The sequence below is a fragment of the Perca fluviatilis genome, chromosome 16 (assembly GCF_010015445.1).
Source record: "Perca fluviatilis chromosome 16, GENO_Pfluv_1.0, whole genome shotgun sequence".
Taxonomy (NCBI): domain Eukaryota; kingdom Metazoa; phylum Chordata; class Actinopteri; order Perciformes; family Percidae; genus Perca; species Perca fluviatilis.
The window spans coordinates 12,710,229-12,854,407 of NC_053127.1; the positions used below are offsets into that span (position 1 = coordinate 12,710,229).

General features: G+C 39.9%; 8 protein-coding genes and 1 long non-coding RNA gene across 16 annotated transcripts in view; 2 read left to right on the forward strand and 7 right to left on the reverse strand.

Annotated features, from left to right (window-relative positions):
- Nucleotides 1–37,738: 37,738 nt before the first annotated feature.
- pitx1 (paired-like homeodomain 1) lies at nucleotides 37,739–50,048 on the forward strand. Of its 5 annotated transcripts, none has more exons than XM_039778170.1 (5): nucleotides 37,739–37,882; nucleotides 39,051–39,105; nucleotides 43,825–43,974; nucleotides 45,182–45,384; nucleotides 48,766–50,048. In XM_039778170.1, the coding sequence occupies exons 2-5, from the start codon at nucleotides 39,060–39,062 to the stop codon at nucleotides 49,312–49,314; spliced, it is 948 nt and encodes a 315-aa protein (XP_039634104.1). In that variant the 5' UTR covers nucleotides 37,739–37,882; nucleotides 39,051–39,059; the 3' UTR covers nucleotides 49,315–50,048. The 5 variants fall into 5 exon arrangements, with proteins under 5 accessions (XP_039634104.1, XP_039634107.1, XP_039634103.1 ...); XM_039778169.1 differs by lacking the exon at nucleotides 37,739–37,882 and adding an exon at nucleotides 38,569–38,616; XM_039778173.1 differs by lacking the exon at nucleotides 43,825–43,974.
- A 5,757-nt stretch (nucleotides 50,049–55,805) lies between these two features.
- LOC120544436 lies at nucleotides 55,806–57,221 on the reverse strand. The gene is made up of 3 exons (XR_005636502.1): nucleotides 57,185–57,221; nucleotides 56,251–56,346; nucleotides 55,806–55,922 (listed from the first exon to the last, which is right to left on the reverse strand). It is a non-coding gene; the product is annotated as an uncharacterized LOC120544436 (long non-coding RNA).
- A 9,104-nt stretch (nucleotides 57,222–66,325) lies between these two features.
- On the reverse strand, nucleotides 66,326–83,399 carry LOC120575629 (pterin-4-alpha-carbinolamine dehydratase 2-like). Its single transcript, XM_039826448.1, has 4 exons — nucleotides 83,074–83,399; nucleotides 81,190–81,321; nucleotides 68,993–69,073; nucleotides 66,326–66,640 (listed from the first exon to the last, which is right to left on the reverse strand). The coding sequence occupies exons 1-4, from the start codon at nucleotides 83,185–83,187 to the stop codon at nucleotides 66,545–66,547; spliced, it is 423 nt and encodes a 140-aa protein (XP_039682382.1). The 5' UTR covers nucleotides 83,188–83,399; the 3' UTR covers nucleotides 66,326–66,544.
- A 132-nt stretch (nucleotides 83,400–83,531) lies between these two features.
- On the reverse strand, nucleotides 83,532–87,669 carry txndc15 (thioredoxin domain containing 15). The gene is made up of 6 exons (XM_039826445.1): nucleotides 87,460–87,669; nucleotides 86,597–86,916; nucleotides 86,097–86,243; nucleotides 85,545–85,708; nucleotides 84,805–84,935; nucleotides 83,532–84,128 (listed from the first exon to the last, which is right to left on the reverse strand). Exons 1-6 carry the CDS (start codon nucleotides 87,560–87,562, stop codon nucleotides 83,932–83,934), a joined length of 1,062 nt encoding a protein of 353 aa, XP_039682379.1. The 5' UTR covers nucleotides 87,563–87,669; the 3' UTR covers nucleotides 83,532–83,931.
- Nucleotides 87,670–87,768: 99 nt separating this feature from the next.
- Nucleotides 87,769–89,784, forward strand: LOC120575626 (tripartite motif-containing protein 16-like). Its single transcript, XM_039826444.1, has one exon. It carries the CDS (start codon nucleotides 88,166–88,168, stop codon nucleotides 89,711–89,713), a length of 1,548 nt encoding a protein of 515 aa, XP_039682378.1. The 5' UTR covers nucleotides 87,769–88,165; the 3' UTR covers nucleotides 89,714–89,784.
- A 535-nt stretch (nucleotides 89,785–90,319) lies between these two features.
- c16h5orf24 (chromosome 16 C5orf24 homolog) lies at nucleotides 90,320–98,205 on the reverse strand. 2 transcript variants are annotated; one of them, XM_039826447.1, is made up of 2 exons: nucleotides 97,033–98,205; nucleotides 90,320–95,852 (listed from the first exon to the last, which is right to left on the reverse strand). In XM_039826447.1, exon 2 carries the CDS (start codon nucleotides 95,844–95,846, stop codon nucleotides 95,235–95,237), a length of 612 nt encoding a protein of 203 aa, XP_039682381.1. In that variant the 5' UTR covers nucleotides 95,847–95,852; nucleotides 97,033–98,205; the 3' UTR covers nucleotides 90,320–95,234. The 2 variants fall into 2 exon arrangements, with proteins under 2 accessions (XP_039682381.1, XP_039682380.1); XM_039826446.1 differs by having other exon boundaries at nucleotides 90,320–95,849; nucleotides 97,033–97,387.
- Nucleotides 98,206–98,209: 4 nt separating this feature from the next.
- ddx46 (DEAD (Asp-Glu-Ala-Asp) box polypeptide 46) lies at nucleotides 98,210–110,505 on the reverse strand. 3 transcript variants are annotated; one of them, XM_039826442.1, is made up of 23 exons: nucleotides 110,373–110,505; nucleotides 109,952–110,116; nucleotides 109,315–109,434; nucleotides 109,107–109,194; nucleotides 108,845–109,013; nucleotides 108,161–108,402; nucleotides 107,754–107,864; nucleotides 106,872–107,037; nucleotides 106,639–106,759; nucleotides 106,016–106,191; nucleotides 105,488–105,609; nucleotides 104,756–104,834; nucleotides 103,525–103,607; nucleotides 102,983–103,147; nucleotides 102,646–102,808; nucleotides 101,879–102,072; nucleotides 101,582–101,719; nucleotides 101,241–101,390; nucleotides 100,776–101,003; nucleotides 99,531–99,749; nucleotides 98,833–98,977; nucleotides 98,597–98,670; nucleotides 98,210–98,422 (listed from the first exon to the last, which is right to left on the reverse strand). In XM_039826442.1, the coding sequence occupies exons 1-23, from the start codon at nucleotides 110,387–110,389 to the stop codon at nucleotides 98,375–98,377; spliced, it is 3,183 nt and encodes a 1,060-aa protein (XP_039682376.1). In that variant the 5' UTR covers nucleotides 110,390–110,505; the 3' UTR covers nucleotides 98,210–98,374. The 3 variants fall into 3 exon arrangements, with proteins under 3 accessions (XP_039682376.1, XP_039682375.1, XP_039682374.1); XM_039826441.1 differs by having other exon boundaries at nucleotides 109,315–109,419; nucleotides 110,355–110,497; XM_039826440.1 differs by having other exon boundaries at nucleotides 110,355–110,497.
- An 822-nt stretch (nucleotides 110,506–111,327) lies between these two features.
- Nucleotides 111,328–117,958, reverse strand: camlg (calcium modulating ligand). The gene is made up of 4 exons (XM_039778104.1): nucleotides 117,620–117,958; nucleotides 115,638–116,104; nucleotides 114,595–114,660; nucleotides 111,328–114,045 (listed from the first exon to the last, which is right to left on the reverse strand). Exons 1-4 carry the CDS (start codon nucleotides 117,771–117,773, stop codon nucleotides 113,854–113,856), a joined length of 879 nt encoding a protein of 292 aa, XP_039634038.1. The 5' UTR covers nucleotides 117,774–117,958; the 3' UTR covers nucleotides 111,328–113,853.
- Nucleotides 117,959–120,507: 2,549 nt separating this feature from the next.
- Nucleotides 120,508–144,179, reverse strand: part of sec24a (SEC24 homolog A, COPII coat complex component) — a 33,729-nt gene continuing 10,057 nt past the window's right edge. The window contains 23 exon segments of the mRNA XM_039776769.1: nucleotides 120,508–122,271; nucleotides 122,849–122,952; nucleotides 123,156–123,248; nucleotides 124,446–124,550; nucleotides 124,809–124,946; nucleotides 125,180–125,355; nucleotides 127,511–127,621; nucleotides 127,710–127,883; nucleotides 128,434–128,592; nucleotides 128,897–129,020; nucleotides 130,122–130,328; nucleotides 130,682–130,737; nucleotides 131,159–131,277; nucleotides 131,676–131,788; nucleotides 132,045–132,154; nucleotides 132,294–132,420; nucleotides 133,795–133,909; nucleotides 134,302–134,447; nucleotides 134,450–134,491; nucleotides 135,374–135,405; nucleotides 135,408–135,539; nucleotides 136,537–136,599; nucleotides 137,886–138,050. Coding sequence (XP_039632703.1) covers nucleotides 122,157–122,271; nucleotides 122,849–122,952; nucleotides 123,156–123,248; nucleotides 124,446–124,550; nucleotides 124,809–124,946; nucleotides 125,180–125,355; nucleotides 127,511–127,621; nucleotides 127,710–127,883; nucleotides 128,434–128,592; nucleotides 128,897–129,020; nucleotides 130,122–130,328; nucleotides 130,682–130,737; nucleotides 131,159–131,277; nucleotides 131,676–131,788; nucleotides 132,045–132,154; nucleotides 132,294–132,420; nucleotides 133,795–133,909; nucleotides 134,302–134,447; nucleotides 134,450–134,491; nucleotides 135,374–135,405; nucleotides 135,408–135,539; nucleotides 136,537–136,599; nucleotides 137,886–138,050 — 2,726 coding nt within the window. The 3' untranslated portion in view covers nucleotides 120,508–122,156.

Sequence of the window (144,179 nt, forward strand, 5' to 3'; positions counted from 1 at the left end):
ATGTCTGCACATGCATGTTCTTGCACATTTTAATTAGATTTTATCTTTTATCTTTATTTTATTGAAAAAAAACACAGAGACATGTTGAATATCAATGTGTTAATCTACACGTGTGTGGTTTTGGCTATTATGTGTGATCTTAACTTGTCTTCGCGCCTCTTTTCATGTCACCGCATCATTTCTAGTCACACATTTGCACATAATGCCTCTCCTCCATGTGTGTGGTTGCGTGTGTGTTACTGTGACAACAGTGATTGACAAGTCCCCCTGCAGGGCGGTCTGTCATGTTGAGAAAGGAAACGCAGACAGTGAGAGAGACAGCGCAGAGGACTGGAGGGAAAAACTGCACGCTAATAAATACACCGTCCTTCACCTCCTCCACTTACCCTGACAAAATGTAGATGAAAATCATTCCTGTCGCTCTACAGATTCTTAAAGTTAATTCACCAATTTGCTTTTTTCCCTACACTGTAAAACGTCACACTTTATCTAGTATCTTTTATCATTAACTTAGGTTTATAAATATACATTTCACTAATTGACCTATTCATTTGTTAAATTAATTTAAAAAAGGTCTGCTGTTTAAAAAATAAATAATAATAAACAAGTCCATCAGCTGATAAAGATCACACAATATGATTGGAAGCTTCAGCTTGCTACTAGATTATTTCCTCAGCTGCTGTTTCCAAGGTCTAGTGTAAACTTTGAATCTTAAAGCAACACTACGTAACTTTTCCCGCTTCAGTCCCCCTACAGGTTATCTCATTGGAACTACAGCTGAAGCTAAAAGTTACATAGTGTTGCTTTAAATAAGGTGTTTTGTTCATTTACAGTTTTTTTCGATTGCTAAACGACAGTGGGCACAACTGGAGTCACATGTGCAAAACTCAAACTACAGTCTGCACTACCTACAGTCACCTGAGCTAAACAGTTCACATCACCTGCAAAACTCATTCAAAGCAACATAACTCTTAACACACGTCTCAAACAGTATGCACAGGCCTCACTGAGATAACACACACTGTCACTCAGAACACACTGAGGGTAAAAACACTAGCCTCAAACACCAATACAGAAATTACAAACGTTCTCATCTTTACAGTTTGAACAATTTGAATGACTTGACACTACTCAACAGTTTATTTAAGGAAAAAATATAGATTGTATAGCATACCAATTTTTACATAAGGTAAACAAGAAGGAATGAAAATCAGCAGTTTTCTTCAATAAAGTATTTTGTCTCTAGTAATTTATGGAATTACTGGGGAAAAAAACTAAAGGTACATAACAGTACCAACGAATAGTGTGACTAATCCTGCCTCTCTCCAGCATCATGTGGCAGGTTCTCTTCATCACATTGGATGTCTGCATCATCTCTAAATACAAATGAATGTGGTGTTTCTATTGCCCTCACCTCCATTACTTTCTGAAAAACATTAAGAATGCAGTTTTACTATTGTAAAGATATTGTGTTTTTCACTTTTTTTTATAGCTGTGTACATAACCTCAGACATCTTACCTGGACATATTGGTATCTTTGCTCTTTTACCCGTTTCTCTCAAACAGTACAGTGTATGATTGTTTCATTCTTATTTGGTGTTTGTATACAAAAAAGACTTTCTGAGCTTTCTCTGTATAAATACCATATATGTTCACTAACTAGCCTAAAACAAGACACCTGCTTAGGCTTTCAGCTAAAGTTGCAATCAGCAGTGTTTGATAGGCACCAGACTGAAATCTATTCTGTTTTGAATGTGTGGTTTACAGTTTTGACAGCAGTGTGTTAGCATTTGAACAAAGTGCTGTAAATCTACAGTGTTTTGCACGTTGTGGTTAAAGTCATGGGATAAGTGTGTAGAGTTTTGAAAACTGTGTTCAAGCAATGAAAAATGAACTAGAGTTTGGTCCACATGAACTGCTGCTGTGCAGACTGTAGTTAGAGTTTTGCACATGTGACTCCAGTTGTGCCCACTGTCGTTTAGCAATCGAAAAAAACTGTAACTCACATTTTTAAGGTGGCAAAGAAACTAGAACTAGCTAAAAATGTTTTACAGTGTACAGCACAAATTAAAAGTCCACTTAGCTCAGTACATTCGGTACATACAAAATGGCTATGATATGACAGCCGCAAACTGTTAAACACCATTCAAATTACTGGCATAACAGTTTTGCCTTTGGTGGCCTTTCAGCATCAATTAAATTTGTCAGTGTTTTACACGAGCACACCCATCTTAATGGTGCCAAATCTTTGTGCAAAGCTTTCCCAACCCAGCCAGTCCTCATTACTCTCTTCTGACTTGTCCCAACTATCATCATCCCTGATTACATCCTTACAGCGTGTAGTTTACCACGTGCAGCTCAGCGAAGGGATTTAAATTCATAAAACATTCACCAGCGTGATACATTTACACCCACATTCCTACTGTAAACAATGAGGGTGTAAAATATCCCTATGAATCTTTCAGAGTGGAATTATGTGGGCTGCCTGTGGGGCAGATTTCTTCGAACGTTTATTTTTTATTTTTTATTAACGGGGTGGAGCTAGTGTTGTTTTGACTCGTCAACGGTGAGAAAACAAGATGGCTGATTGAGTCAAACCACAAGCTACGATGATTAGAGGTCATAAATCTTTGCCGTTAGGCGAGAGGGAATGAAGAGATTTAACCTCAGGCTATCTGCTGTAACTACAGAATGAAAGAATAAAACAGATTTGGGAACACACTTAAATGTGTTCTCTGAGAAGCTGTTTTCCTGATTGCAGCCAGAAAAAAAAAAGGTTAAGTGAAAATAATTTACCCAGATTTTACACCATGATTAGCCAGCGTTCTGTATATTTCAGGAGAATCCAAAAAGCTTTTGCAACATCATACAGCCAGTATTTTGCTATATCAATATTCTAAGATTGATTCAGAAAGCCCATTTTAATCTCCCCTTGACTCACATCTTGGCCTCGGGCCAGATTTCGAAAGATGCTGCGATGATCTACAGTGAATTTACTAACTATTAAGACCATCTTTCCAATATTGGGTTGCAGCCTCTTCACAGGCCCCATCCAAATATTCTTAGGGCTTGAAAATCCTTTTGTAAACTTTAGTTTTTGTCTCCTTCCCTTCATGCTGGAAGTGGATTTAACAGATGAAATCAATAGGAAATAAGGGCTTTCACCTGGATTCAGGGGTCTTTTGATTTCATGAGAACAGCATGTTGTTTTTGTGCTCTCTGTGTGGATGCAACAAGTGTGCACTGTGTATAGAGGAGGAGAGCTTTTTTGGTCAGTGCAAAGTGTGTGAACAGCGCACTTTGTTTTGACTAGCGCTGTGAGAGAATTGTTGCTCTGCCAGTGAGGCAGTTCATGTGTTGATGGAGGCAGGTTAAGAGTGTCAGTGTTGCGTCTCGCTGATGCCCTGCCTTAACTGTTATTACTACAGCTTTTCAAATGCTCCTCTGACACTTTGACACTCCAATTGTGCAGGGACGAGAAAGAGGGAGAGAGAGAGAGACAGAGAGAGTGTGTGTGTGTGTGTGTGTGTGTGTGTGTGTGTGTGTGTGTGTAAGCTTGTGTGACTCTGTGTGTGTATACTGGATGTTTTTCTCTTTGTATGCACATGCCTATGTACCTGCATGGTTTTGGTGCGCCGCTGTGTATGTGGGACCTCTCCTCGTCAGTGTGACTATGTGACAAACAGGCGAAACATTTGACCCGAGGCTGTGATGTCACTGAGCGAAGCCTCCATTGTTATTGTGTAACACGGATTTGCCTGCTATTCGAAGGCACTGAACTCATACTAAATAGTTTGGGAAGTTTTTACTGACATGACTTGTGTTGTTGTTGTTGGATTCCAGATGAGCTCTGCTGATACAAGCAGGAGTCAACAGGATTTGTTTGATGCTGCTTTCACTTTAATGAAATTCATCTTATTTTGTATGAGCCTTGTCAGTTAATGTTAATAAAGCAAAGTCACTTTGTGACCAATTTGTCAGGCCCAGCTGGGATAATCCGAATGAGTAACACCACATCAGTGTTGATCTTTAATAAATCCACTCTTGAGTCAACTTACTTTCTATAAGCCTAAAAGTGTGTAACCACACAGGCGGCCTTGTGAGGCTGTAGTTCTCATTATATAGAAACAAAAAAAAATACTAAGTACTGCTGTTGGGTAAAAAAATGGAGCGACAATTTAGTTATTCTCAGATTATTACCCAGCTTGGTCTCACAGAAATTTCCGTGAAATGATCACGAACTGTTAACAGCGCATTACGTGGTGGTGGCACAGAATGTGTGAAAATTCTGTGTGGCCACCATGCCAAAGTAAAGTCAATGAGAAGATGATGTAGTATTAAACATGTAAAAACCTATTACAATCAGTCTTTGAGTGTACAGGCACTTGGGGAGCAAGAGGAGAGACAATCTTAGATATTGTATCAAACAGGACTTTAGAATTTTTCTTATTCAAAGTTACCAGATTAGCAAAATAATCCGACCTGGCCTGTTTTATCATAACATTAAGCAATGTGATAAGATCCCTCAAATGCAATCTATGTACTTCCAGACTTGTGGATTTCCACAAACATTCAACTTTACGGCACTTTTTCCTGAAAGACATTAATTCTTCATTCATCCAAGGGCAAGGATTGTTAGGGAATGTCATTTTACTTTTTAGGGGGGCAACATTATTTAAAACCGACAGACAATGATTATTAAAAGACTGAAGAAACGATTCAGCATCACTACAATCAATAAAAGAACTAGGGTCAAATGACTCAGAAAATTTCTCAGCTGTAGTTTGATTAATAATGCGTCTTTGCAGCATCGGTCTACAAGGAAGACAGTCAACATTAGAAGACAGATTGAAAAATATGCAACAATGATCTGTCACATTAATGTCCATAACGCTCAATTGGTCAATGCTCAGGCCTAAAGAAAAAACAAGGTCCAGAGTATGGCCTTTTATATATGTAGGACCGGAAACACACTGTTTAAAATGAAATGATTCAGTGAGTGTTAAGAACTCAGAAGCCATAGTACATGAAGAGTCATCAATATGGAAGTTAAAATCCCCAAGCATCAGAACATTTTCAAGTTTGGTAATTGAAGATAAAAACTCTGCAAAATCATCTAAAAACAAGCGAGCAGGACCAGGAGGTCGGTAAATTAAGACACAGTAAAATAAAACAAAGAGCGACTACGGTAGTGAGTAGTATAAAAGCCCGAAAATCCGCGAAGGGAGGTTGGTTGGGGTGGTGGATGGGTCAAACAACAGACCGGGGATCGTTTCCCACGTGTCACGTTTCCTAAACCCAACAGTCGCTTTCTTCTTTTACTAAACCCAACCGTCCGTTCTTCTTTTCCTAAACCCAACCGTCCTGTTGTTGTCCCGTGTGTCATGGAAACGTAAGCCCACCCACAACCTTTTCCTTAATTTAAGGGGCCGTGTTCATTTCACGGAATTCGTCCGTGGGCCCATCACGGAATTTTCGGCGATTCCGTGAAACTGCCACAGATTTTGAGTCACGGTGTTCTGTGAGATCAGGTTGCTATTACCACTAGTGGGGGGAAAACATTTTGTCAGTGGGCAGAATAAGGTCATGTTGTTACCTAAACTAAAAAAGGTTTTAGTAAGGTATTATCTCTAAATAGAGGACAAAGTGCAACATCGTGTCATTTGATGTTGTAAGCATCATACAGACTGAAGTATACAAGGTAGTCGTGATGTGCCAGCATTTGTAATAATGCAAATAACTGCATTTCAACAGAGCCTTATTCAACAGTGGGTATTGTGGTTCACTCCATATGTATAGAAAAGGATGGTAATTTAAAATATTTATACATATTATCATAGTTTATTATTATTTATTATTTATTTCCCATGAAACAGAGACCAATGCAGGTTGGGGCTTGCTCTTCATATTTTAAGAACCCACAGGACTTGCTGTAACCCTTAACAAAGAGAATAATTTGTTTGCATACAAGAAAAAACTACATTTCAAATTCACAGGCATAGCTATGATATCCACCCACACACTCCTCTAATGTCACTTTCCAACCTTTTTACTAGTATTATCCGTAATATCTTTACAAAAATGTCAACACAGTTTTGCCCTCTTTATCCTGATGTTATTATATTGTAGCCATGGCTGAACTAACCACAGCCAATCCACCTGCCTTCAACTTGCCTCTTACTGCTGTTGGTTGGAAGAGAAAAGGAGCAACGACTTTGTTATTCTCAGATTAATACCACTATATGAAAATAAAAATGTTTGTTAAAAATGTCTGCCCCGTCGGTGGGCAGAACGAAGGTCATGTTGTTACCTAAAGTCTGTGTGAGGCTGTGGACATCAAATGACACAGTGTTGCACTTTAAGGGCCCTATCTTGCACCCGGCGCAGTGCAGCGCAAAGCCCGACACAAGTGTCTTTGCTAGTTTAAGACCGGCGCAGTCAATTTCCCTTCTAGCACACACGTTGTTTAAATAGCAAATGCACCTGCGCCCATCTGTGCGCCCGTGGGCATGCTGGTTTTACAGGGAGGTGTGTTCAGGTGCATTCTGGGCGTATTGTTATCTTGAGGTAGCGGAAAGTGATCGCGCCACTGACCAACAAAAACCTGGTCTAAAATCAATAACGCAGCATTTAATTGCTATTGTAACACACTATGCTTGTTACACACACAGGGACGTGCTACAGCACACAAACATGCAAAAGATTAAAAATAAAAATTACAATGTGAAATAGTATTATGGAGTTTAGGGGGCGTAGTGATCGTGCCATATATGATCTGCTTGCACGCTTTCATTTCACGCACGAGCAGATCAGTTTCTTCTCCTGAAAATCTCTCCTTCCTTCCAAAGTACAAACACGCCTGGCTTTTAAAGGGAATGGGAGATGACACTCTTATTGGTTTATTGCATGTTACGCCCAAAACACACCTATGATTAATTAAGACACTAAAGGCTGTTTTATGGTTCTGCGGAGGCTCCACGCAGACCTTTCGCCGTAACCTACGTAAGTGGCCTGATGTTTATACTTGTGCGCTAGTGTGTGCATCGAGTCGCGCCGTGTGTGTGCGTGTGTGTGTGTGTGTGTGTGTGTGTGTGTGTGTGTGGGGAGTGGGTGATAGAGCGAGGGAGAAGTGAGAGAGTGACGGCGATTAGCTTCGGGGCGAGTACCGACTCTAGAGTCACAGTGAGAGAAACAAAGTGTCTCCCCTGTTCTTTCTGACCACGGTGGGAAATCTATAGCAGGAAAAGTTAACCCTCTCCCTGATTTCATGTTTATGGAGAAGGAGAACCAGAAAATGAGTCAGTGGAAATGCAACACTACCAAGCCACGGCCGAGCGACGTGTAGTAACATTTTTCGAGAGGTGTACGTCAGGCTACAGCGTAGGGTCCAGCGTAGACGCAGAGGGGTCTGCGGGTGTACGCCATCGATTCAACACAGAAGCATAAAACAGCCTTAAGTACAACCCTTTTGAACCATGCGCCTGGTGCACAGACCCTTTTTTCCGCCGTTAAACTAGCAAAAGTGGATTCAAATGCACCTGCACCAGGAGCTTCACTCCGTGCGCTTAGATCGTTAAAATAGGGCCCTAAAACGGCCTCTATATAGAGACTAAACTTTTTTGATTTAGGTAACAACGTGACCTTTTACTTTATTCTCCCACCCGTGGGGCACATTTAACATGTTTATTCCCTACTCGTGGTAAAAATGAGAATGAGAATAACAGCATCGTAACTAGTATGAAACTAGTTGGAGGATATGTTAAGATATGGTTTGCTGAAAATGAGGAAGCACTGTATTTACTTTGACATCAGTGATTCTGATAATCACCCTGTTGCAACCTATATTTAAACCAAAAAAAACCTGGGAAATGATGAGCAGGTATTACAGAATAATACTTGCATCATTACTGGACTTTTTAAGTATGCAGATTTAGCAGAACATCATTATTTTAATGACATTGCATGATAAAAATGAATCAGAACTTTTATGGCTAAACACTCATTATTCTCTAAACTGTTCAAATCTAGACAAAGACCCCTAATCACAACGTCGTTTTATCTAGCGATTGATCTAAAAATCCATCATCTAATTACAAACTAAAAGCAGCTCAGTGTTGGTACAGTTGCAGTTGGGAAACGGTGTTAATATATCATCTCAGGGACTTCTAAGGGTGGGCCATATTTACTATATTGCCATAATACCCTATCATCAATTCCCTTTGTACTGGCAGATTGTGGAGGCTCACAGGATTACAACAGGCAGTTACAGTGAGGCACATTTACAGCTGTAAGCTCAGGCTTTTGTCTGCATTTTGTGTGTGTAGTCTGTGTGAAGGCTGCTTAGACAGTGAAGCTGCTGCTACTGCTGCTGCTTTAAACACACAGCCACGACCTCAAGCTGAGCAGTGAAGAAACCAAAAACTCCCCAAAGGGAGTAAGAAGGATTCGACAGGGGACGCAAATGTAAACTCTCTCTTCCGCAACACACGTGTCTCTGTCCTTTTGCCAATTGGCTGCACAGTTTTTTGAAACAAATTCAAAGATGCAGCAGCTCCAGGTTTGGAAACAAATCTCTGCATAGGTTCGTAAACAGAGGTCGAATCTCAAGCAGCAGAGAGACCGGATTACGTCTGCGCTGCACCAAATCCATCCAATCCCCTCTCTAACCCCCACATCCCCTCCTCTCCTGTATCTGCTTCCACCTCTCTCACACGTGCTGACCAGGGTGGCTCCTAACGGACTAATGAGGGCCACTTAGGTGTCAGCATTAGGCTTAGATAGCAGAGTGACAGGGTGAGGACTTACAGTAAGTCCACTGTAAGTCCTTGCTCTCTCACTGTCTCTCTTTCTCTCTCTTTATACGTCTTTCTACTTTGCTTTTTTCAGATTTTTCCAATTGTTCCTCGCCATCTCCGTCTCTTTCGGTCTTGATTTTTTTAAAAAGCATTCTTCCTTGATTTCTTTGTCTCCCTCTCTCTTTTTTCCTCTCTCCAGTCAGGGCTTACAAAGGGCTCATATGGGGTCTGTGTGCAATGACTTCAGTGGCTACGTGTGAATAATTCAGGTGTGGCTTTACCTTAAAAAGCTGTCAAAACAATGGTATCGCTGTCACACCTTTATCCTCCCTGGATTTACTCCAAAATCATTCTGTCACTACGTTTCTGAATTTGTTTATAAATAAGACGCCGAAGAAGAAAGTTTTATCCTGTGGAATGATTGCAAATGGACGAAAACAGATTTTAAACACATCCATATAAATAATCAGGACATGTACGTATTTTTGATTCATGATTTCTTATTATTTATCTATTGTTTACCAAAACATCTGATGTAATTTGCGCTGTGCAGTTGGCATTACGTATGATAAAGTACTTTAGTACAAGTAAAAGTCCTACATTCAAAATTTTACTTAGTAAAAGATTAGAAGTATTGTCTGCAAAATGTACTTAGTAGTACTTAGTTACTTTGTGGATTAAGATTAATAATACATTAATACAAAATCTAATCAACAAAAAAATGATGATGTATTATTATAGATTAAGATAAAACTATTGATCAGGGGGATTATTTTGGTACTTTAAGTATATTTTAATACTTTTGTACTTTTATTTAGGTACAATTTTGAATGCAGGACTTTTACATGTAACAAAGTATTTTCTACACTGGTATTACTAATTCTTCCACCACTACATGCTCAAAAGTAACTATCGCTATGAAATACATGTAGTGGAGTAAAGAGTACAATATTTGCCTCTAAAATGTAGTGAGGTAGAAGTATAAAGTAACAAAAGGAAAATACTCAAGTACTTCAAAACTGCCCTTGAGTAAAATGTACTTGCACCACTGGCTACAACATATAAAAATGTATTCTCTTCATGAGTTACACATTAAAAATGCTGTTTCAATGCCAGAATTAACTGGTGTTGAGGAATCTCAGGGGCTAAACAAGTAAGATGTTTTTTCATTTACGTTCTAATTTCTATTGTACTGTTTAGATCAGAACTCCTGTTTTTATCAGGGTTATAAGGCCCAAAATGTGGCCCAGGGATACCAGTTGTCAGCAAATGCTGACATTTCTCTTTAATCACATGCAATTTTCTCTTTAGGACAGAAAAGCAACCTAAGCAAGATCAAGTCACACACTCATGGCTCTCAAAAGAACTGCAGAGTGCAACATCAAAGGAGAGCGAGAAGTCACAGGGAAAGGCAGAGCTAATGATACAGGTATATAATCAGTTTTAATTATATGTGTGGTGGGGAATAACTATCTTGCGGCAACCATCTCCTACAACCCAAAACTTGGCAGTGTTGGCGCATGAAATCAAAGTATAACCTCTTCATAAAGTTCAGGTTCAGCGAGCAGGTTTGAGGTTATCGTTACTTAATGGCACATAAACACAGCGTGATTGAAAAGAACCAGATCACACCAATTTTCTGACAAAGGTAATTTGAGTTGTCATGTGGGACAGAAGACCTCTTTCTAATTTTTGTAAGCCGTGGAGAAAACAAAGCGGTTATTCTCTTGCACACACGACGTCAACCTTCTAACTGCTCAAACAGCCAAAATGATTAAGCTTTCCCCCTCATTTAATTTTTCTTACCTAACAAAACCTGTCACAAACCGCGTGTTGGCTCTTAGGTCTGACACACGCAGCCTTGCACATGCTACGTACATGTATCCCCCAGGCATGTGCTTTATACTTTTGCTCAACAGAAATCCTGCAGAGGGGATACAAATTTGCGCTTTAGTCCAAACACCTGGCCTCTAAACTGGAGAAACGCTTTTCCCTCTGTGGTGACTGGATTTCATGACAAATTAACTTTCAAATTCACTTCAGGCATGCAGACATATTTCATATGACACTGTCATCTGAAGTTTTGTGGTCATTAATCTTGATAACTATACTGTATGTAGGAGCAATGGAAAGCCATTAAATGTCACAACACAGGGACCCATGTGCAGAGATGGAAGATGTATTCAGATACTTCTCTCCAGTACAAGTACCAATACTGCAAAGTGAAATACTACATTACTCCTAAAAGTCTCTCTCTCTCTCAATATCTTATTTTACTTGTCACCTTGACTAAAAGTACTGACTGCTAAATGCACTCAAAACATCTGGAAACTTTTAAAATCCTTAGTATTTCACGTTAAACCTGAATTGTTTTTTTTTGCCACTTGGGGGCAGCGCAACAAGCTGTTAGCAGAACACAGACATAATCTGTTAGCAAACAGTTGCCTATTTAAACATCCAGCAGATACGAAGTGCCCTCAGCATGTTTTTAGAGCTGTGTTGCTGTCCAATAGTCATTCTCCTTTTAGCTCTTTTCACTAGCTAGTCGCTAACTTTGTCTGTCTCCTTTTTGGTGCTGGGCAGGTAGCATTCAGTGAGTTTATCAGGGATATTTTTGTTGTTGCTGAAAACAGCTGCTGCTGCTGCTGCTGCTGCAGGAAACAACCCTGATGAGAGTGGTGAGAGTCAACCCAGTTCAACTGTTTATATTCATGTCTTTAATTATCTTTTGGTATAAATTTTGAAGAATTTAACACTCAATGAATACTTCAGTTAGACGTGGATGTGGTTTGATTGACAGTGGCATCTCCCTGGCAACATAAGCAAAAACAAAACTATACACACACACACAATAATATGCAAAATCAGCCTGTGCAATTGTCCACCTGTGAGGCCTGCATTGCTACATAAAGAATATTTTTCACACACAACACACACACACACACACACACACACACACACACACACAAAGAGCAGAAACAGATTTCACGTGCGCCCTCTTCCACTTAGTTGGGTGGATTTTTCTGATGCTGTCGAGCTTTTGAGGGGTGCAAAGAACAGCTTTGATGTCACCATATATCTTCCTGATCTCTCTGGCTCCGCTCTGGCCTACGCTACCTTCAGGTTTTACTTAAAGCACCACCAAAAGTCTAATTTAAGGCCAGGCTTATGGAAATTGGACTTAATATACTGCTTGCCCCTTTCTCCCCGAGTAAGTTAACAGCCCCTTTGAGTTGGTGAACGTAAGTCACCAGTAAAGGTGTTTGGCCGAAACCCTGACTGAAAAATGTGAAGTGACTTCTGGCTCTAAAACAATTGAGGATACATTTGAAAATGTAATAATGGTATGTGAGGATGTTTTTAACACTGCTGAGAGCTTACCAGAGAGAGCTGGGAGTTTAAGCACAGTTCTACTTTTAGCAAACAAGCATCTTGCTTCAAAAAAGCCCTTCTTGCAATGAATAAAGTGTAGTCTTTTATATGTCATGCAAAACATGACATTATTATATGCATGGGAAAAAACAAATCAGGTTTTAAAGATTGGATGTTGATATAAAAACTATACAACAGAGCATTTGACATGTGACATGTATTTTGGAGAATATCAATTAAATATTGTCAGTTTGTGTCTGTGACTATGTGAACAGCTAGTTTTAGGTCATGGTAAGCTGATGCTAGTGGCCACTGCACAGGAAGTCCCACCAACACTTTGGCAGGAAAAACACAGTAAAGTAAGTCCAGTAAAGCAAAACATGAAGCCAACAAGGCCAAACACACATGCACATGTCTTTTAAAATAAAACCGCTAAAAAGCACGAGAGCTACAGTGTTTGATGCTATGTGGTGTCAGGATGCTTCTTTTTTGAGACCTTAATTTCTGTATTTTTTTTTTCAAATACAGTTTGTAGAGAGCTGTCAAGTTCTGAACTGCATCGTTTGCAGCTAATGAAGTTGATTTGTGGGCTTCAGAGCATGATAAACACTGAAGGGGAAAAAAGTGGACAAACAAAACACTTCTGGTATTTTAACCAAGGGGGTAAGCGAGCGTCCACAAAGTGAACCTCCTATGGAGCCATTTTGATGCTATCAAGCCATCACTCGCAGTTAGCATCCCATTGACTGCCATTCATTTTGGCGCCACTTTGACAGCAAAGAATTTTACATCTGATGCGTTTAAAGACTCTATTTGTCCATCGTTTATTTCTAAAGAAACAACAATGTATAAAAGTCTCCATTAACTTGTACCTCACGTTATGGCTCCGTAGCAGACGTTTTTGTAAAAAAACGATTGTGTCATAACCACGCAACTTTCTGTTGCACAGTAGAGAAATTACCATATAGTACAGGAGAAGCTCGCAGGTAGTTTCGACTTACATTAGCTGTTTACGTTTAATTACTAATGTTAACTAGCATTTTAGTTAGTAATAATTAGCCTGTGCCTATGTTATCTCCTTACATATACCTACGCTCTCCGTCTCTGCAAGATTGGGAATGATTGAGATTTCTCTTGGCACAGCTACCAGAAGACTTACAACTTTCAGACAGGTTGCTCACGTCACTTCTACGTTGCCAAGCGCAGTTGGAAGCTGCGCAGTAACACTCAGCCATCACCGGAAAAGTGCTTCTAATAGACGTCACTGGTCTCTGTGGAAATGTACGTTGTCACATTATCCATTTATTTTACTGTCTATGATTCTAACCTCCTATTTAACCTTTAAAAGCAGCGTGTAAACACTTAATAAACAATGAACATAATGTCACACACCATAATGTAGTTATATGAAAAAATATGGATATTTTAGTGTTCTAATGCATTTGTCAAAAACTAACTCCTATTCGTGGCACATCGGCATTAAAGAATGCTTGATAACACGATTTAACAGTTTCAATCACATACACTGAATTTCCTTATGAGTTTTAAACCCACCTGTGAATTATATGTACATGTGCATAAACAGTTAATAAATTATTTATAACACACTGTAACACAAACACTGGGACATTCGATCGTGTACCCCAACACGTCGAGCCACAGGTGTTTATTTCCCTTAAGTTTTTTTTTCATGTGTGTAATTATATATCTTTAACACTATAATGTTACATTGTTTTGTATTCATCATACACCCATTATAGATGCTTCATAGGAAGGGTTATAATCAATAACAAATACATTGATGAACAAATATCCATACATGATTTATACTGTGTTAAAAACAATTTATAAAAAGGGTTTTTACACTGCTTATCAGTGCTAAACAGGGGAGGTTACCACATATAGCAACAGCATATTTGTTCTACTCTTCCCTCGATTCCTATTAATTTTAGCACAATATGAAAATCTTAAAACCTGCTTGGGTTGCCATCACAGCGCACACAAAGTCTGCATTTTTCTTTACATACATACAAGTAACATACATACAGTTGTTATAGGGTAATGTCATGCAAACTTACAGGCTGTCTGAATTACCATGATTCGATAAATTAATATTGACAAAATGATGATGGATTGCACAACTCCAACCCATTGACTGGCTGGAACAGCAGTCTAAAGCTGTATAGCATGCATTTGAAAATAGCCAGCAAAAATGTAAAGTATATGCGAATTGTAGGTGATGAGCTAAATCTTGCAAACACACTGGCACCTTTACCTTTAAAATACAGCTGATAACTGGACATGGGAGTTCAAAGCTGTATATTTAAATGTTGTCATTGGTCAACTACTTCCTCAAACACTGTATATCACATCAGCAGATGAGAGTGTCGGTCTGGCACCGATAGTACAGTACACCAGCCTTTATAGAAAGAGAAAACATCTCATTCTGAAATGGAAGGAAACTAAACAATAGTGAGTTAGCTGTACATATTGGACATGACTCTTAGTGTACAGTTCACTTCTGCATTATACCACCATTTGTGGTTCACTATCGCGCTATAAACATTCTTATTTTGATTCATATACTGCTTCTGCACCACAGCACAGTTATGCAAAGGGCGATATTTTGAATACACAGGCAACTGACCTACACAAATGCTTTGCAACAAATCATCTTAACAAAACATGCGCACTAGGCCAACAGTCGCTCTCATTCTCTCTGCATTTGAATAAAAATGCGCCTTGACGCTGAAAGAAGAGCGGAAAGAAAAAAAGAGAAGCCCTGAAATGTAAGCTTGTCTCTCCTTGATATCCCTGCCAATTTATTCCGCCTGTCTGTCAGCACTGCCATCCATCTGTAACATGAAGACAATGATGAAGCTGTCTCATTTGGCAGCTGTGGCCTCTTGTCAGGAGCCAACCAACTCCTTTGCATGCAATGCAAACGTCCCTGCCTACCTTGCGGCAGGCCAGTCTTCATATTAAGCAGGTAGAGCTGGTTGGAGATAATCAGTAATGGAGGTAAAGCTAGGGGTAGCAGTAGGAAGGGGAGGGGGTGAGCATGAATTATTCCAACTGTGCTTCTGAGCAGTGTTGATATCTGCATACAACAATGCAATCAGACCAGCTCCACACAGCTGCCAAGACAGGTAGACAGTAATGCAAGACTGAGGATCTGAAAAATGCCCCGAAACCAATGAGGGTGCCAAAGAATAGCCACACAACAACAACAAGAAGACAAAAGAGCGGCAATTCATTACACCTACTGATGAATACACCCAGAGGAAGACAAAGTGCACACCTACTGTAGCAATGTCTCTGTGAACAATAACCACATCCACATGTGCTTAAGTCAATTAGAACGCAACAGTCTGGTTACATCTACCAGCAGAAAGCGTGACCTTTTATTAACCTGTATTTATCCATATAAGGGATGTTGTCTCCGCACCGCCCTGCTTCAACATTTATACAGTCTTCTATAAGCTCTTTGTTTTCTATTGTTCTGCGTGATATTTGATATTATACACATCTATTTGTACCCTCAATAAAACCACAATTGTGCGCTGCTGAACACCGAGTATCTGAGTGTGCAGGCTTTGTAAGGGCACCTTCATGATGTTTACAAAAGGGAGGAGAGAGATTTACACTTTACACTCCCTTCTCCTGCCATGATTTTCCCCGTCGAGATGGGGATTCACATTCCAGCTTCATATCCCAACCCCACTTCTCAAGCCCTCCAGTTCTCCCATTAGCCCGTTGAAACAGCGCAAACATACTGACATAACACCTCGTCTCATCTGCCTTGCTAAGGCTTCGCCCAGATTTCCGTGGATGTAGAACCTGCCGTCTGACACTTACAGAAGGAAGTGGTGATGGATGAGTCCGAGCAACTAACAAAACTGAAGAAGACACTGTCTCATGTTATTGTGGAAATACTTTAATCAACTGGAGGAGGTGTCTGACTGGACCATGGAAGAAGATACCAGAGGGGATAACTTGACTTTCCTCCTCAAACTCCAGAACAGAAATAGTCTCCAATGTGTAGTTTGGAAGACACAGACACTTACAGACATGCACTCAAATAAATAAGAGAATATGTCTTGTGCACAAATACACACTACACACATATAACTTGTGCACTGACATTTCTTGACCGAAGGGGGGGGACCTTGAAAAGAACACTTTGATTGACTGTCCAAGGTGTCTACTTCTGTTTATTACGGAAGCAGTCTGAAATCTGAATTTAAGAGGAAAGATATTTGTGGGAAACAGAGTAGGCCTTTAAGATCTATTTTAGAGTAGGAGTTTGGTTAAAAGAGGAAACCGTGTCAGAGTAACCTTGGGTTGAGGGTTAAAGAGAGGCAAACACTGAGCAAAGTTGAATAAATCTTCGCAAAAACTGGTAGCTCATTTCAAAGTAGTTGTAGTTGATGGTGTTCAGGCTAAAGACACCAGAAATACAACTTTCTGGCTTTCCCAACATTACCCCACATGTGCAGCAACTGCCAATATCAGAAAAACTTCAAATATGTTTCATACAGTATCCCCGGAAAGACGAGGAAAAGGACTTATCCCTTTTTATTGTTTAGACACGCTAGCAACATGGCTTTAGGTATGCTGATGTTGGTCAGTCGGTCTACAACTTTGGTTCTGAATGAAACGTCTCAACAACTATTGGATGGATTGCCATGAAATTTGGGAGACACATTCATGCCCCCCTCAGGATGAATCACAGTGACTTTATCCTCTGAATTTTCAACTAGCGCCATCATCAGGTCACTTTGTCCAATACTTTGGTTTATGACCCATGCACAAATCCATTTCCATAAAAAAAATATATATATATGTCTTCCCAGTTTGATGTGGAAGATATTAACTGTCCTACACAAAGCCCTGACGTCCATAAAAGTGAAAGCCGTTATAGTAGCATCTTAATACACATGGATTTGGAGTGAGATGTTCAACAGTCACGTATGAATGTAACATTCAGGTGTCTACATACTTTTGACCGTATAGAGTAGACAGACAGACCTCTGACAAGGTCACAGATGAAAAGGCAGACAAAAGAGACTAAAAGAGACAGAAGAGGCTGATTTATTGATAACAATGTGAAGACGTGATGGATCTGGGCATCAAGGGAGCATTCCTCCCTGAACAGACGTGATGGAGAAACGGAGAGAGAGAAACAAAGATGTGGCAAGAGAAGAGTAGAACAAGAAAGGAACCCGGAGAGACAGTCAGACATGAAAATCAGAGCAAATGTTTCAAAGTGAGAAAAAATGGAAGGAAGGCCAGCAAGACCAGCACATCGACTGATGATAGATGAGATGAAGGGCAAACAAAAGAGAGAAAAAGTTACAAAAAGGAGAAGACAAACGGGATAGAAGGCTGGGAAGAGAGAGATGACTGAGAAAAGAGAGAAGGGATTAGGTAAGGAAAAAGAGAGAGCAGAAAAAGTTGCAAAAGAAAGAAGAGACAGAAGGAGAAAGAAAGATCAACAGAAGTGAGACAAAATAGGACTGACGCAGATAGACGAGGGAGGGGGAGATAAAGAAAGAGGGAGTGGGGAGGAGAAAAAAAAAAGGATAAAACAGCTTTTTTTAAGCCAGCCAGGAGGAGAGTGCCAGCTGTGTTTATCTGACCTTTGACCTCAAGGCCACTCCAATCTCTACAAGCCCTCAGTGTGACGAGCAGGCACACACACACACACACACACACACACACACACACGTACCTCACATACCTCCCCACAGTATAGCTGCAAACAGTGGATTACTGAAGCACTACTTTACCTGATTAAAACTGAAATGGTTAGAGCCACTGACCAGGAAGGAAACAGTGGAGAACACACCTGGAGGAAAACTATCCTCCAACAGAGTAACAGTACAGGCAGGCTCTTTTTTCAATCCAGTCATTTCCACTTGACTCTCTTTATTTTTGAGACATTAGTAAAGTTTACCTACCTCACCAAGCATGCAGTTGTTTCTCTCATTGTTTTTTCTCTTTCTTCTTTTTGTGCCAGAAGAGGAGAGCTCTCTAATCCTGCAGCCCTGGCCTCTGGCAATCCGCTCCTCTCACAGGCCAGACACACATAAACACACAGTTACACACACAATGTGTAGGCCAGATCAAAGCCTGACAGCCTCCACAGACCCCCACCACACACTGAAATATTTCTCTTGGCCTCTTTTTCAGATTTTTCACCATTTCTCCTCATCTATCGCTTTCTACATCATTTCTTGCCCTCTCATCCTTTATCTCCTTAAATGTCCCCAAACTGTGATTTCATTCTGTCCCCACTTTTTCCTTCCTCTTTCAGCTCAATATCCCTCTTTCTGTCCCTGTGAAATATGTCCAGCTGGATTGAGCTTCTTCCTCCTCAGCACTCAGCTTACCAACCCAAGAGAGAGAAAGAAAAGCAGCTGGTTTTACAAAACAAGTGGAAGGGATGGATGGATGGATGAATGGTGTGTGGGGGTGTGTGTGTGTGTGTGGGGGGGGGGGGTAGATGGGAAAAGAGATAGGGGAGTGAGAAATATGGGAGAAGGTGACTGCGGAAAAGTGGGAGATGGAGAGAGACAATGGACAGAGAGGGGAAACATAGAGCGAGACCTAATAAAAAAAAATGTCCCTGATGAATCCTAATGTGTAGATTTCATTCTGGTACCCTACCTTAATAATTATGTCCCATATTCAACGTTTTCTCATACAACAGTAAGTTGTTTTGCACAATTTTTTGTGTGTTATACTATGAATGTCCAGCAACATGAGCAATCAGTGTGCCTGCGTAAGCCCCTGCAGTGCAGAATCTGTTTAGGCAACAAAACTACTTTGTTAGGTTTGGGAAAAATGGTTCAAATAAGTACATAGTATATTTGTTATGTAACTTACATACATGGAATTAGTTAGTCCCCTCCAGACACGTTTTAAAATCTGTAAAAAGACTCTTATGATTAATATTTTATTTAACATGGTTTTCCCAGATAATTTTTTTTTTTAAAGTGCTGGAAGCACATCTAATCTTCTCCCTCATTGGATCTCAATTTCTGCATCTGGTTTCGCCCTGCCCACCACCACTGTCGCCAAGGCTTAGCAGGTCAGTTGAAAACAAAGGAGCCATCATAACACCATTTTCACTTGTCATTCCTACAATGACAAGTGAAAATGGCTGCTGTGAAAAAGGCCTGTTAGTGGCATACAAGTGTAATTTCTAGGAAACAGGACATAATGAAAACACGTTTGTATACAACAAATTTGTTTTGATGTTGAACAATATTGTATTGCTAGACAGGATATTATGACAGAAGACAAGTGAAATACACTGTCAGAGAACATTTTACCACTATGTTCGCTATCAACATTTTCAACTTGCCAGGCATTCATTAATATTTCCTCATGTTAATTGTTATGGGATATATAACTTGGCCCTATTTGCTGTTGCACATTAGCAGTATAACAGTAATTTCTAAATTGCTGTTTCGCAGCTACATAGGAATTTACATGTTTTACTGTTGATAAAACCTGGTTTGTTTGACAACTGAGCTTCCAAAAGACCCAGACAGAAAGGGAAAACTTTCATTAGAGCTCCTAATGCGCAGAAATCAAAGATGCACAGAACACAATATAGAGTACAAGTGGCTGAAATATGCAGATATGAATAAGCAACAGGGTTAAAGCTAAGTGCTCCTCCTCAGGAGGCAGAACAAGCAGTTTGGTAGTTTAAACAGAAGACAAACTATATTGTTAGCGTTGCCAACAACAACAATCATAGCTGAAGAGAAAAGAGTGCCACCTCTCAACATAGATTCCAAGAAAAGAGACAGCGCAGCATCGCCCACACAGTCCTGAATAAAAGAAAAAGCAGAGATCTCTGGGAGATTACCACATTAAACTCACCACAGACAAGAACACTGAGTCTACAGGCATCTTTCACATCATTTAATCACATCTATACTTAACATATTAATTTGGCATTTGAGGATTAGTTTAGTAAATTACAGTGGAGACTATTGATTTCTATGATGGAGTGCTTTGGGTTTTAGCACACCCGTCCTGGGAATGAGTCACAGCATTATACTTCTCAGACTGAGACAAAAAGAGATTACTGGGTTTAACTACTGCCACACAGGTAGACACTCTGTCAAACACACATACACACATACACACACACACACACACACACACACACACACACACACACACAGGAGCCAAAACTTTGACATACACACAATTAAACACAAGTACCAAAGGCATAAAAACGAATCCAGTATACTGTTAAAATCAATTTTAAAATAAAAATAAAGAAATAATCTGCTGCTCTACTGATAAAAATTGAAGGTGATGTTTAAATTTAATTCAGCCTGTTACTGTAAAATAGCCTTTGTATTACTTCCAAACATGCATCAGTGAAAATTGTAGCTTTGGCTTTTATTATGAAATTTATGAAAAGCATTTTGCAACAGTGTGGTTTTCATAAGCGTCTGCAGCTTAAGCAAGAGGTGTATATTTCAAAATGTGCATTTCTAAGCCATTGGAGTCTGTTGAATTGTTTCTAAGTTGTTACATTCATATAGACTGAACAATGTACCATAAGCTAACATATGTGATACACTTTGTGATTTTCTTCCCACATAGGGCTCAGAACAACCCTGCCATATTTGAGCACAGGCTGCCCTGCAACAAGAGATGGATTATTTGAAATGTGAATCTGTGTGCAATATAAAAATAAAACTGAAGACAGAAAAAAATACAATAAAAATGTGTCCTTGAGTTCTTTTTTTTTGGCAGAGCAACATGTGTTGAGATTCCTAACAAACCTCTGTAAAAACCTTATGACATATTAGAATGCACATTTAATCCATTCTTTACCTTGTTGAGTAAGGTAAATAAATTCTTCATTTGAAGGCAGCACTACATCCCAGAGTTTTCTCCTGTTATTGGACAGGTGGGGTCACCCTGCCTTACCAACAAGACTTTTATTAGTCTGGGTTTAAAAAGAGTTTTGGTGTCCTCAGATTATATCTGTTTCAGAGCCTTTGCTGGCACAGCAACAATATGAAACAATGACTCACTGTACAGTTGGCATGAAAATGGTTCAAATTAAATACACTGATAAATGATATAAAACATTATCGGGAGCTTGAATTGTATCAGCTGTCAAACCTTCCTATTCAAAACAATTACATTTTTCAATCAATTCAACTTTATTGCCATTATACTTCCAAGATAGTGCTAAAAATGATCCAATATGAACTGTAAAAGTTACGTGCAAAATTTTAGTGGTTATATAAACTGTAAACATACAAGCACATAATCATAGTGCAAAGGAATATCTTCCAATGTTAATTCATGTGTATATTCCTGAAATATACATATTATATTTATCAATTGTTATTTATTATATATTTTGTCAGTAAAAAATATATTGTTACTACTATCTTTAATTTTGTTATTTTTACAGTGTTAACACAGGTTTCAAATTATTTAATAGTAGAGCTTGAAAGTTCGTTCTTGACCATGGATTTTTTTAAAGCCTACTTGTTTTTTCCAGAGCTTTCAACCACATTGTGTGGCCTTCGTTGTCATGAAGATGGATTTTAATAGTTGAATTTACCTACAAACCATTCTGCCTAATGTGTTTGCATGGCACTGTATACTGTCGGCTACAGTAAGTCAATGGTGAGGCTCCACAATAAATGCGCTCTTTAGAGTGACAGTGGTCAAATTACAACACACACATACCCTAACATATATAGACAGACAAGGAAAGACACACACACACACACACACACACACACCCTTATAAACATACATACAAACACACCCCTCAACCTAAACCCAATTCCGCAGTCATCTACTGAGTACATTGTGTACTGCTCCCAAAAACGAATTAGTCACACGTTTACATTTGTACACAAACCCGCCCAGCAACAAACACAACAGGCGCTCTGTGTTATACACGCATGTGCACACACATACATGAACACACTCAGATAGCACACATGTGCATAACTAACACGCACAGAAACGTGAGGATGTTTAAACAAACTCACCAATATACACACACACACACACACACACACACATACACACACACACACAGGTGGTCCTGCTTGGAGAAGAGCTAAAGCTCCGTGTCTTTTGTCTCTCGTGGGAGGCCCAGACAAAAGCAACAACCTGACAGGTAAACAAGCCATCATGTTTGGGCAGACCGACCTGAGAAAGGCTCTCACCTTCTCAGCCTCACCCGACACACCCTCCTCCCACCTCTCTCCCACCGTCACCGGCTCCAGTCTGCGGCTTTTCTTCCCCAACTTTCCTAGCCGTGTCTCCTAGTCTCTGTCTCGTCTCAAATCTTTACACTCATCGTTTAACTTTGCTTTATCAACCTGAACAGCAACGTTGAGCTCCCGTATGAAATCAGAGCTGGGGTGCAAATTAGAGGCCTGACAGGTGGTATAACAGATACTGTGTGGCAGCCATATTGGAGGATCATAGCTCCACAGCAACAACTGATTATATGTATGAAAATACAACTTGTAAATATAATTCCACAGACGTGACTTAATATGTAAAAACTGGTGCTCACGATGTTAGCTAGCTAAAAGTGACCATCTTGTAGCCCGCATCTGTAGGCCCCGAACGCTGCAGTCACACTAGAAGTTTGGAAAACTACACCTATTTTGCTGTGTGCTCTGCAAATTACTACAACATGTTTAGTAATACTCTGCATTGACTAAAAATTCTCGCAAACATGCAAATATGTGACAGGTGTCAGTAAATGACACAACGCTGCTCTATGTGGAGAGACTAGGCAAGACGAGATGGTTACACACACACACGGTCCCAAAAATATTTACCTGTATAAATGAAATTTACAGCTACATTACAACTTGTTTTTAATCTGAAACAGTAATTGTTCCAATGGTGCTCATGCATTTAACTTGCATGTTATACACCTCAAGACTTGATTCTAGGTGCTCAACAAGATATCAATGATGCAATGGCTCTAATACCATGTTCATTGTGCCATTACACACCACAGCAAAGAAATGTACCAACACGCCTGTACCAAGACGTGTTTAAAAAGATGGAAAAAAAGAGCAAAAGATGTGATGACCTGGCCAGGCTGACTTGCTACACAGCTAGTATTAGTGCATGACGTCAAAGTAACGTCATTGTTTATTTTTGGTTGGTAAAAGAGGGTAATAAATGTCAGATAACTTAATGACCCTTTTAAAATCAGGGTATATTTGGTACAAAGAATGCTCTAACGCGCCATAATGCAGCTCCAGACCACAGAGCATTTAAATGCTGTTTCAGAGGTTTTTCTACCTAAGGATAACATTTCCACTGCAATGCTGAATATGTGGGAAAAAAATTTCCAGCAGCTTCAGTCCAAAAATAGCAACATTACGTTTCCATATTGGTCAAATCTTTGTTATTCTTATTAAAATGGGTGATTGGGAAACTGAATGTTTTTTTCAGTTTTGGCATGGAAACCATTATCTTGGTTAACAAATATTAGTCAAAACCAAATCATCAGAGCATTAGGCCAATGACATTTGGTTTGATGTGTGTATAATTCTGCCTCACACGCAGCTATCTTAAGTGCACAGAGATGCACACACAGACTGAAGCAGCAAATCCCTGCCAACTCCAGCCTTTCCAAACAATTCAAAACATTTGGGAATTAAGTCTTGTAAGACAAGAGTCTAACAAAAGCCACCCGCACCTGCTTTATCACTGGAGTGTATTTCTAGTGTTCCCCTCCAACTAAACATTGGAAACCAGTTTGTTCATTCTGCACAGCAGATGTCAAGATGGGGGAAGATCACGGCTACAGGGACAGAGAAGGAGGGAGGGAGCGATGCGACCCAAAAACAGACAACGAAGAACAAATGAGGTGCGCAAAGAAAAAAGAAGTTGGATAGAGAGACTGGTAGAAAGATTATATGATCAGGGATGTAGTAGAGAGTCACCAGTTACAGTAATATTGTTTACCCAATATGTATGTGTAATATTAGAGCTTAAAGGCCTTTTTACTCGTGCAAGGTAGGGCAATTTTATTTAAAAACTATCATGAAGAAATGACACATTCTTCCTCTTAAAGATTAAAAGGTTAATTCATAAGCAATAGAATGCGTACTTGCTCAATTCAATACACACTTTAACTTAAATGTTATTTGGTCTGCAATAGCTGGCTAGTGTTAGATACTGTTAGCAAACATTGTATACTATATAAATATTGTATTACTGCCATTACTGAGTCAGTTTGCAGACTTTAGGATTATTTTCTACTTGTGCTTTTATTATGACACTTTATAGCATTTATCACCGTACAGTCACAACAAGTCCTGCAAATTAAATTACAAAATGCATTGTTTGTCCGTGCCCCTAGAACGACACATGGAAGCGTTTTCTGATCTGAAGCCAATACTGGCGGGACGACATCATTTGTCAGGGTAGAAAAATCTATCAGTTTTTTGATGACGACATTATGGTTAAGGTTTGGTTAGGTTTAAGCACAAAAACAACTTGGTTAGGCTTAGGGAATGACCATCATTTGGATTAAAATTTAATTGAATTAAAGTAATTTGTTAAGGGAGCTATGGTTACAACATTATACGTGGTTAGGTTAAGGAAATATGCCATACAATTTAAATTATAAAACAGATTTATTTTAATTTATCTTAACAGTGATTGTTGCGGTTTTGGTAGACACTATTCTCACTTTGCCAGACCTTCCTCCACAGCGCTGCGGAGGAGGGTCTGGCTAGTCCACACAGCATTCCGGCATAGGAGAAAAATGTGCTCTGGTTTATTGGCATTTCTTTAAACCAATCACAATCGTCTAGGGCGGTGCTAGGCAACGGGAAAAGCCACAGTGCTGCTGTAAAATAGCCTTGGGAAGGAACTTGTTTTGGTGGAACGTGTACGTTCAAAAGTTGTTTTAGTCGTGCAACAGAAAACTCAGATTGGACAGATAGTCTAGCTAGCTGTCTGGATTTACCCTGCAGAGATCTGAGAAAAGGTTAACCATAGTCCTCATTAATCGACCGGAATTTAAAGTGCCAACACAAAGGAAGCCCAAGGCAACGGATATCCGGCCTAAATGAGTGAAATCCAGCAGAATTTCAGTCGGCAACGGAGCGATCCCGGAAGTGCAACGTCAAGGATATAAACTAGGAAGACACAGACCAACAATGTCATCCTGTAGACGGGGGTGATATATTGTTGTAGAGGACAAACAATGTATTTTCATCAGTTCATTTGAAGGACTCATTGAAAAAACAACTCCTGATTACCTGAGAGGTCTGGTTGAGTTGTAGTCGGTGAGCTGGGATGAATTTATAGTACATTAAGCTCAAACTGTTGTAAAGAAAGGTTGTGAGGGGGAAAACCGCGTCAATAAATACTTTCCTGTAAGCATAATAGATTTGCTACTATACAGTATTAGGACAGTGATTGTGCTTTGGATATCCCCATTCTTTTTATTGAAAACATTATCAGATAAGACTGACAGAGGAGGAGCAGTAAAGACAGAAGAGTCTGATGCTGTGTTACATGAGAAGCCATGTGAAGCTGTTTGCGTGCTCTGCTGTGGGAAAACACTCTTTCCTGACTGAGGATAACCAGAGTCGCAGCAGTTCCTCCTCCCTAACTCCTCTTTAACCTGGCCAGCTCGGTCATGCTACTGTGTGTGTGTGTGTGTATGTGTGTGTGTGTGTGTGTGTGTGTGTGTGTTTGTGTGTGTTTTAATCCATACCTGTGTCTGCGTGTCTGGCTCAGTACTCTGCATGGGAAAGAATGAAGATGAGAAAATACAGGAGGAGGAAACAAGTTGCTCCCTCTAGGTCTAAAATTTATAGAAGCTTCTCATGAATAACATTTGGGCTTAAGAGCGAATCTTAGCCACTGCTGATGTGCATTGAAAAATATGATCTTGGTGCCAAAATTGCAATAATTCTGATATGTTGTGGAGCTTCAAAAAAACTAATTTCAAAATGTAAAACAGCATGTAGTGTGTAAAAAGATGTTATCATCCATTTCTGGTGTTCATTCTTTCGCAAAATAAGCATCTAGCAGAAACGCAGTCGTAGATCAACATTTTTTGTAGACTATTTTGAAAATCATAGTTATCAGGATAGTCCTACATAAGGATGCAATGCTTATATTAAAAACACTAAACAAATGGCGATGCCTAACTGATATCCCTTTTACAGAAGTTCAGTATTTAAGAGATTTTAATGAACTTGAAAAAGGTTTTTACATTCTCCATAAGTAAGTTGCCGTTTTGAAGAGAAGTCTTCAGAAGAGGCTCTAGGCCTCTGAGCACTTTTATTGGCCTTGCTAATGACACAGTGTTTGTGCGATTTTTATCAGAAACCAGAATGTGAGAAGGAGCTAAAGTGCTCCTTGCTAAAGACTCTCGTGTACAGCTTTAGAACAGCTCACCGTTTTATCTGACAATCAAGATAAAACTGCCAGGGTGAGTTCACTGCTCCAGCTTTTCCAACTCTCCATTCCCATACCTGGATCATGTAGAATTCCCACAGATGGCCAGTAAATTGTCCAGCGGGGTGACGTTGTCCTCTCCCTCCTGAATACCTTCGACGCTGAGAAAAAGAGACAAGAGAGGAGGCATGTTGAGTTTCACCTACGTGTCCTTTCTTAAAAACACATACATCACTTTTTTTAAGGGAGGATGTGAGCCTGAGGTGGAGCAGTGTGTGTGTGTGTGTGTGTGTGTGTGTGTGTGTGTGTGTGTGTGTGTGTGTGTGTGTGTGTGTGTGTGTGTGTGTGTGTGAATGCGTTCAGTCCATGACTTTCTCAGGTCCAACAATTTCCCAGGACAAGTGAATAGAGCGTTGTGCTTTGTGAGAAATAAAATAAGTGGTTGACCTTTTGTTGATGGACAAACAAGGCTGAGGTTCCTGAGCAAATATGTAGAGGAGGCTCATTCAACCTTAGTCGTTTCTCTTGATCAATATATGACACTTATTGCCGCAGAGAAGTTCAAACCTTGCCAAAAATATGTCACCTCCATTGGCTAACAACCAGAATGCTGTTTTGAAGTTTAAAACCCAAATTAAATCCACAGGTGGTTTTATAAAGCGATGCTGTGGTCAATTCAAGATGTGTTGTCAGTTCTCTGCAAGCTGAGGTGTAAGTCTGCATTCATTTTTGGACATAAGGCCCACATTTGAGTCCATAAAAGTCAGTTTAACCTAACAACCAATGTTTCAGGTTTTCTCATCTTCATAACTCAAGTAATAATGCCGCAAACCTGTAGAATGTGAGACTTCTAACAAGAAGCACATTGGACTTTTAAGTACAAACATTTTGTCTATTAATCACAAACAGCAACAACCCTATAAGGCCCCCATCAAAGTCCCCACAGTTAAAGAGTTCAGCATTTTAGGAAATATGCTAATTCGCTGTGATGACAAGACTCCAGGAAATCACTGCACCTGGCTAAAAAAATAATCCAGCACATAACCCCTCAACGTTTTTACACTTTAGGTTATGTACGGGTTTTCTTATATGAGCTTTGCTTTCCGTTGTTGACCTAGGTAGGTCAACTTGCTAGTATTTTAGCTAGAAGGCTCACTGGCTTCAAGTACTTCCTATTTTGCAACAACTGATGGAATCTCACTTTGTCACTTTCTGGTGTGACCGTTAAGAGGAAGTAGGGGAAGCAGCAAAAGCAGACCAATCACATTTTTTCCAGTATTTGCATAGCTTGAATAACCATTTCTGAAAAGGTGGATCACAGTTTCTCACCGTACCTGCAGAGTCACCACCGGCACCCGGGGAACAGGTACCAATAATTAAATTCATAATCAGCATGGAGCCTGCCACACAGCCTAGTCAGACCTCAGAGCTGCAGTGATACATGCTTGTAAGTGCATGTGCTTTGAAGACATACAGCTGTGTGTGTGTGTGTGTGTGTGTGTGTGTGTGTGTGTGTGTGTGTGTGTGTGTGTGTGTGTGTGTGTGTGTGTGTGTGTGTGTGTGTGTGTGTGTGTGTGTGTGTGTGCATGCATGTACATGGGAGTATGTTTATAACTGTTTACACTCTCCGGGTTCAAGCCTTTGCTCGGCCTGGTTCCACTGGGCAGGCAGGTACACACTGACAGGCAGGGAGGCTGTGGCAGCTTCTTAATCATTTCTCCCTCCTTTTTGTTTCTCTTTTGACAGTCCTTCGCTCTTGTGTGACGGCTCACATCGCCGCCCTGGCCTGCTTACCTTTTCAGGGCTCCTGAAGCGAGACTACTAATGCACTTGCTGCTCTCCTTGCAGCCTTGCCGCCTCACCCTGAGCTCCAAACTCCCGTGACAGCCCAGGACGCTCACTTTGTCTCCCGTGTTTGTCCAAAAATTGTTTCAATATGTATTTTTGGGAACGGTATTGTTTGCATAATAAATCTTTGTGTCAGGGGAATACAAAGAGCGCTATAGGTCGAAACCTGGGTGGGTCGGATTGGACACTCTCTCTCTCTCTCTCTCTCTCTCTACCTTCCCTCGTTTACTTTCCATTCTCTCTCTCTGCCAGGTTGTTTTTCCAGCCGGCTGTCAGTAGGTTTATATAGACATGTATCAGGCCCAGTGCAGAGACTGGAGCTGCCTTCCCCAGTGTAACCTCTGGCAGTTCTCATGCCCTATGTTTTGCTACCTTTACATGCCTAGTTGGAACAAAGTGCTGAGAATCTGCAGAGATATACAACATGCTACACAGAGCAGCCACATGCTGTAAATATTTTGTTGTTAAAGACATTTCTAACATGATCCAACACCTTACATTAGCGGGGGCAATTATCAAGCTATGTGTGGAGTAAGCTTCAGGCTCTTGTTCCTTATGCTAAATACAACTTATCTAGAAATCACTCCCCACGTACAATTTCATTACATTTAAACTGATCTCTTATCATGGGAACCCTTTACAAAAGGCCAAAAGGGTTTTTACAGACACTCTGGGCAGCTCTGGTGAAGTTGAGTCTAGACACGCGACCTATTAGCCCAAAAACGAGGAAGTGGAGCAGCAACAATCGACGGGCCAGAGACAGATTTTAGCCAGAGAACAAGTACAAGATCCTCACTAGCAGCAATAGTCAAAAAGTCACTTTGACCTCTAGCACCAATATAAACAAAAGTCAATTTTACTGAAATAAGCTTAAACAAATGTTAATTTGAACTTCTTTTATGAAAAAAAATGGACAAATGGACATTTGATGCTACATAAAAGCATTCTCATTTGAATGATAATCAACAAAAACCTTGCATCAAGTGTTCAAAAGGAATAACCAACAAGTCATCCAATGTAGATGACAAAACAGGTTGTTTGTAATTGCTTTTAAAAAAAAAGATCTGGAGCCCATATTGGCAGCATGATAGTTTGTCAGTGTCTTACAAAACTGTCACAAAAAAACATTACAAAATAATTGATATGATAATTTTTCTGATCTTCCGTTCTTTCTACTTCTGTCTTTGCTCCTCACAGACAACAGGAATTTTTTTTGTGCTGCGCTAAATCATCCTTGACAGGAAAATGTAAAAATGGGTCAAGGGCTAAGGTTCAGTTTATTCATCCATAAAATTATAGAAAATGGAGTTTCTGTAAAAAAAGTTTAACAGGTCAAAAGATTATAAATATTGGGTAATTAAATGATACCCATCTATTTTACTGTTTGTTTTTCTTAAAGATCATTTATATCACCCAAATGTAAAGAACCGCAGCCTAGTTGAGCCATTTTGCTACAGTCAACAGTTTCTTGTAATCAGAGCAGCCACATGACCTTGTGGATTTTATTGTCCCTCGCTGGTGACAGAAGCAGACAGAGGGGAAGAAGGGGGCCGACAGTTTGTTCTTGATGACCCAGAGGCTGGATTGAATGCGGGGAAGCAGGCGTATAGAGTATAGTGATCTTAGTGGGCCGGCACAGGGCAACGCTATCCCAAACACAGCAGAGTGCTATAAGCCTCCGCCATAAATCTCCGAGCTCGCCGAGCCACAGCCAAGCTTGTTCAGTGCTGTGTGCCGCTCCAGAGGCCAGAATCCAGATGTTGGAGTGAGACGGTAAATAACAATCTATCAAAGCTGAAGAACCAAAAAGATAGGGGGGTAGGGGTATTTTCCCCCATGAAACCGATATTGAAATCTGTTTTAAGCAATTATTAATGAGGTTGTGTTGAATACAAACTCCCTCAGTGAGTGGAATCAGTACTTTAATCCCAATTGGGACAACACAGGTATTATAGCAGCATGCGCTCCATGCAGCTTAAGGTGCTTCTGAATACAAAACAGGCCCGTTCCTCTGGATTAGTTTTTATCATTTATAGATGCAGGTGGATTCAAGGGATAAACAGATATGGAAACCTCATTGTGGAATAAATATCCGCAGCTTAAAATGTTATTGTGCTGAGCATAGTGATAGTTTATTGTTTAAGACCTCTGCCTCTGGACATGAACTCCTGCTGGCCTGCTGGGACTGAATCCTGGTGGAGCAATTTGTATTCTGTGTCCCTGCCACTGTTGTGTCTTTCACAGCTTTTATTTGGCCTGATACAAAACATGAAAAAGGGAGCGGACTACTCCGATTCGTACAAAACATTTTAACGTTAAAGATCTTGAATTTCCATTCTGTGCCACGGAGGAAGCAGAGTATTGGGGGGATTTACAGGTACTAAGATTTTTATACGAAGACACATATGTATGTTCGTCCCACTTTGTCTTGGGTCTATTGAATAACAAATTCACTTTATCTGCCCTAAATTATCTTCTGGTGTCAGGTTTGATCAGTTGAAGGAAATGAAGTCACAGGAAGTGGAAAACTGAGTGCTTGTCTCAATGTTAGATCTTTGGCTCTTCGCTTTGATTCTAAACTGATCTCAGACTCAACGGGTTAATGAACATGAAAGCGCTGTGTGCTGTTTAAAGATATCACATTACAGGATTCTAGGGATATATTGGTATTGAGATTCACACAGTTTACGAAAAGTTACCCGTTTCTGCCATTTGGAGCCGCCACCGTGCACAATAGCCTGCTGCAGCTTTGGTTTTCAATGCAAGAATTGGTACATACAGTGTTAATGTCCCAGATATAAGTTGATCATTCATCTCTTGAACACTTTATTTCCCATTAAATGTCCACAGTGGTTTTGTTAAAGGGCAACTATCATATGGCATTTTCAGGTTAATACTTGTATTTTGTGTTTGTACTAGAACACGAAAACACTTTATTTTTATTTTGTCCATGGCTGCTGCACCTGTATTCACCATCTGTATGAGATGCTCTGTAGGACCCAAGGGGGTAAGCTTTGCTTCAGAACTCGAATCTCCTATGGCGCCATTTTGATGCTACAAAGCTATCACCTCCCGTTAGCATTCTATTGACTGCCATTCATTTTGACGTCACTTTGACAGCAAATAACTTTACATCTGAAGCGTTTAAAGACTATTTGTCCATTGTTTATTTCTAAAGAAACAGGACAATGTATAAAAGGCTCCATTACCTTGTACCTCACGTTATGGCTCCATAGCAGACGTTTTTATAAAAATAGGCTAATGATTGTGTCATAACCAAGCGACTTACTGTCGTATTGTAGAGGAATTACCGTATAGTACAGGAGAAGCTCGCAGGCAGTTTCGACTTACGTTAGCTGTTTGTGTTTAATTACTAATGTTAACTATCATTTTAGTTAGCAATAATTAGCCTGTGCCTATGTTATCTCCTGACATATACCTACGCTCTCCGTCTCTGCAAGATTCGGAATGATTGAGATTTCTCTTGGCACAGCTACCAGAAGACTTACAACTTTCAGACAGGGTGCTCACGTCACATTTACGTTGTCTCTCTCAGTTGGAGGCTGCGGAGTAACGCTCAGTGCTCACCGGAAAAGTGCTTCTAATATCCTTCACTGGTCTCCGTCCAAAGCAACGGGCTCTGTTGGTCCATTTTATATATGTCAATGGTAGGACCGCCTGTCTCTTTAATCCCTCCTCTTGACAAAGCCCAGTCTGCTCTGATTGGCCAAAGTGTTTCCTGGAATCTGTGCTTCGCTCCGCAACCTGCGCTGTTGTTTAACTAGCTAGTATCAGCTGGAGCTACTGCAACGGAGTAGCTAGCTATATGCAGGACTTTGTGTCGTGAAAAATCACCAATAAAGGCTTTTAAACCAAATACTACACAAACTGACATGTCCCAACAGTAATGTGACCCGAAATTGGGGAGAAATGACCAACATTGGCCGCCAAGATTGTGGCGTTAGCATGCAGCTACTTAATATTTAGCAGTAGGCTAACGTTAGATTACGGAGCGAAGCAGTGAAGACTAATGGAATATAGCAGCACTTTCTACAGTTAAAAATAGATACAGATAAACAGATAAAGGCTTTTAAACCAAATACTCCATAACCAGAAATGTTTCAGGAGTAATGTAACCCAATTGGGGAAGATTTAACCACACTGGCAGCCAAAATGACATTGTTTACTGCCTTAGCATGTAGCTTCATGCAACAATGTTAACACTGCAGTAGGTTAAAAACACTTCAGTAGTTCCTGCCTGGAGCAGACAACCAATCATAGAAGTCTGGCTTAGAGCTGCGTAATACTTAGCCGAGAGTAGCAAAAAACTGTTGAAACTGGAGAACAGTTGGAAATCCCAACTCACAGGGATTTCTCTAAAATGTGGTTACCTCATTATTTGAGGTAACGTTTTACATGAAAATCCGACATAAGAAAATTGTAGATATGACAGAAAATACAGAAAAGCACAATATTTCCCCTTTAAGAAAACAAAACCCACTCTGAGAGTATCACATCAAATGGTAATATTCTAGATGCCTTGGGCATATATTTGGTATATTTGGGAACTATGGTGTCTCAGTTAGAGTTTCAATTTAAGTCTAGAACTCAATTTTGATAAATGGAGCCACCAATGGATCTGTAGTGTTGAAGAAATTAGTCAAAATAGATACAAATAAAGGGAATCTGTCATAAAACAGTGAATTATTTCAAGATCTATCACAGTAAGTATGCACTGCTGAGTTCGATTCCCAGTCCAGGCAGGGCCTTTATGTGTAGAGTTTGCATGTTTTCCTTGTGTTTGCGTGGGTTTCCTCCCACCATATAAATACATGCATGCTAGATAACTCCTGCCATTGCCCTTAACACAGGCACTGGCATTACAACTGTAGTCAGCCCCTGGGCACCGGACTATGGCTGCCCATTGCTCCTACTTAGTAAAGGATGGGTTAAATGCAAAGGATACTTTCATTGTATGTGTACATTTACTTGGCAAATTAAAGTAATTATCAGATGTTTTCAGATGACTCTAAACTGTAACTCCAACCCTGCTGTTTTTTTCACAAAGACAGTCAATAAGTAAGTGGAGTGAGGTGATGCTTTACTTTGGTGAATCATTTTAAAACGACTAACTTTCTGCCAACAGGAAACATTCTTGAAGACATGTTAAAATCTGGAATGAAAGAAGATGTACTTATTGAGACAGAGAAATGATAGAACCACATTTTTAGACAAGCTCATTCCAAGAGTGGCGCTAGAGCTGCCCGTTTTGGTGGTCAGCCATTTAAATGTTCTACCAAAAGGAAATATCACTTTAGCCAGCATTACGTTTATGCTCAGATGAAAAACTGGAAGCTGGACGTCCGCTTCTCATCAGCACTAAGCCAAAGAGGCCCACCGAGTTTGGATAAGTGGAAAAAAGGGATGATGCCTCCTCTTGAAATGATGATCTATGCACCAGACCTGTTTATGTTGGTAATCTCCGAGCCTTGCACAATCAAAACATCACTAATTTCACTGCCGATTGGAAACTGTGACATCTGCGTTTTCAACACACTTCAAGGGGGACTGCTTCAAAGAAGAAAAAAAAGAGGCAACAGGGAAGCATCCATTCCTCATAATAGCCCCAGTGATGAGAGGGTGACTTCATCCTCATCTGCTCACATTTTTGAAATGGATATTCATAGTGGAAATTTTATGCAGTAAATATCACGACTGTCTGTCTAAAGGAATGTTGTGTATCTGTCTCGGCAGGCTGGCTGGTTGAGTGTTTGGCTTGTTGACATGCAGGCGGACTCTCCGGCTCTGCTCCGAGTTAGAAAAACAGTTGCAACGTTACAAAGAGGCTTTCCATCATGTCAAGCCACGCAGCGTCCAACTCACAAAACCCTCCTGATTGATTCTGGACAACCTACGGTTCAAAAGCACTTCTCTGCTCCTCGCTCAACGGAAACAGGCATTACATACTAATGTCACCTGCTCCGCTTTATTATGATTGTCTTAGATGGGGAGCTCACTGGTTAAATGGGTGAAAAAAATCAAAAGACACCAGATTAAAACAGCTGATTCTACTATGGACCTTATTCCAATAAAACACACAACTCTGCAAGTGTGTGTGATGCTTGTATGTTAAATGTGTCCTACACACACACACACACACACACAAACACACCCTCTTCTTGTGATGGGGTGTGAGCACATACTTACAACCTCCTCTCGTGATGGGGTGTGAGCATGTTTTCCCACCTTTCCACCATGCATCAGCCCTTCTGTTATTTAGGAATAACTATTTACGCTGCGGGGGTGACCATCAGACATCAGGTCCTGGCCACAGACACATACCTCCTCCCCCTTCACACACACTCCAAACGGGCTAAATAATCCCTCCACCTATTGACACAGGAGAGATGAGGCCACAGCCTCACCTTCAGGGCACTACTTAACTCTTAGAGTCACTCGTTGAGTAATCACAGCATTCTCCTACCTGCCTGCCTAATTATACAGTCAGTGTGTGTGTGTGTGTGTGTGTGTGTGTGTGTGTGTGTGTGTGTGTGTGTGTGTGTACGTGAGAGATTCTATATGTAGCAATGCAGGCCACACAGGTAGACAATTGCACAGGCTGATTTTGCATATTATTACTATTTTGTGGATACAGTTGCATGCTAAGGATATGGTTCAGTATTGTGGCCTATATTGGGATTCACAAGAACACACTTGTAATGTGGCTCAAGCAGGATGACCTGCATGTTTGAGGTAGGCAGACTTTGAGTTGCAGCAATGGACCAATTGGACGTAAGCTGGTCAAATTCAACTGGTTAAAGTCAACTTTTAGGAGTTGCAAGTGGTTTATGGCTCTTGTTATTGTCTTATTGTATAATTCCGGCAAATTTATCTCGATTTTGAATTTGACAGAAAAATCAAGCAAAAGCTGCTCCTGACTTTCAAGAGTCTAAACTGTCTTGATTTTTTCTGCACAGATTTCAAGCCAGAGTATTACATCACATAGGCCTATTGGCACGTCCATTTTGATACAGGAGTAAACTGATGTGCTCCTGAAAAAAAACAAAAAAAAAACAAGCTGACGTGAGGATAGTTGAGAGAGCCTTCGGTGTCTCAAAGAGGCACAATGGGAAGGAGGTCTGTCCATGTCCTGGAGGGAGGCCCGCAGCTCCCCTTTAATCCCTCCAGGATCCTTCTCTCAGAGCCGGGCTTTGCTTCGTGCACAGCTCTTGGCCACGTTAAAAAGGAAAGTGTAAGGGTGGGACAAATTTCACACTTTCTCCCATGTCTCAGGCCAAAGAAGGAGCTTGTAAACCAAGTATGTGGAGCTGGAAATATTCTCTGCCACACAGACGCTGTGGTGGTTCAGAGGTGGGATTGGCTGTGCGTGGGCTGCACATCTTGGCTGTGGACATTTAAAATCCAGCCTGAGAGCGTTTTATGTCTCTGTTCAAAGATCAGTTCTGCAATAAGGATGTTGATAGGACATGAAAACACTTGTTTTTTCAGATCCTACCTATTGTAGGGCATATAAAGCTACATTAAATTAAAAGATGTATGTTTTAATATTAAATTGTTTTATTTCCATGGCTTTATTTATTAAACGTCTTAATCAGTGATCCTGTCCGCCCACGGCTTACAGTCTAAACCTACTTTAAACTCGGCTACTTGTGGTCTATAGGCTACTTTCCCATTTTAGGCATTTTGTCTATTAATACAACCGTGCTGCACCACTTAATAAGTGACCCCATGGCATCAGTTTATTTGGTTGCGCTAAAGGATTTATCAAAGTGTCTGTCTCCGTCGTTTTCTTTGTGTTTTGTGTCTCTCCGTTGCTGCGCCACAGCAGCTCAAAGGCCTGAATGTTTCCATCGGAGCACCTTAAATGATTTTCTAGATTTTTGTTTTGGCCTATTTGTATTCTTAAATGCAAAACTGTAATTAATTCAGTCGTATCCCCAACATTTGAGCCACAGAACAAATAAAATATATTGGCACAATTAAAATGTGTTGATTCATGTCAGGCCTACAGCAGAACAAAACGTTGCTTGAACCTGCATGTAAATATTAGGATATAAACAATTCATTCTTTAAATAATCATCCGTTAACAAGGGCTTTAGGCTGTAATGTTCAGACGGCTTATTGTTTGTCGAACCAATTAATAGTCGAGAAGACAAACATTAAGTGCCCGCACCCAAACAATCTGTAGAGACGGCCGGCTGTAGGCTATATTAATGACGCTCTTTAAAGAAATTAACTGCTGCCAACTACCTGTGTGAGTAAAATATGGGGATTAATCGTGTGTGACAAGAAAAGTAACACATAGGCTACAATAGACACTGGTTATATCAGTAACAGAACAGTAAAAACAATTAAATATCGGACGTTTGTGTTTAATTATGTTTCTACAAGAGTGAGACGTTAGACCATAACTGAGAACAAACTATTATTTTTCAAACCGCCAAACAGTTTTTACATCTGTGTGAGTTTCCAGAAAAGCAGTTTAAAAAGTGATGAGCTCATAAAAACACTTAAGACTAAATTTTTCTTGTTTTTCTTTACAGCCGCTGTCACAGCGCACACATACAAATAATACAGAGGGGAAAATGAGCTGCGGATTGTTTTTAAAACTATAAACTCAAATAAGAGCGGCATTATTATTATTATGATTATTATGATTATTATGATTATGATTATGATTATTATTATTATTATTATTATTATTATTATTATTTCCACACTACTACTAGCCTATATTATTACTACTAGCCTACTATCACCATCATTATATCAAAGTATAATGAAGTATAGGCTATACTACTTTTATATGACTCTGCTCGTTGCTCACATAATATTAGCTTGGTTGAAATATGAAAAAGAAGTGACACACAAAATATTTGAGTTGAGAAACGAGAATGAAAATACATTTTAAGATTAAGATCATTAAATTGACAATGAGGATAGATTTTTAAATGAAGATGAGGCTGAAGACTTCAGGTGAGGTTAAAGTTGTGGATTCAAAAAATATTATCATTATTATCATTATCATCATTATCATCATTATTATTATTATTATTATTATTATTATTATTATTATGAAGATAAAAAAAAACACTGGAATGAAGAGGAGATTGAAGGTGCTAGAAGATTAAGAGGATGACAACGGGGAGGTGGTGGCGGCGGTGAGGGGGGGGTTAAGGGTCGTGACGTCACCGCGAGGCGTGCTGCAGAGTGCTGGCGAAGAAAACCAAAGCAGCGGCGCAGAGACGCAACCAAAAGCGCTGATTATCGCGGACGCAGCGTTACGCGCAGCCGGCACATAAAGTGGATTTACTTAACACCTGCATGGGGAACCTCTGAGGCTTTATTTCTTTTTTCTCTGTCCTCTGCCTCTGCTGGGGACCAACTGGTGAGTAAAACACACACCTCGTCTCTAAGGTCGCTGATTTTTTAGCTCAGGGAATCAGTCAGAAGGTTTGCTGGCATCTCGCTCTTGACCGTTTTACGCTTCGGATGTTGCAAATATGAGTCACACATGAGTCGTTAAGCAGGATGGAGAAAATTAAATGTTGACAAGTACTGACTAAGCAGTGCATGGTGTCTGCTAGTAGGGGTCAGAGAGGCTGTAGTGACCATATGAGGCCGGAGACATATGGGATGCAGATTTACGCACATCAACGATTTCTGGAGTAAAACAGCAGCAGCGTCTGTAGAAAACTAGTTAGCAGTTCAAATAGAATTTGTGCTATTCAGAGTGCCTGAGCATCATCGCCAGCCAGATAAAGCATGTAGACTACTTTATTATTTCCAGTGTACTCCTTCGTTAATCTCTGACTGACGCGTTAAATGAACCAAATGAATACAAAGTGCAGGCGGGTGCGCGCCACTGAAGCGTGTGAACACGGAGGGACAGAAGGGAGCTGAGCGAAGATTTACTGAGGACATAGAAGCAGCAAATGGATTCCTGTAGATAAGAGGTGCTGTGTGTGTGTGTGTGTGTGTGTGTGTGTGTGTGTGTGTGTGTGTGTGTGTGTGTGTGTGTGTGTGTGTGTGTGTGTGTGTGTGTGTGTGTATAAAGGTAAGCGTTGTGATGTTGGGTTAGGGATGGTAATGAGGGCCGAAAACCAAGATATGCATGTAAAGGTAGGCTAAATAAAATAGAATGACAGTTTAAATGTGTCAAGATAATGGTTAAAGGTTTGGGGTTGTTGCTAAGTTTTAAAATATGGTTAGGTATTTTTTTTATTGTTTCGTTTTGGCTGCATTGACTTGTGATTATCTGCATTTCTTAATTTTCAAATAAAAAAAAGTGTTTGCGAGTTAAGAGGAGGACGCAAAAATAAGTCAACATGAATATGAATTTTCCTGTAACAAGAGTTATCACAGGATTTTTGGTTGTTAGTTTTGAACTAATTTAGTTTAGCCAGCAAAAATCAGATTATAAATGTATCTATCATTTATAGCCTATATAGACTCCTATTTAGTTAAAGAGGAAAATACATGTATTTGACTTCTTTTAAAATCAGATATGCAGGATTATTTTTCTTCTGATGCAACTTTCTTCTTCTGTTTTTCAGGTAATTGTAATGGAACTGAATCTTTCGAAGAATGCGATTTCTTGTGGGGACCCAGGTTTGACTTTTTCCTCTTCACAACTATTAAATCATTAGATTGTCTCATGAGAGTATAACAACTAGATACTATCATGTAAAGCAAAAAGGATGCTGTAGTCCAAGTACGGATTTGTACCTTCCGTTCTGTTTTTTTGCGCAAAGTCAGAACTCATTGGTAAATCTTTAAGCACAGGCATCTGCTTTTAGACGCAATATGTTTGATGTGGTAGCAGACCGAAACACCATTTTCAACAATGCAGCCTATAGTTGACGTTTTTTTTTACACAGTCTTCTGCTTTTTGTGTCTGTAACTTTAATGGTGATTTCCCGGCGAGTCATTTTGCCTTGCAAAAACAAAAAAGTATCAAGCCAGATAGAAAGGAAAACTGTTTACAAGTAGCCTAATATTTTTCTCATAAAACCAAATTCAGTTTTTAAATGGACAAAAAAGGTTTTCTGCAAATCTGGATTTAAATGACTAACCAAAGAAAGAGCGTCTAATGTAGGTATACGTGAGAACTTAAGGAAACTATCCGCGGTTTTTAAGACATTTAAATGCCTTACATGCACGTGAGGCGGAGACTACAATCCTTTCAAATGTATTCTTTCAGGAAATAATTATCATTTATAATAAATCTGCTTGGACTTAAAAATGGCAATTCCTAAATACCACGAAAACAAAGACACATTGGCTGAAAGAGGTTAGGACTGCTGAGTAGGTTTGTATTTTTGCTGGTTAAGGAAAATCTTACTAAAAAGGACCTTAATTAAAGTTACAGTGGAATCTATGTTGGTTAATGACTATCACCAAACTCCTTTGTGTGTTCGAGAAATGTGTATTTGTTTGGGAACTCCACCTCAACTCACGTCACCAATCTTGTAACTTTCTATAAAACCACAGTAAACTTCTGCTGGGCTGAATAAAACATACAATAAACATAGTATTATGAATGCATTAACTCCGAACTTCCTTAAGTTCTTACAGGAAATTCGAAAGATTCAACATTTTACAGCATTTTGTAGAGCTTTTTCTAATGAGAATTCCCTGCGAAGGCCATTAGGTTGTTGTTTTATTTACACCTGCATCTCCTCTGTCAGGTTGGTTGTTGATTGTCAGGCTCCAGGTCAAACAGTCCTTGGACCAAGCAGGGAAACCATCACCAAGGAAATAATCAGCTCTGTCCTTCTCCAGTTACCCACCGTGTCCAGTTACATCTCCCCTGCTGTCCCTTTGAATCTGCTCTCCAGCTTTAATTTTCTATATGCATTGTTTTTTGGCCTCTGTGGTTCTATCTTTACTTTGTTTGGTTGCCTTACAGTGAAGAGAGGAAAAAGACTGTGCACCAAGACTGTATTTGTATGTGTGTTTGATGTGATTAACGGTGGTCGCAGAGTTTATTTTCACTTCTTGGGGGAAAAATATGAGTGTTTGCATTTCCACTGGCCTTTAACCTGTCCTGCCGGATGGAAAGGCTTTTTAACTCATCCATCACACGCAAGTGCCCTCCAGAGCAGAGGAGGAGCAGGCAAAGGCAGGGATGCAGGTTGAAGAGGCTGGGTATTTAGATTACCCCCATCTATCAGCCTGTAATATGTGCTGTGGAAAGAGGAAGGTACAATCACAGGAGCTCCTCCATGGAAAATCTCCATGTGCTGTAAATCCTTTAATATTCCAATGGGGACATGAAGGGTCAGTGGGTGTATTGTGATTTTATTTTTTTTAAGTCTACCAGTGCTGCTGTAATATTCATATCATATTGGGGAAATTACTTTAAGGCCTATATGTTTTCAGTATCTCACACTAAAGACTTCAGTTCAGGAAAAGCTGCACAACTGCTCTAAAAACACCCCATTGACCCACACAGAGCCGTTTACACTTGGATACGCAATGCACCCACACCCCAAACTAACACGTCCTTTCAGTCCTCACAACCTAAATAGAAAATACCACCTGCTGACACAATGGCATTTACAAAATGCATAATTTAACCAATATAGCTCACAGATCCTACTTCCACTCTCGTGTTTTGGTCACCAGCTGAATGCGTCTCTCTGCACCAAATCTCTCCCAAAACCATTTTACGCACTTGGGTGCAGCTCACAAAGCGAGTAAGGAGGTAGGGGATAGTGGATTTCTGCCCAAGGGCACTTCAGTAGTCTATATGTGAGGGTCGAACCTATTAAAGGCCTATACTGCACACGGGCCACCGGGAGCTGGATAGTCTAATAATGGCATAAATCTGCTATAAGAATCAAAACAATTGGATTGCTTGATTCCATTTCTAGATATTCATATTTCTTAATTAGAAATACATATGGCAGGCCTTGGTTTAGAAATATATATTAGTACAGGCCCTCAGCCCCATTCTTTAGAACACGCTATGTGCAGAGAGAAACTGAACAACTATATATGGGAAAAGCAAAGTGATTGTTGAGAGCTTTGCACAATTGTCTTTTGAAAGAGCCCTTGGGGAGTTTTCCGGTCGGACGGGGATCTCATGTCAGAAGTCACTGTCATACAATGGCCGAAAATGCTCGAGACTGGCGCCGATGACAGTCCGGGTCCCAGACGGTGAGGCATGAGCCGGTGCGCATTTACCCGACACATGTAGGCTATAAGCCGAGCCACAGCAGGTCAGCCGGTCTCATATTGAAGTGTTTGTTGCACTAGTTTTCTGTTTAGGCGTAATTGCACACAGACACAAAATGTAATTTCCTGGTTGGCAGATTAAATTTTCATTAATAGCTAATTGTGCCGATGGGTTTCATTATTATAGCAAAAAAAAAAAAAAAAAAGTACTTCAAGAAAACGAGGTTTAATTGGGAACTACTTTTTGACTACACTGGCAAATGATTGCCTTCTTTTGGTAGATCTACTACAGAAAAAGATTCAAACCTGAAATGTTGCTGTTGGTCTACACATGCGCAATCACACAAGAGATCTTAGCACGCAGGGGTCAAATATATAGGCACAATATGTCCGAATAAAGCCTTTATGTTGCGTCAAACTAAAACCCGCAAACTAAAGGACTAAATATTGCTCTTAATAAAAACAAACTTCTTCTTCCCAATATGCACCACTCATATACCTAAACCGTAAATCATTACAATAAGGCCTTACCTGACAGGCGCTCCTGCATTTTCTAACAAAGAAAGTTTAAAAGAAAAAAAAAATCAAGTTTTAGGAGAAGGAATGACAGATTATGATCAGACCAGAACACACCCTGAAATTATAACATCTGATTTGAAATTGTATTAGTTCTTTCACATCTTTATCCAAATTATACCTACCACAGGACTCGATTGGGTTTGAAATTCCAAATTGCATGATTATTTTCTCCACAATGTATATACACAGTATATTCAGATATATTCAGTGATGAGCGTGCGCCTGCAACTGGCCACCACTGGCTGCCATATGTGCGTCAGCGCCAACAAAAGTGACTGAAAGCAAATGTGTCACCATCAGCAGTCACATTCAGCTTACCTGCAATCACATCATCGATCTTTAATGGATTTTGTATTGAAGGGTCCAGTCACCAGCAGTGTAGTCAGACCACTCAATGTATGTTGTTGAAGTTTAGAAAAAGGTTTTATTAATGTTTGATCATTATGTTTGGGGAAAGTGCGGCACACACAGATCTGCTCCTGTCAGATTATCATCATTTACCAACATAGTAAAACAGCCTGATGTTTGTCCTGCAACGGAAAACACAGCGCAGGTACAACGTGTTTTTGGCAAAGAGCTCTGATCTGGCTTTTATTAGTCATGATTGCTTATTTGTCAAAGTGAACCAATGAGATGATAGAACGACACTTCACTGTCAGTTTACAGCGCGTGCCATTATTCATACACACAATGATCTTAATATCACCATGCACTTTTCATACTGAGGAAACCGTAACTGGGCAGGCCTGTGTTAGATGGCAAATGTTTATTCAGCTCAGTGCATATCCGAGATATACATTGTTTGGGGAGCGCGTGTGTGTATAAGCGCACACATTGCGCTGCGCCGGACGCATTTCAAAACATGCCTGCACGAATAAAAGGCCCATTTTACTCCTAAATAGCAATGCGCTAGTTTGCACGCCCCCGACAACTGAAAAAAAAGCAAATGAACGCTGCAAAAAATATCTACGTTAACCAGTCGTTCTGTCTAATACTGGGTCGAGTAAGTCGATTAATTAACAAACTGGAGTATAAAGTCGCTTGGTAGAAATGGTCCGTTTTGCTCAGATAGGACGCGTTTTACGTTTTCACTGCAGCTAAACTTGATTTGCATGCGATAAATCCAAACGTCTGATGAATTGTTTTTTATTTTTTTAGCTTGACGTCAGAATTGTTGGGCTGGATGTTTTCTTGCAGCGGGCCGGCTTAGTGGGTGGGACTCGCTCATTTTGGGGAGGTTAAACGCAGCTGATGGGTGGGTCTCTACGTGGGTTGGAGAGCCGGAGCTTCCTCTCAGTCACAGCGGGCACAAGCTTTTCCCTGCAGCGAGAGAAGGGGAGCAGTCACTGCTGTAGAGGAGGGAAACGGGGCTGTGTGTTTTGTTTTTAAAATTTTCTTCCTCTAAGTCTCTTCGGGAAAGAACACTTTCGTGGAAGTTCTCCCTGTGTGATTCATCCTCTCATGTCGTGGTGTGTGTCTGGCAGCGGGTGGATTGTTAGCTGTTGAGGAAAGCTTTGTGCACCCAAGGATTCACCCCGTTTCCCCTTTGTACGCATCCTTCTCTTCAAGGTGGGATGAATTTGGACAGAGTCGCAGAGGCAGTGAGAGCACCGCCGGCCCGCGACGTGGCCCCCGCGTTTCATTTACCGAGAACTTCAAACAGCAGTCGAGAAACTTTAGAGAACTCAAGCAGCGAGTCTTCAGACACAGAGTTGGCAGGTACACAGTCAGAGTGCTTTTAGCAACTCGAATTCTTCTTCTAAGTGCAATAACAGTTTATTTTACGTCTCCATAAGCCCGTTTACGGTGGACTGTCACAGAGGCACGTCGACAGTTTAACGCTACGGAAAAATGAGACAATTTTGTCCCAGTGTTTGCTTATTCTCACTGCAACGATGATGCATTTCCGTGTATTACGGTGCAACATGTACAAAGATAAAACACACCAGAATCCATTTGCAGTAAATCTTAGTTTGGTTTATTTCTGTTCTGCAGTTCAATGCGCATAAATACAACAGAACGCGGACAACAGTCCGGTTTTGGTGCAGTTAAACGCATTTCTTTTGTTTATTGCGGGCTGAACCAAACACTTGGCAGGATCCCGAGGTCTGTCAAAGAAAAATGTGGAGAACAGCCTGGCCTGGTGTCAGTAAATGCATTAAAACAAACTATAAATATTGGGACCATCCACTAATCTAAACCACAAGGTCTGTATTAACAATTCTTGGAGAAGCTTTTTGTTCTTCAACTTGGCAACATTTTATTTTTTATTTTATTTTTTTTAGAAAAACTGACTTTCTTCCCCGTCTCACTCCATATGAGGAAGAAATGGCAAATTTGGGTGATTGTCATTTCTCATTTCCTTTGCTGAGATTTTTCATGGGGCTTAAATTAAATAATGTGGCTTTGGGTTTTAAGTTCCTTTTTATTTTTGGCAAACATTACAGAGACCATTCCCTTTTTTGTGATTTACTTTTGCACGTGTTGACCCATCAGTTTAATGAGCCAATCTTGTTAGAACATGAATACAAGATAGCAGTTGGGAGATAAGAGTGGGCAAAAATATATATTGATCTATCCGCGTAAAGCGAGGAAGATCTAAGTGTGTTTGAAATAATTGATACAAAACTTACATTAATTTGTCACTTTTCTTCTGGGGCTTATTCTTTACTTTGTAAATAATGTATTTATAGCTTTGGCGTTGCTTATTTCATGCTGACAGGCCATTTCGGTTATAGTTGCCCTAAAGCTTTAGGGGGGGTTGGCACGTTGGTGCACTTATTTTTCCTCTTAAACGTTTAACTTTTAAGGTGAAAATATTAACGTTTTTAAATGCAAAATGTCCCTTATGTACATGTTATTCAAAGTATCATATCCGTAGCATAGAATAATTGCACCCCGATTTATATCTGATATGTATCCACAGAAAAGGAGAGGAGCGCCGAACACAGGAGTGATGACGGGAACGCAGACGATCCCAAGAAGAAGAAGCAGCGGCGGCAGCGGACTCACTTCACCAGCCAGCAGCTGCAGGAGCTGGAAGCCACTTTCCAGAGGAACCGCTACCCGGATATGAGCACCAGGGAGGAAATCGCCGTGTGGACCAACCTGACCGAGGCCAGAGTCCGGGTAAGAGGCCAGCAGGCAGGCCGCCGGCCGTGCGTAATCTGTGCGTAAAGACGATTTGACAAATAAATGACAGCATTTCCAACAACAACTCCAACACACATGAACCAAATAATAAAAAAAAAATACAATGTTAAGCGAAATACTCTGAAATAAGTAGTTATAAGAAAATTAAAGCAAAAAGTGACTTAAAAGTATACTAAAAAAACAAACCCATAAAACTTGATATCAGTGTCGCACACACTTGGTGCGCTGAGAGTATAACCTCTTGTTCCAACTAACATTTATATACAAAACTGACGATTGATTTGCCTAAACAGAGCTATTTTGATAAGATTGTAGAAAAATCTCCACTCAGGATGTCCACACAGACTCTCTCTCCCAGCATTTGCATTTCATATCAGGACAAGCCGATAACACTATCTACACAGTGTCAGCAAAACGACATCTTCGTGTACGGTTACTGAATGAAGGAGTGGAAATCCAGCCTTTTAACAGTGCATGTAAATGATTGCAGTGACTTAAACAACCCAGTTGGAAACAAAATGTGTGATATATATATGATATAATTCAGAGACTCGCTGAAGAAAATCCTTTGACATGAAACTGGAAGACTTTTCGAACTGTGTTAACATATATTAAGTTGCAGTCATCCCTGACTGAGCTAAGGTGCATCCCAAAGGTCTTTCAAATTTTAAAACAAGTGCTTAATTCTCAACTGACAAAAGCAGGGCTAAAAGACACCTTCCTGCAACACATTTCATGTTTAAAATTTAGCAGAAATACAAGCCGTTAACTATTTGGTTCGGTTGGAATTTATATCCCTTTTTGAGGGTGTACCCACGCTGCTAATGGAGGATTTGTCTTTTGATGACATCATCACCAGTCCGGACCCTTATTTATCCCCGTGGAGGAGACTGCATGCAGCCAAATCTACCTGGAGCTGTGCAATGAATAGTTTATCGTGTGATAATATTTATTCACGGAGGATTTTTCAACATCAGTACGACAGATTTAACAACTTTGGAGGAAAAAAAACAAACATAACCAACTTTAATCATAAGATGTTTGAATATAACAGAAAACAAACAACAAATTGCTTTCAACTCTGCAGGGCGACGCAATCTTTACACACCATACATTCATGCTGGCTGCGCTTTTCTCAGATAAAAATGTGGATGCAAGAAACGCGCGTTAAACACAAAACAATGCAGTTGGTTTTCATTTACAGCAACTGGCGCCCGGCAGCCCGTCCTTGCCAAAAAAGCAACAGTCTCAAATTGCATTAAAAAAATGCACACAGCTATTTAAAGTGCAGGGGAAAGTAAAAAGAACTCTCAGAACAAGTTTAAAGTGCTGGATTTTTATTTCTGGAGCCAAGGAGGGTGGATTTCCAACAGTGCAGCCTTTTATTTGGCGGAATAAAAAGAACATTGTAAAGCTCGTTGCGTGACACAGCGCAGACCGACTATTTCGGATTCATATCTGAGCATTTATTAAAAACGTTTTGACATTTTAAAGTGTTTGTACTTGACCTTTTAAGGTCATCAGTGTCCAATCAAGTTTGACAGATAATGTATTGAGACTGAATAATATTTGTGGGCTCAGCTATTTCGCATGTTTCCATTGTTTGATTAGCTCTAATGGAAGTGTTTGCTTGTTAAAACGCCATTAAAAGCTAAAGTACTTTTTACATTATTTTTATTTTGTTTGTTCGGTACAGGAAACGGTGCTGTGAAACGGAGCCTGCGTGTTTCCTCCGCAGCTCTGTCACATCGCTCATGTCTTTGTGGACAATTTGTCCGCAGCACCCTGTTCCCTGCACGACTATAAATAGCCACCGCGGGCCCGTCTGATGATTCAACTTGTAAACTGTTTCTACTGTGAATTAAAAAATGACTCTCAGAGTGCCGACTAACCGATATTTTGTCAGGTTTCGATAAGGCGTGAGGATATCCAGAGGCTCGTTTCTGATTAATTTACAGTCGTCCCATGCGCGTGTTTGATCCATGCTGTAAACTTGTTGGTTTGATTTTGAGATGTCTGACCTACATACCGGTTCTTGGGCACATAGTCTACATACACACGCGTTCATTCAACCCGCACGCAATGCAGAATTAATTTCATTGCTAGACATGAAGTAATACAAATTAAAAAGGAAATTCGCCAACCACCAATTTACCCTCAACACATCCTTTGCTCCAGCTTTAGTCAAAAACATTTATGTTGTAGGCTGTGTTACTGGCTCTTATTTGAATTATTTCTGTTTTGAAACTCAATTCATGAGCTTCCTTTAGGCTACATTTTGTAAACTATTTTAAAATCTTTCATGACAGGAATCAAATTGCATAAAATTTAAAATATTTTAAGATACATTTTCTCACACGGAATATTCAATTTAAAAAGAAAATTCAAGAACGTTTACATGCACGATTGTGGACAAGGTTGATCATCCTTGAGCACTCAGATAATTTCACTTCATGAGCAAATAACTAACTCAAATAGCCTAAACGTGGCTTTGAAAATAAGGCAGTTTGGGACTGTCACTATGTATGTATTTACCAAATTTTAAGGGGAATTTTACTGGATGAATTTGAAGTGGTCTGTTTGGACTCTAGAGCTGCAACACATACTTCTTTAATTTAATGTGGGACTGATTGTGAGGATTTTAGAATGAAAAGACGATTAGGCCCAAGTTCGTGGAAAAAAAAAATTTTAGCATAGGCTAAAATGTATAGAGCTTAACTGAAAACACTGACCATGAGGCAAATGTGTGTGTTCTTCAAGATATAATACAGTCTTGGCCTTTTTTGCTGTGTTTGCAAACTGCTGTAAACCAATCCTCAGCCATCTGAGAACATCATTCAATGTGGGACTACAGCTTCACATTTAACAATGTAGGGCGATTGAGTGTGTCTTTTAATACCGATGGAAAAGTATTTCTGTGCACTTTGGAGTTCCAAATGTGCTGCTGTCTTCAGGGTGTGTTGATGTTTTAGCCACAGAACACACACACAAATACAACATTGTGTGTGCTATTTAAAGAAAAATCTAAAAACAAATCTAAAATTTGTATAATTTCTTGCGGTTAAATACTTACAACAATTTGACATTTAAGAAAAATGCCGGTACAGCGTCATTGTGAATGGAAAATTGGATTATAGCCTATTACTTGTAATAGACTATAATCCAATGGACTGCAGCATACTTACATACAGACATTTGGAGAGTTTGGCCCGTACGACAATACGTTTAGGAAGTGTAGGCCTATGGCAAAAACAAAATCAGGAACCAAAAGACATTCACATTTGACTATTTGGGGGCCGAGTGGTACCTGGCTCATTCCTCAAAGTCCACAGCACTAACCGTGTGTGTCTCCTCCAGGTGTGGTTCAAAAACCGTCGGGCTAAGTGGAGGAAGCGGGAGCGCAACCAGCAGATGGACCTGTGCAAGAACAGCTACCTGCCGCAGTTCAGCGGACTCATGCAACCTTATGAAGACATGTACCCGGCGTACACTTACAACAACTGGACCAACAAGGGCCTCACCCCGGCGCCGCTGTCCACCAAGAACTTCACCTTCTTCAACTCCATGAGCCCCCTTACCTCGCAGTCCATGTTCCCGACGCCCAACTCCATCTCCTCCATGACCATGGCCTCCGGGATGGGCCACTCCGCCGTGCCGGGGATGCCCACCCCGGGCCTCAACAACATCAGCAACCTGAACGGGATCGGCACGTCTGGCATCAACTCTGCCATGTCGTCGTCCGCGTGTCCGTACGGGCCTCCCGGCTCTCCCTACAGCGTTTACCGGGACACTTGCAACTCCAGCCTGGCCACCCTCAGACTCAAATCCAAACAGCATCCAACTTTTGGATACAGCAGCCTGCAGAGCCCCGGGTCGAGCCTGAACGCCTGTCAATACAACAGCTGACGGGCCAAAAGCGCGGCCTAAATGTTACAAATATAAATAAATAGATGTGATAAACGGACACGGTGTCAAGAGCTTTCAGGCTACCTGCGGATGAAAAAAATTCAAGACAACTAAACTGGATTAGTTGCAATCATTTAAAAAAAAAATTATTAAAAAAAAAGAGGAAAACATGGATTATGCGGGTTATGTTTACCAATGAACTTGCACAGCAATTGAAATGTCCAGTTTTTTTGGATAAAAAAAAAAGATGAAGACGTGTTAAATTGCTGCATTGTACATATATAAATGTAAATATATACAGGTCTAACATAAAACAGACGATGGGATTTTTTTTGTGCTTGCTTGCTTTTGAAGACTGGCTGGGGGGGGGGGTCTCGATTTAACAAGGATTTGCAAAAAAAAAATAGTGTCGAGCATATCATGAACTCAATACGAGAAAAGAAATTGAACCTATATTGTACATATTTTATACTGCTTATGTGTGCTTTCTATTTACCGTTTATGCAGGGTACCACCGGCCCGTTCAGTGACTTTATTTTGAAATGTGTTTTGTTTGCTGAAACAGAAAAACCCCGCATGTTTAAACTTGAGTGCAACGTGTTTTGTACGATAATGTAAGACTTTGCAGAAGTTCATTAGCCTAAGCTGTATACAAAAGTCGATTCAAAGTCCTCATGTGTTTATGGTAACATGTTTGTTTGAATAAACTCCAGGAAAAAGGTTTATTTCAAGTAGCCCATGTTTAAGAAGAGTCTTTGTTTAACGAGACAGGCGCATGTGGGCCAGTTTCCCCCCCATAGGAGCTAAATTAATAACCTAATACCCGCAGCCTATCGATCCACTCAGTTTAAAAGGATTCTCAGAAATGGCCTATGAAGATTTTTTTTTTTTTTTTTTTTTTAAGGATCACTGGGACTAGCCAGTAGGTATCTGGGCTTTAACCACGATACATTCATTATTCTTTTCCTTTTGTTAATTTTGAAGCTTATTCGTGCATTATTGTATTTCCTTTCACTTTATTGCACATCAAATTACATTTTCTCTGTGGAGGAAGAAATTTGTTATTACGCATCTTACCAAATTTCCAGACCTTAATATACAACATTTCAAGGAATTTATAGGATCATTGTCTAAAGCCTTATTTAAGATTATTGGCTATTGTAACTTAGTGAATAATCGCCATATTTTACCGCTCAGTGCAGAATAGTCCTACATGGCCTCTGATGGGTTTTATTGTATATACATGTCCAAGTATCGATTTATGATTATTTACTTGATTTCTGCCCTCCTCTAGAATACAGATTAAAGTTGGAGTGCCTCAGGCTGAAATTTGGCAGGCACCCTCACCTTTCTATGGGCCAAATAACTGACTATCATTTTAAGTAGCGTGGTGTGGCTTGTGTCTCCGCCTCAGATAATATACAACCTGCATATCATAATCACAGGATGAATTGGTTTTTGAGCTTCAGAAATGCGAAACTCTAAAATACACACTCGAGTGTCTCGAAATGCGTCAAATACCTGCTATAAAAAAACTGCATAGGCTAGTATTTCTTATTTGGCGACAATCCCGCGCACGTTTGTCCAAGTGCATACAAAATGAATTCAATCAATACCATATCTGGTTTTCTGACACCTGCAGAGATCCCCATATCTATATTACTCACCGTGAGACTGATATTAGCGCGGAGCACAAATGTAGCAGTAATGATTGTGTGCTTTAACTGATAGTGCTCTGTGGGGGGAGGATGTTAGGATTAGAGGCAACACTTGAATCAACCATCAAATGTGAAACGCGCTTCTAATGACTAATAAAACAGCCTATGACACCTGAGAACTGATTTAGACCTACACCAGGGTTACAAGTCAACAAACTTATGTAAACCAGTGTCTTTATGCATAATAGTTTTAACTTTAGTCTTTTACACTAATGATCTTCTATTATTGCTCTTTAGGCTCGTAAAAGTGAGTTATCTTGACATATAACACTGTGTTTCCTAAAGTATAACCGGTCTTAACTTTTTACTGGAAACTGAAGCATGTCTAACAGTCCAAAGTGATTTCATGTTGACCTTCGTGGTGGCTTGTTGCCAACTTCCTTCCTATAGTATTTCTATAATATTCCAGTAATATTCAATCTTGACTTGTAGTGCGTCTGTGGTAGATTATGTTAAACTAAATGCCTTTTTGAAACTCCTATAATATTCCTACAGGCCTAATATGTCGCCATACTGTGTCTGACACTCAAGTCAATTTTCTTTTTTGGTAATTTCTCGTTCCTCCATTATATTGTTTCTTAATTTGTAGTGTCTTTGCTCAAATGCAAGTTTAGGAATCCTATGGACTATAGGTTAATATTTTACCACAACAATTAGCATGCATTTATCGGCTCTATAATATTTCACTTTAATATGGAGTGAGTCTTCAATAGTTGGGGAGTTTATTGAACTTGAGGTACTTTTCTGAAAAATGTATCTCCCATAGTGGCGCTATAATATCTATATTATAACCATGGTGTTTCTGATACTCACAAATTAGTTTCATGTAATTCGGGGGCTTTGTTGGTGAATTGATGTCCTCTCCTTTAGCTCTAGAATATTTAACCTTAACCTGGATCTGTGGCACTTTAATGTGAGTTTATGCAGACCTTGGTGCGTGTTGATCTCCAATAGACCATTAAAACTATATATATAGCCCAATATTTTCGAAGTTTTATAGTTGACATTAACTACTGCTACTGTAGCTGTCACAGGTTTACTGAAGCTCTTTTGTCGTTGAGGTTCACCATTTATAACAAGTCACACCAGTAACGTCACCAGCGCGCGGCTTCAAATTCTTTCCTTGGGCGCGCCCGCGTGCACGGAGGGGCAGAGCGTTTACTCAGGGCGGGATTCTCACTGGCTGTACCTGCCAACTACACGTTTTTATTTGGAAATGTTTGGCGAGACGACAAAGCGCACTCGAGGCTCAGTGATTCGTAACAGAAACAAAGCGCGCATGCTGTCGTTCATAAAGGTTAGATATAATAGGCCTACTTGTTTTCAGTTATGAATAAGACCGCGCGGCACCGTGAACGCGCCTGAACCTGGAGGCCAAAGTTCAACACGCCACTTTATAGCCGGTAAATATTTGAACTAGTTTTTATCTGGTAAGGCTTCTCCTATATTATTAGAGATACTGCGAAGGAATAGCCTAGATAAAATGGAATGTGTGCCATGTATGTGTTGAAGGGGGGAAAAGGGATTGGGGGAAGATTTGCTGCTTTCTTTCTGGACTGCTCCACAAATTAAGGTCACAGTATCAAGATGGGAGGGTTGGAGTCAAACTGGACTCAAATACAGAATTCATTTCTAACCAGTGGTGGAATGTAACCTAGTAGGATATTTACTCAAGTACTGAACTTAAGTACAAATTTGAGGTAGGCTACATGTACTTTACTTGAGTCTTTTCTTTTCATGCCACTTTCTACTTTTACTAAACTACATTCCAGAGAGAAATATTGTACTTTTTACTCCACTACATTATTCTGACAGCTTTAGTTACTTTACGAATTAAGATTTTTGCACACAAAAACACATTAGTACTTTTACTTAGGTAAAGGATTTGAATACTTCTTCCACCACTGCCAACAATCACTGCAAATTAAAATTAAGACCGATTGAAGAAGAAATTATGCTGGACATTAAAATGTTGTCAGACCTTTTGTGATTAGTCTTAGAACAAAAGAACACAGACTTTGGTTATTAAACACATCAAATTTAATTTTGTTTTTATTTTGAAAATGTAAATTAAAATACTGGCTTTCCATGAGGCCCTTATTAACTGCTCCTCCTGGCCTCATCGGTGTACTGAAGGAAGTGTGAATCACCAGCCGGGTAAAGCAGGCTAACGCCTGGTCCACTGGGGCCCAACAGCATACCTTTTGCCCTGGGGGCCCCTAAGAGGTCAATACGGCCATGGGTGAGCTTACCGTGCGTTCATGGACATCGGAAAAACGTTTTTCCCAGTGAAAACGTCACCATTCACGCAACGTCCTGTGGGAATCAGAGGTGGGAAACTCGGGCTGGATTTTGATAACCGAGTTTCCCAGTTGGTGACGCGTTGTTGACAACTGACGTTTGATGTAGGCGACTTTGGTTCACTGAACATATTTCAATGATAATAAACTGTTTATTGTGGACAAATGCCTCTGCCAATAAACATACACAGACATGTTTAAAAGTATTCATAAATGGGCCTATGTATAAAAAAAATCAACACATTATCCGTGTCTTTTCCCGTTCGTTGTCCTGCAGATAACACAAACAAACACCTGGCGATGTGCTGTTTGGATGCTTGCATAAGAAAACAGAAAATCTTTTGTTATTGTGGCCTCCATGTTTTTACACACCTGATGCTCTAGGCTACGGCCAACCGTTGGTGGCAGTCGTGCAAAAAGTTGTTATGCCAAACTCCAATATAACAGAAGAAGAACACGCATCCCGACCACGTGAACGCTACCAGTCGGAAAAACAACGTAACCAGGGGGGCTGTGCCTGTTATTCCGAGGTGGCATGAACGCAGCATTAGACTGTAATGGGCTATGTTAAAGATCAGTAACCAAGAGTCAAAATGTATTTGCAGGTACACTTGAAGTGCTCATATTATGCTTTTTGGCTTTTTTCCTTTCCTTTATTGTGATATCTTTTTTGTGCATGTTAAAGGTTTACAAAGTGAAAAAGCCCAAAGTCCACCCCAAAGGGACTTACCATCTCCATCAGAAAACTGTTCACAAACTGCTCCAAACAGCGCTGTTGTAGTAAATACAATTATGAACCTGAAAATGAGCATAATATGAGCACTTTAATGGTTGCATAAAAGAGGCAGCTCCCACCCTCCCTTTTGGAAATGTCTTCATTAGGATGACCCTGACTATGACAATGATGAATTCCATCAAAGTGTTTGTTAGGCACAAATACCACGACATAAAAACAGAAACTTGATGCTTTGATTATTTGAAAGTCACTACACTTCTGTAGCTCACATCTGAATCTACAACCCCACCCATCTGGTGTACCCTAATAAACAAAACAAGCACTGCTAAACCAAGGCCTTACGTCAGCTATGACTAGAATGCTGCTCAGCTTCTGTTAGTTTTCTGCTGCCAGCTCCCTGCAGCAGCTCATCTGATCCTGAAACCTGCACTACAGCTGCTGTGTCCTATAAACACACCAAGTCCCTGTTTAGATGCAAACCTGTAGTTTATTCAGAATCACCTGGACTCCATAATAAAAGAAAACCGACCCTTTAATCAAACAATAGTAGCAGGGGTTTATTAGGACAGCACCAGACTGACATTTATCTCTCTGCATGTAATGGCAGCTGCTGCACTAGCAGCCCACACAAATCAGGAGTATGTACTTTACAGTACTGACCATTTCAAGTATACCATTTGGTTTTGAGCATTATGAATGAGTTTCCAGTCACATTCATTCATGTTCATACAGTATGAAAAAATTAAATTAAAACAACCTAAAACCATTGAGATGCAGTGCAGACCTTCCAATTAAATCAGCTTATTTATAGACAGATACAAATTTATATAGACCATATTTTGAGTGTGCTTCAAGTCTTTGAAGGTTGGTTTTGATACCACACCAAAAGCAATGAAAAGTAATAGCTGCTTGGAATTGAGAAAACATGACTGAGCGATGTAAAATGTGTTGCTAAACTTGCTGTATGGTCCTTTACATCTGCACAATCTAGTCTTGGAAGACAAAACCCATCTCCTTTTCAATTACGGGGAGGTTTTTCAATAGTCAATCTTGCAAAAAAACAAAAAACAACTTTACAAGAAAGTGAACCAACAGGCTGAATTGCTGCTCGTGTTTGAATTGCTGCTCGTGTTTGATTGCTTTTGGATTAATGTTGCCATGAAACTCCTCACAAACCGTTGCTCAAGATGTTGCTTGTTTTGCTTGGTTCCAACGGTTATCGTAGATCCCTTTTCAGTTTTCACTACTTTCTGCGTTGTGCGTGCCATTATGTTGGTGCAGCTTAGCCAAATTGTAATGGGTTATAAACTTGTGGCAACTGCTACAGGTGAGTGACAAGACCAACCCTGACTTAAGTGTTGAAATGCAAGCCCCATACCATACATTTTTACTGAAATAAGTGCCAATATATAAAGTTGTATTGTGTACAATGTCATGCTAAAGAAAACATTTTGCATTATAAACAGAGGGAAAGCGAAGTAAGCTGCAGCTGGACATTTACCGGTTCCAAGAATTGGACTTGATCACTATAGGGTCAAATGTACACTTTAATGTATGTATGTATCCATACATTTGTTTACTTTTGTCTGGGGTTATTTTTCATATTTTTGGGCTAGGCCAGTTAATTTCAATCTTAATGCTACAGCCCACAACAGTTTGGAGAGGAGCTTCTCCTGTTTCAACATGATACCCCCATGCACTAAGCCAGGTCCATAAAGAAATTATTTTCCTAGTTTGGTGTGGTGGAAGAACTTCAAGCCAAGTTCCAAAATCTTGTGGAAAGTCTTCGCAGAGGAGTAGAGACTATTGCAGCAATACATTAACCGTGGGTTTGTATACGATGTCGATTTCACACTAGAAAAGCCATCAGATGAAGTGTATTACTTACCAATCTGTATGCACATGCATTGCAATTAAAGTGATACCATTTTACTTACCAGACTATTCTGGCTGTGAAATGAGTGACGTGACATAAAACAACCATTTTCTTGAGGGTAAAAAATTAAGTTGCCAGTGAAGGTTGTAATGTTCAATTTTAGTTGAAACCGTTTTAGAGAGGTGTTGATACAATGCTGTTGAATTGCATTGTGTTATACTGAGAGACCTTAAGTCATCTTGTAAAAAGCTTTTACATACAATGTGCTGCAAAAGATGATTATTATTCCCGTTTAGCAGAACTTACCATTTCCACACTCTGGGCCTGTGATGAGTGACATGTGCTTAATGTCTGCTGGACATTCTCAGTCAACCTCAAACCTCTTGAGTTTTGTATTCCATACTGTGAACATAAATGCATTTGTTTTTATCTTTGATTTCTGTATTTGTAACTAGAAGTCACAACTAGGTGACTGTGACGTGACTGTACACTGAAATGATTGTAGCCCTAAAAATTGTGTTGCGTCTCATATGCAGACAATATCGCACCAAGCTCCATTTAAGAATCTAACAATGGTGTTAACTGGTGGTAACAGTGGCCAATTTTATTGGCAGACATCCGCACAAGACTTCAAGCTTTCATAAAATGAAGGGGTCATTTTTTCAATTCAGCATTAATTAAATCCATAAAGTATTTCTTATTTCACGGAAATCTCTACGTATGTTATGATGCTCTAAGACAAAACAAAACTGAGCACATGAGGGATAAGAAAGCCTAATTTGTTGGGTGTTGAGGGCAAAACAGTCTCACCCTCATATTTCCCTTTTTATTTACAGTATATTTCAGCATCATTATCACATGGTAAGCAAAAGTTGTGCCGGTATTAATCTTGCTGAAGTAAGTATTTTGACACAATAGTACAAATGACAAAAAAAGAAAAGAAACCACAACATGACATACCAGCAAACCTACCAATTAAAATAAATAAATAAATTGATTAGCATGTTGTCTAGTGCTATGCTAATAGCTAAAAGCACATTTGTACTTTTATTGCAGACAAGGAGGGTTTGTGTGACATAGGAGGATTTATGAGTCTGCAGTTCTCTAGCCATGGAAATAGTGCTACACAAAGTATGAAACAAACCACCAGTTGGGCCAGTAGCGCAGGCATGTTTGCTGTAAATGTTTGTAGTAAGCTAAGTACTGCTAGCATACTTGCAATGGCAAGGCACTGTCTTACCTTTGTTACTGGTCTTCTTTCTGGTCCTTAGGCAAAAGGATCTGAGAAGAAACTCATGTTGATTTATACTTCCTGGTTCTACCATGTTTTAAAAAAGGAGGGGGCTCGTCTGTTTTTAATTAAATGTGTTTTTCTAAAACTGGTAGTTACACATACTGTCGTTTGGCAATGTAATTTCTTGGTGAAATGTGAACATAAATATTAAATATCCATGTGGCTAACTTGTCTTGTCACCCATCTATATGGGTGTGTTTATGGTGAGCTCCCCTACTAGTGGTGTGATCCACTCCAATTAGGTAGTTTAGGGTATATAATGGGTGGTTGTGTAAGGTGTGCCACTCTCCAGTCCAGTGGGTGGTGATAATGCATCTAAAAACTGGTTTGCCAACTGTCAATAAAACCTGAAGAATAAGCATTAACAAACGAGTACCTCTATTAATAATATTTATGAAATCTTGTTTCCACAATAGTTAATCAAGGGAAACATCACATTCATATTAAAAAAATGAAATGTTAATATCAATATTCAACTCTATCAATCCAAATAGAGTTGGCATGATTAGAAGTAGGGAAACAAATGAGAAAGAGCAGGTAACAATAAGCAGACTCACTCTCTCTCTCACTCTCTCTCTCTCGCTCTCTCTCTCTCTCTCTCTCTCACTCCCCCTGATATCTATATCTTATTCCTCTGTACCATAGACCGCTGCACTGGGTGACATGTTCCTTCAATACCATGAATAAAAGGGCCTGCTTCAGCAGGAACCTTGGGGAGCTACAGGCAGAGTAGGGAAGTCGGAAAGTGTTTAGAGATGGTTTATCACGTTGGTTTTGATCTTTCCATGGAACTTGTTGACAATAAGAGAAATATAGAAAATTAAAGTATGAAATATCAAAGTAGGCATAGTTTACTTTTTTTTTTTAAGTTAGCATGTGGACTTCATTCCTACAGCATGACAGAAAAGTATTTAAAATGATCTGTGAAACCCTAACAAAAAGTTGAACAAACACCAACACTCAAAATCTTCCAGGATAGGAACGGACCTGTTGCTGCTTATTTTACTTCCTTCCTCCTCCAGTATTTCATTGCATTTTGTCCATTAACAATATAACCTAAATCTGATGAGCTGTATATATCCATGTTGAGTATGCACCTAAAGTTAAATATGTTATCTTTATGAATATATTTTAACTTAATTACCCAAAAGCCAACCTGATGGTTCTAGTAATTGCCATAACAAGCCAACATTTATGCTGTGCTGCAAAGAAAGATTTATGGAGCTGAAGGTTTATTCCAAAATACTTGATCACATAGTCAAAAGAGTATTTGGACAATAACTGCATGCTGTTGCAAGCCAAAGTACAACAGCATGAATTACTATAATTATATGTGTCCTGAGAAAATGATGTAATTACCACCAAGACTCTGTCCCAGTACCGCAGTAATTCTGACAAAGCTGACACATGACATGTCATTTTGGGATTATTGACCGTGCTGAGTCGAACTGCAATGACTTCACAGCCAAGGTTTTTTTGTGTGTGTGTGTGTGTGCTTAAAACACACTAAAGAGAGCTGTGGGTGGCTGAGTAAAGAATGAAGCCTACTGTATGAAGGATCTGGTTCAAAATACTTTATTTTAAAGGCAGACAATTATCTGACTTCTTAACTCATCAAAACATCTTAACAGCATTGGTGCGCACAGTTAGCCCACTGTACCTTCATGGGCATGGACAATAAATAAAAATCCTGAATTTAACTATTGCTCTCTTTTAAACACCAACTTGACAAAATTAATTCTGGGATATGTAGGAAATCACTACTGCAAACTGGGAATGACAGAAAGTGACTATACAAAAAAAAAGTAATACAACAACTTATGGAATGCATTGTACATGGTCAAAGGTATGTGGACACGAGAAAAACACATCCATATGTGATGGTGAACATCACAACTTCAAAACGATGAGCATTAATATGCCGTTATAAAAGCCTCCATTCAACTGGGATTTTGGAACATGGCTGTAGGGATTTGCTTTCAGCATTATTGAAGTTAGCCAATGATGTTGGCCAACAGTTCTTCCCAAAGGTGTTGGATGGGGTTGAGGTCAGGGCTCTGTGCAGGCCAGTTAAGGTCATCCAACACAACATATTTCTTTATAAATCATGGTTTGTGCACAGGGACATTGTCATGTATAAACAGGAAAGGGCCTCCCCCGAACTGTTACCACAAAGTTGGAAGCACAATATTGTCTAAAATATTATTGTGTCCTGTAACATTAAGAAAAACAGCACCATCATCAGGTCCGGTTTACATTTTGACTAATACAAATTGCAAAACTAATGACATTCCCATAGGCCTCAGATGTACCTTGGGCCCTATCTTGCACCCAGCGCAATTGCCTTTGTACACCGACATTCCTATTTTGCACCCGACGCACAGTGGCTTTTCCCTCCACAGACGCACGTTGGTAAATTAGGGAATGTATTTGCGCTCCTGGGGGCGGTTCAGCGAAAAGAGGAGGCGTGTTCAGGCGCAAACGTTCTTTGGTGCTATTTTGCAGTTTCAGAAAACAATTCCGCCACTGACCAGGAAAAACCTGGTCTAAAGTCAGTGGCGCGTTATTCAGATGCTATTTTTAGGGGCGCATGCTTGGCCATAATGTAGCGCGTGCACAATGCGCATATACTTCTCTCATCTACAGCAGTTCCCATTTTTGAAAACCATACATAATTACAAAGAAAAATATTACTGAAAATGCGCTTCAGGTGTTTGGATAGGTCAGGAGGCACTTTACAGTACAGTCCTCAAAAAGTCGCAGCATTCTTTGTGGCTTGTTGAGTTTTACACAACATTTCCATGAATCATGGATGTGTTGATGACATAAATGAGGAAATATTAGAGGACTTATTAAGGAGACGTGATGTTGAACTATGGCGGGATTGGACACTCTGGCGGAATCTGGTCCGGGAGTGGCAATTCGCGATGCGCTCCTGGTGGAGCAGGTGGACGGAGATGGGGTGGGGGGAGGAGGAAGGGGCACAACAGGTGCAGGTGGTGCGCTTGGAGGCCCACACTCCATGGCTGCAGCAATCCTCTCCAGACTTGAGGAGACGCGCCCGAGAGGCCGCAGCAACATCGACGGGCATTTATTACTTTGCCGCATCCCGGACAGCTCCCGCTGGCGTGTGCGCCAGGCAAATCCGCCGTCATAATAGCAATCCGCCATGGAACAAGCGCGCCTGCTCTTAAAGGGAATGTGAGATGACGCTCTGATTGGTTATTTTCACGTTACGTCCAAACCACACCCAGCTACTTCAGACCAACCAATTTAAGATTTGCGTCGGGCGCAAGACTCATTTATCCCGCCGGTATAATAGCAACAGCGCCCGAGATCCGCCCACAAAGCTACTTGCGTTTTGCGTTTCATACTTGCGTTTCACAACGTTAAAATAGGGCCCTTTGTGTTTATTGATAATTGGCAAATATTAGGATGGGATTATTGAGATTATGAACATGTTAACCGTGATATCGTTCTAATGTTAGCATTTACCTCAAAGTACTGTTGTGCCTAAGAACAACATCAGAGAGCCGCGTGGCTGTAGACATTTTTCCTTGTTAACAATGTGCATACACTTACATATTTAGATTGGTTCTTTGGTAAAAAACAACAACAAATTGACTCAATTTGACAGTATTAGACAGCCATATTACACATTGTTGCTTTCCAGTAAAAACCATGTATTTCCAACAAAATCATTTTTTTTAGATAAACTGAAGAATTAAACATCCGTGTATGGGCTGAGGAAGTTCTCCTACTTCTCATGTTAGATAAACCCTTTAAAGGAACACACCGACCTATTGGGACTTTAGCTTATTCACCGTAACCCCCAGAGTTAGATAAGTCCATACATATCCTTCTTATCTCCGTGCGTGTTGTAACTCTGTCTGACGCTCCCAGCGCTAGCTAAGCCTACTACTAGCCTACTGCTCCGAATAAGTGACAAAATAACGCCAACATGCTCCTGTTTACATGTTGTGATTTGTATAGTCACAGGGTGTACAAATAACAAGGTCACTATATTTTTTACTATCTAGTAATTGTTGACTTTAATACTCAAACTCTGAGCGAACTCCAGGCGAACTCTCTGCTCCTCACCACAGGGCTTCAGGCGCTGCTAGCAAATCACTCCGCCCAAGTAGCAGAAGTAGCATTACTTCGCCTTTCTAAGAATACAGTTCCCAGTTTGTATACGGTTAGAAGACGGCTGTGTCTCATATGACCTTGTTGTTTGTACACCCTGTGACACAAAAACATGTAAATAGGAACATGTTGGCGTTATTTTGTCACTTATTCAGAGCAGTAGGCTAGTTGGAACCGGTTACCGCCAGGATCTGTGCTAGGCTAAGCTAGCGCTGGGGGTGTCAGAGTTACAAAACGCACGGAGATGAGAAGGGTATGTATCGACTTTTCTAACTCTGGGGGCTACGTTGAATGAGCTAAAGTCCCAATAAGTCGGCATGTTCCTTTAAAATCCCATTGGACTATCCTAAAATGCATTTTCACAAAGCGCCAATGCATGTTTTTCTTAGCTCATGGAAACTTGATGATTGTAATGGATGTCTGTATTAGGGAGCTTCTCTGTTGCTAATACTTTACTTCACTCTGGAATCAGCATGACAACCATTACTGTGATCCTTCCAGAGAAAATGTGTTTTCCTTTTTACAAAAAAAGGACTACTGACAACTTGTCTTTTAAATGGAAGAAGACAGCATGAAACTGCCATTTATCAGCAAAACAGACAACAATATGTTTCTGTTCACACAGATTAAAACAGTCAGTCATTGTCCAGTAGTAACTGCCGTACCACATGGGAAATGTAAGGGGTGCATTTGATCAAATAACAAATGGTATACAAATGTCTCTGCAAATGTTAAGCTCCTGGTTGCTTTTTGGCATCAAGCGCACGCTGTGATTACTATCAGCGGTGTGTCTGCAGCGAATCCCACAACACACGAGCCCACATGCTAAACGCTGGCCTGTACACTCCCCCAGGAGACTCCAAAAGCAGACTTAAGTCAAGATTGACTTTCTATGACCTTGTTATCTTCATTTGGCAGTATCAGATTGCAACTACTGGGTCCTCCAACCCTTCCCCACATGGACAGGGAGTGAAACTGCGATTCACACACTAGAGGAGAAATATGGGCAGCTATCACGCACAGCAGCTACTTGGAAAAAGCCCAGAAAGCCTCTCTCCTGCTCTCGGTTTCTTCTCTCACTCACTGATGAAACCCCCACTCCATCCGTCTCTCTCTCTCTTTACCTTTCTGTCGCTTGATGCTGGGGAGAATTATTATTTTTCCATCTCAAGGTCTTCACAAAAAAAGGGAAAAAGGCTTCCCCCACCTGGCCCGTCCCACTCATCTATTCTCAACTCTCTTTCTTTCCACTGTTCTCTCTCCATTTGTCTTTTGCCCCCCCCCACTTCTTCAATCTCTTATCCCCCCTCAACTGCCCTTCCCACTTTATGTGCCTCTTCTTTCTTCCTCATTCTTTTCCCTGTCTGTCTGTCTCCCTCTTTTGTGTGTGTGTGTGTGTGTGTGTGTTTTTTTTTGTTTTTTTTTGTTTTTGGTGTGTGTGTGTGTGTGTGTATGTGTGTGTGTGTGTGTGTGTGTGTGTGTGTGTGTGTGTGTGTGTGTACGCGGACAGGCTGGACTGCTGGCGGTGCAGAATTAGTAGGTGAAGCTGAAAACGGATTAAGGAGCCAGAATCCAGGGAGTTCACTAATGGGAGGGCTGGCTTGGCTGCCTGCTGCTTCTGGCCATCAGCTGAGGCCAATTATCTGAAGGGGCCACATCTGGCCTGGGCTGGTCCAGCTTGGCCTTGTAGCAACTGCTGTCTGGTCATTTAAAAGTCTCTCCTCCTCCTTCTCCTCCTCCTCCTCCTCCTCCTTTTCCTCTTCAGAGGACAGATGATGGTGGCCAAGCAGTTAAAGAGGCTGTAGGGTGGAATCGATCAGTCAATTAATCCACTAATTTATTGACAGACAGAAATTTATTAATCAATAACCAGTTTGATAATCATTTAAGTCATGTATTAAGGAACCTTTCCATTCACATTCACTGGTTCCAGATTTGTTAGATGAGGATTGGATTGTAAATTGATCATTTGTGATGGGAAGTTTGTAGACTAAACAATAAATGAAAATCAAAATAATAAGATTAATTGATGAATGAAAAGAAATGTTTCTTGCAACCCTAGAAATGAAAAGTCAGCGGTTCAACTGTACTGCCTCAGCTGATGGTCAATACTGAGTAAGACACTAGAGTCCTAAGCTTTATACTATATCATTAAATAAAGTTGCATTTGATGAGATCTTTATAAATAACACCTGAGTGTTTACTGTATATAGAGAGAATTGTGTGTCATTTTCTCTCATTTTTTTAGCTTTTTGGACTTACAGGAATAGTTTTTTGGGGGGAAATACACATATTCGCTTCCCGCTGAGGAGTTAGTCAGGGGTCACCAACATGGTGCCCGCGGGCACCAGGTAGCCCCCAAGGACCACATGAGTAGCCCTCAGGCCTGTTCTAAAAATTTTAATTGAATATTGATATTAACTGTTTCCCACCTTGTTAAGTCATTGTTGATAATTATTGTGTCTTCAAATAGATGAGCATCATTAATCATTAATAATCATATATAACTAAAGGCAAACTGAGCACATTTGTTATTCAGAAGAGTGTATCAAACTGGTAGCCCTTCGTATGACTCAATACCCATGAAGTAGCTCTCAGTTTCAAAAAGGTTGGTGACCCCTGAGTTAGATGATGATGATGATGATCTGTCTCTCATAAAATACAAGGCTACAGTCAGCAGCCAAGTTTGAGAATGGACTATAACTACCTAATTATATATACAGTAGTTAAACCAATAAAATACTACTCATACATACATGCATCAAGAACAATCTAAAGTACGATATATACAGTATATTAGTCACAGAGACCTTTTTTGCTACATAGTAATAATTACTATTTACTTTTACTTATTTACGGCAACAGATTAAGGCGTTGTCATGCTAATATGTCCAACAAAGGAGACAGTAGAGACAATAGAGACAATAGATACACAGTACAGTACAGTACAGAGGCAAGGTGGTTTGACTTATTGTGTGATTTAGTACACAACAGATGCAACGGTCAGAATTTGACTATGAACAGGGGGTTTAGTGCTTACATATCATCTTTGCAATTTGATATTTATATCTACGTATGTATATAACTTTGAGCATGTGCTTTAACCTCACCAACATGTGTGTGGGCCTGGATGGCCTTCACTGTAAAATGGCAAAACTGGGAAAATTTGACAAATTATTTAATCTGATGTAAATGCAGTCAGTCTATAGCCCATAAGGTTCAAGTTATCCTGTTAGTCAACGCCTAAAAGAAACCGGAAAACTGAGCTTCGGCAGCAACAGTCAAGCGTAGGTTACATACTGAGTTTTATGGGTTTGATCCAGCAATGTCATCTGAAAAAAAATATTACACACAAAACTTTTTAACATGACCTATCGAAATGGGAGTTTATTTGAAAAGCATGAATATCTATTGAAATTAAACATGAAATGAAACATTGACAGTGAACTATGCAAAACACATTCACCTGACCAGGTCAATCTGTGATGCTTTAAACCAAAAGGATGTGTCATTTTGTTATCTAATTTCAATAAATCTCTTCTCATGGGTGAATGTGATACTTTGGTAGTATATTTTCCCACCAGTGACCACATCTGACACCCCAGTTTGATTTGCACCAACTCATGTAGAAAGGACGGATGTTCTTTTCTGCTGCAGCTGCACTTTGTGTCGCGCGTCGCGTGATCCTAATCAACATTTTGGTTGAGACGTTTTAGTTTCAGAAATTACAGGTGCACCTAATTTTAATGTTTTCAACAAGGTGAGTTGAGAGTAGCATTTTTTATCTGAATCTTCAAAGTCAAGATAAGGGGCCAGAAAGGCCATTCTACTTTGCAGGGGCCAGCCAATTTGCATTCATTGTAATGACCTTGGCTGCTCAGCATCGAATTGCTGTTTCCAGCAAGCGTGCTACAAATTGTGGTGGAGGCACCTCTCTTCAGACTGTCACATTGCCTTCTCGCCACATTTTTTACATTTTGTGCTTTAACTAGAAATGTCACTGCTAGGCGTCCTCAGCTATGCCACTCATTTCGTTGTTAAAGTAACTTAACTCAGTTATGTTTGGGGGATTGTAACCCATTAAGATAAGCCCTAGCTTCATATTTACCATACAGACATGAGAGTGGTATCGATCTTCTCATCTAAATCTCATCAAAAAAGTGAATATCTTTACATTCGAAAATGCTGAATTATTCCTTTAGGTACAAGACCTTGAACATAAGTAAGATTGATAAAAGAATGCAAATTTGGGGGATTTGTATACACCTTGACCTGATTAAAAAAGGCTGACAAAGCATAATTACTAATTGTTAAGAAACAATTGACCAATTAACCAATTTGGGCATACACTATGTGGATACATCATCCATACATTAACTTTCTCCAGGCTACAAAGCTACAAAGCACAAGAGAGGACAGACAGACATTTTGCTACATAGGTTGGCAGCATGAACACAATTCTACCGATTTGGCTTTTATTACACGCTTTTCTGATCTTCTCCTGATGGCGATCCAGTCAAGAAAACACAGCAGCCCTATCTGACTCATCCCTTACCAAACCATAAATCACATAAATCCCCTTTCTACTAACTTTCACCCCTTCGTCATATTGCTCCGCTCTCCATGACCAAAAGGAGAACATGTGCTCTGGTGGAGGGCCGACAGGGAAAAGTATCCACTGGATCATTGGCAAGTACCAGACATAGTACTGCAGAGCAATTACACTCTCAATTTTAATTCCATGTGTGAAAATAAACACTGCTGAAAACAAGAAACCCACACAGTGACACACACATAAAGAAATTAAATCTGCCAGTCAGTTGGTGATGGAATCCTGAATCTAAACCACAGAGCAAAGTTTACTACAAAACCTTGGAAGTTTCATCTTATTTAAGAGTCAGCGCAGAGCTAAATTATTGTAAATCAATTACAGAGACAGCACTGTTTTACAAGTTTTATTCTGAGAGAAAGCTTGTACAAGATATGCTGCAAACAAAATACAAATATTAAAATAGAATATCTTTCACAGGTTTTATTTAGAACCCAGAGGTCTATGAATGAATAGTATTTTATCATTTACATGAGGAATCATTTTTTGACTGAGCAGAGTTGTGACTGAAAGCATAGAAACAAGGTGGGCTCTGATTAAAGACAAAGACATTACATTGAAAGTGCAATTTTGTCGATAAACTTTGCCATTTTGATGTCCCGCTTTGACAGTCCTCCACAGTCATGTGTAGTCAATGTAATCTGGACCTGTTAGGACACATACAAATTATTTGCAATCACAAAACAAAAACAGGATAAGTTATACTACAATCAACGTTTTACTACAAAATAAATCTTAAGAGTCAAACATTTTTGGTAAAATCCCAAAGTGCATGTTATCTAATTGTCAAGTTTAGATGGCAAAGAAGGATATCTGGTCAAAATTACATTTTCAATGAACTAATTGAATCAATATAGCGGATTATGTTGAAGGAGTGGTTTCTATGTACAAACTTACGTTCTTATTTACTTATTTTATTTTGTAGCCGTGACTCTCGACCACCATTGGGATCCCTTTTAACTGCTGACTACAGCTGCAGTTCTCCAACAATAAACTACCTTCGAAGAGCCACTTTTCAATACCACAGCAGCTATTAGTATTAATATTTGTATTTGATCATCAAGGGTTTTTCGTTAAGAGTATTCCTTTGAGTGTTGCACCTCCTAACTCTGAAAGAATGAGAAGGCTGTCTGCTTGTCCTCATGACAGCAAAGGTATTGGTAAATGTAATTGTGCCTCAATTGTGTCTCAAGACTGTTGTTGACTTAAGAACAAACTTTCATAGGGAGTTAGGTATAGACCATGGTATAGACTGAATCCCTGTGACATTGCGCAAACACAAAAATCACTTCCGGGTAAACAAATGGCGGTTTAACGCTTTTTTTATGTACTGTGTTGCTTTGCTCGCTTCTTTGATAAATCAAATCTAGCGTTACAAACAGCAACATCTCACCACCGGTCAGACTGACTAACTGCTAGTTTGGGTGGTGTCATTTTCTTGTCTGTGAGAGGTAAATTAGGTCTCCAACCTAATGTTGGTAAAAGTGTTGACATGTGAAAGCATCAAACGTGTTTTAGATAAACAAGATGAGAGTATATCCAGTTGTTCCTTGTCCCCGTTTTCTCAGTGCTGTTCAATTGTATGCACAGGACACAGGAGTTTTCTACACGGAAGTTCATGTAAACAAACATTGTGATTGGCAGGGGCGATTCTAGGATCAGACCTTTAGGGGGATGAGAATGTGACACGGATACAAAACTGTTAACAACCCCCCTGCTAAATCAGTAATTTTATTGGCCGATAATCTCTGAGCTAATTACTGAAAAACAACGTCCGCTAACGTTTTTTGACACTATGATGGAACTAAACCTGACACTTAAAACCACAAATTGTTCTTTCTACATTTCTGTTTAGCTTTAGAGATGTAGTTAAGTATTCTTTTTTTTTTCACTTTGGACAGAGCCAGGCTAGGTGTTTCCAGTCTTTATGCTAAGCTAGGCTAGCAACATGCTGACTCCAGCTCTGTACTTAACGCACAGACATAAGATTGATATCAATCTTCTCATCTGAATTTTGGAAAGAAAGCAAATAAGCATTTCTCGTGCAGCGTTTCCCCAAATGTTGAACTATCTCTTTAAGCCTTGATCCACATAGAGTGACAGATATTGTCCTGCAGGAACTGTGATAAAGTTAGTGGATGTCCAACTCCATGTCCAGCAGGCTGCCTTTGGCTCCACCTACTGAGGTTTGACTCAACCAATGAGGTTACTCCCTGGAGAGAAGCTCTGGCCCAAAAACAAAATGTTTGCAAACTCACATCTTATTATTGAGAGCCAATAAAACAGAATAGAGCATGAATGAATATTAATAGAATATCAGCAGCAGCTCAGTATACAGCATCTATTTTGTCGAGGCTGAAGCTCAGAGTGGGATTTATGTGTAAGTGTCTGCTGGAAAGTGCTGTGGGGGCCCAGAGACCTGTAGCACTATTCTACAGCCACTTTAATAAAGAGTGGATTAGGAGCAGCATTCCTGTCAGAGCACCCGGTCCACCACACAGTAACTCAGTGGCTACAGCCTAATGCTGAGAGATTTTCAGGGACTGGGTTTGTCATATCAACCACTACTTTATTTCTGAGGCAGAGAGAGTGAGAGCGTGCGTGAGCGTTGGGGTTGTGGAAGTTAGGTAGAGATATTTGCAGAGCTTTTCACAAGAAAAACGATGGGATTAGTGTGTGAAGCTACTGGGGTTTTTCGTCGTCCTGACTAACAGAGTGTGTTTCAGGCTTTGAGTGGCGAGCTCACCAGTGTTGGATTGTTTGACATGAAAAAAATCTGACTTTATCCAGGGTTGACTGATCTCGGTGGGTCTGCAATTTGTCATAAACCAACCGTAGCATTGTAAATATGGCAGTAACGCACGTAGCCGTGATAACACTGTTTGATTCTACAAGCCATGATTTCTGTAATGGATACTAAACAACTGCAGCTCTGTAAGTCACTCCTCAATCAGTATTACAAATTGTGATTTGGGCCATAATGTGGAGAAAGTTATTACCTTATTATAAACGTTGAACCATTCTGGGTGATGGTTCATCTTCTCTGCCTGCAGAGCCACTCGTGACATGAAGCCAAATGCCTGGTTAGGAAGAAACAACCGTCAATCAAAAACTTCAGGAATTTCTCTTCTATTATTGTATATATATATATATATATATATATATATATATATATATATTATTACACAAAAAATTAAACACAATTGTAGAACAACCTGGCCAGTGGCTCCCAGGTAATTGATTGGAAAAATGCTATTAAAAAAACATAGTCCAACAATATAAACATAATCATTTAGTGAAACTATTAAAAACACACGCAAAAATCCTGCTGTAAGAGATCTTACAAAATTACAATGCTCCATCACAACAAATGCCACCGTGTTGCAGCATTGATATTAAGGTCAGAATCAGTAAACCCAGGATGAAAAAAAGTAGGGCTGCAATTAACAAACTTCTTCTCATTATAGATTAATCAGTCAATTGTTTTCGCATTTTAATCGATTTGGTCTATAAAAATGGCAGGAAATGGTGAGAAATGCCCAAGGTGGCATCTTCACATGTCTTGTTATGTCCAATACCCAAAGATATTCCATTTACAATCATAGAACACTAAGAAAACCAAAAACTATTCATATTTGAGAAGCTGGAACCCGAGAATTTTGGCATTCTTTTTCTTTTAGAATAATTACTCAAGACGAATTGATTATCAAAATAGTTAAAATAGCTGGATAAAATTCTGGATTGACTAACTGATTTCTTGACTAATTGCTGCAGCTATAAAAGAAATTAGTAAAACATGTAGCAGCAGACACATGCAGCACAAGGAACAATGCTGCCATCTGAGGCACAGAGACGCACAAGACGGCGTCTCTGTGCATGTAGAAAACCCTCTGAAGGCATGTATGTGTATATATGCATACTTGCACATAGCATGCAGGCACACACTCAGAAACATACACACTCTTCATATTTTGAGTACGGCATGTGGCTCTCTCCAATCACAGGCCATCCAGGGAGTGATTATGGTTATTTTAATTATCTACAAAGAGAAGAGTGAAATCCCTCGTCATGTCCACTATGAAGAGAGGAGAAAAAAAATCAGCTAGGCCTATTTCAGAGCAATTTCCCACTGCAATCTCAATTAAGCCCCTAAATACTTCCTCCCTGCCTAATTAAATCAACTGAAACACCATTGTTTACAGGACATGGCTGCAGCCCCGTCCACCACCTGACATGACGAAACAGAATTACTCTCGCAGAAGAAATTGCATTTAGCCTTTTTAGTGCGTTGTAACCAATTTCTGAGACGTCCTGTTCGGTGCCTGTGCAGCGCGACGCATGTAACACGATCAGCAGCTTGATCAAATTGGTTATCAAGGAAACCGTCTCCTGATCAATTTAAGTAATTGGCATATTCCTGCAACTTGACCCCACTGGCACCAATTTGGAGACTGAGGCGGTCTGCTTTTTCTCAGTTCTTATTGGCTCTAATGGAGATGGCTAAGCAGCCTGTCATGTCAGGTGTTGTCCAAACATGTCCTCTCTCTCTCTCTCTCAGGGCTGAGCTCAGGCTAATCTGCTGCCGAGGAACATTGAGTGACAGCTAAAAGGATTCTGTGTGAACACTTAAGGGTTCCTTCACATTGTCCCATTTCAAAACACCAAAAACTCACTTTCCAGCCTGGACTTTGTTATGGAACAAAGATTCATCCCCTTGGCATTTCAACACACTCCCGATTGGCCAAAATTGGGATAAAAATAAACATTAAGACAGTTTTTTACACTGACATTTAAATCAATAATTTCCCTTGTTTTTATTTTCATCATCATCATCATCATCATTGGCGCCAGGCACCCGTTGCTGTGGTGGATCTGCACTCTCTGGACCTTTCAGCTGCAGAAGCTAATGAGCTTCCCTGTCCCCATGTGAAATGTTAATTTCTATGTTGAAATTTCCAGAGGCCACTCTGCATAGATTACTTATGCTAAAGCCAGATCAATATTATTGGCCAATTTTGACTAATTACAGATATATCTGTATTGTTATATAGGTTAGCTGATCAGTAACAATTGTAAATTGTACAATACAGAAATGCCAAAGATATATTTTAGGTATTTCTTTTTTTTTTCAACTGTAAAAAATCCCGTTCAGTACATGTCTTGCTTGTAATTTAATACTCAAATTTGAGGGATCATTATCAAAATTGTTGAATGATTATTAGATGATACACTGTGATCAGAGTTATTGTTATCGGAAAAAAATCTGTATTAGCCAATAAAAAAAAAAGAAATCCAGTCGGGCTTTACTTAATGCCCGTTTAATTTCTTGGCTGAATTTTTTTCACTTCTGGCCAAAAGTCCAAAAGCTGTATGCTGATTATTGCCGTCTACATGACTGTAAAAATATAGGGTTTCATTTTACTGGAACAGTTTCATATTTATTCCCGCTGGAAATTGACTGTTTTCATGCTCCTGGCCTTGATCAGAATATGTGAATAATGGTTATACTTCCGTTTTTAATACAGGGAGGATATCTTTTAACACTACATGTCTGCCAACTGGGTCACACCACTTTAAAGCAACATTACCACAATAATACAGTTGCACTGGCCTGCAACTGCAAACATCGGCATTCACATCTGTATGATATATTTCCACAAATTTCCAATGAAGGAACTTGTAGTCTGGATAAATAATTGGTCACTTCAATTCTGTTTTAATTCAAGAAGTGTATTTTTCTTCCTAAGCCATCTCATGGCATGCTGAAGTTTGCTAAATGATTAAGAACAAATGCTGTATTAGCACTGTGTTTTTTATTAGCATTTTGAATCCATTTAATTTGAATTGACAATGAACCAACCCCAACTCGAGCCAATACTCATTATCCAAACTTCAAAGTGCCGCACAATACGCTGGCTGCACTGCTTCTATCAAGCGAAGTGTCACACTTCCTGAAAAGTTACATGTCCACATTTCGACCTCATTGATGTGCAAACGAACCACAGAGCAAAATGTAATTTGGAGGACAGCGGAATGTGAAACGGAAGATGACTAGTTCAGCCTGTACGCAACATGAACCCTGAGAGAAGTCTCTTCAGTCGAAGGAAAGCAAAAAAAGAGGCGAGAAAAAAGCTATTTAATCTCCCACTACAGATGAATTGGAGTTGAATGTTTAAATAACTTGAAATCCTGAAAAGGCATGAAAAATCGCCCTGTATCGGCCTTTTCTCACAGGTGGTGGTCCCTCGGGGGCAGTAAGGAGAGTAGCAGGACACAATACTGCCAAAGTGGCAGCGCTACGCCTATCTGTCACCTGTAGGTCATCACAACGCCCTACACTTGGGCCAAACAAGGAAATAAACCAACCCTCAACTCCATATGAGGTCTTATGTCAACAGAGGTCAAGGACTCTCCCTCTTAAAGTGCTTTGTTTACCCCATTTGTATTGTCAGGGCCACACTTCTCGAGCCAACAGGTCAGCCAGCCAGTTGGCTATCCATTCATTCAGCCAGCTAGCCGTCCTCTCCAACTGGCCCAACAAGCTGTAGCTGTCAGAGTCCGATAATTTGACATGACATTATACAGGCCCCCGTCTCAAATAATCAGAAACACCCGACAGCAGACCCCCGCTATGCCCCTTTCCCTGCGCACCCGCTTTTGAGGAGTCAATTTGGTGCTATTAAGGCATGATTGTCATACAACACTGGATGAGACAATTTGACGTCGGAGCAGAGCGGTGTTCTCTCTCTCATTGCGGCCGTGGGCTGGAATACAAGACTCAGTTTCAAACACATGTGTCTGTTATTTACAGATCGGTTTTCCACCGCCACGCGGTCCAGAGGCTTAGAAACGCCTGCTCTGTCTTGCCAGGACTAAGTGCATGCAGATTGTGCCTACTCTTACTAGTCTCTGACAGACACACACACATGCACACTGATGCATGTACGAATGCACATATGCAAAGCTCCTCAGCATACACACAAGCATGTGTCGACACACACAAAGACAAGCTGCTCTCCTCCATTACACACCACCACGACTACCCGATGATTACCCTGCGAGCCCCATCATCACCCGCGTCAGCCCCCTGGAAAACCTTCGCTCCTCCGCAGTGAAAGGCAAGAACGCTGTGAATTGCCCGGTGGTGGTGGTGGTGATGATGATGATGATGACGACCACACCTCTTATGTCTCATTTCTCTCCTTTCCCAAACAGCTCTCCACAAGCTTCCAGCTGGCCGGACAAGGCTGCCCGCTAAGTTGACATGTAACTTAAAGCAAAATATTGAATAATTCTGAAGCAAAGCTGCCAAGCGCTAAAGTTCTCTCATGCAGTAGAGAGAGCTCTGCTAGGCTTGTGTAACGTCATAATCTTCTCGAATGCACATTCTTTAAGTTGAGAGACACTGAGAAGAGCTTCAATTTGATACCCAAAGGTGATTGACAAAGGTGATACACGCTGGGAACACTCATTAAGTGACTGATGTCCTGTGTAACAAATGTTCACACAAGTCAGTTCCTCTTCATGTAACGAGTGTCATGTAATGCTCAGGCATGGTGTTAAGGCCAACTTATGCAAACCCCCTCATTAACTGCAGGGTTACCAGCAAAGGCTTAAAAAGACATTGGGCTCGTCAAAAGAGCGCAGACGTCAGGGCCATCTTAGTTTACCAAAGGACTGATAGCCAGATTATCTAACCACCTCCGCTTGGGCGCCACACCTCACTGCTTCCCTGCAGCCATTTTCACAAGATGAGATGAATGCGTGATGCCTCCAGTTCCCAGGGAATGTTCCATTTTGGACACGGAGGTGGGAACTGAACACCGCTGAGCCGATTAACCAGCCTCTCGCTGTGAGTAAGGGATATGGTGTGAGCGCTTGTGTAGGGCGGTTATGTATACATGTGTGTATAGATATGTAATTTTAAAAGACTGGTGGACTGATTATTTAAGGTTCTTTAAACATTCATTAACACATTTTTATGCCAGAAAATGACAAGGTGTCTGTGTTTCCGACAGATTTTTATTTTTGTTAGGGTGGAAAAGCCGCTGAAACCGTTTATTTATGACACTAAAAAAAAAATTACTGACCACACCTATCCCATAGTTAAGAAACTCTGCAGTACTCTGAGAACATACAAAAATGTAATTAACAATTAATTAAGTTAGGTCTACTGACAATACTGACATTAGTTTTTCACTTAATAATTTCATCGGTATTCAAAAGTATTCATTATATAATAATAAAACAATATTAATAAAGAAAACCATGGCAGTCATAGTATTTTTGGAGCTGTAACCAGCAAATGTTTATTATTTTAATTGATAACTGACCAAAAATAATAACTGTATATCATACTACACACTTGTCAATCGACAAACTCTCAACAAAAAACAGAAATAAATTGTGTAATTGTGCAAAAAAATTGAATTAAATTTTGTGAATTGTTTGTATGTCAGACGAGAACTTCATAAGGAGTACAACAAGGCAAAGTCGAGGAAGTGGTCAATGTCAGCAAAATAATTCCTCAGTCTAACCCTTGAGCATGCATGTGAAGCAGGAGGGGGATGGCTCTGAGAGTTTGGTTTACCCAGGGGCTCAGTTTGAGTTGTAGGACAACTTATTCAACACAAGCAGAGCAAGGCCCGTAACGAGAGGCAGAGGCTTGAAGGAGATTTGGGGAGCCCCCCGACTGAATATAAAAAGGGGGGGATCAACCTCTGAGAGCCGAGCGGAGGGAGCTTTCGGAACACAGCAATGCTCTCCTCAGTCTCAAAATTGGAACTTAAGTCCAAAAGCTGTGTGTGGACGCTGCAGCTTTTTCCGGTGCTTGTAATGCGTTTATAGTCTGTGGTTATCCACAACTTTTGCATGTTGTTTGTCTCAAAGTTTGTGTCATATTCATTTTTTGCATTGTGTTTTGCAAAAATATGACTGTAAATGTTGTGAATTTATAAAAAAAATCAAGTGCCATTTTATTCATTTATTCTAGCAAACCTTGACACTGAATAGCGCTCTAACATGACCTCAAATAGTTTCTGACACAGCTTTGTGGAGTTTTACGGCATCAGTCTGTGACAGTTATGTGCTCATTATGAGGTTGAATGTAGCCAACGAACACACATCCCTGTCTTTTAGATATATGGAGGCCTGATTGCTGACCCTTTCAAACTGATTTTCAATACAAGTCTTTATATCTTATACATAGACATGTACAGAAGTCACTGAGAGGTTGGGCAAACATTAATGCAGCAATATAGCCCCTATAAGAACATACCACTGAGTGAATACTGCAAATATTCTTGAATAGTTTAACAATATATTGCATCTTATTGATTAATAATAAGCAATTTATTCCTATAAAACCATGACTTTAGTGAATTCTTCAGTCTCATTCACTCAAAGTACCTTTCATGAATGCTAATTTGACTTGGACATAAAGTAAATAGTGTTTAATACTTAATTTTACATAAGGTCAACATTCAAGATTTTCGTTTTTGAGTCAAAATTTTACCACTGCTCATTGCTAACTCTTTGGTAGCCATAGTGGCTGTATGATGTACTAAATGAACACAGTTGACGAGGTAACCTAAATAGGGCTACAACTAAAGTTTTATAATCCTTTAATCTGTTTTTTAATTGGTCAATTAATCAATCATTAGGTCTTTAAAATATCAGAAAATGTCTTCAAATTGGTTATTTTGTCTGAACAGCCAAATACTCAATATTTAAGACCTGATATTCAATTTAGAATGATATAATTTTCCCCCCCAAATACTTAAGTAAAATTGTTGTAAATTTATTATCATTTCAGCACTTTTCCCCAAAAAACCTGGAAACCCAAATTAACTTCTCCCTGGTGAACACGCTCTTCTGCCTGGTTCACCCGTAAATAAAAACAGTTTAGTGCACTCACAGATATTTACCTGGTTAAAAAGGTTTCTCTACTTAAGGAGGGGCTTGTTCACTTTGCAGGACAGACTCGAGATAACAACCAGCCATTCTCCCATCCCGAATGCAGCTTTTGAGTGATTTCTCCCCCCCCCCATCACTGTATGACTGAGTATTTGTGGGGAAGAGATGGAATGCCATCGTTGTCAACTTCAGCTAACATAACACAACAGTTGAGCATGCACAGCTCACCTCTCCTATACAAACTGCATCTTAAGGCAACCCATTTCACTTGTGTCGCATGAATGTTTCCAATTCATCCACCAAAACGTAAAGCAGATGGTCATCTGTAAACATGCATGACATAAAGCTTGATACATAAACAACTTCAGTGACTGCAGCTAAAAAACAAACACAATTCCAACCAAAATGTACAGTATTAAAGACACACACACACACACACACACACACACACACACACACACACACACACACACACACACACACACACACACACACACACACACACACACACACACACACACACACACACACACTTGATTGCAGGGATTCTCACTGACCAAAGTGACTCCAGACGGAGGATTTCACCTCTCAAACCTGATTAAACATCACTGGACTTGATGAGGAAAATAACTCAGTTACTTCACAGACTACTGCCACTATCAACGCACAGTTTACCCACATGCCGCAGATTAATTACTGAGCTGCAACAGCATCATAACACTTTCCACACGCAGTAATCAAAGAAAAATAAAAAGTCAAAATAGCAAATCCAGCTGTCATGCTCTTTTTTAGTTCATTCGCAGCTAAGAGTGGCTCTGTGCCTCATGTGTTTGCTCATTCAACAGACTGCCACTGTGGATACAGTCAAAGACACGTCTCTACCGCCCCCTAGAGACCAGTAGAGGAAGTGTTTCAACTCACAGAGAGGGGATTTGTTATTCTCATTATAAACTCTCGGGGATCTGATTTCCTCAAGCCCATCACTCGCAGATAAGTGGTGAATGGAAATCAGCCAGCGTGTCGCTCCTCATCTCCATTCCCCTCTGGTAAAAGCCCTTTAAGAACAGCCATGAAAAATGAGCTAGAGAGTTTGTGAAAATGCATCAGAGAACTGGAGGGGTGTCTGGAGAGAGAATAAAAGAGAGTGAAAAAGAGGGACAGAGAGACAGACGCAGAGAGTTGCCAACATGTAAAATTGGAACAACATGAGCTCATTCCCCAATAACATGGGGCACAGAATGGGAATGAGAGACAGACAAAGACAGAGATGGGGAAAGGAGGGTGGCAATGGGCAAGAACAGAAAGCAATGCACATCTACCAGAAGGAATGATGGGGTTGTTAGTGGTTTGTGAACGAGATGAAACATTTTAACCAATTTGATTGTTTGTGAAAGAAATCGTTCTGATCGAACCCCCAATTGCTGCCAACTGGCCGCCTGGCGCGTCTCAGGGTAATGCAGCCTGACGTGTCAGGGTAAGAGGAGAGGCTTTAGAGCCAGGAGGAACAGATGGGGGAGGTCAGCGCTCACCCCCCGACTTCAAACACAGGGAAGTGTAAAAACTGACTATTTTAGGGGCTAAAACAACTAACGACAGGATTAGAGGATGTCCGCTAAGTGGCCTTGAGATGTTGCAGTTTATTTCGCCCAATACAGGGCTGAGGCAAAGTAGCAAGCTGCAAAAAAAAACATTAGTGTATCACTTTTAGTTTTTCTTTTACACTCAGAAGTAATAGAACTGGTATGAACTACCACACAGTTCACAATAAGTGTGATACAGTCACAGGGAATTTAAAGTCATATTTTCCCTGTGCTGTGATAAACCGCACCTGTCTGGTACAACAAGCATGATTAAGTTGTTTGCAGACCAACTTGAGGCAGGTCAGTTACACAGAAGACTCAGGAAAATCCTTTTCACAACAAAAACATACTACAAAAACATATCTGTGGCAACACCGATGTGTGGTAAAATATACTAATCTCAAGGCTCACTTACTAGCTTGTTTTCTGAAACTTTCAATCATATCCCATGGCTTTAACAACTGGCCATATAAAGGACTTCATGACCAAATTGTTATCACGTTACCAAACTGTATAGTCACAAAAACACCGGAGCAAGTTCCGTTCGTTAAAGAGGGTTTTGGGATACAGTCGAAAGCTTCAGACACAGCTTGTAAGTCAACCTTGAGTTTAGAATATTTTACAAAAATACTATATATTTTCTTCATTTCAAAAGCTTCTGTGAATTCCATGCACTGTTGTTGTGGATTGACTGCTTTAATTTGACTTTGTTTTTTTATTCTGTGTCAATGGGATCAAATGTGTTATATGATTATGTTGGGTTCTTACTGTGTTTGATTTCACTGTGGACTTTGTGAGGTCGGGAGCACCGGCCCAAACAACTTTCCCTCTGTGGGATCATGAAGTTGATCTGAATCTGAAGTGCAGATTGTTGTGTAAAGACTTGTTTCAAAGGTTTCGATATCATTTTCACACTAGAGTGCGGATCGGGCCACATTTTTCTGTCCGAGCCCGGCCCGCATTCGACAGAGCAGTAACCGAAACCGGCCCGAGCCTGACAGGTATTAAGATATTTATGTCCGAGCCCGAACCGAGTCCGACACAGTTAAAATCACATTTCTTTTCTCATACTGATGACACATACATTTGTGTGTGTGGAAAGCCCGCTTTTATTAAGCAACTGTAGGAAGGCATTCGGGAAATGTCAACAGATGAGCGCATCAGCGCACACGGGGCAACAAGCGCACATTAACACAGGCATGCACCTACATAATAAACTTTTTTAAATTTAAAATTTCAATGCTTTATAGCGCTCCCAACGGGTCCCGACGGGCCCCACGGGCTCGGTTCAGGTAACCATCCTCTATTTCACGCAGCTCATCAGGACAACTGAAATTAAAGCTATAGTGCACTGTTTCTGTCTTCCACCATGAGGAATTTTTTTTTAAGATTATTTTTGGGGCTTTTCTGCCTTTAATTTTTGACAGGACAGCTAGGTGAGAAAGGGGAGAAAGAGGGGGAAGACATGCAGGAAATTGTCACAGGTCGGATTCAAACCCTGGACCTCTGCGTCAAAGGATAAACCTCTCAGTATATTTGTGCCTGCGCTACCACTGAGCTAACCCAGCCACACCCCCATGAGGACTTCTAGGTAATGGACTCTTCAGAAGAGATAATTATCTTCACTTGATTTTCTGTGCGCAAAAGTTGCAGGACAACACCATTTTGTAGACATAGCCATACTGAGAAATACAGAGAGATGTGTGGAGCTGATAGTCTTAATTAGCTTTGTATCAACTCATTTGGCAATGGATTAAATGTAACAGACGTTCATTAATATAAAAAAAGTTAGGCACTAAAGCATTAAATATAAACCAACTTAAAACACACTTTTCAGATAACTGCATATTTTCCTCCTATTTGTATCAATTTTTCTTAAAGAATTCACGTACAGTGTCCTTGGGTGGCTTGAAAAGCACTTTATCAAAAAAACACAGATCTTATATCAAACAGGGCACCAACCTTAAACATGAAGTCACAAGGTGACTGACATTACCAAACTGTCCGGATGCGATTAGGGCTGGGTATCGATCCCACAACTTCCTCAAAAGTCTCAGAATTTGGCATTGAATGTTTAGGTTCATAGTCAAGTTTAGTTATTCTCTGAGAAAATATTTCCTAATATAAATAGTTTGCTTTCGATTGTATTTTGTATTGTATTTTATTTGGGAAAAGTTGTCATTCAGCTGCTTGTACTGAGACAATGTTAAACACTGATGCACTGAGACATTTGACATGTTTTGTGAAATGAAAAAAACATTATTTAATATTGTGGTCTGAGAAAAAATGTAATTCAGTCAGATTATTATATATATTTTTGTGTAAATTATGTTTTCTGTTCTTATTTTTTGTATTAGGAACATGTATTGTGTATGATATACAGCAATAATTTTATTTTGCTTCTTTGAAAATGAATGTAAATTTCAGGAATTTTCATTCATCCTTGGTATTTTTGTACGTCATGAAATCTCATGTGAGATGGGCCATTTCCACAGTATAACACGAAAATAAAACATTCATTTATTAATTCATTGTAGAAAAACATGTTTATATCCTCAAAGTACTGTATAATTTTAGGTACTCTAACTGTGCTGTAACTTACAGTATCAGTATTGTATTAGGACCTAGTCCTAGATGTGACAAACTTGCCCATTTGTTGCCCAAGTGCTTTAACATGCAGTACCAAGACTTTATTACGGCTTTCAATATTTTCCACAGTTGCTCATGTGAGGTGACCCAGCTTGCCCCGTCTATAGAGCCCCATGCTCGACAACGAGTAGAAATAATGGCTTCTCTCATAAACAACAACCTTTCAGGAGTCTTTTCTTTGCAGGTAGCAACAAACAAAAATACAGCAGCAGAGAGGAACCTGCCTCCTGCTGCACCTGCAACCAATCAGCGTATAAACACAGATGAATTTGTGTGTTTCCGATGGTTAGCGTAATGGCTGCGCGTCTGGCGGTCTGCGTCCTGATCTCCATCAAACAAATCTCCAGCCAGCTTACAACAGCCCCGTGAAGACCACAGCAGAACGCAGAGGCCGACAGTTTTCTAAATTGAAAAAAAAGAACTACAAAAAATGACAGAGGTTCATCGCAGACTCTACCTGCCGTCTGGAATTTTAAAAAAACTACAAAAACTTAAGCAAATGTCATCTGCCTGTGTCTGTGTTCTTTCTTTCATTATAAATTGAATAAAAGCCCACTCTAACACTCTACACACTCTAACTAGCTGCACAGGAATGCAGATTTGGTGCGACATTGACATCCCAGTGATTAGCTATGACTGTTAATCTCAATAATTTGAGGCAGCTACTTACATCCAACTCTTGACTGATATATCTAATGACAGCTTTAGTGCTGTCAATATGGCTAAAGTCTGATATTATTTAACACGGAAACTAAAATCAGCCATACTGTGTGTGCAATTTTGTTTGCTATTTTCCTTTCATTTATATGGCAGGTGAATCCCATCAATACAGCTTCTATTTGAAATGATGACCTGCTGCTGTACACTATGTTCATGTGCATAGGGATCTGTCAGCCTTGCCAAATATAATCTTAGCCTTAAACCAAAGTCCGAACCCTTACCTAAAACAAAGGAAGTGATAAAAAAAAAAAAGCTCACTTTACAAAAACATTCTGAACTCAAAGTCAACTAACATGTCACAAACACACACACACACACACACACACACAAACCTGATTAAAGGTTTTAAAGTGAAGCTCTTTGAAGATGGCATCGCGGCCCTCCACATCCACCCATCCTTTGGTCCTGAGGTCCATCACCTGCTGATCCCGGTCTGCAGGAGAGAGCCAGTGGGAGTCTGACGACTGGAGACAAAAACACACAAAACTCAGAATGCGTACATTTTGTTGTTCCTGTCGTAGTTATTATATTCAAATAAGCACTTATTCTGTGTTTAATCTCTTTTCTCAATCTACTGTGGTGCTCTCTATGTGTTGTATTAAATGTTTTCGTTTCAGTTGTAAATCAGGGAAGTAATTCTTATTTAACAACATTACATCTCGAAAACTGTTATTTTTACAATATCATCAGTGGTTGGTGTTTGTTTTTTAAGACTTCTTCTAACCTAAGGTCACGTTGATCCAGACAGGCTAATTAAGTGCAGCCTTTACTGCTACTCTGGAACCACAGGTTTAAAGTAAAGCTTGAGATGTGATTTATTATACAGTATCTCACAAAAGTGAGTACACACCTCACATTTTAGTAAATATTTCATTATATCTTTTAATGGGACAACACTGAAGAAATGACACTTTGCTACAATGTAAAGTATTAAGTTTACAGCTTGTATAACAGTGTAAATGTGCAGTCCCCTCAAAATAACTCAACATACAGCCATTAATGTCTAAACCGCTGGCAACAAAAGTCAGTACACCCCTATGTTAAATTCCCATTCCCATTTATTTTTAAAGGCCAGTTATTTCATGGATCCAGGATACTATGCATCCTGATAAAGTTCCCTTGGCCTTTGGAATTAAAATAGCCCCACATCATCACATGCCCTTCACCATACCTAGAAATTGGCATAGGTACTTCCCATAAAATCATCTCTCTATCATCTCTTTATCAGGATGCATAGTATCCAGGATACTATGCATCCTGATAAAGTTCCCTTGGTCTTTGGAATTAAAACAGCCCCCATCATCACATACCCTTTACCATACCTAATGAAATATTTACTAAAATGTGAGGGGTGTACTCACTTTTGTGATATACTGTATATTCGATGTCACATTCTTTGTGGCAGTTACCTAAGTGCTATTAGTGCTGCGTCCGCAAGGTGGCGGCCTTGGACCTTAAATAAGGGTACTACTGGCCGTACTGGCCTACAGTAATTAGGAACCAAACAAGCAATGGCCGCAAGTTATATTGATATTTCTGTAATATTCATATTTAACTGTACAATTACTGAGTATGAATTCTCCATCTGTAGCCTACATTAAAAAACCACACACACCAAACGTCATTACTAATTCATAATCTGTTTAATATTGGCTTGCTTGTTTGCAAACTCACACTTACATTAATAAGAATATAAATCTTGTCTGACTTGTTAAAAGCATTTTTTTTTTCAACACATCAACATTTTTCGTCGAAATCTTAAAATCGAAAATGTAATTATATCGCAAGCGCTCACAAAATTGAAGTCCAAAATTAAGGGCAATGAAATTTCAAGTTCTATTGTCTCGTGACTTGAGTTATATCCATTAAACCATTTACGCCGAATTGAAAATTAGCTTTGAAGCAATTCGAAAATGCCACAAGTGTTGGCTAAAATACGTGTCATTTTACAGCCGTGCATGTAGACATTTAATTCAGAGCTTTTCATATAGAGTTTGGCGTACATGCTCTTTTTAATGACTTACGGCGCGTTGCATGGGGCTATAGCCACTTGCTACTTCAAGGCTCTGAAGTAGCACGTACATGTTTGTACAGTTCTTGTCTCATGAGATTACACTCATACGTACTGTTACGTTAAATAACTCCAGCTTCCAATAGAATATGTAGATTTGTATACATGCTAATGCTAAAAGACTGGCTGTCACTGGAGCACTCACCATTTTAGACAAGTGGTTGTTTGAGAGCGGAGGCAGCAGCAGACTGCTCACCCTGAACAGACTGTTGCGGGGCCATGAGCTGCTCGTCCTCAAGGTAAACATTAACCCAGACATAACCAACACTTTGTCAACCGTTATCCCTTTCAACTAGCAACTCTTCTGCTCCCTGCGTGTCCTCACACTCTTTACCATAGCTGTTCAGTTTACTGCCTGTTTAAAATCCAGTAGTTTCCATAGGAGTCTGGTCATGCCAAAGTGACTACTCCAAGTGTTGCAGTGATAAATGCATGTCTTGCAAACCAGATCCTCCAATCAGTGAGTTTAGGTCATGGCAGAATTAGAACAAAATCAATTATATTTCCAGTAGCATATCCATGTATATCCTTTCTGAAAACAACCTTTAATTATGCGTTTATATAATTTCAAGTGAACCATTTGTCAGATTAAAAGGTAGATCATTCTTGTTCATTTTTGTTTTAATGAAATTAGTGGACTACACTTGACTGCAGCTTTTGCTTTATGTGATCTTGCTCCTACCTCAGCATTGTAAAGTCATAGCTTTTTTTTGTACTTTGTACTTCAGTATTATGGATGAAAGAGAATATCTAATAAAAATCATAGAAGAGAACTACACACAAACACAAGCCTGTAGCTTTGACTTATCTAACATTGCCAAAAGCTCTGAAATGTTAACAGCTACACATCATTACATTCTTATTTATAAATCGCAATGGCTCACATACATTTATTTTGTTCATCACACACTTGAAACATAAGCAAATTAGCAACTGTTAATTTTAACAACAAATGAAATTGTTTATAAAATGATCGTTTACATCCAGTGACCAGTCTGTGTTTTCAGTCCTGATGTTCGTGGTCCTGTCCTGGTATGAGCCAGCGGATGCTCTCTGTCCGCAGGATGGCGTATATAGTGAAGCCTGTGATGAAGAGGACAGAGAAGACCAGCAGCCAGTCGATGCTCTTCACCGGGACGCTGGGGAGGGGGCCAAGGCGGTCTGTATCCGTCACGTTATTGTCAGGGCTGACTTCAAACCCTGGAACACAAAGTTTATCAAAAAATACAGCAGGCTGGAGGAGCAGTGATGGAATACATATAGTTTTACTAGTTGAAAGTGTGGTTTAAAACTATATGATGGATACTAATGACCCCTTGGTGAGTGTATATGTAGAATGCTTTTATTTGTCATTTCAGACAAAGCTTACAAGCAAAGAAATAATTATTTAGTAAAAAAAACTGATTTTGAACAGAAATAATCTATTTTTCCCAAAAAACTACAACTACATAGATTCTGAGAAGTCAGGTGTCAGATATTCAGGTGTAGCAGAAAAAGGTGTAGTACTTAAGTCAACCAACCTAAAAATGAAATGGATACATTAATTTGACTGATCTGATCCACAAGAGACTCCCTGCTGCTTCTTCATTTATGCAGCACCCACAAAATGTTTACATTTATTGAGCATGGTGTTTTCCAGCAACAAAAGCAAAGTAAGTACACAGAGGAATGTCTTAAGCCCTGTCCGTGAGAACAAGTGTTTTTACCTTACTGTCAAAACTATCAGTTATTTCATCAAGTGTGGTCTCTAACAGGAAGAGACCAAAATCAAAACTAATTCAGCAAAGAGTAAGCACTCTATCCAGAGAAAGCTGAACTTGCTTGTCTTAAAACTCAAAAACGGCATCATTTTGTACTGTTTCTACTTAGTTTGTACCCGTCTGGTTAGCGATGAAGGAGGTGAGTGTCTCCAGCGTTCTGTCGGTGTGGTTGAAGCGAGCCATGGGTTTGGCCCCCTGGAACAGCAGAATGTTGGGCACTGCCACGGTCCCAAACCTCGTGGAGAGACTGGTGGAAGATGGAGACAGACAAGACACAAGTATGACAAATGAGGATTCAGTTTTATATATTCACCCGAGTTGCTAATCTGGTCTGATATACAGGAAATCGATCTAAACATAAAAAGCTCTCAATGAACATTATTATGCAGGGTTTCTGCTATATTCATTAAACAGCGGCACGCCGTTGCTTATTTCAAACAATCTGCTCTTGTGGGTTACCGAATGCAGGCTGGGGGATGGCTGAAATTTGCACGGACGCGATGCAACATCATTTTAATCAACTGAAGCTGCTACACGGACCATGCTGCACCAGAGCAGAGCAGAGGAGAGACCGGTGAATTGAAGATAACGTTGTTGGTACTGGTTACAAACATGCTCAGAGTGAACGTGAACCAAGCTACCGTGCTGAGGGATTCTGTGTTTTTAGCTAGACCTGAGAATATTTGGTAAAAACAGATCAGTGATGCTGTAATGTAGCCCTGGTACATTGGTTTTGTGCCATATATCGTTTAAAAGCTAAAGTAATACGCTTGAGAACGGAATTTTATGTGGTGGTAGAACGGGTTAGCAGACCACAAAAGGTAGTACATTGCTGCACATTGAAAAGACCATTCACCTGCTGTGCTGTGAGGCATCCAGTGCCAGGAAGTGCATGCTGGGAAAGACTCGGGGCAGTGCGTTGAAGTGAGGTGCCAGGCTGGCTGAGAACTGGCACCAAGCAGTAAAAAACAACACCACGGAGCACTCGGTGCCATTAGCGTTGAGGAACTCCATCAGGTCCTGAGGGAAATAAGGCACACAGACTAAGAGATGTATTCTTCTCCTCTGGCATTTTATTTGGAGAATAAAACTAAACTGACTGTGTCTTTCTTTTACAAAATCTAGACAAAAAATTATGTTGCACTCCTGCAGTAGGTATGAAGAAAAATTTGAATGAAAAACAAAGACAGGTGAAACAAGCCCTGGATTGATTCTAACCACAACAACAAATGCAAAGGCAGCTTATTGTGCCCTTTTCCCAGACCATGCATACATTTTCTCTCGTCGTTCATATTTTATTTGCAACTGAGTTTGCAAACTTTGGTTTGTTGTTGTAGGAAATACATTCAACTGTAAACAGTGTCGAGGGCACTTCTGAACAAGTGAGCCTCATAGGCAGCATGAATACCTGTGAAGCGTCGAGGACCTGCACTGTGAAATTGTCCATTCCTGTGATGTTCCTCTTATCACAGTTCACCTTGTACGTCTTGGCGGGCTCTGTGCTGTTCCGTTCCTCAGTTGGCTTGATGTCCGCACGGACTATTTCAAGAGTGATCTGGAGGTAAACATTCAGAGAGAAGTCAACTTCTGCACTACTACTACTACTACTACTACTACTACTGCACTCATCGCTGTGTTAATTTTAGCTGATCATATCTGAGGTATGAGTCTAAAAAAACAGGGTAACTTATTTCCAATAAAGGTTAATCCACAGATTATATTTTTCGATTCATTGATAGTCGTTCCTTTTATAATATGTCAAAAAGTAGCAAAAAAAAGACCCAAAGCTATTCAACTTACATTCACACCAGACTAAGAAAAGCAGCAAATCCTCACATTGGTGAAGCTGTAACCAAGCTGCAATTGACAACAACTTCTATTCATGTTATAGTGCTTCTAGTAAACTACCTGCTGTGACGATTCATCGCTCCCCTCCTCCACGGAAGCTTCATTGGCAGCCAGAGCAGGTGAAGCACACTGGGCACTGTTCTCATCACAAGGCGGGGAAAAGCCTGACTGGAAGTCTTTCACATTTTTGGGGAATAGGGACTCAATGTCAGATGGATCGATGGGTGCTTCGGTTCCCATCACAGCATCTGCGATCTCAGCTGTCTTGAACTGTCTCTTCGGCAGAGAGTCCAGGTCTTCGGACTCCACAAACTTGGGGCTGTTCTCCAAGTCAGACACTGCATCCTCTGACAGCACGAGCTCCAGGGACTCAACATTCTCTATAGAAAAAGTCAATTATAGATCAAACACAGTCCATGAGACTTTGATCTCACAGTGCTAAAGACAGGCTCTTTGACGGTTTCTCTAAAGAAACTGCAACAATACACTGTTAAAATAATGTTAAGTAGTTATATTATTTCTAATAACTAGACAAAATTAATAATGATAATTTCATTGTTTTTTAACAATAAAATAACTTAACATTTAGCTATCAATTTACCATTTATTAGTGATGGTTACTAAAATTAAAAGTAATACAATTTCCCAAAACTAACTTCTTGCTCTTCCTTGCAAGGTTACCAATGCGTGAAACACTAGCTTTTCGACTAACGTTAAACCCCTAACGTTAGCTATGTCACATTATAATATTTATAAATTAACGTTAGGCTAACTGTTACACGCTCACTCGCGTACGTTAGCGGTTATATACACAACATGGAGACAACTTCTTCACATAAAAGGCAAGTAGTAGTTAGTATAACAGGTTAGCTATTAGCTAATATTAGCGCTAACGAGCTAACAACCTGCTGCCAGTCTCTTACCTTGTGCGGTCACAGAAAATCTGAAAACATGAGAATTATATAACATAAATAATAAAACATACAAGACGTGAGGTTTAGTCAAAATCCCCGTCATATCTTTCATAATTAGCTAGATAGATGCAAATATGAACGGTTATCACGACATGTTGAGAAGTGGGGTGACGTTTTTCGGCAGAGTGTTTCCAGCTGTGGCGGAAGAAAATAAGTGTTACGCCTCCGAATTCTGCTTCCGGTGACTTCCGGGGGGACGGACCCATACTGTCTATGGTTATCTCTGCCTCACATGATTATTGCACTGCACATTTCAGCTGAATTCTACAAAACAACTAATTTGATTTAGTAATGAGAACGTTTTATTACAAAACTGTAAAGAATAAGTAATGACCACCCAAAAGTTTTCATTATTATTCCATTAGGAACACTGATTCCCAGAACAACTTTTTAATTTCAGGTCTGACCTTAAAGGCAGACTTTGAGGACTAAAGACACACTGCAACTCTTAAACTCCTGTAGCTCCTCTTCCTGAAAGAAGCACAGCTTCATATCCTCCACCCAGACTTTATTTACTGGTTAAGTGAGGCTCCTCCTGCTCAAAGACTATTCAGCTCAGACATTTGTCATTCCCTCCCCTTTCACAGATCAGCACCATGTGATTTATCGGAAGCAGAGAGTGAAACTTACTGACATTCTGTCGTCGAGAGGAGAAATGGCGCAGCAACTGATTCAGCTGGATCGAGAAAAACTATGCTGTTCAATCTGTCTGGATCTTCTAAAGGATCCGGTGACTATTCCCTGTGGGCACAGCTACTGCATGGGCTGTATTAAAGACTGCTGGGGTGAGGAGCATGAGGAGAAAACACACAGCTGTCCTCAGTGCAGGCAGAACTTCACAACAAGGCCTGTCCTGGTGAAAAATACCATGTTGGCAGAGTTGGTGGAGGAACTGAAGAAAGTAGGACCTCAAGCTGCTTCACCTGATCATTCCTATGTGGGACCTGGAGACGTGGCCTGTGATTTCTGCTCTGGGATGAAAGTGAAAGCCTTCAAGTCCTGTCTGGTGTGTATGGCCTCTTACTGCGAGCAGCACCTCCAGCCTCACTACAGCGTAGCTCCTTTAAAGAAACACAAGCTGGTTGAAGCCACGTTGAAGCTTCAGGAGAACATCTGCTCTCACCACGACGAGGTGATGAAGATTTTCTGCCGCACTGATCAGAAGTGCATCTGTTATCTCTGCTCCATGGATGATCATAAAGGCCACGATACAGTCTCCGCTGCAGCAGAGAGGGCTGAGAGGCAGAAGGAGCTTGGGGTGAGTCGGCAAAAAGTCCAACAGAGAGTCCAGGACAGAGAGAAAGATGTCAAGGTGCTTCAGCAGAGGGTGGAGGTTATCAATCATTCTGCTGATGAAGCTGTGAGGGACAGTGAGAAGATCTTCACCGATTTGATAAGTCTCATTAATAAAAGAAGCTCTGAAGTGAAGCAGCACATCAGATCCCAGCAGACAACTGAGGTGAGTCGAGCTAAAGAGCTTGAGGAGAAGCTGCAGCAGGAGATCACTGAGCTGCGGAGGAAAGACACTGAGCTGGAGAAGCTCTCGCACACAGAGGATCACCTCTATTTCCTGAACAGCTACCCCTCACTGTCCCGTCTGAGTGAGTCTGAGGACTTACCCAGCATTGATGTCTGTCCTCTGAGCTCTTTTGAGGATGTGACAGCGGCAGTGTCAGAGGCCAGAGATAAACTGCAGTCTGTTCTGAGTGACGAGTGGGCAAAGATCTCACTGGCAGTGACTGTGGTGGATGTTTTACTCTCTCAAAAAGAGCCCGGGACCAGAGCTGAATTTATGAAATATGCTTGTCATCTCACACTGGATCCAAATACAGCACACAAACATTTGTCATTGAGTGACAGGAACAGAAAAGCAAAATTAATGGCAGCAGACCAGTCATATTTGGATCACCCAGACAGATTTATTGAATGGTGGCAGGTCATGAGTAGAGAGGGTCTGACTGGACGTTGTTACTGGGAGGTGAAGCAGAGTGGAAAAGTTTTAATAGGAGTTGCATACAAGGATATTAGCAGAACAGGGACCAAAGACAAATGTGGATTTGGAAATAATGACAAATCTTGGGTATTAGACTGTGACGGTGTTAGTTATAAATTCAGACATAAGAATATTTCTCTTCCCATCTCAGGCCCTCAGTCCTCCAGAATAGGAGTTTACCTGGATCACTCTGCAGGTACTCTGTCTTAGGCTGTGATGTGTTTTCTTGGATTTTGGTTGTTTTGTCATATCAATCTAATAAAAATCGTGAAATAAAAAAATGTATTTGTTTGCTACGCATGTTAAATTCACCGAACATTTTCATTATCATTTGCCAAATGAATGTAATATAAGGTTTAAAAGACATTATTTTATTTTTACCATATATTCATGAATGTCATTTGCATAATTTAACTATAGTTTTCTATAATTTCACTTTTTAGTCCTCTACATACTGCTGTTATAATGCATACTTTGCTGCTGTTGTAAAAGCACATTACATCTTTCTTTTTTTTTTAAACAGAATTTTGGAAACATTTATGAAAAGTCAATGTTCAAAACTCTACAAATAAACAAATAGTTGACTTGCCACCATTTTAACAAGCAAACTTCTATTCTTAAAAATAATCACACTGACAATGTGCTTTATAATCTTGCTTCCCCTTTCAGACTATCACAAAAATCTCTTGTTTGTCTATTGAATTCCTTTCAACTTATTGAGTGTTTTATGATTTTTGATGATTAATGAAGACAATCAAATAAGATCCATTTCTGAAATGTTGGCTCTTTTGAAAAAGGAAACATTTCAAGAAAATATTTCAGCAGAATGTGTTGCTTTCAGATTTATTACACAACTTTTGAACATTCCACAACAATCATGCAGGAATAAAATGGAAATTATAGAAAGCTTCACAGGCGTCGCCAATCACACTTTAGGAATAACTGAGCTTCACGTCATCTCAAAAACACTCAAAATGTGAGGTAATATTTTTTGAAATCATCATCTACAGACAACAGACCATGTGTGATTTAATGCTGATGATCGTAAGAGAAGAAAAACACGCAAAAAAACAACAAAGAAAACATCAAACTATCAATTTCTGCACTGCTTAAACGTAAAATGTTACAGCTAATACTAAAGGAATGTCAATAAATTAACCATCTTATTGAGTGTATTTTAGGTAAGCCACCTTCCATAATCATCCCTTAATCTCTTACTGTATCCTTTCTGCAATGTCCTCCTTAGAGGAATGTCAGATGTCAAAATGTCAGTGCCTTCCATCAAGTAAACAAAATTCAGGAAAGAAAAAGTGTATTTTTATAACATGTAAGTGCCTACATCGTGTCCATACATTTAACAAAGTATTTTAGATAAGAACTCAAAGATACATAGTGATGTACACGGACCTTCAGGGTGCTCTGAGGTTACACCTAATATGCTGGCAAATACAGATTAGTACACTGTCCTCATGTCATGTCTTTGATTTTTACCATTTCGACAGCGCAGAAAGCCACATATTTGAGATAATGTGAGACTAAATTGTTGCGATGTTCAGGCATTCTTATGAAGAAGGAAGCCCTGCTAAAAATTCACACCCAAATCATAACAATGTCAAACACTTAGTTAGCCCAAGCAATCTATAATCCTAGTCTAAACCATTTCTGCTTCATACCTAAATGTAACCGTTTCAAGGCTTAAGGAGCCGTGAGATGCCCATCAGATGCCATGTAGCAGTCCCACTCCCCTCTATCAAAATCACATTTGTAGTAACTTTAAATGTATTCCAGCCCTTAAAACACAGCCTTGCTCAACAGGACGTGGTTTACTCCATGTCCAGACAACTAATAAGAATTGTAATATGATTCTGTTTTTAGCTACCTTTACCAAACACCATTTCCCACCTGCGGCCCTTTGTAATTCCCCCTCTCTCTCTCTCTCTCTCTCTCTCCTTTCATGTCTAAGCTGTCCTATCAAATAAAGGCCTAACATGCCAAAACAATAATCTTAAAAAAAAGAAGAATATGACCAAGAACCACTGGTAAAAGACCTTTGAGAGATTGCATGGATTTACAGAAATTAGTGGTAGAGATGCTAGCATATGTTCCACCAGCACACTGTCAATGCATCATGGGAGCTCTAGCTGTGGACAAAATAATAATTTCAAATGTTTGTTTTAATGACTAAAATCTCAAAACATGTTTCAGATTTTTAGTAAGAAACTGCCATTAAGTTGCCGAAGCTACTGCAACAAAGGCTACCTAAAAGATGGAGCGGGACTACCAAAGGCCTCTTTCACAGCAGACATTAGAAGGTGTTAACATTAAGGGTCTATTTAAGTGTCTCAGTAAGCCATGACAGTGTGACAGTGACTGCTTTCCCTACTGTGACATGTCAAAATGTCTTACTGTGAAAAAGGGGCTATCCAGTGCATCTGGCTAGCATATTTATCCCATCCGACTCCACCTCACCATATCCAGAGCCTGAAACACAAAATGAGTAAAATAAAAAAAACATTCCAACGCAAACACTGTAAATGGAGACAAACTTTAGAATGTGAAACAGCAAAAAATAATGTCAACCATAATCTCAAAAAAAAGAAAATCTGTGAAATTTGGGCCAAGGCTACATAAGAATTAAATCTAAAAAGAGAACTACTTTCAAAGTTGAATAACAGATGATGTAAGATGCAAATAACTAAGTTGACATCTTCAATGTATAGCGATTTACAATGCATTCAAGAAACTGCCATTTGAATCGATTCAGATGCAACAATTTGACGTTTTTTCAAACAATCATACCTTTAGTGGGATAGTGGTCGCCAAGTGTTTTTTTCATTTACATTTTACACTGAAAATTTCATGCTAAGGTTATTTTGTGAGATGTTGGAATAGTTTCTTTAAATCAAATAAATGCCTACAGTTAGATAACGTCTTATTCTTTGGTAAAGGAGGGTGAGAAGGATGTTTGTATGTGACATTTCGGTAACCTCTGTTAACACTACACACATCAACAAAACAAGTGATAGAAGGCCTTATACACAAGTATAAAAATACAACAATAATAAAAAGTGGTAGTATCAAAGTTTCCACAGTACAATACATACATACAACAGATTATTGCACCAAATGTAACTATTTTATATCGATTATAATGAGAGGGCAACTCAGTGGAGCTACACTGTTTGTTCACTCTCAGGATTTGAAATGCCTGTATATGAATAATACCAAAAAGTGAATGTTCACCAAGTTTTAAGATTTAAATTTCAAATGATAAAAACTTGAATGTATTACTGTGAAAAGTAGTTAAATAGCCAATCAGTCACATTGGATCTAAATCATATTTGACTATATGTGATCTGTTGTATTTACGGTGCGTTAAGCATGTTGTGAAATAACAAATATGAAACCAATAAAACCAATGCAACTTTCGATTCTGTCCGTTTGCGCTTTACATTAGCATTTCACAAAAACACCAGCTTCCCCAACAGTCTCACTCAAGTGATCCGCAGGGCTGCGGTTATGTACCTAAAACATCATAAATAGCAACATAAAAAAGACAGACATGACTTGACCTTGTCAATGTTAAAATCAAAACTTGAAAGATTGATTTACCATGTAGAAATGAAAACATCAATACATACTTAAAATCGTATACTTTAGTGTGATCCTTGTAAACAAATGAGACCATGATTGAGATGGTTTGTAGTCCGTATCACGCCTGTGATAGTGGTTTCTAAGTGCTCCATAAGGTCAACTACCGGTATGTGGCTATTAGTTGTTAAAATGCTAATTAAAACATGTATCTTAAGTATTGTTGTTTCTATCTTTGACCAAGAATATAAATAAGATAGTTTTAAAGATAGTTTGTGTAAATATTATAACTACAATGTTAACTGCCATATCAATCCTAGTCAGCGCATTTTGCAACACATTCATTTATAGATAAGATGATATTTTGGATATCCATCCATTTGTATTCAAATAACGCAAGTAGTGGTTTTGATGGATAACACAAAAGATACAGAGTAATTCTTTGGGTGGCAGCCTTACCTACAATGTGACAAAACATACAAGGTGTCCCTTTTAAAGTAATGTACTCTCTTTCTCCATATATCTGTGTCTGTAGCGATGAGAATCTAAAACTGTCAGGTTAAAAAGTTGGAATTGAATGCTTGTTTAGATTTTTGTTTGCTTAAGCTTTGATCAGATATTTCCTGTTAATTTAAGAGTGTATCTAGTTTAAGGAAAGCTCTTCTTCAGCTGCTTTGTGTTAAACAAAATTAAACATTAATGCATTCAAGAAATTTGGGGTATTTTGTAAAAACTGAGTGAGTTATAAAATGTATATTTTTGTTATCTGTAGCAGAACTTCTGTATTGGTATTGAAACCTTTTAAATGGTACCCCGGCCAAGGCAAGCTGACAAAAATCAGAGTAGAGAAACCATTTCTACCAGGAGAAAGCTAACAAAAATCCAGTTCCTGCAGTGACATTGTCAGTGAGTAGGGGGTTTTGAACTGTCTGTAGTGGGCCAGATGAACTACCTCAAATTTTACAGTGATGACGAGCGACCCAGTAACAATGCGGACAGAAAAACACACGTTCATCCAAACGTTTACCCGCAGACAACTTTTCTGTGGCGATCAACTGGTGGTCCACATTGGTCAATTATTAGCAGGTTATAGGAAAAGCAGCGGGTAAACTAAGTTGCTGTCATCTTTATGCATTTTTATAGTTTATACCTTTCGTTAAAAAAAAACAAAAAAAAAACATTAGTTCGGACTTGGATAACAATCTGTAGGTTGACTCAGTTGCTTTGATGAAACTTGCATGCAAACTATACATAGACATTTCTCGAGGTGACATTAAGAGAGTGAACGGTAAGACATCATTAGCAGGAATAATGTTTTTTTTTGTGTTATTCTGGAGCCGAGTGGAAGAAGTTTGATTCATTGGATTTCAGTTTTGGGGCGCTGTTAGCCTGGAGGATTAGCTGTTCATCTGTCTTTAAAGTGCCACTGAGCAAGGCACTTGGCCTCCAACTGTTCCTCTGATGGGAGATGCCTCTCATGTTCCAAATGTGACACAAAGAAGGTGCTACATATAACATTTAGCTTTTTAAAATAAAGTCCATGTTTCCAACAAACCTTCCTGTGGCAAAGCCAATGTTGCTATCTCTCTCTCTCTTTGCATGTGTTTGTTTAGAGAGCAAGAACAAGAGGGAATATCCAACAGCATTGGCTGTTATGTAATTCAAACTGTAGTGTGATGAACATACAAAGTTAAATGTGTCCTTGTTTTGTGCTGTAAAGCAGCCCAACACACTTCACACAATTGTGGCTATTAATCTTCTCAGGATGGTCTCCTTTGTTTACAGTAATAAAACACACCAAAAATGAACCTACCACTACAGTTGTTAGAAAGATAAAAGCCCCCTGCTCAATGAACATCTGATATTATTGTTTTTTCCCCCCCAAGAAAACAGATACAGCAAGGTGTAGTGAAACCTCCCGCACACTATAGATCTCCAGCAGTGGCACTGAAAGACTAACAGTATTATATCAGGTGGCAGGCACACAGATGACACCAACACGAATAATAGAAAATCTCCTCCTCTCAGCCTCACAGCAGACTGGGAAAGATTACAATCACCCCCATATCTGGCAGGAACCCTGTACACATGCGTCTCTTATTCAACTGATGGAGGGTGAGTGGAAAGAGAGTAGAGCCTTTTACTCATTAGCTGTCTTCTCTTTGCAGGAAGGTTCACAGAGGACGTCCTTGTGTGGCAGCGGATAGGGGAAAGCCGCTCCGCTGCAGGTGCTACCATAAGCCAGTTTGTTGAGGCGAGACAGGCCCTTGATGCTGCCAGGAGGCCGTCCGGGGCTGACCTTGTACCCCGCCGCTCTGGTTGTACCCAGCGGCCTTCCCGGGCTCGTCTTGAACCCCGCAGCTCTGGTGGTGCCGAGGGGTCGCCCTGTGCTGGTTCTGTATCCGGCTAGCTTGGTGGTTCCCAAAGGCCTCCCGCGTCTGCCCGTCTTCCCGGCGGCCTTGTTCTTCTTCTTGCCGTCGTCCGTCGCTTGATCGGCGCTTTTGATGCTGGGTATTTTTCCAGGCGTGCTCCCGAGCACTTCCTGTCTCTGGCACACCATGGGCTTGTGGCTCTGGGCGGGTAAGGTCATAGGAGCCAGCGTCATCTGGACGGCCGACGGAGGGGGAGGAGGGTAGAACTTGTTGGCCTGGGTGCACAGGTCAAAGTGGGAGGCGGGGTGGTGGCCGTCCTCTGCTAGGCACGACGGCCTGCTAGTCATGCAGAAGTCACTGCTTGTCACCTGGCGCATCATCCTCTGCTGGGGGGGGGGGGGCAGAAATAAGTTGGAACAGTGTTATTATCACACTCACAGATAAAAGTACTAATATCTCTGTGTTGAGTCAATGCTGTTGCATGAACATCTACACAATAAAGGTTGGTGTCAATGTTTTGACCTGCATTAAGAAAGGAAACCTGGACACATATAGGGCTTTACAGCCTTCCATCCCTTTTTTTTTTAAGGTTTGAAGCTAACACCTAGTCTAAAGAAAGCAGTTAGCCTACACGCATTTGCCAAAACAACCTGGTCTTCATCATTGAAGTCTTTTCTCTTGTAAAACCTAAATATATACCGTTTGAAAACACTTCTCATGAAGCATATATTGTGATGTTTTGTTGTTTCATTCGGACCCCTCACAAGCTAAAATAAATAAAATGAGTTCAGAGGTGAAAGAGTTTAAATGGCCTAGTTAGGCCAACAAAATTGTTCAGTTTTTGAATAAAACCACCGCAATTATGAGTGTACATGTACAAGTGTGATGTAGGTTGGGATAATGATTATGGAGATAATAAAGGGCCTGGGTTAAACATCTTGAAAACAAGCTGCATACACCTTACTAAAGTGATGCCAAAGTGTCTTTGAGCAAGATGCTGAATGCCTACCAGCTGGTGGTCAGCGGGTGACCCTGACCTCCTTGTGGAAGCTGCAGTGAAAGGAATACTTTCTCTTTCATTACTAGTATCATACAGCCCACACAACAACCTCGTAATTACAATGAGTTCATATTTTGACTGTTTACACCCATAACTGCTCTTTAATTTCAAGTATAGCATCTTCATAACTAATTATGAGGCTATAAATACTTGAAGAAGGCAAAAGGACAGACTGCTGCTAATGGGATTTCCTTTCTCCTGCAGAGATGTGGACTATACTATCACAAATAGTACACTGTTTGTAGTAATGTTCATTCACAAAAATATGCACATGGATTCTGCATCTTTGACGACAAAACCTCATCGTCTCTGTGTACCGTTACAACACCAACGACTGAATTTAGCCTCGTTTTGGCCCGAATAACGGTTTTCAAGAAAGGGGTTTACAATTGTAACGAAAAAGCGGAAATGTGCGAAGATATCCGATTTGACTGTTTACATCTAGGCCATAGAATGAATCTAAATACACCTTCCTGCCACCAACATTAGCACTAAGGTTACTGTACCTCGATTGTTCGCAGATCTCGGTGCAGAAGGGGTTAAGGAAAAAAATGATCTTTCATCCCTCAATGCGTGAGTCGATCCATTTTCCCCAAATATTTTCGCACCACAGGACGTCGGCTAGCTAACGTATAATCACCACATCGGATTGTTTCGGTGTGAACGTTAACGACATGCGAGATGCTTCCGCTTTGACGTGGTTTTATTGCCCAGCTCCAGAGGTTTGGATAAGAAACGCAGCCATTTTCCATTAAAAATTAATAAGACGGGAGTGCAGTCTGAGCATGCGCAGAGCACCAAACAGGGGATGGGAAGGTCTTTCTCCTTCCCCTCCTGAACCCCTTTCATACCTAAACGCTGTTTTCACTTTCAAATACAAAACACAGTTTATTCACATCCAATAAAGCTGCAAAATCCTGCCTTATTTTTTAATGTTATTGTCCTGAAATTGAGCCATATTCCAGTTTAAATGCTTACAAACAGCACTCCACTACATGAATAATATACAAAAGAGAAGCTAGTGAATAATTAAAGCAGTACGCAGGAGAATATGGAATGCAATTTAGGTCAATATTAAATAAATGACTAATGCCACTTATTTCCCAGCACTTTATTTCCATCTGTTATATATAAATGAATGGGGAATGGACATGAGGAAATGAAAGTTCCCTGAAATATCCCTTTGACAAATTTCCTTTTATAATTTATTGAACTTTATTGCCTCATTTATATATTTATAGCCTCATTTATTTATATTTTAGGATTTTTTTTCATAGCTATTTTTATTTCATAAGCATATTTATTTATTCATGTATTTAATTATTTATTAAATTCTGACTTAAATGGCATTCCACAGTATCTATCACATTTTTTAATGCAAACAGCTGGACCAATGTCTCTCTTTAGCAACACATTTATTTATTGTGAGGAAAAGTAAAAACATCTTTTATTTGACTATTTCTTCTTAAAGTCTATGGTTGGGTACATACAGAGTGAAATCTGACCCCCCCAAAAAAAATAACATTAAAAGAAAATGTCTTATATTTAAAAGTCATAATGCAGATCGTGATGGTTCAATGACACTGGAGGTCAAAACTGCATTAGACATTTTGTTATTTATGGTCTGTAGATAAAAAAAAAAAATCACAGAGGAGACTAAGGGGGAGAGGTGGGGGTGGGAGGAAAAAAAAAAATAAAAAAATAAACCATGAACTAAACTTAGGTAAATGACGGGAACATTATCACATATATAGACTAAAATATTCTTCGACCACTTTGATGAAACTGTAGAGATGACACAGGACTGTTGAGAGATGGAAACTCCCCCGGCGAGCCTTTGTTCCTCCTCTACAACACTTTGTACCGGCCTTTGCTTGTCGGCTGGTAGGAATTTTGCTGTAATGAAGAAGAAAAAAAATACAATAAGCAACATCTTGTCTAGATATTTTGCAAAATAACAACCTGTTGCGTTTTTTGTTTCCAGCTCTCAAAATATAGTGTCAGACAAAATTTGGTATCAGAATGAGAGCCAGTACTGGTTATTGATTTCAAGAGGCAGGAGATACTTACTAATCTGATGAGCTCCTCCTTGATTAACCGCGTAATCTCCGTTTTGGCTTTCTGCACAGCCAGTTCATTTGCACCTAGGAAACACACACATTATTAATATAGGTTATATAAAAATGCTATCAAACACAAGGAAATGGGAATGAATTCATAGACCATAGGTAGTTAAAAGAATTTCATTTACAATGTGTAAAAGTTGTTCAAAGAATTAACACTGGAAAATAATTTCCCTGACATACTTTCAATAGCCAGGTAGATCTTGCGCTCTCCCTCCTTGGGCTCTTTGCCTGGAGGGAAATAGGTTCCTCTGATGGTGATGGCGGCTTCAGAGTATTCACCGATCCTCTGCAGAGCTTCTTTAGATGTCACCTTCCACCGGGCCGTCTGAGGAAGAACAGAATGAGGAACATTTCATAAGACGCTTTGCTAGAGTCTCTTTCTTTGCACCAGTTTCCATCAACGTAGAAAGCAGAAGGATGATACAAATTTCTCAGAATTAAAAAAAGCATGTACATTTTTTTTTTTTCCTGTAAGATGCTTAATTCACTAGCAAGTAAAAACACACAGCACAGTTTCTTAAATAACTGCTACCAAAACATTAAGGCCCAGAACTCAAAATCTCTTAATTACACAAACACCAGATTTTTTTTGCCAAAAAACAGGTTTGATTATTTCTCATGACTTTGTTTTTCTGTCTGTTTTGAAATGGGCGGGGCTCAGTTGAAAACGGTGATGTCACATACTTCTGAGCACCGATCACGATTTAGAAACATTTGAATCAAAGTCTGAGGACAGCTGTGAGATTGTTTGCTTGTGGTGACACCTTCGTCAGTCAAATGTGATCAAACCACACCCATACAGTCCCGATGGAGCAGATTAGCGAAAAAGATCAAAAACTAAAACAGGAATCTGCTGAATGTTTCTGTGTGCCGCTGACCTGAGGGAAGTCGTTGATCTCCAGCTCCTCTTCGTATCTCTTGATGGTCTCGGCCTGTTCAGCCGCCCGCTGCTCCTCCTCCAGCTTCTCCACGGGGGTGTAGTTCAGCTTGGCGTTGATCTTCTCCGCCAGCTGCTCCGCCATGGTCTTGGCTGAGACAGGGGGGGTCATGATGGTACCGCCCCGCAGGATGGCGTTGGTGGCCTGCTGCATCACGTCCTGTGCATGAGGAGAAAACCAGTTTGACTTTATTTGCACCATGTGGCAAAAAATTCATCTTGACACAAACTGACCAGAGAATAGAGAAACACCAAAATAATTTTTTATTTTTTTTTTAAATGAATGGCAGAAAATGACCAAAGAAAAGAGGACTTTGTTGGAGAGCTTTTGCATATTTTAAGTTTAAACAAAATAAATATGAACTTAAGGTCTCTCTTCTTCTTTTTTTGGGGCATTTTTTCCCCTTTATTAGATAGTGACAGTGGATAGACAGGAAAGGTGGGAGAGATGGGGGATGACAAGCAGCAAAGGGCCGCAGGTTGGACTCGAACCCAGGCCGCTGCAAAGGACTCAGCCTACATGGGGCGCACGCTCTTAGTGGGTGAGCTAGAGGTCGCCCCAATTTAAGGTCTCTTTTAATTCAAATTAAATAATTTAATCTTGCTGGCTACCTAGACCAAAAACCTGAGGGCAGTGACCACAGATAATACTCAACCACAACAATAATCAACGTAACTATATATCATGATGAAAAATATAATTAGAGTACAGTTTTAGTTTAGTAGTGCAGACATATTATAATGCCAAAAAAAGATGTTTCAATGGCAGTTATTGCACATTTTATGTTCAAAATACAGTTTACATTTTCTTAAAACTGAACTTTAAAAACTTAAATGTTTTTTTATATTGAAAGTACAGTATGTTGTGTTACTAACGACTTGCATCTTAGTAGTTACTGCGATATGTACAAATTATGGTGACAATGAATGATTTGATTTACGTATTTTGGCTCATGTCTAGGAGTGAACATGTTTTGCACAGCACAAGTCTAAATGCTAGTGTTAAATTGACAAAAGGTCAACTGGCTGACTGACAAAAAAAAACTGCATTTGAAGTTATTAAACACAAAGAAAAGTATGTGATGCGTTACAGATGTTTGTATATTTAGAGATTTCTCTCCATCTTTCCTCTGGCATTGAAAACAGACACATCTGCACTAACGTGTTTCCTCTCGGTTTGACCTACCTGAGCCTCGGCGCCCAGGTTCTTCTGAGCGTTGATCTTGATCGCCAGCCTCTTGGCCATCTCCAGTTTCTGGATGTTTCCAGCAGATGGGGGTCCGAGGCCTGGCAGCCCTCCCGTGGCAGCTGATGTGGCAGCAGCTGATCCTGCAGCACCGGTGGCCGAGCCGGGAGCAGACAGATCCTTCACCCTCTTCTTGGAGTTGAACATGCTCTCGATTTGCTCCTCAATCTGAGGAGGGGGAAAAGTAAGGGAGACGATTGAGATGGGTTGGAACGGTGGAATTATTATTTAGTACGATTTTGTAATTGTTACTGGGAGGACGGCACTTTCAAAGACACAAAAAAGTAAATAGATCTTTAATATGATGCTTAGAATAAACTGAGCACTGTATTTTGTTCCATGAGTATGTTCCCAATTTAATGAACATTTGAATTCATGTAATGTAAAATTCAAAACATTACTCACATCCAGGGCTCCGTCCTCATCATCCGAGTCCTGCAGTCCAAGAGCAGCTTTCTGCAACTTCTTTCTCTCATTCGCCAACGCGTGTTCCGTTTCATCAAACTTAAAGCCTTTTCCAGAGAAGCCACTGCTGCTCTTGATGGTCTTACCCTCCTGCAGGGATGAAGGAAAAAAAGAGAAAGAGGAAAAGGAGAATATTTTTTAGATTTAAATTCTCACACAGACCATTTATAAAGCAGGTCAAGAATTTCTTTTTTTTTTTTTTTTCATGAGTATCTAGATTACCTAATTGGGTCTACTTCCTAATTGAGACACCACACACTCCTCCCTTTCCCTCAGCTTACCGCTTTCTGTTGGTCTTTGAAGGAGGCCCAAAGCCGCTCTAGTTCAGACGGGACAGGAGAGCCGGAGAGCTCCAAAGCTTTGATGATATCCCCAGCATAGCGAACCTGATCCTCTGTGATGAAGGTGTAGGCGAAGCCCTAGAAGAAGCAACATGAGGTAAAGATGTGTAAAGATATAAACATCCATAGGATATTCAAGCCATTTACAGAGAGCCAAAACCAGTCCATTTTATACATTTAAAATAAGCGCCAAAAATCACACTCAACCCAATGCAAATTCAGTTTGAAGTAAATCACCTTGTTGCCTGCTCTGCCTGTGCGCCCGGCCCTGTGGACGTAGTCCTCGTAGTGGTTGGGACAGTTGTAGTTGACCACCAGGATCAACTGCTTGACGTCCAGGCCTCTGGCTGCCACAGAGGTGGCCACCATCAGACGACATGCTCCATTCTTAAAGTCGTTGATGATGCTGTCTCTGTCGTACTGGTCAATTCCTAGGAGGACGGCAGGAAAGGAATATATGAAAGACAAAATACTAGTAATGAGTTATGGTAAGGCGGGAATCAAAGCTTTTAATAGTGAATGTATAATACAGACGATACATTAAAATCAATGGTAAATCTATAAAAGTATTCTTTTATTATCACAATATAAAAAGGTGCAAAATGTCAATTTGATTGTAGTTTATTTTATATTCTGATTAGAGAAGGAAATCAGAAAAATGCTCTCCAAAACCCCAGGTTACATGTCATTTGGTCAGTGTGGGAGTGAGATACCCCCATACCCTCTCCCACCCAAAATAAGCATAATAGTCCTACTCAGAAAGCTCAGGAATCTCATCAGCTGTTGCTGCAGCAGACATTTAGCAGTCTTAACAAGGTTATTCCTATGCCTTACATTGAGAGCAATATATTTGTTAACACATGACATAATGACACTTGTCACTGTAGAGTTCACTGTCACAAATCTGGAATTCTGGATTACTGAAGGAAACTTCTCATTCAAATTGTAAAGATATCCCAGTATCACCAAGTTGTAATCAGCACATCCCAAATGTAACTCCTTACCGCCATGCAGTGACATGCAAGGGTACGAGGCTTTCATCAGGTCTTTTAGCAGTGTGTCTGCATGCTCCTGTTTGTCCACAAAGATGATGACCGAGCCCTTCTCCTGGTAGTGACCCAGAATCTCTAGCAGCTTCAGGAACTTCTTGTCCTCCTCAATCACCAGCTACAGACACAAATGCAAAATGAAAAAGGGAGACGGTAAGAGATGAGGAGTACGATTTGAACTGGGTTAAAAAGTAAAATACTGGAGTCTGTCTAGGTACTGGACAAAGAAACCAAATGTGGCCTTTAAATACATCTTTTTCAATGAAATCGAGATGAAACGTAGCCGATTTACCACGTGTTGTTCCACATCAGAGCAAACGACGCTGCGGCCTCCCACCTGGACCTCGATGGGCTTGGCCAGGATCCTACGAGCCAGGGCCTCCATGGCTCTGGGGAAGGTAGCCGAAAACATGACCGTCTGGCGGTCTGGACGCACGTTGTCCACAATACGCATCACCTGTTAGAGGAACCAGACGACACCCAGAGGTTAGTGAATTTTCTCTACTCATTTAATTTTTGAGGTTATTGTTTTTTCGGCTGTTCCAACCAAAGGGAACAGTTAAATGGCACTGTTGTAACACAGTTCTCATTATCTTTAATTATTTCTTTTCCATATTTGAATTTTTTCATTTGTGCTGTTTTTGAGGGTTTATGTAATTATACACCCAGTTGCTACTAACTGTGTGAGGTAACTCTTTACATTGTTCTTCACGGCAACAAACAACTGTTTCTGGGGCTGCCAAACATGCAAAGTTAACAATTTCGGCATTAGAAAAAGTATGAGAAACTGTGTATGCATCTAGCATATCATTTAGTAAAACCAGGGACACCCACCTGTGGCTCGAAGCCCATGTCAAACATCCTGTCTGCTTCATCCAACACCACATATGTTACTCTGCGCAGGTTTGTGACACGACCTACACACCAAAGTACAGGAGCATGAGGAAAACTGTTAACTCCATGAAAAGCCAATCCTAATACGCATTCTGCCTTCTTTTAAAAATAATCTACAACATTAACACAGAAAACGTTTTTCAGGGTAAGACTACGGGACATTACTTGACAAAAAAAATAAAATAAAAAAGGCATCCTAACTTCAGCACATTTTTTTGTGGACTAGTTTTAAGTGGCCAGGATTTTATTTTGTTTACATTTTTAAATGGTTTTTTTTTTTTGTCTCTCTCTCGCTCTTTTGCGTACCATCTCAGGGGCACGAGGGACCTGTAAATGTCAGAAAACAGCCTCAAGATACAATACAAGAGATGGAGCCCCATCAAGCATTATCTGACCAAGCGCCTTTTCACCTACAAGGGAAACATATTACAGATTACCTCGCATGTGTGGAAACAAAAAACCCTTCTAGGATAATAACTGTTCAGAAAAGATTTACACAATGCACAATAAAAGTGTCGGTAAATACTACAATTACTGCTTTACATTTCCAGTATTTCTTCACATTTGTATGTAAATGCTCAGTGCTGTACAGGATTCTACAATGATATATATTCCCAGAAGCCACATGAGCTCCAAATTAATATTAATTAGTTGATCGGATGTTTGATCTGTGAAAATAACACGAAAATCTCTCTCTGTGCTTTGAAGATCAAATGCATGTGTGCCTTTTGAATGTATTTATGAGAGTATATGTGCTCAAACAACAACACTGTAGAACCCTGGTTGAGCATTCAGGCTACTCTTATGTAATATAACATAATTACACATCCTGATACACCCACATTACAACCCACTTATCAAACATTTTGATCGTCTCTGGCCTGGACTTTGAAGAACCACGGAGGCAGCACCAGGTCCACCTACCTGTAATTGCCCTGATCTTCAGGAAACACACCACTGTCTTGCAGATATGACCGATCCCAAGGGTGGTCAAATAATGTCAACAGTTTAGTAAGTGGTACTGACTTCGTTAATGATGTACTTTATCATGTTGTAACATTTATTCCATGCAAGGTAATTAACAAAAAGGCTCACAAGGCATCAAAATGCTTATTTGCAAGGACATCCTATAAGAGTAAAGAAGTGAGAGGGTCAAAGTGCATGAACTCACCGCTGTTGGCCCCCAACATGTCAATCATTCTTCCAGGTGTGCACACGATGATCTCAGCTCCTCTCTTCAGCTCAGCAATCTGGAAGCCAACAACAACAACCGAAAGTAATGATCACATGTTCAAATATAACAGTTGACCAAGCAGTGCTTACTTATCTTACAGACTGTGTTACAGTATTTCATATAATGAAATTCATTGTTCCCAAGCTAGAGCTGAAACTAATTATTATTAGTTAGTCGGCTGCTGGCGGTGGCTTTATATTTACTCTACAGACATGAGAGTGGTATTGATCTTTTCAGAGAGATTTTAAGAACTATCACCAATGAAGGATGAGACTGAAACAATAACATAACCTTTCCTGAGTTTCATTTTCTGCCAAGACGAGTTGCCCTTTAATACAGTTAATGAAACTATAAATGGGCAGGAGATAAAGCTGGACATGAAGTCCTGTTGTTTGCGAGAATCACATTACATGCATAATGTTCTACTAAGGCCTTCTGGTTGGATCATTGTTAAGGACTGTCCTGCACCATTATAATGTCACTGTGTATCATTTTGCAGTACTGACCTCTACTTTGCTGCTGTGTTAGATGGACTTTTATTGAAAAATCAAATAAATTGTAAGCCAATTAAAAGCCCTTGGGTAAATAAAATGAACAGGCAACAATAGTGTGTGTGTGTGTGTGTGTGTGTGTGTGTGTGTGTGTGTGTGTGTGTGTGTGTGTGTGTACCTGTTCGCTGATGCCAGTGCCTCCATAAACACACACCACCCTGAGTCCCAGCTGTTTAGAGAACTTCTTACATTCCTTGGTGATCTGCAGAGCCAATTCTCTGGTTGGGGTCATGATTATAGCTGAGGGAGAGCAAAGAAAAACAGGATGAGAAGAGAGAATATGTTTCTATCTATCTATATTTGATTTGATGCAAAGAACATAAACTGAGGTAAAATGTACTGGAATGACTCTTAGGATGGCTCATAAAGAAGATTTGAAATGCTGTGGAAGCGTAACAGCCACTGGGTTATTATCCCAAAGTGGAAAAGGGTCCCATTTTAGTCTTCCTTTGACCTACATTTGAACCAAGTCTTTGAAAAGCACAGGAATAAGACATCACCACTCCACTTCCCACAATCCCAGTTCTTACTTTCTTCAGTTATTCAACGTTTCCATTTGAATATAGTCAGAAGAAATGAAAATCATGTTGGTAAATGTTACAGTAGAGTGATGCCTAAAGGAAGTATAAAATTATCTATTCCTTACAGATTGGTCCCTCAGACTCCTCCAGGGGCCTCTGGTCCATGATGTGTCGGAACATGGGCATCAGGAAGGCTATGGTTTTCCCGCTGCCGGTCTTAGCGATGCCAATCAGGTCTCGGCCTGACATGATGGCAGGGATTGCCTGGGCCTGGATAGGTGTGGGCTTCTCGTAGCCGTGCCTGGGTACATTTGTGAGAAAGATATTAACGAGAATATTAAGCGGTGGTTTCTGGTCAGAAAGAATCAAGTGTTTGGTACAATGTGGACCTGAAAAAAATAAAAATGCTATAAACTTTTATATTCATTTCAAAAGGGCAGAAAAACGCTTCCTTAATAGTGTTTTAACAAAGACGTGTTTTGATACGGCTACATTACCTACAACTTCATGTCCAGCTGAATAGGAATAACTTGATTTCACATTTAAAACATGGGAGCTGCACTCTGCATATGGACCTAAATCACTGCTCGAGACATTTACACACAAGATGACTTCCTAGCTATCTTTGTAGAAACTGATCATCTTCTTTTTTTCCTGTTCCATCCGCAAGACCATTGCTAAAATACTACATTGCCCTCAAAAAGTTGCCTCTTCCATCACACCCACAGTCACCATCAGTCAGACTCACTTTCTCATAGCACCGAGGATCTTCATAGACACTCCGCACTGCACCCAGGTCTTGATGGGTTTGGGACAGCCCTTCCCTTTAACAGCAATGCCTTCCAGTTCCAGCCTGTACACGTTCACTTCTGTATTGGTTAAGAACCAGCCAAACAGAAAGATGTTAGATGGGTAGTGAAGGTTGCGGGATAAGAGCTAATCGTAACTGACATCTCCATCTCCTGTGTTCGGTTAACTGACCTTCTGGACTCATCCTGGCGAGCTCAGGGACCTCCACATAGAAGTTTTTGCGGTACGGCTCGTACTGGATCTTTCCGTGGTCAACGGGCTCTAGGACCTTCCTTTGTTTGGTCTGGAAGCCAGTCAGAGCCGTCTGCAGATCCACCTCCTCCTCCTCTGACGAGTACTGTCAAACATGTCGGTTACATTTTAGATAGTTAGTAGTGTGTTCCAGCTTTTTGCCTGATGAGTCTAAATCAGGACCTGCATTTAATTCCCCGGGAAAACTGAAATATTGTTAGATGGGTACATCATTTTAATCTGAGAGAAGAGTGGTGTTGCTTGGGGAAAAAGGAGCACTTTTAGCTGATGAAAGAAAAGCCACCAGCATTAATGAAATGCATATTAACCCTTGTGTTGTCTTCCCGTCGACCATGAACTTGTTGTCCTTCCGGGTCAAAATTTCCAGCGGTTTTGGCATTTTTCTCTATGCTTTTGACACTTTTAAAAATGTTTTTGTCACTTTTATCAATGCTTTTTTTTCTTCATTCATGATCAATAAACCTAATTCATATGACATTATACCTAACTTTTGTTTAAAAAAAAAAAAGCCAAAAATATGAATTATTTTGCCTGATAGTTAAGATCAGAGGATGTTTAGTCAGGATTCTGTTTTGAAACCACTTCAACTTTTTTTTCTTCTGAATAAAAACACCCCAAATTCCATGAAAGTAATCATTAAATTTACCAAAGATCATCCATTTATTATTTTGGGGCATTTTGGTTGAAAGAAACCCATACTTTGAAAACGGGTCAAATTTTACCCAAGGACAACACAAGGGTTAACATGTGACCTTCACAAACAAAACATTGATGAGGGTTAAAAATATACAAACAACTCACTTCCATAGCATCCTGGTCATTCTCCATCAGCTCCCCCTTCTTTTTGTGAGTGTTGGGTCCTTTCTTGGTTTTAACAACGGTCACCACTTTGGTTAATGTCATTGCTCCTTTCTGTTGAAGAGGGGGAGAAAACATGCAAGTCATCTGGCAAAACAGAGGAAGAAACCCTCCACAAAGATGACATCTAGTCCAACACGAGTAGACAAACTGATGTTGACAACTGACAGGAAGTGGTCGTCAATCTTGCTGCAGGAGTCAACTATAGTCTTAGATTATTTAAAGCGATTAGCCACTAGTAGAAATGGTCCTTTCGCGACAACTTGATTTTTCATAACCCTGGCAACAATACACATCAGAGGACTTGTCTCCAGATTAAAGTAATGCAGTGTTTCTTCCCTTGCACCCACCTTATCATTTCCTTTCATGGCTCCCATGTTGAACTTCTTCACCTCCTGTTTCACCTCCTCCATGTAGGCGTCCAGAGGATCCACGTCGTCCTCCTCCGCCTGCTGCACCATGGGAGTCTCCTCCTCCTTCTCACCCTCCTCTTTCTTCTCCTCCGTTATCTCCTTCTCTTTCATCTCCTCCTTCTCTTCCCCATCTTCGTCATCGTCTCCCTCCATTGGAGCTGAAACATCTTCGTCATCATCTGAAATGAAGAAGAGTCAATTAGGTTATTAATTAAGGCCCTGGAGTGCTACAGCTAAAGTCTGTTCTCGTCAGGTGATTGCTTAGCTGATTGAAGTATATTCACCCATTAAAAATGGATTTTAATTGACTGATTTAATTATTTATCAAGTACAAATACCAAACATTTGCTGGGAACATTTTCACAACACAAACCATGCTTTCATTATTTAAAATTATGGAAAGAACAGTTTTTTACCAAGTAAACAATGATAAAACACCAACCTGAGAAATAATCAATGGTTCAATTGGCAATTAAAATAATCCCTAGAGGGTCGTCGCTTTGGCACATTTTTGGGAGTTAAGAAAACTTGCCTTCTCATTTGGACACTATGATTTGTCTACAATAAAACAACAAATGCAGGATCAAACTGTGTTGGTTATTATTAACTGTGCTTCCTCACCCTCGTCATCCTCCAGGCTCCACTTCTTGCCCTGCTTCATCTCCTCCAGTTCTCTCTTGAGCTCTCCGATGTTTTCGATGGCCTTCTTCCTCTGCTCTTCCCTCCACTTCTCCACTCGCTCCTTCCTCTTCCTCATCTCCTCCTCCAGCTTGTTTTGGTCAAAGTCTTGCTGCATGGACACAGAGGAAAAGTCAGAAATATTTCCCACCAACTACACAGTGACCTTTTAGAGGTTAGCAAAGACTGAACATATGGAACTTACATCTTCAACCTTCTCATCCTCTTTCTCCTCTTTAATCTTTTTCTTGTCAGATAAAGGATCAATGTTGTCTTTCTCATTGCTCCTGGACCTGTAAGTAAGATAACAATAAAGAGAAAAAGAAAATACAGTAGCATGGTTTTGGTTACCAGAACTGTCATTTATGTCTCGAGATGCTTGATTATTTATTTTTTTAAGAAGCCCCACTCACTCATCTGGTCTCCTGCTCTTGCTGGGGCTACCAGATCGGGACCTGCGGGCTCGGCTCCTGCTGCCAGACCTCCTCCTGTCTCGGCTTCTGGACCTCCTCCTCTCTCTGCTCCGGGATCGCCTGAACAGCAAAGGCAAACATGACATGAAAGCACACAGGACAGGAGGGAGATAATATCACTCTCCTTCACTTTACAGAACATGTTTAAACTTGGTCCATTTCATTATCTCAACGGATCGCAAACAATAACTGATATCATAGATTTTAAGAGCATATGCAAACAAATACAGCCCCTCCTAAAATAAACTGCAGTAGCTTTATTGTGATTTGTTTTGAGATGAAAATGATTGTTCATTGTAAACAACAAAGGCCTGATCTAATGTGGCTTTCGCCTTTATGATTTTTACAGCAATGAGCACAAGCATATAAAAGTACAGCTCATGATGGCAGGGGATCATGGTATCATGTCACAGGGAAACCAAGCTCCATGAGCTGGTTTCGATGTTGCTAGAGCAAAATTATTCTCCTCCATGTTTCTATCTGGTTCGGTTTGGTTCCTTTAAGTGTAAGCAGCTAGCTAACGTTACAGTCTTCATTTTGAAAATTCGCGCGTTGTCAACTAACGTAGAACACCCACCTGACTCGTTTTCTGTCCCTGGACCGGGACCTTCGGCGGTCCCGGCTCCGTGACCGTTCCCTCCTGTTTCGGTCTCGGTCATCTTTCTTGGAGCGTTTGTCCGGGGAGCGACTCTTTGATCGGCTACCCGACCGTCCCCGAGACGCAGAACGCTTCCTGTAGTGTCTGAGGACCAAACAGCATAATAATCACATTAACTGACAAACTGTTGAAGGCAAACTATATTAATACAAACTTTGTAATTCATATTCCACGGCTGTGTGAGATTAACTGTCGATTGACGTGCATTAGCATCTGCATGTTTTAGCTAGCATGCTAACCGAAATGAAATCGTTTAAAGTTTAGCAACCACAGGAGAAAGTCACAATTGATTCAACGGAAGATAAAAAAACACCAACTTAACCTGATATTTCGGACATACCTCGACTCACGTCCCATTGCTATTCTACGAGGCTATGTCTTGTAAAAACAAAAGTCAAATTAGTTCACAGATAGCAACGAGTCTTGTGCGACGGACGGTTGTTTGTGTCTATGAACCCTCACGTTAAAAAACTGCGACGTTCACAACTCGTAGGGTGAACAGCGTAGAGCCCCCGCGTGGTGGGAGGTCAGAACTACAACGCTGTGCTGAAGCCGGAGCGACACAGGTGGTGCCAAATATGACCTCTTTTAGGGGCAGTACTGGGAGTCTTATTAAAGTCATTTTAATACTTACATACAGTATATATATTATTTGTATTCTTAATGTTTATACTTGTAAATACCAGAGGGTAGGTTGTACTTTACTTTGCTACATTCAATGTTTAAAACGCCTTGCCACCATGATGTTATAGAAGAATTAAAAAGTATTTTCCCAATATATATATATATATATATATATATATATATATATATATATATATATAAAGTAGTGGCTGATCTTTAATGCAATATCTACATTGCCCATTATCAGCAACCATTCATTCAATGTTCCAAAGGCACATTCTGTTTACTAATCTAATATCATTTTAAAAGGCTAACTAAGAAAACATTGGAGAACCCTTTTGCAATTATGTAAGCACATAATGTAATCTGAAAACTGCTGCCCTGGTTAAAAAAACAATGCAACTGATCTCAGCTGGTATTCTGTCTATAATGGAGTGGAATGGATATTTCTAAGTGACCCCAAACTTTTGACCGGTAGTGTACATTACATACGGTTTATTAATATAACGAAATTTATGTTCCACCGGGCTGAATTTCATCAGACAAAACGCTTCCACTTCTAACTGGGAACATTTTTGATAATGCATGTGAGATTAACTGTCGGTTGATGTGCATTAACACCTGCTTGTTACATAATAAATGAAAGAAAGAAAGTGAGAGTCAAAACAGAGTATGTCACACAAGTAGTATTTATTTGGTAGAATTTGCCAGTTATTCATTATTGCGTATACAACACTAAATTTGTTACTGTGTAGTAAGTAAGCTACTGTAAGTTATGCTGTAAACGTTAGCAAAAACAATCAAGTGGGTCAGACAAGTCGTAGGATAAATCACACCAATTTATTTACATGAAAAAAAGAAATTCACATCAATAAATTAATTTGGATGTAATAAGAAGTATAGAGAGAGGACATTACAGCACAGACGTAGTAGAGAGTATATATGAAGTATGTACGAAAGCAGGACACATCATCAGAATTTACTTAACACAAGAAGCATACAAACTCCCACTGCCCCACATACATTTGCAGTGACAGTACTTTCCAGTGAAACCAAAAACATTCTCATCACTCACACTTTTTATAACGTACTAACTAATACTGTACAACGTTTACTGCATTTTTTAACTCATAGCCGTGCAAAATAAAACACTCTACATTCAAGGACTACATGCTTCTTCTGACTTTACAACTTAAAATGAGGGAAAAAAAACTTGTTCGTAACATGGGTCAGCCTTCTGAACACTGGATTATAGATCGCAACAGAAAATATGACTTAAACCTATGAGGAAATCTGTCACAACACAAACACATACGGTTCATATCCATTAAAGGGGAGTTTGAGTTCTTAAGACACAAATTAAAATCATCAGGAACTAGACACTGTGAAATACTTCTAAACTAAAACTTTCTTTTAAATCTTCCACTAACTTAAGGCTGGAGGGCCATGTGTGTAACTGTTCCTGATGCTTTGTGAACTAAAAATAACAAACTTTACATTTGAGGTGATCCAGAAAAATGTGTCATTTGTCCTCAATTCATACTTGTTTATTTCCTGTATCTAAACATCTACTTTTCTCGCTAGCTGATGTATATATGGCAGAGAAGAGGATCATATGTGAAAACAAATGTCACGTCTTTTGAGTTTATTCACAGAATTCAAGAAAAAAAATAACAAATTAGTTCAAAGTTTAAGTCAGAATCCTGAGAATAAAGTCAGAAACTAATAAAACACATTTTTTTTTATTTTATTTTATTTTATTTTTTTTTAAATGGTGCTAAACCTCTATGTCATTACAAACAATTTGGTTCCTTGAAACAAGAGTGTTAAAAGTAAACTTTGGACCTCTATGATGGTTGCTATTTGTGACACAACTGCAAAGCCGTAAGGTCTTCTTCTGCTTGAGGTGCAGAGGCACCGATATTATGTATGAGGGGAAAAAGAAACCACCTGCCTCTGTCAGTCTTAAGCTTTCTGCTTAATTCGGTGATCAACTGTAAATAATAACGGATCAAGTGCTCCAATACACCTCCTCACACAAAGTGGATTTTTTACTAAATGTATGAAAGGTTGCGGGTATTCAGAGTTATGTGAAGGTTAGTTTCCCTGCCTGACGCACTGTAGGGCTGACTCATATGAAAAAAAGATATTCATAGTGCTGTATTCTAGTTGGGCGATCAACTACCTCCAAAGCCAGACACCTGCTGATGAGTCTGCATCGTATTAGCTGAGAATAAAACCCTGCCCAGTTTATGCGCCATCTTTGGAGATTATCAGGATATAGAAGGACCCATTGCGTTATTATTCTCTATCAGCTTTCAGTAAATCTGTTAATTAAAACAAAACTATGTCATTTTCAAAGAACAAATAATACATTCTTCTTCTTCTTCTTCTTACAGAAGAAAAGCCGACTTCGTAAACAATAAAACACAGTGTTTATCAATTCAATACACCCAGGGACTTTGCAGCTAATGTTGTTACCGAGGCAGTTCGCTGACTTATGTATTCTCTAACCTGTGCTACGGTTGCATTACATTTTAGCGTTTAACTTGCTCCTGAAATCGCTGCTGGTGGCCACAGAGGCCGCTGTGTAGCAAAAGTGACATAATCTCACTCCATGCAAACATTTGTTTTTAAAGAACAACTTAACAGCGGCTGAGAGTCATATATTTGCTGCCCTCTATTGGTTTAACTTGGATTTGGCATAAACTTGCATAAGCGTCAATATCAGAATTTGTGATATAAATGATTTCAGTTAGAGAAAGATCGCCCAGCCCTTGAGGGACTCTAGTGTTTCTCATTCATAAGATAAATGGAATATGTGGCTGCCAGACAGATGATGAATTGTACTGGGGTCCACTCTTGAGTATGACATTTACCATTTTCTGTGCTAGACCTGACAAATAAATATCAATCGGCACGATAAATGCCACTGTACATTCTGGGCACAAGCAAACACATCCTGTCTTTCTGTTTCTCAGGTTCAGTCCAGAGCAAATGACTAAGAGATCTGCAACAAACAGATGGACTCTCACATGTAGAGACCCTGATCATAAGGCAGTCAGGATGAGCTTCCAGACTGTCAACAACAAACCCACGTCAGTCGACGTAAATGACCATGCCTTGTTGCTATGGTAGACAGAGGGAGGGGACAAGAAGAAGGGGGGGAGCGGGGTTACTGAGAACCTCCTGGTCCATCAGGGAGTCTCTGAGCCAATGAGCAGCAGGAACTCGTGCGAGAGGATGAAGGTGAAGAAGTAAACGCATAGGTCAGCGAAGACGTCACTCATCCTCCTGTAGGTGTCCATGGAGCGGTTGATGACCTCAGCGGGGATGCCAGACAGCAACAGGGCAGCGGTCAGCACAGTGGTCTGGGCCTTCTTCTCTACCTGGAGGAACAGGAATTTAATGCAAAGACACTATGATGCAGGGCTGCAACTCATGATTATTTTCTCAATATTTAGTTATCCATTTTTGTTGTTTAAATAGATAATCAAGCAATTGTTTAGGAAATAAAATGTTAGAAAATTGTGAAAGATAACAGACAAAAGCAGTGTTCCACAGGGAGTTACTGGAGAACTTTCAGTAATATTTACTGTGGGCGTAGCCAGCAGTGAGATGGTTGTGGCGAACTTTTGTCAAAACTAATGCTAAATCTTGTGAGAAACTAAAAAGGCCAAAAAAAATAACAATTGGAAGATTAACCAAACGTAATTACGACACAACCTTACTTAACCTTTATCAAAATCATGCATGTCACTGCTGCAAATGTTCCACACCGTGCCTCCAAAGTATCTCTTCACATCGTTACAACATTACTCCTTGGAAATCATGGCTAAAATATAAGTTTCTGCATCGAAATTACACTCTCTGCATACATGTTAAATTTGAGTCTAACAATGGGAAAGATAGATATAAAATATCTAATACATACTCACCTTTGGAAAGTATTTGGACAACCCCATGTAGGCCAGTTCGAGGGTCAGAAATGGAGCAAATATTGACTAGAATGAAAGAATTAAAAGGGAACAAGATCATGTTTCTGGTAGTCAGATGCACTATTATTGAATATGGGCTGATATCAGACCTGAGTGTCTAATGTGTGACATTCCCACAACATGTATTTCATTGTTATTCAATTTTCACAACTGAAAGGCTCTATATCTGTACATTTTAAAGGTGCAGTAGGTAAGACTTATAAAACTAACTTTCTGTCATATTTGCTGAAACTGACCCTATGTTCCAGTAGAACTACATGAAGCCGGTCATTTAAAAAAAAGTCTGGCGAGGTCAGTGACTCAAATCTGTTCGGTGTGTCCCGTGCCGTCGTCCGTCTGGGGGGCTGCCGACCTGACATGTTCGGTCGGCGGCAGGGCAGTCGGGACTCACCCGGAAATGGCGAGCGGAATGAGGTGGCTAGAGTCTCTCAAAATCTGACGAAAATCTTTTAAACTGACCTTTGTTGAGCTGAAATGAAGACAGATTCAGCAACTGCACGGCCTATTTCTCGCTTAAAATGTTTTCAGAAACATGTTTCAGTGAACTATTTTAGTACAATATGAGATCGTATTCTGAACGGCCGCCATGACAGTCTGGCTTTCAATTTCCGGAGAAAACAAACCCATGTGACGCGTTCGTCCCGGTTTTCATTTCTTGGGCAACATTACAGATTAGCGCCGCCTGCTGTTATAGAGATGTATTACGTCTCGTCTCCTCTCGTCTTTTTGGTCTGTTCTGTGGCAGGTTTTTGGACCTCGGGGACGCGACTGATCATATCGACGGGGTTTTCTGTCAATGGTCGGTCATCGGCTATATGTGTCTACACCTTAAGCCTTGGATCTTCACAATCCTACCTACAGCAACTTTAAGATTGAGTAAGTGTTCAAAAAAATAAGACCGGAAGAGGTAATATGTCAAAATTACCAATGGGCTAATCTCACAGGTATCAAAGCAACACAGTGTCTACAGCGAGCAGACTCACCAGAAACGTGCAGACAAAAACCCTGACAAAAACAGCGAGGAGGATGCTGCCGATGAGGCGGAAGATTCTGAAGGGATCAAACTCCTCTGAGTCAGACCCTCCTCCGTCCTGGGCCGGCTTCTCATTGGCCAGCTGACCCCGCAGCTTCATGGCATCGTCAAAACGGGACAGGTACTTCTGGAGGCCTGGGCGAGGGGAGCCGCTGAGGTCGTCTGATGCCCGCTCCCCCCTCGGCCTCTGTTGGATGCCTCCAATGTCGTCTTCCAGAAAGCCTCCCGGTAGCTCACTGGAGTCGGGCAGGGGTGAGCCCCTCCTCTCTGGGGTGGCACCGTGGGAGCGGCTGACGAGCCCCGAAGCCTCTGGCAGGAAGGGAGACGGTCTCGGGGAAGATGAGGCTGATGACCACGGCTCTGTCCTGTCGAGGTCGAGGTGGAAGCGGGGTTCTGTGGGACGCAGGAGCGTTCCAGCTGAGGATGTAACGACATCTGTGTCATCAGATGAATGTGAACTAAGCTAACAGTATGATGACGTGTCAACAACAATTCAGGAGAGGTCTAATCAGACAAAATAAATTATTTCAGGGCCTTTAACCCTCAAATATTGATCAGTTACAAGTTTGGCGCAATTTGAGATGGAGTTATTTTTTTCTGCACCTCAGCTACAGATGTATTATTATATATTATGTATTATTACACAGACAGATTTGATCTATAGCCATTTGTTGCTCTTACGGTAGCATTGACATTTGTAGGCATAGACGAAGACCTGCAGCTATTGATCATTTTTATATTGATTGATTGATCTGCCGCTTTTCCCTGATCAATTAATTCATGTTTTACTTAAATAAAGTCAGAACAATAGTGAAATATAACCATCACAACTTCTCAGAATCCAAGGTGGGGCGTAACTTAATTGCTTGTTTTTCTGACCAACAGTCCAACACCAAAATATAGTAAATTTGCTATCATTAGAGGTCGGGAAGGAAGATTAAGAAACCATCAAATATTCACAATGGAAATATGTGTTTATAAACTGTAAAAATTGTTGCAATTTTGTAATTTTCAACTAATTGTTTCCGCTCAGCACCCCATCTTCAGTCAGTAGAGATAGAGTGGGATCAGTTAGGAGAACTTACCACCCATTCATACATTTATACTCCGTGGTGAAAGAAGTATTCAGATCCTCTACTTAAGTAAAAGTACTAAAACCACACTGTAAAAACACTCCACTACAAGTAAAAGTCCTGCATTCAAAACCGTACTTAAATAAAAGTATGCAAGTATAAATCAGTTAAATGTACTTAAAAAGTATTAAAGTAAAGGTTCTCATTGTGCAATAAAATGTTCCCTGCCAGTGTTTTACTTTTATATATAAGGTTATTGGTAAATTAAATTGTATATTTAATAGTGTTAAACATCATTTAAACATGTAAATATCTGTCAAATATACACTGTGTGTCATTTCCACCTACCTCAGACATATAAGCAACCTGTTGAAAAATCTTTATTTATATCACCATTTGCACTTTTGCATTGCCCTATTGTATGACTGTTTACAATCCTCATAGAGCTGTTTGTTTACATGCGTGCGTGTGCGTGTGTGTGTGTGTGTGTGTGTGTGTGTGTGTGTGTGTGTGTGTGTGTGTGTGTGTGTGTGTGTGTTCAGGCCTTACATCTGTTACGATAGTAGTCAAATGTTTATGTTTTCCTTGTTCAGCAGTGTTGTCCTTGTTTTTATCTGTATATGTCTATTTCTGTATATATACACTTTAAGAGCAACAAAAAGCCGGAGTCCAATTCCCTGGATGTGTTCACACTAACTTGGCCATCAATGTTAAAGCTAGTTCTGTGGACGAAGGTACATTTGCTAATTGTCTGTAGCTCAAAGAACAGCCGTAAGATGACGCAGGTGAGTCACGACAACATGTTTCAATAGCAAAGACTCTTCCAACAGCACTGTAGCGTGAACTCATAATTGCATACCGTTGATTTCAGACTCGTTTTTAGTGTAGCCCACGATTCTGTTCATCCTGTCCTCTGAATTCATGAGCAGCTTTCTCCTCCGGATCTCTGCCCTCCTCTGCGCCGCCGACAGACACGCTGCCTTCTCCCCCGCGTTGACATCCCCGGCCTCCATGTTGAAATAAATTAGCGTCGACTACAAAGTACAGTCACGATACATAAAGAAATAGCGATTCAATAGCAGCACAGACGCCCCCAGATCACTGAATTAAACAGTACACATAACGGAACGGACCCATTGACATATATAAAAGAATGGACCGAGGAGAGACGCACAATGATGATGTCACCACCGAGAATGACAAGGTAGTTTAGAGAGGGTTTAAGCCCTCAACGCTGACTTGCAGGAAACAGAGGTCTTGTTGTGTGATGTAGCCTATCATTAGGTGCTGTCTGGTTACTTCCCAGTGCTGGAAGAAGTATTTAGATATTTAACTTAAGTAAAAGTACTAAAACAACACTTTAAAACATACGTAATAACAAGTAAAAGTCCAACATTGAAAACGTTACTTAAGTAACATTAAGTATAATCAGAAAAATGCTATTCAATGCAGAAAATTGTCCCCTGTGACATGCTATTATATATTATATCATTAATTATTATTTATCATGCATTATTGTAAAAAAAAGCAGGATTTTACTTTTGTGGAGCTTATATTTAACTATTAACTAATGAATACTTTCATTATGGATTCATCAGCTGATTGTTTACACCATTAATCAATTGTTTGGTTTGTAGAAATTGTAAAAAAAAAAATAGTGAGAAATGCTAAAAGTACAACAATTCCCTCTGAAATGTAGTGAAGTATAAAGTAGCATGAGAAGAAAAGACTTGGGAAGTACCTCAAATTTGTACTTGAGTAAATGTACTTAGTTACCTTCCACCACTGGCTTCTAATGTACTTAAAATAAATCAGCAGGGGCGGACCTAGTGATTTCGGGACCCTAGGCCAAAAACATGCATATACCATTTGCCACATAAAGTATATAATAATAAGAATGCACAGACATAATTAGAGCTGTAACTAATGATTAAAAAGCTCAAAATCTAAAAGAGTTAATGATAATAGAAAACTAAGAAAACCAGAAACTAGTTACATTTGAGAAGCTGAAACCAGTGAGTTTTTGCTTAAAGTGCTCATTTTATGCTTTTTGGCTTTCCTTTATTGTGTTATATATCTTTTTTGTGCATGTAATCGGTTTACAAAGTGAAAAAGCCCAAAGTCCACCACAAAGGGACTTACCATCTCCAACAGAAATGTTCACAAAGTGCTCCAAACAGCTCTGTTGTAGTCCAGCCTTTACTTCTGTGAAGAATGTGCGTCACTTTGTAACACACGTTATAATGCTCGCCTAGCTGCTAGCATAGAACGCCCTCGTACTCTGCTTCTGACTGGCTAGTAGTTCTTCCCTATACTGCGCATGTGCGACTCCCAACAAAGATGGAACAGAAGTGAGATGTCTCACTCTGTAGCTAAAACAGAGAGCTCAACACACAGGGTGAAAAGTACAACAAAAATATGGTGTTTTCTGAAAATTAAACAATGTAAACCTATTCTGATATAACCTCTAAATAAAATGATGAACCGGAAAATGAGCATAATATGAGCACTTTAAAAAAATTACTTAAGCTATTACTTAGTCATCAAAATAGTTGCAGATTAATTTTATGTTGATTCACCAATCAATTAATCCACGAATATTTTGTTTATCTCACAAAATACAGTTCATACGTGTTTCAAGATCAAGCTCGGTGAGATGGTGATGGATTGTAAATAAGCAATTAAGGTGAAAGACTGAATCTGCAACATTAGTCATTGAGGTTGCTCACTGAGTGTGTATGATTTTTTTCTGCACACCTTTATTTTGAGGGTAATTTTATATTCTGAAAGCAGTGTTGGCTTTTATCTGTCAAACTGCCTTAAGGGTTTTAAACCTACAGCACACAAAACATGCCATCAGTAGTCTGCCAGGTCCAGTTCTCAAAAAAACAATTTATATGAAAATGAAGTATAATTATGGATATGGATAAATATAGATGAAATTAAGTAACTGGGCTATTCATGCTGTGGTAAAAAGATGGAGGGCCGGTCCACTGATCTGTCAAAGCCTGAATCAAAGCATACCGATGCACATTTATTAAACTCATTATACATGAACTACAGCAAGCAACTTTTAAATAACGCGACATCTCATGTTATCGTATCTTATCCTCAGCAATCAGATTTAAAAGAATGTCCAGCTTTGGTTTGTGCAGTAGTTTCCGTTTTAAAGAAACTAAATGAGAGATAAATGTATCAAAGGTGAAATATAAACAACTACATTACTTTGTTGGATATACCTCATCTACAAGTAGAATAAACACTGTTGATCACTGGTTACATTAACGCAATGCAAAAGTTTTTTTAAAGGTCACATGAAAGCGAAGTTGACATTGTTTGATACTGATCTTCCTTAAAAAGTAACATATTATTCAAATATTGGTATTGCTGACATTTGACAAACTGTCTTGACATTTTTAATATAAAAGTATAAGTAATAAAGTTTAAAAGTATCATGGACCTCAAAATTGACTATCGGTTTTGCATGTACTAAGATTTACAAATGTCACATAGTATTGGAAAATAGGGTCGGGAAAATGTTATTAACATCAATGACTGTATTGATGAATCAGTTTTTTTGGCATTTCTCCATCTGGAACTGCAGTGATTCACAATTTACCAGAGGTGGGACAAAGCCATCGTTCGGCAAATTACAAGTTCTTCCCGAGTCCAAGTCCAAGTCCTTAAGTGGTTATGTTCCCCTTCACCCCATTCAATGCCAATGTCAATTTAAAGAGACAATGAATGTGTTGTGTAAAATTTGTATTTATTGCTTTCAATGCAAAAATGATGAGGTGTGTCTTGGTCTGTTATTCCTGTGACACAATTACATGCGTTAGATACAGGGTACCTTTCCATTCAGCTCACGCAAAGTGATTGACTGTCGAATTGATTCAAAGCTAATCTTTTGTCAGGGAAGGGACGAGTTGATCTCCAGCAAATGTTTTTATAACATCATTTTTTAAGTCCACACCTCTGTAATTTACTCTGTACAAACAAGCTATTTTTATTTTCATCAGTTTTTTATGAAAGACAATTTTGTGCATAAAGACCAAAACATCTGTTCCTAAATACATTTTTGCTTATATAATACATAGATTACAAACTGTATGAAATCAGACCAAATCAAAAAAAACTTCAATTCACGCTCAGTCAAAACAAAAAAATTGACTATTATTGGTCCATATTCTGTGTTGTAGTCTTTGCTTCCACTGAATAAACACGGTTCACCCACCAAAACACAAAACCACATTTAAAAAGTCCCAAACATTTTATTTCCTTAGCGTCATTTCACCTAAATTTTTCTACTGAAATCATCAGCATTTCTTCACCTTTTATATAATGGTCTTTTTTTCAATATACAAGTATCAATAAGCATGATTAAAAGATCACAATGGCTTTGTTATGTGTGTTAAAGAATTTCCCATATCCTATTATATTAAAATATTTCATATATAGAGTCTGTATTTAAACAAACAGAGGTTTAATAATAAAAAGTGACTTCCCATACAAGGCAAATATAGAATTTAATCAGATTGGGAGTCTCATAAATTATTAGATAATCGGAAACAAAAAAGAAATAAAAAAAGAGAACAGCGATGTCGTCGGAGGTGTTCTGAATGTCCAGAGAGAAAAGGGATGACAGATTTTCTGAAGGACAGATCAGACCAATGAAAATGACTTTCCACTGCCGAGTCCACACATTCAAGGCAGCGACGATTGCTAGGTCAGTCCGCCTTTAAAACCCCTTTAACTTTCCTGCCTTTTACAACAGAGTCTACTAATTTGTTCGACACACAATTATAATGACAGAAAAATAAAAACGCACACGTTCTGTCCTTCAGATAGGATATTCTGTGTACAAATACTCCTGGTGACACTCCATAACAGTCTGAGCGCAAACATATTAACCTTCCTCATAAACCTAGTCTAAGGCATACACACATACACACACACACACGGTTGACTTGTTTTAGTAAAGACGACTGTGCTTTTTGAACAAAAACATTTCACACATCCATTTGCCTAGACTGTATCTGAACGATACCTCAGTTAGACAGCATTGTTCTATGAGAATAAACACTGATTCATTCGATCATTGACATAATCACCATCATGGATTTCTTGCTTTTGTTCTATCTTCCAACGCAATGCTTCAGCTCGGTAAAAAGTGCCAAAAAAGCATCAGAATCGATTTCTTTGTCACACTGTCCGTCACATAGTTTAAATTTGTCAGTTCAGCGTATCTTCAGAGAGATAGTGGACCACAGCTGGAGATGGAGCAAGAGCACACACACACCACACACACACACACACACACACACACACACACACACACACACACACACACACACACACACACAACTGTTCCCTCGTCTCCACATTCCCACTGAAGATTATTTGGAGATTTGCTGTTGGAGGTGGAGCAGGAACTCGTAGTACGACAGGGCCGACTCTGTTCGGTCCTCGATCATGTTCTGCATAAAGGTGGGTTTCAGCTGGCTCTCGTCCCTGAGAGAGTCAAAGGGTGAAAGAAAAAAAAGTTAGTTAGTTGTAGTTGCTCTTTCATTATAAAGTGCTGAGGAAGGGAATACAAGAGTTTGGTTTTATTATGAAAATGTTAAAGCTATTTGGATTGCACACTTCTAATTTTCCCCATAAACCTTTTTTTCCTGAGAAAATTTTATTATGAATTACCTTTTAAATTCTGTTCCAGTTTAAAAAAAATAAATAATAACCTTATGAGTAACTTCAGTGCTGCAGTTTTCAGATTGTACCAAGAGGAACAGACCTTAATGTTACAGTAGATTAACTGCCAAAATTAAAATCTACCAACAGCTGATTGCTGGTTTTAATTTCCCCACAGTCTTGCTACTTGTACATATTTTAAATTATTTCATTCTTATATTCTATCCTATTATTATTTCATGTATATTGTATCCTATTATTTCAGGTATATATTCTGTATGTGTGCCTGATATTTTGCTGCTGTAACACTGGAATTTCCAAGTTTTTTGGGATCAATAAAAATCACTCAATCACTATCTGATTCTTTACTCTTTTATACGGGATGTTGTCTGTTGCCCACCTGATGACGTGCAGTGAGGGAAAGAACGGCCTCTGATCCCTCAGCCAACCGATGAAAGCCCTGGTTCTCTGCGACTCGGCAGTGTCTAGCTCTGGGAGCAGATACTGTGAGAGGAGAGAGCGACAGTCAAGTTTTTAACATCAGGCAGGAGGATGCAATGAGCAAGACTGTATTGTATGAGAGTTAACAGATAGGACCCTTATGCCATCCTTAAGACAATTTGTTGGAAAATCCTGGTTCACAGATACAGCTTTGAGGCAAAGTGGAATATAAATATGTGTGACTGCTGCAACAGGAGGTGTCCTACCAGGTTATCAGGCACGGCAGCGTAGTTGGGAACTCCCAGGACTTGAGTGAGGAAGTTGGGGTGGCAGTTCCGTCCGATCCACAGATACATGACCTTTTGGAACAGAATAAGGTATATAAATAAATATTAAGAATTTTTATATTTCGAGTTACTGGATGCCTGAACTATAGGAGAGTTAAAAGTGAAGCTTGTATGGATGTTTTAATTCAAAGCCACAGTGAATAACTGTGCTACTTCATTATGTAAAATGTGAATTTTACACACTCTCCTCCAGTGTGCTGCAGAAAGGTTTAGGTCATTGCTAAGGTCATGGTCCATCAGTATCAGTAAGGCTTTATCACAGAGCTTCCACTTTACACCAATGTTTCACCATCATACAGGCAGATAGACTGATTTTGACACCGGTAGCCTTAATAGCTCAAAATGGATTTGCACAAAAATTGCACACAAATAGTTTTTTTACTTTTTCTGAACAAGAAATCTCTCTCTTTCTTTCTTTGTATGCTATTATTCCCCCTCTATTCACAAACCATAACCCATAGAACCTATATATCCATAGCATCTTAGGGGTTGAGAAAAGTTATTAGAGAAAAAGTAGTCATAAAATATAGAATAGAATCGAAGAATAGAATCCTAAAATAAGACCGACATTGAGTGAGATCACAAGTTGGATTTTTCCTCAGGATTCAACCAGGTATTAGAAATCAGCTTTGTATTTCTGTTAGCTTCTTATGAGTGCTAATTTTAAAACCACGGCTTAAAGTGCTCATATTATGCTTATTTTCAGGTTCATAATTGTATTTAGGAGGTTCTATCAGAATAGGTTCACATAGTTTAATTTTCAGAAAACACCATATTTTTTGTTGTACTGCACACTGCTGCAGCTCCTCTTTTCCCCCTGTGTGTTGAGCTCTCCGTTTTAGCTACAGAGTGAGGCATCTCACTTCTGTTACATCTTTGTTGGGAGTTGCACATGCGCAGTACCTAGGTAAGGACTACAAGCCAGTCAGAAGCAGAGTATGAGGGTGCGGCACGCTAGCAGCTAGGCGAGCATTATAACGTGTGTTACAAAGTGAATCACGTTTGTCACGAAAGTAAAGGCTGGACTACAATAGAGCTGTTTGGAGCACTTTGTGAACAGTGTTTTCTCTGGAAGATGGTAAGTACCTATCGGGTGGAGTTTGGGCTTTTTCACTTTGTAAACGTATTACATGCACACAAAAAATATATAACAATAAAGTAAAGGGAAAAAGCCAAAAAGCATAATATGAGCACTTTAAAGCTTCGTACCGTTCCAGCATCCATGAGGAAGGCTGCCTCCCTGCTGAGCTTCTCCACAGACAGCTGCAGCACTTTGGGCTGAGGGATGGTTCGATCATTGACGTTCAAAGCTCCCTGAGGATGCAGGAAACAGAAGACAAGAGACGATAACTCAGTAAAAGGGAGACCCTTAAGATAACGTGGGAAATATTGGGATGACTCAGCCCACTATTAAAAATACATCACCTAGACTGAATTTAGAGTTTTAGCTGTTAGGGACTAAATAATGGTCCTAAAACATGACTCGACTTCCAATTCAAAAAATGTCTTATTTTTTCAATTTAACTTGATCCAGGGTCACAACTTTTTGAGACATCATTTCATCCTCCTCACCTCATCGGTCAGATCGTCGACACGGTACAGAGCGGGGTGGATCATGAGTAATGCGTAGACCAGTGGCTGGTACTTCAGCTGACACATGGCAAACAGCCGGTCATCCAGCCTGGTGCTGGTGCCCGTCCTGAAGGCTTTCTGCAGGGTGCACACACAAAATGGATCAATAAAAGGCTCGATGGAGGGGTAAAACACAAGATTCTGGTAGTAAAAGCAGTTTCATTTTAACAAGGCAAAAAACTAAAACAAGATTCAGAATAGAATTTTTCCTCAGACTCTTAACAAATTAGGATTTATTGTAAGTAGTTTAGTGTAGCATTGGTCGACAGTGCAGTTGCTGTGCAATGACTGCGTCTTGGGAAAAAGCTGACCTGTTTGAGCAGAGCAAGGATGAAGAGGGGGAAGAGTCTGAGGCAGGCCGGGGCCAGCAGGCCGGGCTGCTGGATGGTCAACACAGACTGCCGGTACGACGTCAGCGAGTCAATGGCAGCATTGGTCATTGCATCTCTGGCGTCACTCAGACTTGCTGTCGCCGAGCGGTCCACAGCTGGACAGAGAGACAGGGACATATTTGCAGTCAGAATCTAATTTTTTTAAAACCACTATGTGTAGGATTTTAAAACCTCTGACTTTGGCAGTCCCCAAAGGTAGTAACAAATTAATAATTTGGGAGAACCTATAAATTGCATACACATTCTACATACAATTGCTCTAGGTGAGACTTGGAGAGGCACAGACGAGGAAGAACATTTCAATTCTGTAATTTAATGTATATAAAAGAAAAGGAGAGGTCATGAGGAGTTCACAAGTTGAATAGTGCTTTGTGTTTACAATTGTGAGGTTGCCAGTTTTGGATTCTTTAAAATGAATGAATGTTGAAACAAAGCATGAAAGTTTATTCTTCACCTTGGAGTTTGACAAAATGTAATTTATGAATTTCAAAAAAATTTAAGCTTTTTTAAAAATTTCAATGCAACTTTAGACTTTTAGTGTTGTGGACCATCAGCCGAAGTGAGGCACAAATAGTGGTAGTGCCATTCTGTGCCATATTTTGAAGAGAGCAGAAATATCAGCGTCTGTTCTCTAAGTGACTGTGAGATGAGCCGGGACAGATCTGCCTGCTCAGTATGCGGTGGTTGCTAGGTAACCACAGCTGTTGCCACTCATCTCCATCTGTCAGTGCTAATGACAGTGAAGTGGATGAAAACCCTGCAATAATTTAGTATCGAGCCAATCAAAAGATTATTTAATGCAACAATGACGAATAATTAGCTTGAGTGATGCTTTAATCAAATCCAAGTTCATGTTGCTTATGTGATGTGATCAGGTATCCAGAAAATCCACAGGCATAAAGACAAAACTCATGGAAATCTGCATGGTTTTACTTTATCTTCACATTCCTGCTTTAAGTTACTAAACACAGGGATGAAAACAGCTGTAACATGTTAACACAAATACAACACACAGACACACACTTTTTAACAAACTTTAACGAACTAGTGCTGCATGAATTGACAAAATAATTCAAAGAATGCATACAGTGGTGTTCATAAGTTTATGAACCCATGCTAAAGTTGACTAAAAAGAAAAATCCAACCTTCAAGGACACCAATTTTCTTTGTGAATGAATGTTCTTTCTTAAAATACAGGGGCATAAGTATACAACACCCCTATGCTAAATTCCCATAGAGGCAGGCAGATTTGTATTTTTATAGGCCAGTTGGCATGGGGTACTATCCATAAGATCATCTCTCAATGCAAATCAAACTAGTTATTAGGCTAACTGAAATAAAACCATGCCAATCTCTAGGTATGGTGAAGGGTATGTGATGATGTGGGGCTATTTTAATTCCAAAGGCCAAGGGAACTTTATCAGGATGCATAGTATCCTGGATCCATGAAATAACTGGCCTTCAAAAAATAAAATAAAAATAAATAAATAAATAAAAAGAAAGAAATCTGCCCGCCTCTATGGGAAATTAACATAGGGGGTGTGTATACTTATGCCCCCTGTATTTTAAGGAAGAACATTTATTTATGAAAATTGGTGTTCTTAAAGGTTGGATTTTCCCAGATTTTTTTAATTAAGGTATTAAGATCAATTTCCAAAAGATTTTTTTATTCCTCTTTTGAGTCAACTTTAGCATGGGTTCATAAACTTATGAGCACCACTGTACATACATACAATGCCGAATTTGGGGGTAAGAAAATTATATCTATTGAAAGTATGCCTAATTTGAATAAAAGCAAATTATCTGACATGACCTTCAATAATTATGCACAGTACCAGAACATATTGCTTCTCCGTTTGTTTTCATATGTATCTGCTGAGGGGGAAAGTTTCTCTGTGATCACCCTAAATCTGAGTTTAACATGTGTATGTATGAGCATGATTTTCAAATCAATCATGGTCAAATATACAACTCACACAAGTATGATGTGGAAACTTGAAACCTCGAGTGCGCACACACTGAGAATGGACATTTCAGTGAAATAAAGACATCTTGTGCCCAGTGTCCAACTTTTCAAATTTACAATATTTGCTAATTCATAGATTCTAGACCTTTGAATTGGGGAAAGGGAGCAGATGCAATTTCAAGAATTTCTAACAAATAATTATTTCAAGCAGAGTAGTATTTTTATATGTCTTAAAACATGTCTGGAGGGGCTCTTTGAAAGGCGTTTGCTGGTTTAGTACCTACCCATACAAGCCAGCAGTCCAGTGATCGCTTGAACATCAGCCCCAGCAAAGATGTCTGCCAGAGAATTGACCACAGGGAGACACAAGGTGTGGACACGGATCCTCCTCTCTCCTGTAAGAGAAAACATGTTATTTCAACAAAAGACAAAGAGATTGATGATTTACATTTTTTCACAATGGCTTTGAAAAAACTAAACAACCTTTGCTGGACGTGTAAAGCAGCGCAGCCTGGAAAGAGACGACTTGCATGTCGTCCAGGTTTTCCTCAATGGACATCTGAACTGCAAAGCCAGCGTCTGGGTTCACGTTGGGAAGGGACAGCAGATCTGTGGAGCGCACAAAGAAGTTTCCGTGGAACGTGTGGATGGACAGACCTGCAGAGAGAAAGAGAGAGACAAAATCAAATCGAGCTGGACTGACAGCGCCAAACAAACACTCTACTGCAAAAAAAATAAGTCCCAACAACATCAACAATGTATTTGCCTGGACTCCAGAGACATTATGTTTTAGTCAAAATGACTGAAAGGAGATCAAACCTTAAGGTAAAACATACGCCAGGAACATGTTAATGCATTCAGGAGCTGTAATGGCTGTGTTGTTTATAGGTACTGCATCCAAATGATTTAAATAATGATTTGATGAATGAAAATTTGATAAAACGTTATCAATACTTTCCTAATTAAGTTAATCACAGCAACCAGCGCTGTTATCTACAGGGAAGACAACACATCCTAATTGTTTATCTTTAAAATACTTCTGCAGGAAAAATGACTCGATGAAAAAAGGGCTTATCCTTCCCAATACATTTACTAATCAGAAATGAATGAAAGAAAAACATCTAAAACTTGAAATTCTCAGAGTCACATCTGGGAATGAATATTCAGGTCAATGCTTGACCAAGCGGCAGCAGTTGTGCCAACGGACCTTTGGTGCAGCGTATCCTCATGACGGCCTCAAAGCCGATCTTCCTGGTTAAGTATCTCTTCAGATCCTTCTGGAAGCACTCCACCTGAGCAGGGTTGTGCTGGTGGTGGTAGGAGGGGTAGTAGTAAACGCTCCCTGCCGAGTATCTGGATATGCAGCCTGGGAGAGAAAAAGCACACAAGAGGAGAGGAGGAGATGCTGATTTTCTTATACGTGACGTAATAAAAAACATTCACACGTCATTTTCCGCGTCCTCCTGTGTTTAAATCTGTTCTTTTGAAAAACCTTTGTCTGTATCCAGCTTTTTCCATAACCGATGAGGTTTTGGTTTTCACCTATTCTACTGACTTATTATCAGTGTTTTTAGCCCTTGTGAGACATGTAAGACATGTAAACAAACATAAAAGGTCCAATAAACCCTCCCTCTATCCACCCTCTCCCAACCATTTAGTCCGGGACTTACCGAGCGATGCCAGGTCGCAGTACTGAGAGCTGAGCAGGAACAGGTCAACCGCCACCTGCTGGCCGGAGCAGTCCAGAGCCAGCTTCTTGTAGAAGTCTGTCGCTGGGGATAAGTGCTGGATGTCCTAAAGGAAAAGACACCAGGTGAGACCATGAGCTCAAAATTGGAACATAATGCAACTACCCAAAATTTGTCAAAATCTAAAGAAATTTTTCAAGATCTAATTATTGTTGATGAGCCAGAAAGACTAGATTAGTCCTGAATGCCGGCCCTTTGGCTCCAAGAAATAAAAAAAAAAGCTATAACTTTTCCATGAATTTCCATACGTTTATAAGACCGAGCACTTTTGTGACATGAGCTCAGTGTTGTTTGGTCTGGCCCCAATTGCCTTGAAAGTAAAAAATAATAATTTTTGAACCATGACTGTAAGGGTTAATGCTCGACGAGGCGGCAACTGGCCTCCCTGTCATCCATTAATTACAGATAACTGACACCTCTTAGGGCATGAACCTCCTTATACCATGATCACATGCCAAAGAACATTTGTTAAGAGGGAGATATTTCTAGTCAGCTCAGCTCATACAATCCTTTGGCTCAGCTATGAGCCCGAAAGCTAACGTTATGGTTGCAAGATTGAAAGTCAATAACATTGTGTATGGTTGACAATCAGTAAATATTATTTGACAGTATGTTTACCAATAAGACAAACTAGCTATCAGACTTGTCGTTGTCCCCAAATCAATATCAAGATTTTCACAACTAAATTATACACCATGTGTACTTTTGGCCGCAGCCTGAAGAAGCGAGTTTAACAGTGAATCGGATGGGAGATAATCGAAAAGTGTGAAACAAAGTATAGTAAGTTCACAGGGGCAGTGTAACTTACTTCTTGCAGCTTGTGTTTAAGCACGTGTTTAGAGGCTGAGGCACTGAAGGACTACACTTAGTGTTGTAAATAAGATATTCAGCCTATTATTTTTATTCTTTTAATGTAGCACACTGATCTACAATGGTAAACACACAATGGAACTACTTAGAAGGTGTCCTATATCACTTTTTAATGGAAGCCCTGCAGCCAATCAGAATAGAGTATTCACCCAGACCATGGTATAATCTTGGTTATTCCATGACGTCCCTAGAGAATTCTGACTATGTATAATGCTGCTGTAACGGCTCTTTAATCCTACTGTATGTCCAACACACTTCTTACTGATGTCTCTCTTACCTTGGCAGATGCCCGCTGGTTGGGGTCTTCTCTGGACTGGAGTGCCCCCACACCAAGGTTAGGCAGCTGGGTCTGAAAGATAGACATGCGCCCTCCGGTAGGTGACAGCAGCTTGAAGGCTGCTTGCAGAGCTGAACCCAGAGCAGACTGGGTCTCCATGGTCTTTTCAAATAGATTTGGCAGGCTCTTCAGCAGATCCTGCACAAGCTGAAAAACAAAAAAAGGGAGCGAGTCTTACTTTTGAAACCCATTATTAATCCCAGAGGGAAAACTTTTGTTGCGCAATTCATCTTTCTTCCATCTGAAGTTAAGGGGCCCATAGTCCGGTTGATTTAAGTTTCCTCTCACACAGTGAGCAGCTATTAATGTTAATATATACACAGTGTAAGAAAAAAAAAGCACACAACTAAAACCAAGCTTAACATTCATATATATGACAAAATTAGGGGGTTTCAGACTGTTATTTACGTAGTAATAATAATAATAATAATAATAATAATAATAATAATAATAATAATAATAATTCACGACATAGCTGCAATCGAAGTAAATTTTCTTACCTCTTTGCATTCATTGAGGTTTACTAAAAGGCTGTCTGGTGTTGGTAAAAAGATATCTGTGAAACACAAAAGTTACTATTTAAACAAATATAATACAGCCACACTTGTCATACACAACCTGATATCATAATAGTGGTAAGAAAGTTTTTTGTCCAGCTACTATGAAGTAATTAATTCAAAGAGCATAATAAATAGCAAGCCATTATTTGTGGCGCAGGTACCTTGACATCAATAGTTAAATGGATTTAAGAAAAAACAAGACGTAGTCTTGATAATTTTGTCTACTTTCTCTGACATTAAGAAATTTAGATCCAGCTAGATTTCACAGAAGTTTCCCTGAAAGCAACAGTCTACCCGGAAAAAGCAGTTCCTGATCTCTTGATATCTTGTATATGCATTCTATATTTCTGCATTAAGTGTTCACACAGCTGGTGTCATGTTGCTGTAGTAATGAACATGTGGTCAGCTGCATCTCACCTTCGATGTCAGACACGATGAGCATCTGGGGCTGAGAAAGTCCCTCCTGGAGGTTGTAGAAGTGGATGGTGCTGTCAAAGGTGATGAAGCCTACCTTTGTCCGAGAGTCTCCAGGAAGCCTGGCACACAGACACACAGACTTTTTAATAAAGCTAGCACTCAGGTGACAAAGATAATATACTTTCATCTGTACCTGCTTCAACCTTGCAGTATGAAGTTATACTGCTTCTGTTGAATTATACTACTTTATGGCAATAATTTAACAGCCATTTGCCTATTTTTTGCCACTTTCTGGCAAAAAGCAAGTGTATTTATAAACGATGAAATACCTTCATAAATAACTTTAAATTATGGACTTATGAGACAATATCAGTTTATGGACACATGAAATGTTGATTAAACTGAAATTCATGAATTGGCTGCCTGTGCAGTTTAAAAGCACAACGGGATATGACAAAATAAGGCCATGCAGTCTTCCCAACATCTCTATTAAATGGAAATTGAATGTTGTACATACGCATTGATGTTGTCCAACAGTGACTGGCAGAACACACTTAGGTAGCCTGTTTCCACTGCATTGTGGGATACATCAAGAATGAAGAGGTAAACAGCAGGCTGTGGTGGCCTCAGCTGGGTAAATGAGGACAAACACATGTAACATTACTCAAGGTCAGTAAAAACCGACCATCACAATCGCATAATACAATTCTATATACTGTATAATCTATGCACATATTACATTTACATACATTACATACATCATTAGTTTGTGCCTTGGCACTAATACATATATGGAAATTAGTTTCCAATTTACAATAAAGTGAGCATGCCAATAACTGTTCAGATTCTTAACAGGACCAATGTCAATAAAGCTGTAGAAAAATACCATGTATTCTGAAGGAGCAATGAATTCGATGGTGGCGTTCTGGACCTCGGGTCTTTTGTGTGGCTCTCCGTACGATCTGCTGACTGGGTTGTACATAAACTCCTCTGGAACTACACACAGGCACACACACAACATCTAGTGAGGTTATATTTCTCCACTGTACTGTACATTTTGTAGCTAGGCTGTATTATTTTGAACACTTTAGAGGATGGTACTTAAAAAGCGCATACATCACTCCCCCTTTCTTACCATCATTGACCCGATAGCACAGGTTGCACTTCCACCTCCTCTGGTCCAGGAAAGAGACGAAGGGATTGATGTAGGTTCTGCAGGACCGACACCGGACGATGGTGCTGGATGTCACCACAGGAAGCTGCTGCAAGGAAAACCACAGAATAAAAGAAAGCCATGTAAGAATTCATTTTATTGTAACTAGTTGTAACTGGCATTTCAATAAAGACGGTGTTGTTGTTGTTGCTGTCCAGATTGCTAGCACACCTGTGTCCTCAATTAACACAGGAACAAACATGAATTCATTCTGACAAATTCTGCCCAGAGGCGTATTGAGTCAAATCTATTCTGAAGAAAAAAAAGTGTTAAGAAGATTCTCAGTGTTTAATCAGTAAAAGGTTTGAAGTAGTTATCTTCAAAATATAAGGAATATAATTGTGGATGAAGTGGGTGTGGCTGTAGATAGAGATGTTAATCATTAACATTAATAAAATAATTTAACACTTAACCAACATTAAGAATTTTGACCGATTAATACTATCAGTTAAAGCTACACACTATAGTTTTAAACCGTTAAAAAAACTATTATATAAATAAATGGAAAAAGTAGTTAAAGTTTGTTGCATGGTAAAAGAAAAATAGGCCATGCAATTTATTTCTGAACTACCCTTAAGGCTGGGTCGCACAAACAAGGATTCATTTGTAAACCCGATTCAAATCTCTTCAAATGTCAGTTTAGTTTTTACTCTAATTAGTAAGTTAAGTTTAAATTATGTTGCGCCAAAACTTTTAAGCATAATTTAACTGTGATTCAGTATTGTGCAAAATAATCAAGTTAAGGGACAGACTCAACCCAGTGTAGTTGTATGATTCTGCTGAATTTCTCTCCAGATACAGGTTTAGCAAGGAAACTGTTCTGGACTTGAACAGGAAGATTGGATCAACTGTCAAACACAGCAGTAAAAGGGTTGCAGCTGTAACATCACCAATATTCCAACTCATGGTGGCTCTTTTATGCCACTGGATTGTTTCCAGCTATTATTTGGCCATATTGATCCATTAATTTGGTCAAGAAGTATAAGACCAATAAGTAATGTTAGGCTAACTGACTTTTTTGCTAGCTAACAAATAAAATGTTTTATTTTGTTAAGGAATAGCTACAGTCATATTTACTGCCTTTTTCCTTTTAAGCTATTTAGCAGGAATAGCTACAGGCTACCTGTATCTTGAGAGAAATTCAGCAGCATCATACAACTACACTGGGTTGAGTCGGTCCCTTAACTTGATATTTTGCACAATACTGACTCACAGTTAAATAATGCTTAAAAGTTTTGGTGCAACAGAATCTACGTAGTTGTGTTTCTACTATTTCCTCTTTATCTGTAATACTAATTGAGTAAAACAGGTTTCATGTTTACTTGACATCTAAGAAATAAGGTTATAATAGAGAGCCAACAATAACATTATTTCAGTTGATGTAAACGCACTGACTAATGTGTGTCCACATTAAATATTGAACTGAGGTGTTACCGAAAGGTCTTTGAAAGGGGGTGCGCAGCAGGCCCAGTGGCATCTTGGCTTTATTGAGCAGTGACTGAGTCTGAGGGATGCTGGTCCACATTACACGAAAAACCCTGGCGCGACACAACAAACGCGCGAAAGTTCATATTCCTTGAACTGCATGAAGAGATCATGTTGTCCCCGGTAGTACACATGCTTTGAAATTGTTGTCCTGGAATAATGTCGCCAAGGAACTCCCAGGGCGCAACATATCCAGGGAAAACTTAATGATTATGCTGATCCACTACAAAATGTGTACAGTTGCACAGATGGCAACCAAACATAAAAATGTTTTCTTTACTCTAAGCAGTAATTTAAATTTCAAAAAGTCCTACTTTAAGTGCATTTAATAAAATTTTTTATTAACAATTAACATCACAGTAATATCAGTTTTAAAGGATAATAACATTCAAATGAAAGCGAATAAATATAGACATGCTGTCAATAGTAGTCTGCCATGGCTTACTCTGGGTTACAGTTGATCTTCTGCAGGTCCTGTGGGAGACAGGGTGTTGGGGCGCGCATCGGGCTTGGTGGCAGCAGGTTCCTCTCATGCAGCAGGTTGACCACTCGCAGGGCCTCTGGGGTGCTGGACTGGAGGCTCAAAGCTGCCGGGAGGCGGGCTCAGTTTGGGCTGGTCCTGGGCCACCAGGTGGCTGAGAGAAAGGGAAAACAACAAGCTATTTAGACGATCTATTTACCAAAAACTTAGAAAGCCAAAGCATGGATGACCACCCATGCTTTGATTGACTGGTGCAGATATTTACTGATATTCACTGCCTGCCTCTAAAAGACGGTTACACACCAACCAGACGGCCAACCGTCGGCAGAAAAGCCAGTCAGACTGATGAGTCTCCCCGAGTTGGTCCAAAAAGTGCCTCTTAACACACCGAGATGAAACGTAATATGTCTCCATAACAGCAGGCGGCGCTAATCTGTATTGTTGCCCAAAAAATGAAAACCGGCAGCTGATTGGACGAACGCGTCACGTGGGTTTGTTTTCTCCGGAAATTAAATGGTCATGGCGGCTTGTTCAGAATACGATCTCATATTGTACTAAAATAGTAGTTGCTGAATCTGTCTTTGTTTCAGATCAACAAATGTCAGCTTAAAAGATTTGTCAGATTTTGAGAGACTCTAGTCATGCTCATTCCGCTCGCCATTTCCAGGTGAGTCCCGACTGCCCTGTCTCCAACTGAACATGTCAGGTCGGCCCGAAATGAAGGGCGTACAGCCCCTCAGTCGAGACGGCAGCCACGGAACACCACCGAACAGACTCGAGTCACCGACACCGCCAGACTGTCCAATGGCCGTACATCGGGTCAGTGTGTCAGCGCCTTTAATCTGACCCCTTTAAAGACAAAACATCACAAAGATTTAATATATCTCTAACATTTCTGATCTTGTCATGAGAAGCAAATGCATGACAGAAAATGCAGAGCACATCATTCTACAACCAGTAAGAATGAGGCAAAGAAGAGTACATGTGAAATGCTTAAACAGTACTCAGTCAGCGCATGGCTGTGACTTCCTCTCACCTGCTGGTATGTCTGAGGTGCTTGAGTGTAAAGGCCGTGGCGGCATGAATCGCAGGGTGCATGGGGGCCAGCGTTCTGGGCAGCCGAAGGTGTTCTGGTACCCAGGGGAAGGAAGGGGGGTAGTGGCCCAAGTGCCGACCAGGTTGTCCGGACTGGGGCAGGCCAGCTGTGGAAAGTAAAGGGGAACAGAAATTAACGTCAGTTTAAAATATGAGAAATCCAACCCACTGAGTAGCAGCGCATTACTGAAAAAAGTGGAACCCCTCTAAATTATAGACTATATTTGTCTTCGCGGTTAACAAATTATATGATAAGACCAGACCAATACATTAGTCCATCTCTCAACACCTGTGCCCCAAGCCTCTACTTGAAGAAATTATAAAACAGGTCACCAATATATATGGTTTCAAAAGACCAGTAATTTCCTACATCAGCTAGTCATGCGGATTTTAGATACCATTCCTAAAACAGGAGTAAATGGTGCATTTGTTGAGACAATTTTCAACTGCAGATTAATACACATTTGGTGGCTGATGAGTATTTACAGCAGTACAACAGTGTATGTAAAATTGATTTAAAATAAACAGTGTGCCGGGTTTCGTGGTAATGAAGGAACACATCCCCGAACAGTGGGCTCACAAATGTGTTTTTTGGTCCATGGACAACATTGGAGCTCTTCTGAGGAATAAGCCACATCAGCTTTGAATGTATGGATGGACATGATGGACCGAGACAGACACACACACACACACACTCATGGATTTGGTCTTTTCATGGAATTTTTTTATAATATGAAAAGTATAGAATATTTACAGACTTATCCTTTAAACTAAAGAAAATGAGACTTGTAATTGGTAAAGCACACCAGAACTTACATTCATTGATGGGGGCTTTATTCTGGGACATTGTGTATTTAGTAATTATTCCCCCCAAAAAATCAATGCAACAGGTTATTATTTCTAAGTGTTTTAACAGTAATAAAAGGGATTTACTGTAGAAGGCTATACTCTCCTTCAAAAACTGTGATATAAATTGAAAGAAGGCAAATGATGCCCATTTTGCGGCAAGTGTGTAGCAGCTATGAAGTCCTGGCGTTTGTAAGTTTAGACTGTACATATGGTTGGTGTGAAAATAATGTAATATGTGGCAGAAAATATTACCACCCATTTTGTTGTCAACATGATTATAGCTGTTTGGTGCTTGTGGGCCATTGCCAGCCATAGTTCCTGTTTCAAAACAAATACAGATGTGAACAATTTTAGTGACACTTTTGCTATTTCTATCCCAGTGTGCCAACCACAGGCTATGGAATGATCTGATCTACAGTAGATGGACACAAAAAGACTACTGAAGCAAAACAACAATATTGATGATGATGCTGATGGGAAGTGATGTATGGTGTTTTAAAGAAATATTTATACTTTGTGGTTTCTAAGATGTTAATTTAGAGGTCATTTGGGGAGATATGATAAAAAGGATGACACAGAGAGGCAAACAAACTACTAACAGAGAAATATGTTACTAGGGATGCACCAATACTAAAAGAAATGCTGGGCTAAAGCAGCACTAACACCCAGCTACATAAGCACAAGTTATAGAGATCAAAGCAAAGCATCTTCAGAGATATCCGTTAACTTATTTATAACATTTTGTCTAAAATTAACAGATTGGAGCTCTGTACCAGCTGATTCTGCAATGCTTCATATTTGGTATCAATTTAAGGGATGAGAATAAAGAATTAGTGCATCCCTAGATACAATGAACAACAGCACAGAGAGGACAGGATGGGCAGCAAAGCACGGACACTAACAACAACTGACAAACCACACCTGGACATTCAATATCCCCCTCCTGGCAGTCGGGCTCAGTGGGGGCAGATTGTTAACAGCACCCCACACCGAGCTGGCATGTAGAGAAGGAGGGAGGAAAACAACGGAAGGTGATCAGAACAAAAACGGCTGGCTTATAAATGGACATACTGTTGCACACTCATGGCTGACAAGCGTTCTGATTTTACAATGACGCGCAGTGACTCACAAAATGTTTGTACTTTTAAACTGTAATTATTATACTTGCCTAATTTGTGGGAAAAAAATGACTTTGACCCTACTTTTTTTTTTACAAGCTTACAAAGCTAGATAAAAAACAAGTTAAAACACACCATACTCTGACCATCTACAATGTCGGAATCTGGCTGAAAAACTAACTCTACTTAAGTGACTGGTCACGTTGTTTTATGAACAACTGGCTCCATTTCCTTTTTGGTTCAGCAAACGTTGATTCAAACATTTTTTAATAAATTGCTAGTCTCGTCTTGCTGAGTTCATACCAGGCTAGCTGGCAACCTTTAAGACCACTCAAACTAAATCTGACAATGTAAAATGTAAATAAATGAACAAAGTGATGCAGTAAAGTATAAAGCAATGTGGATGTGTTGCTGTCTCTGTAGGCTGTCATACCTGAGGACAAAGCACAAAAATGTCATGTGCCCAGTTTTAAAAACAAAACTTACCATCTGCCTTGGGGGGTGGAGGTGTGGCATTGGCCATTAGGTTTCCAGTAGGAGGCGGTGTGGGTTTCATGGTTGGCGGTGGGCCTGTAGGTGGGGGGCCATAGGGTGCTCTGCTTGCCTGGTATGTGTGTGGAGCCATGGGAGTCATTGGTGGAGGTGCAGGGCCTGGTGAAAAACACCAACAACAGTGATTCATCTTAGGGCAACAAAATCATGATTATTCTCATTATAGATGTACATTAACCTTGTAATTTTTTTTCTGATTACTCTAATATATAAAATGCGACAAAATAGTGAACAATGGTCGTCACAATTTCCCAGAGTGAAAAAGCATACAATTCTTATAAAATGAATCACATATCAGAGTTGTTCAATATTCTTTCAATCAACTTGTCGCTTCAGCAGTCATTTTTGTGATGACAACACCTTCCGTCATCTGGGGTGAAACTGCATCGGTTTTGTTTAAAAAACTTGTCATACACACCTGATATCATAATAGTGGTAAGAAAGTTTTTTGTCCAGCTACTATGAAGTAATTAATTCAAAGAGCATAATAAATAGCAAGCCATTATTTGTGGTACGGGTACCTTGACATCAATAGTTAAATGGATTTAAGAAAAACAAGACGTAGTCTTGATAATTTTATCTACTTTCTCTGACATTAAGAAATTTAGATCCAGCTAGATTTCACAGAAGTTTCCCTGAAAGCAACAGTCTACCCGAGAAAAAGCAGTTCCTGATCTCTTGATATCTTGTATATGCATTCTATATTTCTGCATTAAGTGTTCACACAGCTGGTGTCATGTTGCTGTAGTAATGAACATGTGGTCAGCTGCCATCTCACCTTCGATGTCAGAACCCGATGAGCATCTGGGGCTGAGAAAGTCCCTCCTGGAGGTTGTAGAAGTGGATGGTGCTGTCAAAGGTGATGAAGCCTACCTTTGTCCGGAGAGTCTCCAGGAAGCCTGGCACACAGACACACAGACTTTTTAATAAAGCTAGCACTCAGGTGACAAAGATAATATACTTTCATCTGTACCTGCTTCAACCTTGCAGTATGAAGTTATACTGCTTCTGTTGAATTATACTACTTTATGGCAATAATTTAACAGCCATTTGCCTATTTTTTGCCACTTTCTGGCAAAAAGCAAGTGTATTTATAAACGATGAAATACCTTCATAAATAACTTTAAATTATGGACTTATGAGACAATATCAGTTTATGGACACATGAAATGTTGATTAAACTGAAATTCATGAATTGGCTGCCTGTGCAGTTTAAAAGCACAACGGGATATGACAAAATAAGGCCATGCAGTCTTCCCAACATCTCTATTAAATGGAAATTGAATGTTGTACATACGCATTGATGTTGTCCAACAGTGACTGGCAGAACACACTTAGGTAGCCTGTTTCCACTGCATTGTGGGATACATCAAGAATGAAGAGGTAAACAGCAGGCTGTGGTGGCCTCAGCTGGGTAAATGAGGACAAACACATGTAACATTACTCAAGGTCAGTAAAAACCGACCATCACAATCGCATAATACAATTCTATATACTGTATAATCTATGCACATATTACATTTACATACATTACATACATCATTAGTTTGTGCCTTGGCACTAATACATATATGGAAATTAGTTTCCAATTTACAATAAAGTGAGCATGCCAATAACTGTTCAGATTCTTAACAGGACCAATGTCAATAAAGCTGTAGAAAAATACCATGTATTCTGAAGGAGCAATGAATTCGATGGTGGCGTTCTGGACCTCGGGTCTTTTGTGTGGCTCTCCGTACGATCTGCTGACTGGGTTGTACATAAACTCCTCTGGAACTACACACAGGCACACACACAACATCTAGTGAGGTTATATTTCTCCACTGTACTGTACATTTTGTAGCTAGGCTGTATTATTTTGAACACTTTAGAGGATGGTGCCTAAAAGCATACATCACTCCCCTTTCTTACCATCATTGACCCGATAGCACAGGTTGCACTTCCACCTCCTCTGGTCCAGGAAAGAGACGAAGGGATTGATGTAGGTTCTGCAGGACCGACACCGGACGATGGTGCTGGATGTCACCACAGGAAGCTGCTGCAAGGAAAACCACAGAATAAAAGAAAGCCATGTAAGAATTCATTTTATTGTAACTAGTTGTAACTGGCATTTCAATAAAGACGGTGTTGTTGTTGTTGCTGTCCAGATTGTGCAACGCCTGTGTCCTCAATTAACACAGGAACAAACATGAATTCATTCTGACAAATTCTGCCCAGAGGCGTATTGAGTCAAATCTATTCTGAAGAAAAAAAAGTGTTAAGAAGATTCTCAGTGTTTAATCAGTAAAAGGTTTGAAGTAGTTATCTTCAAAATATAAGGAATATAATTGTGGATGAAGTGGGTGTGGCTGTAGATAGAGATGTTAATCATTAACATTAATAAAATAATTTAACACTTAACCAACATTAAGAATTTTGACCGATTAATACTATCAGTTAAAGCTACACACTATAGTTTTAAACCGTTAAAAAAACTATTATATAAATAAATGGAAAAAGTAGTTAAAGTTTGTTGCATGGTAAAAGAAAAATAGGCCATGCAATTTATTTCTGAACTGCCCTTAAGGCTGGGTCGCACAAACAAGGATTCATTTGTAAACCCGATTCAAATCTCTTCAAATGTCAGTTTAGTTTTTACTCTAATTAGTAAGTTAAGTTTAAATTATGTTGCGCCAAAACTTTTAAGCATAATTTAACTGTGATTCAGTATTGTGCAAAATAATCAAGTTAAGGGACAGACTCAACCCAGTGTAGTTGTATGATTCTGCTGAATTTCTCTCCAGATACAGGTTTAGCAAGGAAACTGTTCTGGACTTGAACAGGAAGATTGGATCAACTGTCAAACACAGCAGTAAAAGGGTTGCAGCTGTAACATCACCAATATTCCAACTCATGGTGGCTCTTTTATGCCACTGGATTGTTTCCAGCTATTATTTGGCCATATTGATCCATTAATTTGGTCAAGAAGTATAAGACCAATAAGTAATGTTAGGCTAACTGACTTTTTTGCTAGCTAACAAATAAAATGTTTTATTTTGTTAAGGAATAGCTACAGTCATATTTACTGCCTTTTTCCTTTTAAGCTATTTAGCAGGAATAGCTACAGGCTACCTGTATCTTGAGAGAAATTCAGCAGCATCATACAACTACACTGGGTTGAGTCGGTCCCTTAACTTGATATTTTGCACAATACTGACTCACAGTTAAATAATGCTTAAAAGTTTTGGTGCAACAGAATCTACGTAGTTGTGTTTCTACTATGTTCCTCTTAATCTGTAATACTAATTGAGTAAAACAGGTTTCATGTTTACTTGACATCTAAGAAATAAGGTTATAATAGAGAGCCAACAATAACATTATTTCAGTTGATGTAAACGCACTGACTAATGTGTGTCCACATTAAATATTGAACTGAGGTGTTACCGAAAGGTCTTTGAAGGGGTGGAGCAGCAGGCCCAGTGGCATCTTGGCTTTATTGAGCAGTGACTGAGTCTGAGGGATGCTGGTCAGCGTACTACGAAAAACCCTGGCGAGACACACAAACGCAGAAAGTTCATATTCCTTGAACTGCATGAAGAGATCATGTTGTCCCCGGTAGTACACATGCTTTGAAATTGTTGTCTCGGAATAATGTCGCCAAGGAACTCCCAGGGGCAACATATCCAGGGAAAACTTAATGATTATGCTGATCCACTACAAAATGTGTACAGTTGCACAGATGGCAACCAAACATAAAAATGTTTTCTTTACTCTAAGCAGTAATTTAAATTTCAAAAAGTCCTACTTTAAGTGCATTTAATAAAATTTTTTATTAACAATTAACATCACAGTAATATCAGTTTTAAAGGATAATAACATTCAAATGAAAGCGAATAAATATAGACATGCTGTCAATAGTAGTCTGCCATGGCTTACTCTGGGTTACAGTTGATCTTCTGCAGGTCCTGTGGGAGACAGGGTGTTGGGGCGGGCATCGGGCTTGGTGGCAGCAGGTTCCTCTCATGCAGCAGGTTGACCACTCGCAGGGCCTCTGGGGTGCTGGACTGGAGGCTCAAAGCTGCCAGGGACGGGCTCAGTTGGGCTGGTCCTGGGCCACCAGGTGGCTGAGAGAAGGGAAAACAACAAGCTATTTAGACGATCTATTTACCAAAAACTTATGAAAGCCAAAGCATGGATGACCACCCATGCTTTGATTGACTGGTGCAGATATTTACTGATATTCACTGCCTCTAAAAAGACGGTTACACACCAACCAGACGGCCAACCGTCGGCAGAAAAGCCAGTCAGACTGATGAGTCTCCCCGAGTTGGTCCAAAAAGTGCCTCTTAACACACCGAGATGAAACGTAATATGTCTCCATAACAGCAGGCGGCGCTAATCTGTATTGTTGCCCAAAAAATGAAAACCGGCAGCTGATTGGACGAACGCGTCACGTGGGTTTGTTTTCTCCGGAAATTAAATGGTCATGGCGGCTTGTTCAGAATACGATCTCATATTGTACTAAAATAGTAGTTGCTGAATCTGTCTTTGTTTCAGATCAACAAATGTCAGCTTAAAAGATTTGTCAGATTTTGAGAGACTCTAGTCATGCTCATTCCGCTCGCCATTTCCAGGTGAGTCCCGACTGCCCTGTCTCCAACTGAACATGTCAGGTCGGCCAAAATGAAGGGCGACAGCCCCTCAGTCGGACGACGGCACGGAACACACCGAACAGACTCGAGTCACCGACATCGCCAGACTGTCCAATGGCCGATTATCGGGTCAGTGTGTCAGCGCCTTTAATCTGACCCCTTTAAAGACAAAACATCACAAAGATTTAATATATCTCTAACATTTCTGATCTTGTCATGAGAAGCAAATGCATGACAGAAAATGCAGAGCACATCATTCTACAACCAGTAAGAATGAGCTAAAGAAGAGTACATGTGAAATGCTTAAACAGTACTCAGTCAGCGCATGGCTGTGACTTCCCTCTCACCTGCTGGTATGTCTGAGGTGCTTGAGTGTAAGGCTGCGTGGCGGCATGAATCGCAGGGTGCATGGGGGGGCCAGCGTTCTGGGCAGCCGAGGTGTTCTGGTACCCAGGGGGAAGGGAGGGGTAGTGGCCCAAGTGCCGACCAGGTTGTCCGGACTGGGGCAGGCCAGCTGTGGAAGTAAAGGGAACAGAAATTACGTCAGTTTAAATGAGAAATCCAACCCACTGAGTAGCAGCGATTACTGAAAAAGTGAACCCCTCTAAATTATAGACTATATTTGTCTTGCGGTTAACAAATTATATGATAAGACCAGACCAATACATTAGTCCATCTCTCAACACCTGTGCCCCAAGCCTCTACTTGAAGAAATTATAAAACAGGTCACCAATATATAGTTTCAAAAGACCAGTAATTTCCTACATCAGCTAGTCACTGCGTATTTTAGATACCATTCCTAAAACAGGAGTAAATGGTGCATTTGTTGAGACAATTTTCAACTGCAGATTAATACACATTTGGTGGCTGATGAGTATTTACAGCAGTACAACAGTGTATGTAAAATTGATTTAAAATAAACAGTGACGGGGTTTCGTGGTAATGAAGGAACACATCCCCGAACAGTGTGCCTCATTAATGTGTTTTTATTGGTCCATGGACAACATTGGAGCTCTTCTGAGGAATAAGCCACATCAGCTTTGGACGGACGGACGGACGGACAGACGGACAGACACACACACACACACACTCATGGATTTGGTCTTTTCATGGAATTTTTTTATAATATGAAAAGTATAGAATATTTACAGACTTATCCTTTAAACTAAAGAAAATGAGACTTGTAATTGGTAAAAGCACACCAGAACTTACATTCATTGATGGGGCTTTACTTCTGGGACATTGTGTATTTAGTAATTATTCCCCCCAAAAAATCAATGCAACAGGTTATTATTTCTAAGTGTTTTAACAGTAATAAAAGGGATTTACTGTAGAAGGCTATACTCTCCTTCAAAAACTGTGATATAAATTGAAAGAGGGCAAATGATGCCCATTTGCGGCAAGTGTGTAGCAGCTATGAAGTCCTGGCTTTGTAAGTTTAGACTGTACATATGGTTGGTGTGAAAATAATGTAATATGTGGCAGAAAATGACCTTACCCATTTTGTTGTCAACATGATTATAGCTGTTTGGTGCTTGTGGGCCATTGCCAGCCATAGTTCCTGTTTCAAAACAAATACAGATGTGAACAATTTTAG

Coding starts and splice junctions, on each gene's coding strand:
- pitx1 (XM_039778169.1), top strand. CDS start 38,578: ATGGTAATGAGGGCCGAAAACCAAGATATGCATGTAAAG. Junction 39,106..43,824: donor GATTTCTTGTGGGGACCCAG/GTTTGACTTTTT, acceptor CTTCTCTTCAAG/GTGGGATGAATTTGGACAGA. Junction 43,975..45,181: donor TTCAGACACAGAGTTGGCAG/GTACACAGTCAG, acceptor ATGTATCCACAG/AAAAGGAGAGGAGCGCCGAA.
- LOC120575629 (XM_039826448.1), bottom strand. CDS start 83,187: ATGTCTGGGTTAATGTTTACCTTGAGGACGAGCAGCTCATGGCCCCGC. Junction 69,074..81,189: donor ACTTTAAAACCTTTAATCAG/GTTTGTGTGTGT, acceptor CTTCCTAACCAG/GCATTTGGCTTCATGTCACG. Junction 66,641..68,992: donor GGTTCAACGTTTATAATAAG/GTAATAACTTTC, acceptor GTGTCCTAACAG/GTCCAGATTACATTGACTAC.
- txndc15 (XM_039826445.1), bottom strand. CDS start 87,562: ATGAAAGATATGACGGGGATTTTGACTAAACCTCACGTCTTGTATGTT. Junction 86,244..86,596: donor GCGATGAATCGTCACAGCAG/GTAGTTTACTAG, acceptor GTTTACCTCCAG/ATCACTCTTGAAATAGTCCG. Junction 84,129..84,804: donor CTTCATCGCTAACCAGACGG/GTACAAACTAAG, acceptor TTTGTGTTCCAG/GGTTTGAAGTCAGCCCTGAC.
- LOC120575626 (XM_039826444.1), top strand. CDS start 88,166: ATGGCGCAGCAACTGATTCAGCTGGATCGAGAAAAACTATGCTGTTCA.
- c16h5orf24 (XM_039826447.1), bottom strand. CDS start 95,846: ATGATGCGCCAGGTGACAAGCAGTGACTTCTGCATGACTAGCAGGCCG.
- ddx46 (XM_039826440.1), bottom strand. CDS start 110,389: ATGGGACGTGAGTCGAGGTATGTCCGAAATATCAG. Junction 104,835..105,487: donor GCACTGGCATCAGCGAACAG/GTACACACACAC, acceptor GTTGGCTTCCAG/ATTGCTGAGCTGAAGAGAGG. Junction 103,148..103,524: donor ACATGGGCTTCGAGCCACAG/GTGGGTGTCCCT, acceptor TTCCTCTAACAG/GTGATGCGTATTGTGGACAA.
- camlg (XM_039778104.1), bottom strand. CDS start 117,773: ATGGAGGCCGGGGATGTCAACGCGGGGGAGAAGGCAGCGTGTCTGTCG. Junction 116,105..117,619: donor AAACGAGTCTGAAATCAACG/GTATGCAATTAT, acceptor TTACATCCTCAG/CTGGAACGCTCCTGCGTCCC. Junction 114,046..114,594: donor TGTCCAAATACTTTCCAAAG/GTGAGTATGTAT, acceptor CTGTTCCTCCAG/GTAGAGAAGAAGGCCCAGAC.